Source organism: Agelaius phoeniceus, chromosome Z, assembly GCF_051311805.1.
Source record: "Agelaius phoeniceus isolate bAgePho1 chromosome Z, bAgePho1.hap1, whole genome shotgun sequence".
Classification (NCBI taxonomy): domain Eukaryota; kingdom Metazoa; phylum Chordata; class Aves; order Passeriformes; family Icteridae; genus Agelaius; species Agelaius phoeniceus.
The window spans coordinates 28970308-29084356 of NC_135303.1; the positions used below are offsets into that span (position 1 = coordinate 28970308).

General features: G+C 36.9%; 1 protein-coding gene and 1 long non-coding RNA gene across 7 annotated transcripts; both read right to left on the reverse strand.

Annotated features, from left to right (window-relative positions):
• Window positions 1–6672: 6672 nt before the first annotated feature.
• On the reverse strand, window positions 6673–21602 carry LOC143691953 (uncharacterized). Of its 3 annotated transcripts, XR_013179756.1 has the most exons (6): window positions 18565–21602; window positions 17930–18095; window positions 17662–17791; window positions 14650–14772; window positions 10935–11007; window positions 6673–10414 (listed from the first exon to the last, which is right to left on the reverse strand). It is a non-coding gene; the product is annotated as an uncharacterized LOC143691953 (long non-coding RNA). The 3 variants fall into 3 exon arrangements; XR_013179757.1 differs by lacking the exon at window positions 17662–17791; XR_013179755.1 differs by lacking the exons at window positions 17662–17791; window positions 17930–18095; window positions 18565–21602 and having other exon boundaries at window positions 14650–17651.
• A 10044-nt stretch (window positions 21603–31646) lies between these two features.
• Window positions 31647–101699, reverse strand: CSNK1G3 (casein kinase 1 gamma 3). Of its 4 annotated transcripts, XM_077171125.1 has the most exons (16): window positions 101482–101696; window positions 87553–87610; window positions 84975–85390; window positions 81236–81276; window positions 72284–72353; window positions 60382–60530; window positions 58922–59156; window positions 51691–51776; window positions 51475–51559; window positions 49444–49592; window positions 48361–48456; window positions 47634–47729; window positions 40480–40586; window positions 40083–40106; window positions 35180–35271; window positions 31647–33900 (listed from the first exon to the last, which is right to left on the reverse strand). In XM_077171125.1, the coding sequence occupies exons 3-15, from the start codon at window positions 85150–85152 to the stop codon at window positions 35214–35216; spliced, it is 1374 nt and encodes a 457-aa protein (XP_077027240.1). In that variant the 5' UTR covers window positions 85153–85390; window positions 87553–87610; window positions 101482–101696; the 3' UTR covers window positions 31647–33900; window positions 35180–35213. The 4 variants fall into 4 exon arrangements, with proteins under 4 accessions (XP_077027240.1, XP_054507940.2, XP_054507943.2 ...); XM_054651965.2 differs by lacking the exon at window positions 35180–35271 and having other exon boundaries at window positions 101482–101693; XM_054651968.2 differs by lacking the exons at window positions 35180–35271; window positions 40083–40106 and having other exon boundaries at window positions 101482–101695.
• Between the last annotated feature and the right edge of the window lie 12350 nt (window positions 101700–114049).

Below are 114049 nucleotides of genomic sequence, written 5' to 3' on the forward strand. Positions count from 1 at the left end.
AAAATTTTAGAACTAGATCTTAAGGCCATCCTCCCAGTTTACTACTTAAATATAAATATAAGTATTGTCAGTGGAGATTAGATCAGTATTTATAAGAGCAAGACAGTCTTCAAGAGAGGTTCCATCTTTGGCATTCATACACAAGCATTATACAGCTTATAAATAAAGCCAATATTTTCATCACTCAGTTTAACTGACCTCTCCTGCTCAAGGGGTACTGATGTGGCTGGACAAAGTGCTTGCTAAGACATTTTGAGAGGGGAGGGTCAGTGAACTGGAGGTTAGCAAACATATCCTCCATCTAAAAGAAGAGTCAGAATGGAAGGTCTGGCCTGTCAGCCTGACCTCAGTGCAGGGGAAGATGCTGGAGCAGACACTTTGAGTGCCATTGCGCAGCACAGCCACCAGCCAGTTTATGAAAAGTGCTCATGATTGACCAAAATCTCCCTCTATGACAAGGGGACTCATTTAATGGATGATAGAAAGGCTACAGAAGACAGGCTGTGGCTGTGTATACTTGTGCTTTGCTGATTCCTTTGACTTCACTTCCCACAACACTTGCCTGCAGAAACTGGCTGCTCAAGGCTTGGACAGGGGCACTGGGTGAAACCTGGCTGTGTGGCTGTGCCCAGAGAGTGGAGGTAATGGTGCCATGTCCCATTGGCAGCTGGTCAACAGCTGTGTTGCTCAGTGTTGGGACTAGTCTTAATATCTTTATCCATGATCTGGATGAGAGGATGGAGTGCCCCTTCTGTCACTTTGCAGGTGTCAGTAGGTTGGGATGGAATGTTGATCTGCTGGAGGGCAGGAAAGTTCTTCAGAGGGACCTGGAGAGGCTGGATTCATGTCTGAGGGCAAGCGGATGAGGTTCAATAAGGCAAAATACCAGATCCTGTACTTGGGTCACAACAACCCCAGGCAGTGCTCGAGGGGCTGAAAAGCTGCCTGGGGTTTGATCTGGGGGCGATGGTCAGCAGTGGCTGAATTTCCTAGCCAGCTGTGCCCAGGTGGCTAGGAAAGCTGCTGCCATCATGGCCAGGATCAGCAATGTGCCACCAGCAGGACGAGGGCAGTGACCATACCCCTGTAGTCAGCACTGGTGAGGCCACACCTCAAGTCCTGTGTTCAGTTCTGGGCTACTTGTGACAAGAAAGACACTCAGGTACTCAAGTGAATCCAGAGGGCAACAGAGCAACAGAGCTGGTGAAGCTTCTGCTCTCTGCAGCTGCCTGAAAGGAGGCTGTAGTCAGGTGGAGGTCTGCCACATTTGCCAAATAACAGGTGACAGGACAAGAGGAAACAGCCTCGAGTTTCTCCAGGGTAGGTTTAGACTGCATATTAGGAAAAATTTCTTCACTAAAAGGGTTCTCAAGCCCTTTCGCAATCTGGGAGTCATCATCTCTGGAGGCAATTTGGAAGACATGTAAATATGGCACTTAGGGATATAGTTTACTGTTGAACTTGGCAGTGCAGGGTTAACATTTGGCTTGATGATCTTGGAGGTCTTTTCCAAATTAAATCATTCTATGATTCTATAAAAGTGTTGAAAGAACAGATCTGTGTCCTGCAGTCACTTCTTAGTGAAAAAAGAGAAGATACAAGAGCAATACTTACCAGCTGAGGAGAACAAACAACCTGTAAACAGCAGCAAGCTGTCAAATAACTACTTGTTGGCATAACTATTTTTCTCTGACAAGTGTAGAGCGTAAGCCATCATTTTCAATTTGCAGAGATACACCCTGGCACTTACATGGCATGGGTTTTTTTAAGAATAGCTACAAAAGTTGATAAACATATATTTTAAGCAAAATCATGGTGCATTTTGTTCTTATTAAAAAACAACAAAAACCAAGACAGATACTTCAGTAATAACCTGAGAAAGGAAAGGCAGGGGGAAGTATAGAGAATGAATAGAGAGAAAAACTTTGTCCCTCTCAGAAAAAGAGATGGGATGAAGTTGGGACAAGGCACAGAATTAAATACACCATACTAGACTGTGAATTCCATCAGAATGCATCTTTGTTTTTCCTCCATCTCTCCTTTCAGAAATCTTATAAACATTTTGGGTTTTTTTTTAATTCCTAATTGATGCATCCACAGGACACTTAGCCCCAGAACAAAGCATGCATTGTACTGTGTTATCATGCACTGTGTTATTTATTTTCACTAGTTATTGTAAAAGACATAAACAAATCAGAAATTGATAATTTGATACTGATGCCATCCTACATGCAAATATTGCAAAGTTCTGACCTTCTTACCAATGTTCTCATTCTGGCTATCACAATTTAAATGAATTAATATTTTACCCTTACCTTATACACCGATAAATTTCCAGAGAGATGGGATAAAACAGTACTCTTAAACATAGTCCACATTCTTGTACATTTTCATCCTTCTTTTTCTGAATCACAAGCTTACAGGTATGTGTGTGCATTTATATGTATTTGCGGTCCATAATTACTTTTTTAGTTCTTTCTTAAGGAAGATAGCTCATTGAAAGAGAAGTCACACAAAACAAGGACATGTCCTGGACACACAACTACAATACAATCAAGGCTTGAAAAGTGTGGAAAGGTAGGTACAAAAAAATATGCTATATAGACAGGATGCTTCTTCTCTAGCACTCCTTTTCAACTTCCTGATCTTGGACATTCTTATCAAATATCAAGCTATTTACAATAGTTCCAAAAATGCTGACTTGGTTAATGCACAAACCTCAGCAGGACAAGGACTGTTGAGGATGATTGATTGAAATTCATAACATGTTGCAAAATGATTTCTTTGAGATAGCCAGTAGGGAACTCTTGTTTGTTGAACTTATTATTCATTCATGTATTCATGAAACAAAATACAATAAAAGCATAATCCCTCCATAGCGCCTAAATGATCACATTGAAATGAACCCAGAGCTTTGCAGTGCTAAGCAAGGTCTTTTATTGCAACAGAACAGTTTTATATTGCAATATCATTAGCTGAGCCTAGAGTTTACATTATACTTACAAATCAGCAAGGGAAATTTAACCTGCACTGTAATCTAAGGTTATGCTGAAAATTAGATATTAAAAATACACATGCATAATAACAACTGCTTATGGGACTTTTTTATTTCCTCCTTCCTAAATGATTTAGCAATTACTGTGTTGAAATGTAACTAAGACTGTGAATCTGCTTGCATTTTGGCAACTAAAATATGGGTCACAATAAACACAGGAATAATGAATACACTTTGGTGATTTGAAAATTCTTAAAGTAAATCAGTAACAGGAAAATTGAGTTGTCAAACCTGTTATTTGAAAAAAATTACTGACAAGGTTTGAATCAGACTTTCCTGTGTTTGAAATACTGATACAATAAAGGACTAAAATTTAAAAAGAAAATCACTGTAAAATGATCCAGCACTGTAAGTGTTTATATTCACAAATATAAACGGGATATTTATAAATTTACTGTACAGAATGCTACAAAGCAATGTTTGATTTTACATTCCTTACTAAACTTTCCTGTTGCTTCTCTTTCTAAACTAAATATTTGCATGTTTATATTCAACTTGAGCTAGTTTTGCATTCTATATTCACATTGTATCTTATCCTGAGAAGAAATATATTTACACACTTTAGGCATCGGGTTTTGCATTACTGATTTCCACAATTTGCCGTTCATTTTCAACCATAGTAGATGCAGAGCCACTTGGCAAGGCACTGTTACTGACCTTGCTGTTGTCAAACTGTTTTGCTAAACTAAGAGGACTTCTGGAAATCATCCTGACAAATTGTTTCCTCTTACTTCAAAAGGAATCCTCCCTCCTCTCTGCAAAATGCTTATAACTTGTGATAGAAGGATAAGGAGTCCTTGACTTTGAAAGGTCTAGGTCAGCTTTTTGTTGAATTCTTCCTATTAATTTTGATCAGCTAGATCAAAAAAGTAAAAAAAACTTGATTTAAGAATGTATATCTAGCTGCATAAATTTCTTTCGATTTTGGAGGAGATAGAGAAAATAATTAGGCCTGAACATAATTTTCCAAAGTTAAAGTTAACCAGATGGGTAGATATTAATCTCAGCTCTCAACATGAAAGTTAAAGGATCCCTGTTGATGGGACTCCTAGCTGATTGTCTTTCAAAAAAACTTCCTTCTCTTGCATTAATCTGTGTTCTTACCCCTTGAACTGGGAAAAGGACTTTAGTCAGTAAGGGCCGCGGGAGCTCTGTTCAGCTAGCAAAGAAGGGAGATGGATACCAAACCCCATGAGAAGCTTTTAGGTGTAGAAGGTGTCACTTTCCTGTGATCCAAGCATAAGGATTTGCAGGATGCATCCCAGCAAAGGGAAAAGCATGGTTTGATCTCTGATTTGATGCACTTGCACAGCATAAGCCTGTAATCAAGAAAGATTTCAGCCTTTTTGAATAAACAGCAGCCTAAGACTTGAACAGAGAAAAGCACTTCAGTTTGATTTCAAAATCATATGTCTATGATATTTAACATAATGCACAATCTCACTTAATGTTGTAAAGAGTGTTGGGCATTTTTACTTGGAAAGATTTAAAAATTCCCTTTTATTTACAGTTTAAGTCTTGACCTGTTGTTACTCCTGGAAAGCACTTTGTTGTGTTGATGCACAGAAAGATTAATTTTGATGCCTCAAAGACAATAGTGTTTTCCAGATAATGGTGAAAAAAGAGGGTTTGAAAGAAACTTTTCTTCAGTTGGGAAACAGGGACAATTGTTATCAGTTTGTCATCACCTCACCAACTACTTCTGAAATAATGTCTTTTTTTTTTTTCTGCATTCTTTTCTTCTACATGTTATTAATGGTGTAAGCTATAAGGCAACAGGAAATCTAAAAGTATTACAGGCAACTCTACACCAGCTAACAAGACATTTTGCTAATAAGTCACTTAACAATAAAGTTTCTGAGGCATTGGGGACATCTAAAAATGTTATTTCACATGCAATACCATTACTTCAAATGGTGACTCTGACTTGAGTCAAATTGGAAATTTTTGAAAAAGTAAATCTTGTTAACGAGCTTATAAATTGCTGAGATTAAATTAAAAGGATATTATTTCAGTCAAATAGAACTTGTAAGATTCTTGCATTAGAATTAAATGGAAACAGGAATGAAATCAATTTTCTGAAACATATATATAACCTCTTACGAGTTCCTCTTAACAGAAAACAAGGTCTTTGAATAATGGAATGGGAGAATCTTCAGCTCAATAGTTTATGTTCTCAACCATTACTCTCATGACAAGATCTTTTTCTCATTATCAAGGATGTGCAATCTTTCATGCCAGTGTATACTATGCAGAAGTATACTCTTTACACCTGACTAGTGTACCTACAAGGCAGAGAATACTGCTAGGCAGAGAAGGTAGCTCAGTTTGCAGCAATTGTATTCACCCTGAGAAGAAGGACTAACTGGCTCGACAGTACTGATGAAACACTATTGATGCAGCAATAAAGTTTTCAGGACTTTAATCAGCTCACTTATTTTTGCTTAACACCACACTGATTTGTGTATCATAACATCACAAACACAAATGTGGAATACACAAACACACACCAAAGCCCTTCTGTCAGTCCTTCTCCTGCAACCAAAGCTCTTAACAGGAGGAGCTTTCCTTTTGAGGGAATCAAATCCCTTCATTGTCAGACTTTTTGAAGTACCAGTCTCTTAAAGATGGAACCCTCCCTCCTGTCTTAAAAGATGTCAAATACCTACACAAGATAGTCAGATGCAAGCCTGCCATGTTCTATACCAAATAAGACCCCAAAAAATTAACCTTATTGTTAACTTCACACTGAAGCTATTTCATCCAATCCCTCCCTATGTAAAACTCCTGTACCTCACACCCCATGGTCATTGTGCTTGCATTAATCTAGTCAAAGATAACCTGACCTAATTAACCAGCAATTGCTAATCATATGAATCTATTACATGGTTGCTTAAATTTTTATCCTATTCCATCTTCGGGGGTTACCATATACCATTTCCTATATCAAATGCTGACACCAGCAGAGAGATTTCCTATGATGGTTAAGAAGAAGTGATAAGTCAACATTTCAAACAATAACTGTCTCCTTTAGGAACACTCCTAAGTGCCACTTTGAAAGACTCCTGCTAGATTTTCTAATTATCTAATTTTTGTACATTCATTCATCTCTAACTGATCTTTCACATTCCTAGTCAGGTAAAATTGGGCTGAATGTCAGAAAGTGAGAAGATCTCTAAAAAGGACTATACACCCTGTAAAGGCAGCTTAGGAAAGCACTTGAAGTGCATCTTTCACTCACATGGTGGAGGCCTGGTCAATGGCACCTACAGCCTGTGGGGGTCTATGAATTTCAGAAATCTTGCTCATTCATAATATGAAAAATAGTTTGCCCTGTTTAATTCTCAGTTGTTACTTATTACAAACATAAACACCAGCTCAATGCTCAATTCAGCCATTACTAAACTTCTTAACTTTTTACAAAACTATTCCAAACAACACCTGAATGTGACCCAAGAGCAGAGATATTAAGATTTAAGTGTTTCAGAGCAGCAGTCTTTCCTGCTCATGCCAAAGTGTCTGGCACGCAAATTTCAACAGGGTGTGAAAATTACAGTGATTAGACAAGTGTAAATCCCCATTTGAGTGTGAAGTTCATTTTAAGATCAAGGCTTCAGTCAGTGTAGCCATGGCAATTTTATTGTAGCACTCTAATATCCAAACTGTTACCATGGAACCGAGTTACAAAGACTTGGACAATCAATTCCAATTATAATAGTTAAATGGTCATGACTTAAATCGTACAAATGGCAATTTTCATACACATATTTGAATTAAATAATTCTATTTATTGAGAACAGAGAAAGTTGTGCTTAGCATAGTAATAGCAAGGCATGTCATTCAGGTTATAATAATATAATTTGCCCTGATATTCACACATGCTACTTTTCTTTTTCCTTTTTTATCCTATATTCAAGTGCCATTCAAAAAGGTAGACTCCTGCTGTCTTTAAAGATCAAAGAAGCCAAGGAAATTACATCCAATCTGATCCTAAGCAATCAAATGTTCATATGTTCGATATTTCAAAAAGCAAACACATCAGCACCAACTGGAATTGGATTTTACAAGGTAATTTTTTATCTGGAAATCAAATAATAGTACAATTAAATTTCCCTCTTCGTTGATTTTGGAATAAAGCAGAAGAAAAAGAATGGGTCAGGATAATCCAAAGATATTTTAAAATATAGATTTGGGTATTATTACAGAAAGAACAAGAATAAAAGGTAATTTTAACTTTTTTCTTGATTGGAAGTAAGAAGAAAGAGAAGAGTGAAATAGCAGACTAGGCAAAATAAGTCTCCTTGACTTAATCCTTCCTTCTGGCTTTGACAGGAGAGACTGAATTCTTTATTAGCACATACCTAATATAATGTCAAGTGGTCAGAGAACCAAATATTGCAGCTTCTTCAAGGATCATTGTTTTGTGAACTCTGACAGGAAAACAAGAATAGAGAATATCTGCTTCAGCCAAGCAAGTGAAGTATTCTCCACTCACAGTCAAAGATATTTTGGAGCCTAAACATTAGCTACATTTATTGCTCATTTGAACAAACAATCAAAGCATGCAGAAATCAAACAGCGGGTTGTTTATTACTTGCCATCTGCCACCAACATGACATAAACTTGGACAGCATGATCCATTACCGTTTGTGCAACAATAGCGTGGAAGTGTTTACTGGCAGCAAGCTTTTATTGAGAAAGTGAGTTTATTTTGAAAAATATTTTTTTCAAATTGTTCAAAGAAGATTCCAAGTTGCTTATATAATTTCTCAGGCAAATGTGTCCATCAAGTGCCTGAAGTCCTATTCACCTGGAAAATCAAATGTATGACAAGAACAGAAAAACTTATACAACAGCATGACCATTATGCCTCTGCAAAGTAAAAAAAAATGCCTACAGTAAAAAACCCCACACTGATTTAAGCACTGCTGTCAACATTTTCTTCTTTCAGGCCCTAAGGACCAATAGACTCTTACAGGGAAGCAAATCTGGGTCTTACAGACAGGCAGAGTTCCTGCTACTGATTATTCATAGTAGGGTCCCCAGAAACTTTTACCTCATTTCATATTTTTCAATTTGAAAGAATCCACTGCTTATATTGAAGCCTCCTTTCTCCCAGAAATTCAATGTATCAATAAAAATAGAACATGAGCACAAAAAACCCCACAACCATTAAAACCTCACATAAAACAGAAAATCAACCATTCAGAACTGAAAACTGACTTTTACTTCAGACTTTCCCTTAAATGTTCAGTAAATTAATATATGACTGTCCACCTGAGAAATCATTATGCACCAATATTGTCCATAACAACAAAACAATACTATTCACTGATGTGAAACTAAGCTGGAAACTTCTATAACTAGCCATCTCTGTCACAACCTCCTTTCGCTTAATGGCATGTGAATTTTGCTTTTAGGATAAGCAAATGACAAAAAAGAGCAAAGTTGGACAGATGATTTATTGTTACAGTAATCAATTATTCATTTATTTTAGCTGCTTTTTCCATCTACTTGAACAGTAAAATGAAAACTAGTGTCTTAAAAGTTAATGCTATACTAATGGGAGGGGAAAAAAGAAAGGAGCAGAGAAGAAATAACACTGAATCAGGAGAGACCTAAAAACTCAGAGATCTGGTTCAGAGACCTACTGATGCTGACATACATTCTACAGTATTATGGTGAATTATATTCATTCCCCTACTCTAAGAGCAAAGAGGACAACACATAACACATTTACAATAATAAGTGTTTCTCAAGTCTAAAGAATTTGAACAGAATTTGAAAGAACATCATTGATGTTTCTGATTTGTAACAAAAAACCCTCAACCAATTAAAGACTATTACATTTCATTCCAAATTACATCATATCAAATTTCACTTCCATACCAAATTGTCCTATTGTCCTATTGGTGTCCCAGGCAACCAGCGACCGGATGAGAGGACACAATCTTAAGCTGTGCCAGGGAAAGTTTAGGCTAGAGATTAGACAAAAAAATTCTTTACAGAAAGATGGTTGGGTACTGGAATGGGCTGGTCAGGGACGTGGTGGAGTTACTGTCCCTGGAGGTGTTTAAAAAAAGACTGGATGTGGCACTCAGTGCCATGGTTTAGTAGATACAATGGTGTTAGGTCAGAGGCTGGAGTTGATGATCTCCAAGGTCTTTTCCAACCTAATTGATTCTATGATTCCATGATTCCAGAAGAAGCAGCCAGAAACTATATCCGTGTCTGATGGAGACAATGCCAGCCTTCTCCAAGCCAAGCCCCTCAGTGACTGTGGCAGCACCTCTGGGATAACAGATTTAAGGGGAAGAATTTATTGTGCAGAAGCAATTGCAGCCAGAGAAGACTGAGAGAGCAACATCCCTGTGGATGCCAAGGTCAATTAATCATAGAATTATAGACTCATTAAGGTTGAAAATACCTCCAATATCATCAAGTCCAACTTTTGACAGCATATTCCCATGCCCACTAAAACATATAATGAAGTACCATAAAGAGGGAGCAGGTGTTCAAGTACTGGAGCACAGATTCCTCCTCAGCCCGTGGTGCAGACCATGGTGAGGCAGCCATGTCCCTACAGCCCATGGAGGTCCATGTGAAAGCAGAGATCCACCTGCAGCACAGGGAGGACCCCACTCCAGAGCAGGTGGATACCTGACAGAAGGCTGTGATCCTGTGGGAAGCTCACAGTGGAGCAGGCTCCAGCAGGACTTGTGAGCCACAGAGAGAGGAACCCATGTGGGAGCAGGGTTGCTGACAAGACTCATGGCCACACATGAATTCCATGATGGAGCAGCCTGTTCCTGAAGAACTGCAGCTCCTGGAAGGGATCCACACTGGAGGAGGGGAAGTGTGTGAGGAGTTCTCCTCCTGAGGAGGAAGGAGAAGCAGAGACAGTGTGTGATGAACTGACACAGCTCACCCCCCTCTGCTGCTGCAGTGAGGGAGGTAAAGTAACACAAATGAAGCTGACCTGAAGAACAAGTGAGGGGTGGTTTGAGTTTCAGTTTTACTTCTCAGTATTCCACTCTGAGTTGTTGGGCAATAAATTAATTTCCTCAGGTCCAGTCTCTTTTGGACATGATAGCAATGGGTGAGTGACCTCTCCCTGTTCTTATCTCAACCCATAAACCTTCAGCTGTATTTTCTCTCCCCTGTTTAGCTGAGGAACAGAGTAATAGAGCAGCTTTGGTGGACACCTGTCATCCAGCCAAGATCAACCCACCAAAACACACAAGTAGGCATATTTAATCCTACCTAAGTAGTTGTTCTAATCTTGTATGTTTCAGTAGCAAGTGGACTGATTTGGTATCCATTCTGTAGATTCAGATGCATATTCACAACTGCAAAAACCTGGGAAAGAAAAGATATTCTATGGAGAGGATCCAAACAAAATTAGAAGTAAAATTGCATGACTCATTAACTCCAGGCAATGCCAAATCCTCCTCAAGCAGAATGATTTCTCTTCCAAAATCTTAATACGTTATGTTTTCTTACTCTTCACAAGGCCTTCAGTTTTATGAATAAATGTTTTCCATACCACAAACAGATGCATTTAAGTACAAGCTTTTTCTTATGAAAGCTGAAGAAAACCATTAAAAATTAGCCTAACCAAAGAAAAGCAAGCTACAGAAAAACAAATATTTCTACTACAACAGTTCAGCTGTGTTTGGGTTTGATCAAGTTGTTTGGTCAGAGAAAATCTCTTACATTAAGAATAATGAAAGTAACCAATAGTCCACATATGTCAGGAGTTCCTTAACTTTTTGAACCCTAAATCCCTGTCATCTCTCAAAATTGCTTATCTATTTTTTTAACATTAAAACACTAGAGATGTAAGGTGCTCCCTGAATGAAGATCAACTGAAGCCTACCTTGAAGACCAGCTGTACATTCATACATACAATGATCTTGATGACCACTAGGTGAGTTTTGTATTAAAAATGCCTACAAAAGAGAATAGTAACTTTACTCACAATATATAAAAAATATAGTTTAAGCTCAATCAAAAACAGGTTCACTTTTGTATTTCACAATGCTGAAATCACTGTAGGCCTGCAGCCCTATTTTTAGATTTCTTCAAAAGCTTCCTTTAGACTACTTTAGGGCTTAGATTTAGACTACTTTAGGATTACTTGAGAGCAAATGGTATAAGAATATTTGGGGGCTGGTAATTTGGACAACTGAATTAATAATAAGAAATAAACACTTTATATATAGAACTAATAACAATAAATATGAGGTACTTAATTAAGCCTCAAGTTCAATATTTATTTATAAAAAGTTCAGTGTTCATAAAATAAAGGATGGCTTTTTTGTGAAATAGCAGCATGTTATTTCAGAAAAAATAACATTTCAGTACACAAATGCAACTATTGCTTAATAAGCTCTCTTTATTAAAAAAACACAAAACTATCAAAAAACCCCACCAAATCTAGTCTGAGTCAAATTTTCATTGGAATTATTTCTACCTCAGAATAACAAAGACATTAGCAAAACATTTCAGTCAGGCTTTCCAAATCCCACTATTCTAAATTGTTCCAACTTAAACACATTTAAAACACAACAAAACCCAGAAAGTATAATCTAAATCATACACCTTCCAGTCTTCTTCCCACGAGCCTTGCAGTCTCAAAGTTACCATGGAAACAAATTCTACATTTCCACAAATTGGAAGAGCCAGTTAAAAACAAAACAAAACAAAACTAAAAAAAAATTACATTAACTCATTGCTAACTATGTCTTAATCAATGTATTAAGAAGGCCATGGCTAACTAGCCTTTAAATAGAAATAGTGAGTGTGACACTCTCATTAATTAATTAATTAATTGGCCAAGGATCCAAAATAGACTGGCTTTCAAGAAAGAAAGAAAGAAAGAGAAACAAGCTACAGTGTTTCATTCAAATAAGCATTTTTTGCTGTGCATTTACAACATGCTATTGCGTCTGTTAATATTGCCACTAAAACACAAATTATCCTGTGACCTACGTGGACGCAGAACTGCTGGCTGAATCTTAGATTCAAGCAGTGTATACTCAAAGTCTGGCCTACATCAGAGAATTACAGAGATATAATCTCTCACAGCTTTGGCTCTCTATCTATAAAATAAGGATGGCATAGCTTGTAAGAGCAGATAATACTTGGGAAAGGGACTGCTTAATGTTTATCTGCATGTCATGCAACGTCATTCAATTGCCATATTGTGCTGTGTTTATATTCCACGATGTTTATCTGTGACCTTGGGCAATACAAAGCAGCTGGAACTCCCAAGGTCGTCTCTTATGTCCACAGAGGTGAACAGATGCATCTCCTGATATCTGTTTTATAACAAGGTTCAACACATTTCAGACTGTACACGACCTAAAAGTATATGAAAAATTCAAATAAGGCCTGAAAGCCAAAACATCCACAAATGGGGATCAGATACCCCTCCTTGACCTAACTCCATTAAATTTCTACAATTGGATAAATTACTCCTGGAATACTTGTTATTGCAGCAGTTCTTTTCTTATCCATAAGACTCAAAAGTAATCAGAAATGGTTCTGATATAACAATTGCTTGCAGAGTCTCCTGCCTTTGGGAGACATTATTCCTAAAATATCCAACAGTGAGGTACATCATCATCCTGCTCAGCTTAATATCTAATTTCATAGAATCATAGACTGGTCTGGGTTGGAAGGGACCTTAAAGATTATTATAAAGATTTGAAGCCCCTTGCCACAGGCAGGGACATCTCCCACTAGCCCAAGTTGCTCAAAGCCTGATCTAGTTGAATTTTTGTCCTCTGAATTCCCATAATTCATTTTAACCTTTTTAATCACTATATTGATCTTGCACATTGTGTCTTCTGAGAATGCCCACAATGTGACAGTCCTGATAACGGCTCACACCATGTGAATTCCTGTCAATTTCAAGCCAGTTTCCAAACACTCTCAACAATGAAGTACATCAGATAGCTATTGCTCTTAACATAACCCAAGGATAAACACACAGATTTTTTTTCCTTTTATTTCAGCAGCTATTTCTAAGAGAGCTTTGAAACATGGCTAGCCATTTGCCAGGAATTTTTAAGTTATGCAGTTACGAGTCACATCAGCTGAAAAAGTTTAAGATCAAGACTTGACAAGGAGTCAACAGATCTTTGGAATGCATTACAGTGCTACCCTGGCTGCACTAGGGGAAAAAAAAAAAGCCATTTCATTTCCACTTCACTTTTTTCCTCACTATTCTTTACTTCTCCCAGTTAAAAAATTCTTATAAAACAAATGTTTTCTTCAGCCTTAATGCTAAAACAGTAAACCTACAATAGTAAGTATCTAAAGAATCTGTACTTTCTTTACTTAAAATAAAATGCATAAATATTACAAGGATTGAATTTGTTTACTTTAATTGTATATTAGAACAGACTAACTTTTTCCAGTTCTCAAAAACAGGCATGGCTAAAATGGGATGTCTTAAATCCTCAGTGTTATTCTTCCATGCTGTCTCAGTGCATACAGTAAAACTATTTCTAGAAATTCAAACTGTTTTAAACCTATTGTAAAATCCAGTTATTTTTTTCCTTGGTTCTAAAAATCATTCTTCAGAGGAAAACCAAAAAAATACATATACTATTTTTGCTATAAAAAAATTCAAATATAGAAAATTATATTTTTGGCTTTATAAATACCAACTATAATGGCAAATTCCATCAAATTTCCTAGGACTGTTGGCACAGCATAAACATTCACTTTTTCTTATTTAGAGGTATGTTTCAATGTTTTCAGATGAAAAAATCAGGTGTTTGTGTGGCTTTAAGACATCCTTCTAGTTTCAGACTAGCTACTGCCTCTAATCATTAAAGAAAATTCACAACAGAGCTCATAAGTAAAAGCATTTGTCATAATAAAAGAAAAAAGTATCAGATACTAAAGGAAAGAAGGGAGAGAGGGCAACTGAGAATTGTGTGTCTCAAGAGAGACAGCACAGAGGATGCTGATTAGTACTACTATCTAGACCAAAAAATAACTTAACTTCTTTCCCAGCTGAAAGAACATACAGTAATCATCATTAAAAAAAACCACAAAAACAACAACAAAATAAAAACCAGTCCCTGATTCAGTCATCTTAAGTTTTTAAGTCTTTAGAGCACCTCTGCATTGTTTTTCTCAAACCCATTCTTCTTCTTAAGTTTGATCACCTGTAAAATTGTAGTCTCCCTCAGGCCGGAGACTCAACATATGTTTTTTTCTTCATCTTCCATCATGCATAAAAGAAATAAGAACATCTTCCTTTATATTTGCTTTTGTACAGTGATTACCCTACAATTTGTAATGTGTTCAAATGCATTTTGAAACTGTTTTTTCACCCAGAAATAGGGTGTGCATGCATTTGACACAACTTTTAATGTGACATGCTCTAGCAATTCAAGTAATTCATATGCCTATTATCTGCATTGGCAATTGATTTCCTTTCCAGAAATCAGTATATGCAGAAGCTTAAAATTCTGGTTTTGTAATTTTAGAATAATCATCTAAAGTCAACATAGCTTTAACAAAGAAATCTTTGCCAACGTTGGACTACAGTCCTGATGTTACCTCAAACTGACCTTCATGTGTAGTGTAATCACCAGTTTGCAGTTTCATGGTGTTTTTTGAAAGTTTGCTTCACCTTTGCTTCAAATTAATTTACTGCTGATCCTCGAATACTTTCTACAAATAATCCTTCTTTCCTGTATAGGAAATAGAAAAACACCTTATTCCCCAAATAATGCACATTTTATCTTTAATCAGAAGCTGAAAAACACTTTGGTTCCTCATTAATATAATAACTTGGACTAAAAGCATGTTATTTTTGACCTGCGTTCTCTTAATGTCAGAATTGCTCTTCACACATCCTCTTGAACACTAACCTTGTTTGTAAAGCAGATTACTTCTTACAGAATCCACTAGTACTTTCCTTATGCATACCCCTAGAAATATGTAGTACTCTAAATCACACAATGTTGTGTTGCCTTGTTCTTCAGTTCAAGGCATGTTTTCTTATGTTCCATAACATGGAAAAGTGTTTAAGTGTTTTTGAGTTTTAACCAAAGTGTTCTTACATCTTGCATATGTAAAACACGGCACATCTGTCATAACATTCTCACCTGTTACAAATGAAAAAAAACTCAGAGAAATCTAAGGTTTTCATTTTCTGTGACTTTTCTGCCTCTCTCAAAAGTTTGGACATGTGATATAATTTTTACAGTCTTATGTTTAGTCTGAAAACTTCATTCAAGTGAACTTCTGTAGGTGTCTTCTAAAAACTGGCTTTTGATTTAGGTTAATTTTAAGCTAAGTAACTTCTGGCCATATCCCTGTTTTTCACTTGACATAAGGAACTTCAGGTAACACATGGGAAATACCATAGACTGTAACATCTCCCAACCTCTCAGATAGGAGACAACAATCAAAGAGAGCATTAGCATCAAGCAACATTTTCACAGACCGTGAGTGGCTGAACCATCATGTCTCTGAACACAGCTGACAGCTTGCCCTTATTTAAAGAAGCATTAGCAATCCCTTCCAACAATAGGCCCAAGTCTATTCCACTTCTTTTCCACAGCTATATAAAGGGAGAGAGATCCCATATTCAGCTGGCTCTGCAGATCTTCTTAGCACATCTAAGATTGCCAATCAGGGCACGAGACAAAGATCAGTCAGGGTAGGCTCCTCACTGTCCTACCCCTGGTGTCATGCTGTCAATTGCTAGAGACCATTCTATAAATGTTCAAATTGTATCTAGGGAGAAAAGTGAAGCAGTGTCTCTTCTTTAAATCTACTTTCTGCTACAATAACACCTGCTTTAAAATTATATCCTTGCAGAAAGGCCTTCCACATTTTAATATTTCTTCCTTGGAAAAGCATCCACTAAACTTCCAACTCACATACACACACATATTTTAACTTCTAAAAATATAATACAATTGAAGAAGAAATTTAGCTAAAAATTTCTGTTGGGGAAAAATCAGACCATAAAGTCTAATGAATACAAATACTATCCTGCAGTTATGACTGAACTGACTTTTTTTGCTGCTGTCCACTGAAATGTTTAACCAGCTCCAGATTATTACATTTGCCTTTTTATTAATCTTATCTACACTGTCATGCACCCAGACTACTACAAACATTGCATGTCTTTATGGTAAATAAGCTCTATCTGGTTACCTAGGTGCAACATAAACTATTTTCTATGAACCAAAGACAAAATTAAACATCTAAAAATGAAAACCTTAGGAAAAAAAAACAACTGAGGTTTGCTGCCAGAATATATTCCTTATAGTAAGCATTCATAATTTCCTGACAAATTTTCAAGCAATTATAGTAAACAATATTTAGTGTAATTTAATTTTAAATCTTATGCTAATTGTCAGTGACCTTTAAACCTTGGAAACGGTGCTACCATCCGCATGGCAAATGTAATTATGGAATCTGATTTCCTATATGTTGTAAGCAATGAAACTGCTTTAATTGACACTGATATATATTTGCAATAACTTTTGTGTAAATTAAAAATCAATGCCAATATTAGCTCCCTGGATCCTATTTTTATCAGACTGTTTATTTCTTTAGAATAGGAGATACGCAAGAGCAAATATTTTGCAGAATATACAATGTATGTTTTAAATCCCAGTGTAGTTTTCATGCATGCCATTTATGTGAAAAGCTTCCATATCTCTCACTTATGTACACACAAATAAGGACAAATCCCATCACATCTAGGCTGCCTTCAGGAGATTTTGCTTCCAGCTGATTTTTGATTGATTGTCAAGCATGCTTCACCATGACTAAGTGGGATATCATTGTATTATCTGGTGTCAATGCTGCAGTGCATTGTAGATATCAAAACATGGCTACAAAAGAAATTAAAAGTAGAATTATTCACTTTGATTGGGTTTTTTTTTCCCAATTTTTATAGGGCATTCTAGATTTTAAGCCCTTCAGTCCTGTTGTGTATTCAAAGATAGTCTTGGCAAACATCGCTAACATTTCTCTCCTATTTTATAATTTTTCTTTGTCTCCATACTCTTTGTTTAAATGTGGCAAAGCAAACTACAAATACAAATGTATAAAATGTATTTAAAACTTTATACAAGAAAAGTATCTTTGTTCAACATCAATGAAAACATTCTGCCATCTGGATGCAAGCATTCATTAAGAATTCAGGTAAATTTCAGACCAGGCTTTGAAACAGTCACAATAGCTGCTGTGGGGAGTGGAAGGAAGGTGGTCTTTGTGGTTTGAGTCCTCAAAACCAGCATGCTGGACTGAATAAAGTATTTCCCTATTGTCATAAAAACCACAAAAACTTATAATTTTTCCCAAAAAGTAAAAATGGTAACAGTATATTTTGAAAATATGGCATTAACTATATAAACTATATATTAAATAGCGATGAATTGAGGAACAATGAAGAGAATAACAACACTGAAAGGTCTTGCTCTTGGACACAGCAGAGGGCCACATCTGATCTCACAGTGGTTTACCCTGCTGTGACTGCAAAGACTTCATTAAGCTCCATCCTTTATATAAACACAAATGAATACATAAATAGAAAGCAAAGATTGCACAGTTTTTACAGTGGGGGAGGGCGGCAGGGGGAGGTGCAGAATCTGAATCGGGAAGCGCCCAGCTACAGCTCCAGTCCTGTTTTCAAAGGCTGTTTGTTCACATTGTACTCCTTAGCAAGGAAGCTAATTTACATCATAGCTGCAAAGCAGAAAAAACAGTGCTGTATTATCAAATATCAGGGAAATTTTGCTTCTCAAAGAAATAACATTTTCAACATGTAATTGAAACTCAATGTGATGTAAATTAGGTCTTTATATTAGAAGCCTTAAACCATACCAGCCCCTTTTAATAATTTCAGCTGAAGCAGAGGACTCTCTTCTCTCCTGTGTACTTCCCTAGCAGTACTAGTCATATGTCAGGATGTACCCGATGTACCACCAGGATTCACACTCCAGAGAAAGAATTGTCACCACTCATCTTGCTCCAGGTTCTTTGCAGCAAACTGCATTTGGGAAGAAGGAAAAATAGGGAAAAAAAAAATCAGACAGCTTCAAAACATTAATTAATTTTTTTAGCTTGCAGAAAGATGAACATTTTTGTGATCAGTTAAATAATCCATTTTAAAAACAAAAAAGGAAAAGAAATTTTCTATAAGCTAGATTTTGTAAATGCCATAGAGTCCCAGCACACCCACTGTACCTGTATATTTTACTTAGAAAACAAACCATCGACCTGTAATTTCCTTCTGATGTAGCCTAAAAGCATGTTATAATATTAAAGCTTATTTATGCCTGTAAGACCCTCTTACCTACAGCTATTTCAAATGTAGTGAAATAATGCAACACTAATCACTAAGACTTTTATTCCATAATAGATGTTTTTCTCACTAAATCAATTCAAAGGCTAATTGGGGTGGAAGGTGACTATCTCTAGTGGTTATAAATACATTTGCATTGCTATCAATCTTTTACCCGGGTGATGTTTAACGAGGCTGAACCGGAGCTCGGCGCGGTGCCGCCGGTGCCAAGCCGTATCCAATGCTGCCATCCAGTGGCACAGCCAGCGGGGCAGGACAGCCACCTAGGATTCCTTCCTCCAGGCGGATGGATGACCGCCGTAAAGGATTCCTGTCCTCGGCTCCACCTTTCTCCTGGGGTACCGAGCGTCCAGCAGCTCCTTCAGCCTGGAGGTAGCGCTGCCCAAGCTCCCTCCGCTCCGCTGCGCTCCCGGAGCTCGACCCAGCTGCTGCCGCCAGAGGTGTAACAGAGCAGCAGACACCCCATGACAACTTAAAACAGACGAGCCTCACCTCAAGGAAAAGAAAGAACAGGAAAGGTAATTGCTTCCTTCAGTGTGTCTTGGACCAAAGCCTACATCTATCGTCTGAGTCACTCAAAACACCTATAAGTTACGTTTCATCCTCCTGCCCAGTGAGAAGCCTCCTGTCACTTTGTAAAATAAGCTTCCTCACACACACAATCAAAAAAATTAAAAAAAAAAAAAAGCACAACTGTACTTTTATCAGGCACGAAATTTAAGGTATTATTTAAACTCTGCAAGCTTCAGGTGTCAGAGAAATATGGAAGCCCAGTTTACTTTAAAAAAAAACAAACAACTCTGAATATGTGAAAATGCCTGAAACAGGTGATACGGCTTTCCTTACAGAAACTTAAAGAACATTTTTGGGCTGAAGAATGTTAAAAAAACATTCTTACAGTATTTGCCTAAAGAGAAATATGGAGATACGTGATAGAAAGCATCTAGTCTTCTACTGGAGAAGTTATTGGAGGAATGAGCTGTTTTATTTACTTGGTTTGTTTGTGAAATAGTGAGATTATCCAAGTCAGCTCAGCAGTGCTTTTCTCTGTGCATCATTTCTGTGTGGACAGCTTGCAATGAAGTGTATATTCCTCTTCAAGACAGGAGGCTCTAAATCAAGTATTTTGCATACACCTGCAAATTTTACCCATCACCAGCCAGATTGCTACAAGCATTATCCACAGAAGGATCATACATAGTCAATGGCAAACATACAATAAGCAAGCAGCCAATACAACATTTATGAAGCTACATTATTACTAGAAGCTCTCCAGAGTTTTACAACCAGAAACTTGAAGTAGCCAGTTGCTGTTTGTTAGCAGACTGCATTCAGTGAAGCCAGCTATTATGATTGCAGAATTTTGCTTTCATGTGCCTAATGTTGTAGTAAACAGTCCATAAACTGTAAGTTATGATATTAATGCAGTGGGCAAAAACCTTGTATTCTGTCTGTTATTACCAAGATTTTGTACATATAGTGCCAGAAGACAGTATTTCCTCTGAAATATTAATGCCACAGCAGGGCACTTTACAGTGCAAGTAAAGACAAGTCTTTGTGTCAATGAATATGCAGGCTAAAATGAGTACAGAAATAGAAGCCCAGGGGAAGATAGCATCACAAAATGAACAAAATAAAGTTAGAATTAACTACAAACACAGATGCATAAGGGTAGTTGATTGTACTTTCTCTAGCTCCAGTGAGAATTTACATTGCTGTTTAAAAGGAAATAGAGGGCACACTCATTAGATGATAAAATAAAATATTTAAAAAGCTTTCTCAAGACTTAAATCAAGAATACACATTGGAAGAAAAAAGGTCCAGAATAAAAGTTCACTTTTGAAAGCCTGTGGCTAAACAGTGAGTGGGCATTACAAAGAAGATCAAACTCTCTACAAATGTGGCGCATATGTTGCAGCATTAATATTTTTTCTTTAATGTGTTCAGAGATCACAACTGATGTCACACTGACATTTTTAATTTCTGCCTTCAGGACTTTTAAACAGAGATGGATATAATTAGAAAGAAACTGAACAGACTACATTTTCTCATTTATTAGCTGCTCAGAAATTGAGACCTTCACTGATTATTGAAAGTTCCAAAACATGACAATTTGAGACAAATCTACCCATGGTGTAAGCAGAAATGAAAAATTAGAAACTATGTGCAGACAAAATATGCCAGGTGTCAAAATAAGCATTCCAAGTAGGAAAAGGATAGCAACTGTCCATTTCAGATTATTTTCCTTGATGTTGTGAAATTTTGCAACACTTTCTGAACAGCAATTAAGTCTACCAACAACCACCACCAAAACACACACATAAACCAAAAAACCAAACAAACAATAACAAAAAACCACAAAGCCTAGAACATAAAATAAACATTAAAAAGTATTCAGAACTATATAGCAGGAAAAGTTAATGCGTCAGGGCAATCAAGACTACAGTCAAAACCTACCAATTTAACTAATGTTGTACCTTTTTGTGAATTTCCTTACTACTTACTACTGCCATGCCACAGCAATAGAGGGGACATGTGAAATCAGGCCCTTTGACTATGGCCAGCTAAAGCCATGCAGTGACAGTCTAAGAAAGGTTTCAAAAAATTCTAATAACATCAGCACAATGACAAGTAGACAGAGATGTTTTATAGCCAATAAAACTATCCAATTAAAGGGTAGCATTTTATGATCTTGCATTTCAGATTATCAGCTTCTCAAGTTCTGCAATTATTGCACAGAATTATCAGTTATTTCCTACATCTATTTCCATGTCACTCATTTCCTCCATGTGCTAATGCACATTTCAGAAGTTAAAAAACTCAAACCAACAAAAAGACAAAAAAAATCCCAATAAAAAATGAAACTGCCAACAAGAACAAAAAATACCCTACCCCCTAACATAAAAAACCCCAAACAAAATAAAAAACTCCAATAAACAAAAAGTTTTGGATAAGCTCTGTTTGAGAGCTTATCCAAACATTCCTACATGTTGAACTCATGTAGAAAGATTAACAGCAAGACTTTCCATTCATCTAGTATCTAAATGAATTCACCAATTCAAAGTAATCAGGCAACTTAATAGAAGAAAAAATAAAATCCAGTGAGGTTATTAAACTGATAAATACTGCTTATGACTGAGAATTCCTGAACTATGTAATGCTGAGAAAGTTGATTACTGGGAGAAATATTAGTATAATTCTCACTCACTTTCTTAGGTGATGGGTGAACTGACAGTGACGGACTACTGTGCTGAATGTACACATTCAGTCTGCTGCAACATGGCTTTTCTTCCAGTGTGACTTTCAAAACCTAACCTGTTTTCACTCTTAATATGAATTAAGCATATTTGGAAACACTACATTTGAAAAAATCACAAAATTTCATTAGAAACGTCCTTGCAATCACTTGCCTATGCTAAGACTAATTGTGGTTTCTGATAAGCCATCTTAGATTAAGTATATTTCATTAAAAGCTTCACAGCTGTTGATCCAGACAACCTTGCATCTCCTCATGACATATGGACCAGAAGCGAGCTGCTGAGTTTCCATATAAACTGATTGTGAACCTTCAGCTCTGCACCTTCATTCAGAGGCTGTGACATCCCACTGCCTCACTGCTCTGACATCACTGTGCTTGCTGAAGGAAAGGTGCAAACAGGCATGGGGTCAGCGATGTCCACACAAGAACATTTTACCTCTGCTAAAGGGAATGTCTGAATTTAAATCACTAAAGCACTTCAGCAACCAAATAGTTCAGTGCGTGAGTATTCTAAAGTTAAAAATTGTGACAAATGACTGTTTTTGTTTTATTTTGTTTTGATCTAAGAGCAGCATTCCTGCTTGTTAAAAAGTTTTTTTTTCTTGTATGGTAAGAACATCCACATGGAATCAGATCCTAATTTATATCACATTTATCCAGCAGAAATACACTAGTTTTGTCATACTATGTTACTCTCTATTGAAACAAAATTGTAATCTTTTCAGTACAACAGATTTCCTTAAAAGGGTCTCTCATAGGCAGGTTTGATCTTTATATTACAAATTTCATTTCATTGTAAGCTCTTACATTTATATTACTGCTTAACATGAACTCTCACTGAAATGTGACCTGACAATTTATATCTGTATTTATTCATGCTAAGCTTTCTGCTTCAAAACTACTGAAAGTGTAGTATATTCATTGCAGAAATAATACTTCCTGCTATTTCCAACAATGAAGGTCACACCAAGCTTCACATGAAAGGAAATGTAATGTTTCATGTTTTTCAGTTGGGGCACATGTTTTAAATTCCTTTTTACAATCATATATAGTAGAGCATTTCTGCAAATTTCTTTTTTCCCCTAACTCCATGTTCTCTATTTTCAGTCAGGAATATAGTTTATGTATATGACCCAAATAGGGGAAAAATTAACAAACACAGATTCAAAACTTACTGAGCTATACAGTTAAAAACAAACAAACCAGACCAAATCACTGAGGCTTAGGCCTGTCTGTGCCTGAGTTTCATTCATGTATTCTTGTCCCATTAGCAAAATCTTACATTTTGGGTATGCAAAGAAAGGATCCCAAAGAGATCCATAAGCTGTTGAGCTTCATGTTCATGTTAAACCAGATCAATAAGAATAACTGCACAGCTCTAGTTCCATGATGAAAGATGTGGTCTATTTTTAATTCAGTTTTATCTGCACACTAGTACCTCAGTTTGTAGATTGTCATCAGTACACACCAACCATAGCTACTCTGCTAATTTCTGCATTACACACTCCCAAAGATACTGAAGGCTCAGAACAATAAGTATTGCTGTCATGGAAAGACAGCTTCTGAAAATTTGAGTGCATTTTCCTGGTTAAAAATATTGGTTGTTTTTCCTTTCTGTATTTTGAAATATGCAGATATCATTTGTGCCCTGTCACAGTATGTTTCCAATGCTCTGTCACAGAAAAAATGCTCTAATGTATCATTTAAAACAATAACACCAACAATTTGTAAATAAAAATATTTATAGGATAGTTCTTAAATAAAAAATGTACCATTTTGTAGACTGGTTATATGAGGCATCTATTGAACATTATTAGGGTGTCTACATTTACAACAGTTTAACATATTTAAGACAAGATCAGTCGTTGGGTTGGGGGCTTTGTGTGCATGTTGCTTGCATGAGGGGTTTTTTTTTAAAAATTTTTGCTACAAAATGGAGTACTTTCTGAAGCACTTATTCAATTCCTCATGATATCTCCTGATAAAGCATATTTTACTTGAAAATAATTATTTCCATTTCAAAGTACATATAATAAGAAATTTCAAATGTTCACTTTAAGTGGCAACATGGCAGCACAACTGAAATTACATTATTTTAGCACTCTTAGCAGGAAAGCAGTTTAAAAAAAAAAGTCACTCAAAAACTAATTCAGTTGCAATATGTGGTGTGTGTCTGTACAAGTAGTAAAAAATGTACTTTAAACCCCCATCCTTCCCGTCTTCCCAGGCTCAGCTTCAGTGCCAAATTCTCTTCCTCCTTCAGCCTGCAATGCAGAGGAAGGAACCAGGGCCTGTGGTCAGTTCATCACTCATCTCTGCCACTCTTCTTCCAAAGGGGGAGCACTGATGACACTCTTCCCCTGATGCATTGCAGGAATCACTTCCAAGGGAGACAACTTCTCCAACACGAACCTTCCACAGGCTGCAGTTCTTCATGAGCTGCTCCACTGCGGGTCCTTCACAGGGTCACGGATCCTGACAGAAAATCTGCTGCAGCATGGGCTCCTGTCTTCAGTGGGCCACAGATCCTGCTCCAGCACAGGCTCCCACAGGGTCAAAGCCTCCTTTGGGCACACACCAGCTCCAGGGTGGGATTCTCCCGATGCTGCAGGTGGATCTCCTCTCCACCATGGATTTCCACGGACTGCAGGGGAACATCTGTATCACCAGGGGCTGCAGGGGAAGGAATCTCTGCTCTGGCACCTGGAGCAGCTCCTCCCCCTATTTCTCCTCTGACCTTGGTGTCTGCAGAGCTGTTTCTACCACATATTCTCACTCCATTCTTCCCTGGCTGCAATTGCTCCCACACAAAACTTCTTGCCCCTGTTCCGTTTGTCCGCTGTCGCTGCCTGGCCCAGCCTCAGCCAGCGGTGGGTCTGTCCTGAAGCCAGCTGGCACTGGCTCTGTTGGTCATGGGGGGAAGCTTCTGGCAGCTTCTCACAGAAACCACCCCACAGCCCCCTGCTACTGAAACTTTACAATACAACCCAAATAGAGCCGTAGTGTTGCTGTTTGGATTTCAGCCTCAGCCTTGAACTTTCGGCAGGTGGAGATAACTTCCACCAGCAGGACACTGTCTCCTCATAGTTTTCAGGAAAAAAAATGTCCCACTTACTTTTAAAAAGTTAATTCTTTTGAAATATGTCAACCTTCTAAGCCTAATTCCCTGAGTACTTCAAACATCTGGGTAGACTTGCACAGTCACCAGTTGCTTTGAGCAAGAGCAGGGCTGCAGCCTTCTTAGTGGTGAGGAGAGCAGGATCATCATCAGTTGCTGCTCCACATACATCAGCAGATTCAACTTTTCCTGTGCTTAAGGATGAGAAAACAGAGCAAACAGAACACCTTTAGATGTTTAGCATCTACAAAGGATTAAAATAATTTCCAAGCAGGCATGAAAGACAGACCAGAGCAGAAATATTTTCCCAAAACCTTCTTCCTCAGTATCTCCTATAGCAAGTAATGGTTGCCAAAAAAACCTTATTAAAGCAATTACATCAAGTAATCTTCTGCAGTAGTTCTCAGTGGTAACCATAATTTTTGTACAGTTCTTGTACTACCTCCTGTTTCAGTACAAATACAGGTACAAACCTGTCCCAGCTGTCTCTTGCTGGCTTGGCTGCCCACACTTTCTCAGCAGACAGACACTGCCCTTCCTTCCCAAGATATTGAGCTGAACAGTACTGCAGGGTATCAGCAAAGCCCAGCTAACTGGCAATCCTCCTCACTTGCCCTGCACACAAACTAACTCAGAATGATTCTGGCACAAGAAATTCACCTTACAGTAAGGTAAGCCTTGGCATTGAAGGAGAGGAGGAGGAGGGCAGGAAATGTTCAGAGACTTAGTTCTTCCTCTTTTCCCTTTCTTCTTAAAGGTGTTACTACTTAACAGAAACCCAGCACAACCTTTTGGTCAGCCTAAGCTTTAGGTTTCAAATGCCCATTAAGCCTCTTCAAGATACACAATGGTCTTTCACCAGCATAAGGCTCAGTTCTCCTATCCTGGTGTCTCCAAAGGCTGGCAACTGGCTTGTACTGCTTTTGCAGATGTTACTCTTCTCCCACAACCCGTCATCTCAAGAGAGATGATCCCCACCTGCTCAGGAGGGGCAAAAAAATAGTCATCTGCCAGAGGAGACCAACAGCTGCATTTTTGCGGGCTTGGCTTTGAAGGAAAACTGCCCCCAGAGAAGCCCAGAAGAGCTGGGAGGGGCAGCTGCTGCCAAAAAGCCTCATGCCCCCTCCACAGTGCAGCCAGGCCCAACCTGACCTCTGGCAGACTGCTTCTGCTGCCTCTGCTCCTTCACCAAGCCATAGCACACCTTCCCAAAAACAGCAGGACACCTTGCACACAATAGCTTCACGCTGTTATCATCCAAATAGTGAGAGATGCTTCTCTCCTAATTAAGGTGCTAATGAGACCATATGCCAAAGTCAGTAATAAGGTTTTTTTGACTGTAAATTTTTTAATAGATATCAAGCAGAAAATAGTCACCACCCACGTTTCCAGCAGTGTCCCACTGGGCCTCCTCTGTGGGGGGCATCCTGGAGTCCTTCTTCTGGGGGAACCACCTTTACACAGTCCAAGCTCCAGGTATCCTCAGATTGGTTGCTGGTGTTCCTGTACTTTGGGGTGGCATGTGTATGATCAGTTGCTTCCTTTTCCACAGTTTGCCAGAGTGGGATTTGTCTGGATGCGTTCACTAGGTTGAGTTAACCAAATCTCACCTCCATCAGGCTAGGAATTAGCATCTTCCTGTTGTAAATTTCTCTTGTCTGTACTTATCTCAAGTTCCCGCTTGGGTGATCCATCTTACAGCAAGTTCCTTCTGTGGCCTTGACTGTTTTCAGATGGGCAAGTGTGGCCTCTATGTCCTCACACCCCGCTGAAGTCACACACAGCAGCTCTGCAGGCCCCTGGGGCTGCCCTGCATTCCTTTGGGCACCCACAGTTTTACATGGTTGTCCACTCTGGTGAAACTGCCTGCTCTGGCTATGCTCAGGCCACAACTCCCAGATGTCCCTCCCTGACAGTGCAGGCAAAAGGCCGGGACTCCAGCACACATTAGACTGGACTGAGCCCCAGAAGGCACCCTGGGGTGCCAGACATCTGGAAATAAACCACACGAATAACAAACTCTTTCCAGTTGTCTTGTCATTTTATGGCTGAATCACAGACCTTGGATATGAGAGCTTTCCAAGTTTGTGTTAAGTTGTATTGAATCAAACCAAAGTGGGGGCATGAGTTCAACTATGACTGAAAGGTGAAAAAACACTTCCTACCAAAACCTAGCAAAAAACCCCATTACTGTTAGAAACTTGACTAAGAGCTGTGGACACCATTTGTACTGAGCCAGGTGTGGAAAACTGGCCTTGTAAATGTGGTTCTCTGCAGAGGACAAGCCAATTATACCATCCTACAGTTTTCTCAGCCCTCGGCTCCAACATGGGGTGCACAAACCCCAGGAGTGAGCAAGAATATCCACTGCGGTGAGAGGAGCAATCAGCGGAACTTTCATTTATATTTATTTTATAGCAAAAACAAATATACAAGCAAACAAAAATCCCAACAACAAAACCACTTAAGAAGCAAATTAAGCTTTACTAACATTTAACGCACAAATTGACACCAGTGCTTCCACTCACCTCATGTATCAGAGCATGCCAGGCCATCCATAGTGCCAAGGTCTCGTCAGCAAAGAGAAGGTATCAACAGCACAGAGAGCTTCAGAGTGCCCTCCCTCATTTGCTCACTTTCAGTGTTTTGCCACATAGTGCAGTTCATATGGACCAAGTGCATTTACAGCACCTGTGCTTGCTTCTGAAGTAAACCACCCTTCCAAAATGGACATGGAGCTTCCTGCAAAGAAACTGCAGGTGGAAGACAAATTTGATGCTCCAAGCAATCAAGAGCATGGCAGAGCTGACAAGTTTTCTGTTCATCATAGCAGGAACCTTTTTAATAATGCACTACACAAAACTGATGCTTAACTGGGGGGCAGAATTAAAAATACTGAAATTCTCTGCACTGGTCATTGATACAGAGGGCTCATTTCACCCAACACATGAGTATTCCTAAGACTACTAAAGTTTACCTTGTCTTTTCCAGAAAAGGTAGTTTTCTGTAACTATTTAATAAAATGGCACAGCACAACCAGATTATAGAATTCAATTTCTTCATTTAAGAAAATAAACAAAGAAATATATTCATTTGTCCTCCATGTAAGAAACTGTTCAATTTACCTCAGCAAATTTAGATTGCTATATCCAGCTGTGATTTTAGTCCATGCAGGGAGGTCTATCAAATTGGCATAATTTATGTATACCTACTACCTACCTAATTTCTGGGAGCTCTAAAGAACTTTATCTTCAGTCCCTCTTGTTCATAGAAAGAGGGCATTAATATTGAAAACAAACTCCTAGCAGGGATCCTCAGGACAACCCTATATGGCAGAATGCAGACAGCATACATTCTCAGCTGATGAAACAAACGGATCTACTCCTCAAAAATTAATTCAAATTGAAGTGGATACCCAAGTTCAGAACCTATGTATTCACAAAAGCAAAAAAAGAAGGACTACTATTGAAGTCTCAAGATTTATATCTCTGAAGCAGTGAAGAACTCTTGCTATTTTGTTTAGGTGCACCACAACAAACTCCCTAGCCAGTGCAAGAAAGGAACAATATAGAAAATACTAAATTAATGTGTGATGAATTTAAGACTCATTTAAGACCCATGCCCCAACTGTCAGCAGGTCAAACCAAGTGCAGGTTTACATAGTCACCCACAGACAACTGCCTCAAAAACCAGATAAATATTTGCAGCTATGCTGTCTCAAACTGAACCACAGAAAGGCAACTGGTCATCTATGGCTCTTCATGTCCAAGCAATGGACAGTCAATGCTAGCACTTCATGCATCTGAAATATAGTATAATAGTACATTCCGAGCATTAATACAGAATTCTGTTGCAAAAGCCCTTCAGGATCATTGAACCCAACCACTCTCAGCACTGCCAAGCCCACCATTAAACCAGGTACCAAAGCACCACATCTACATGTTTTAAGTACCTCCAGGGATGGTGTCTCCACCATTTCCCTGGGCAGCCTGTTCCAATGATTGAGAACCCATTTGAAGAAGCAATCTTTCCCCAGTATCCAATGCAAATCTCTCCTGGTACCGTATCAGGCCATTTCCTCTTGTACTGTCACTTGTTTCTTCAGAGAAGACATTGACTCCCACCTGGCTACACCCTCAAAGTCCCCCCTGAGCCTTGTTTTCCAGGTTGAACACCCCCAGCTCCCTCAGCCACTCTGCACAAGACTTGTGCTCCAGACTCCTCCCCAGCTCTGCTGCCCTTCTCTGCTGCCTCCAGCACTCCAATGTCTTTTCTGAACTGAGGCCCAGAAATGGACACAGGACCTGAGGTGTGGCCGCACCAGCAACCAGTATAGGGGGTCCATCATGCTGGGATTATCCCTGCTCCTACTGGCCCCACCATTCTTGATAGATGCCAAGATGCCTTCCTTCAGGGTACAGCTGGCTTCTGTTAGCTGCTGTTGACCAGCACCCTCAGGTCCTTTGCTGCTGAGCACCTTTCCAGCCATTCTTTCCCCAGCATGTAGCTCTGCATGGGATTATTGTAATGGCAGGACTCAGCACTCAGCCTTAAGGTTCTTGTTCAACTAATTTCAGCCCACTGATCCAGGCTGTCTAAGTCTCTGCAGGACCTTCCTACCCTCCAGCAGATACACATTCCTGCTAACGCAGTGTCGTTTGTAAACTTACTGTGGCTACACTCAATGCCCTGGTCCGGATCACGGATAAGACCAGCTGTCAGCTGAATGTAACCCCATCCACCTCCACTCTCTCCTCACACAGTTTTACCCAGTGAGGAGTGCACCATTTTCAAGCCATAAGCAGCCAGTTTCTCCATCAGAATGCTGGGGGAAATCGTGTCAAAGGCTACACTAAAGCTCAGGGAGACAACATCTAGTCTTTCCCTCATCCACTAAGATCACCTTAAAAAAAGGAGACCATGTGGGCTTATCAGGACTTGTCTTCTGTAAACCTGTGTTGGCTGGGCCTAATCCCCTGCTCATCCTGTATGTGATTGCCATGTGATTGCAATCAAAACTACTTGCTCCATGACCTTCCCCAACACTGAGGGCAGGCCTGTTGGTTCCCTGGATCTTCCTTCCAGCCTTCTTGTAGATGACTATCATGTTCCTTGTATTAGGTCTGGCTGGGATGGGTTCTTTCCCCCATGGCAGCCCTCACCTTGCTGTGCTGTTAGTGACTGGTGAGGTGCTGGTAACAGTGGTGCTTTGGCTACCTCTGAGCAGCCCTGGCCCAGCATCAGCACTGTCTCCCCAAGATTCTGCACCCCCACCGCCAGCAGGCTGGGGCTGGGCAAACCCAGGAAGGAGACATGAAAAAGACAACTGACCCAAACTGACCAAAGGAATATTTCATACTATACAAAGTCTGCTCCGATATAAAGCTGAAAGGCCAGAGTCTATCTTCCAGAAATTCAAGATGGCAGTTCTGCTGATCTGCCTCCTCACTTCTCTGAGAACCAAAATCTCAATAATTTTTTGATCTCTGTGCCCAAGACAGCCTCCAATCACATCACTCAGCAGTCTTTCTTTGCACACAAGTCCACTGGGGACCCAAACACCCTTGAAAGCCAAAAGCCTGGTCTTTCCTGGGTAGTAGCTCTGCTGATATTTTTTTTTCGTAGTGCCAAGTATCTTAAACTTAACATCTTCATTATTAGCTGCAACCAAGACAGCCACTAATCTTCACCCATCAGACTATCTTTAGTCGCAAACAACAGACCTAGGAATGGACCTTTATCAAAAGCAACCTTCTATGTACTTTAGGACCTTGACAAGCTTTTGGAGTGCACACATGCAAACTTTCTGAAGGACAGCAAGGACAAGTTCAGCATCCTGCATTTGGCCCAGGGCAACCACCACTCTAAGTAGAGACTGGTGGATGAAGGGTTTGAGACCAGAGAAGGACTTGGGGATACTGATGAATGAAAAATTAGACACGACATAGCAATGTGCACTCAGCCAGAAAGCCAACCGTGTCCTGGGCTGCATTCAAAGCAGCGTGGGCAGCAGGGTGAGGGAGGGGATTCTGCACCTCTGCTTTGCTCTGGCGAGATCCCACTGCAGTGCTATGTCAGCCCCAGCAAGAGAAACACTTGCAACCTGTTAGAGAAGGTCCAGAGAAGGCAACAAAAATCAACAGAGGATGAGAATACTCCTCCTATAAGGAAAGGTTGAGTATTGGGTTTTTTCAGCCGGGAGAAAAGACAATTCTGGAAACACCTAATTGTGGGCTTTCAAAACTTGCAACATAAAACACAGAGACATTTACCAAGGCCTGTGACAGAACAAGAAATTACAGATAAAACTGAACGAAGGTAGATTTAGACTGGATGTAAGGAAGACCTTTTTTTCCATGGAGGTGGTCAGACAAGCAACTGCAGTAAGTTGCCTGAAAAAGTTGTGGGTACTCAATCCTTAGGAACACTCAAAGTCAGACTGGATGGGCCTCTGAGCAACCTGATCCAGTGAAACATTTCCACACTTACATTAGGAGGGGGTAGTAGAGTTTTGTGCTTGGACTAGATGTTATTTAAGGGCCTCTTCTAACCCAAAACATGTCCTTTTCATACATTTCCTACACCTCTTCAGGTCTTTTTTAAGGTGGCACAGACAGCATTAACTTTAATCCATGAGTAGATTTCAAATGTGTGCATTGAGGTCTCCTAATTCCGTTGCTGTTATCAAGTCTATTAAAGCACATACCAGTAACATCTGTTAAGTAAGCAAACACAACTCTAAGTCAAGCATTATGAGAATCATGCTTTCAAATTCATTCCCATCAAAAGAGATTAGATTTGTTCAGCATATCCTAAAACATTAGTTCGTCTAAGACTGTAGAAAAGGGGGGAAAAAGGCAAATTTTAAAAAACTATCTTTATTTTTTCTTACATTTAAACAGGGATGTATTTCAGTTTTAGACATCCAGCCATTGTTTACTTCATTACTGTAGACAGGAAGAAAAATTATATAAATGCAAATCATATTGGCATACCTACATTAGTGCCAACTGCTTTACTAGAAGAAAACCTTCTTCCGCATTAAAATCAAGCACTTAAATTGCTGAAAAGCTAGTGTCTTGCTAATCATTTCAGCAAATAAACAGCTTTTATATATTCAACCATTGTAAGTCCATAATATTCACACTTTCTTGTTATGGAGTTCAGATCATACAAACACCGTAGAGATGAAAAACCTCCAAGAATAAAACTCACCAGGTGTGCGAGAAATACGCATACCGCATGTACAAGCAACAGATTTGGTCAAGTACTACAAAGGAGGATGTGTTTTCATAAGAGAATGGTCAAGTGACATACTTCTCAGCTCAAACAAAAACAAAGAAAAAACTTTATGAGTCTGAAATAATCAGTAACACACCCTGGTGGAGTGGAAACTTATGACCTGTTACGCAGTGTGTATTTGTAGGCCAAGTTCAGGTTTTCTAAAACAAAACTTAACTGCATGAACAGTAATAATGACAAAGATTGAAGCATACATATGAGCACATAATCCAAACAATAAAATACAATTTTGGCTCTTAATGAAAAATAAATTACAAAATAAAATTTAAATCCTTGTAAATGCAATGATTAATTCAAAGGTGTACCTTTGCTTTTATATACATTTTAAATGCTACCACAAAACAGAAGAAAAATAAATATGTATGCCAAAAGACATTTGTGGACAAATGAAAAAAGAAAAAAAAACGCTACTTAGCTCTAGAAGAATTCTAAAGAAACAGAGATAATTTGTGTTTGGTCAATAATTCTATCTAGTCACTTCCATCTTCCACAGCTCTTCTTCAAAACTGGCAGTTAAACATGACAAAAACCAGAACTCTGTCACTATGACTTTAAAAGAAGCATGTATTTTCTGAAGAAGAAAATACAAAATGGGCTGCCTTGCCTACAGAACTGTTGGTTTGTTCATACTGCAAGCAAGTTCATACTTCATCCAACTGTAGAGAAGCATCTGACACATCCTTGCCATTCTATGATACTAGTGACCTTACACTGCAAGACAAGAAAATTCCAGGAAACAAAAAGTACGAGATTTGGGATGCTCTGGGCTAGTATGCAGTGAAGGCAGAAGTCTAACTCACTTCTATTGCATTTATTTTCTAAATTAAAGAACAAATAGTACACCCCTAACTTTACATGGCATGTCTATATTTTCAAGTTAAAGATGCTGTCAATCATCAACTATCTTAGTGAACATACAGGTTTTCATACTTATTCTGCTTTAAGCAGATTCAGTATTTGCTCTGTAGAGCTCTTTTGAAGGTAATTTGATCTTGTTAACATTACCAGATGTACAACTTAAATTATACAAACATTTGTACTCTTGCACAAACACCCTTGTAATTTCTACTGTACTGCAATATTCATTGTTGGCAAAAGAAAAGCAGGTTTTCAAACCAAAAGGGTATTGGAAATACTTTCTGTTAGTAGCACCAGCATTTTGACAATTGTCAACCAGCATCCCCAGTATCTCTAGACAATGGCAATTTGACTGGAGTAACAATTTGACTAACCAGTAATACTGAGGCAAAAGAAGAAAAACAATGCAAATGTCATAAAATAAATCTTAAGATTTTATTATTTTGCATTATTGTTGTGTATCTGTATTTTTCTTCTTCATTTTTGAAGAAAACCGCTTTAGATACACTGCTACAAACTCAAATAACTGATTTATGACATCCGTCTTCATCTAAGACACTGCTACTACTTCCTAGGAAAGAAGAAATACTTCTCAAGTTCGGTTTTGCTCAAGATACTGTTCATTTTCTATCATTTCATTGGTCCGTATGTTGATGGTCAAAGAAGCACTCCTATTTGACAATATCTTAAAGCTTTCAGAAAAGATGAATTAAAGAAACAGAAGATGGATGCAGAAGAACCAAATCAAAGCACAGAGGCATGATATTGTTTCTCAGAGGGTCCTTGGAAAATGTGTTTATTATGGAGGTTTTTGCTTTGGGTTTTGTTGTTGTTTTTTTAAGATCACAAGACAACAGTTGAACAAATAAGCATTTTCCCATGTTCTGTTTGGTTCTAGTCATTTGTTGCGCTGGATGGTTTTCCTTTTCCTCCGCTTGAATAAGCAGCAGCACCTGCAAGTGTGACATGAATTACATATGATATAAAAGAAACCACAAAACTAAACTATTTACTCTATGTCTCATTTGAAGTACATAGCTCAGGTATAGCCAGCACCACAAGGAACTCATTAAGCTCTATTGCAGGCAATTGATTTATTAGAAAAAGAAACTGAAGTAGAGATATTTTTGACACATTTCACCTTTTTTCATAAAAAGTATCAAACTAAAGCTAAAATGCAAGTAGCTATTAAGCTTGGAGTATTGATGAGAGTATCAAAAGCACAGGTATTATAGACTGACTTAAAAATGCATTTGTAATAAAGAATATTCCATTACCTGAGTACTCTTTCATATTAACTGGCAATATGCCAAATGGAAGCTTGTGCTTATGACTGTGTCACCTAAACTGTGCACTTAAGACACTACTGTTGCTAAAATAAGAAAACAATTTGAGCTGCCTTTGTCAACCAGAACTTAGAAAAACTTTCTCCGAGGCTATTCCACAAGACATTTTAGAGAAAATTCTAATGAACAACATAATTAATGCTCTGACTCAGTGCTGTGAAAATAAGTATTACAGTGAAAAACTACAGCTTAAAAATAAAGAACACTGATAATCCCTCTTCTGCTTAATTGAATACTACATGAATGAAAGAAACTGACAAATACTGTGAATTTCACTTCGCAAACAGAGACAATCTGAAAAGTACCTGAAAGAACATTACAAAATGAAAAAGAGTTGGAGGGAGTTAGATATAGATAATATACAGAAGGACTGCAGAAGTCCAGAAAGAACTTTTGAAAATAAAGATGAAAACAACAAATAACACATGCACACACAAAAAATTCCTTTAAATTGTACTGCTCGGCTTATTTTAAGCAACTCTCAGGTCCTGAACACCACCTTTAAAAATAAAGCTTCACATTGAAGTGTTCACAATGTGTGTGACCAAAACTGAACATGCAAGTTGTCTACTCTAATAGAGCTTGTCCCATGGAGTTCTGTGGTTTGGTTATTGAATTCTCACTTGCAGTGCTATACACTGATGAGTCTTAAACGATGAAGTACAGCAGTAGTGAAAATACAAATGTACTGCATGAATAGCCTTGATCGGTAAATCCTTAAGTCCACCAAGCATTTATGTCACGAAAATTCAAAAGGAATCCAGATTATTTAGTTTGGAATATGGGAAATGGGGAAAGCATTTAAAAATCAGGGAGACTAAGGGTCTAAAAATAAGGTTCTACGGGGGTGAGAACAACATCCAAAGTAAGGGGAGACAGAAGTTACCTTCTCAAAATATCCAAGGCACCCTGTTGCTCAGTCACTGAAAAAGTAGCAGTGGGCAGAGGCAGACCAGAACTGCTCTGAGAGTTACATAACTTTCAGTAGAAAAAAACATTCGTTATTGATGAAGAGGAAGCCCAAAACTAAAATTCAGCAGGGGAAACTACACAGATAAGTACTTTTACAGCTAGCAGAAGTATCATACTGTATTTACTAAATTTGAAGTACTTCTTAAAGAAGAAATATAATTGGTTTTGAATGGTAGGAGCCACTGACTGTAACTGAAATTCCCCCATAACTACTAACCCTTTGTTTAGCATCTGCCTATAACTACTAACATTCATTATCACTTAAGCTTTGAATCTACTTGTAGATCTATGAACCCCAATTTAGTTTAATTTCTTTTTCACTCCAAGTATTTTATATATGCCATGTTTCAAAGCAGTTCTCCTCCCTTTCTATATGAATGATCCTATGATCCTGTAGATGAGGAAATCCTACTCTCATCAGTGATGGTAAATCACTTTTATACTTGCTCAAGATTAGCATGCCTTAGGGAAAGCCCACAGAAAAATTCTGTCTTGATTTATAACATTAGAATATACAGGTTACATAAGTAACTGTAGGAAGATGGAAGTACAGCAGACAATTTATATTCTAGAACACCTATCTAGAATGTTAACTCTTCACTCTTTAAATAAACTTTATTTATATGGATCACAACCCAAGTAGATCATACTTCTTAAACATTTAGGACTACTTGGATGCTCTCTGAAATTCAAGGACACTTTAGGTCTTTTTGCTTTTCTTATTAGAAAATTTTAACTCATCTTTGCTGCAAATCTCATACTGTTTTTTATTCCTTCTCCTACTTCTCTGTCAACCAGAGAAAAAGGGCACCATGCAATGGTAAAATCAAAAGTTCTATTTTTAAGCAACATAAAGCACAGCTTTTTTAGTCCTCTGGTCTTCTGAGTTTGCATAATACTACTATAATGAGTGTAATTTCTATTAACAGTTCTTTTGTTTGGTTTTTTTAAACTATAAAAACTATTCAACTAAATTTCAATTCAAGGAGAAATCATTAAATGCTGAAAACTTTTATTTGGTGTGGAAAAATAAATATCTTAATAATATATAACATATATAAAAAGGACTAAAGGAATGCAAATTCCATGATGAATTGTAAACCAGAGGACTGTTTTGGAAACAGAAACTGAAGTACACTTTAACACTGTGATTTTTAAATCTAGAAGTGCTAGACTTCAAATTGGCTTCCAAAGCCAAATAAATGCAATTTTAAAGTATATGCACCTTTAAATGGGATTATGGTAGAACAGACTCTATTGCCTGACAATAAAATTTCTGAAAGAAACATAACCCTGAGTCAGAGATTCATAGTGCATCATGTCTCAATGAGTATAATTCGTAACATAAATGCAGACTTGTTCTTCAGCATACTGTCGCTAGAGGGTGCTATTGTCACTTTTACATATTACAGATATTACATTGGTCAGAGCTATATTTAAAGCTATAGATAGGTGCTTTATTAAGGACTATTAAACCACAAATTTATTATACTACTCAATATGCATGCAAAATACGGAAGAAGTAAGTTTTAAAAATTTCTACTTCTAGGAAAGGATTTTTTTTAAATAAAGTACTTAATGACTGCTAATCTTCATCTGGAGTTAACATTTCTAGAGTCGGCAGTATAACAACAATCTATAAAGTGCAAAGAATACTGCACTTTTCCTGTACAATCTAAAGTGTCTTTTGAGGTATTATCTGAGGTAGCAATTTCAGCACTATAGTTTTGAACAGTTTTTGTTCTTCCTAGGTCATTACCATATCTTTTTTCCTGTTAAATACCCTTCCTTCCAGTTGAACAGTGCCTTAGGCCAAAATTCTAAAGCAACTTAATTTGTCATTTGTGTTTAGACAGCTATGTTTTTATATTTGCCATCAAGCACGTGGCAGGCACTTGACTGCAGCATTAGTAGCCAGTGTTTAAAGTGGCAAAAAAGATGCAAGGTGCAAAAAGGACAGATCATACAATTATTTCCTTTTTGCCCTTCTCTGCCTTTCCACAGAAGAGCCTTTTGGTTATCCAAATCACACATGTTTCATAGAAGCAACTGTTCTGTGGCTAGCAAAGAGGAAAGACAGGTTAATTACTCAGTGATAAATGAAAGAGCATCTGTAGAAGACTATAGATAGATCTGCAGATCCCCAAGTGTCAGGGCAGCAGAGTGATCAGGTTAGTTTTCTCCTTGCTTTACAACTTCATTAAGTAACAACTCAAATAGGGCAGAAAGCAACTTTTCTAAAAACCCAAACCAACAAAAATAACCAACAACCCCCTCCACCCACAACACTCACAAACAAAAAAACCAAACCCACCAAAATTCCCAAAACACAACACCCACTGCTAAGTCATGCTAGCTACACACCCACCATGAAAATGACATGGCATAAGATTTAGAATATATACTGCATGTGAGTAGATAAATAATTACTGAGCAATGAAATGTTTGGTTAAACGTTGGTTAAACGTCCCAAAACAATAAAATCCTTATAGAATTAGAAAACTCCAAACTTATCCTTTCTGATTCACAGGATTTCACCAAAATGGTAGCAGAAGCTCAAATATTCACCTAAATTACACTTATGTTCACAGTTAAAATCCTACATAATGGGGACAATCCCACATGAGGGACACCCCTTTTAAAATCTTTTAAATGAAGATATAGTCATGCTAAGTTTCTAAAACTAAGGAAACATCTAAAACAAAGAATGAAGCATTTCTAAATAAGATTCAAGGTTGTCTTTTCAGAGTATAAGGAAACATTACAAACAGAAGATATGAGCAAGAGAGGTTAGCTTTGTTCATACTTTCAGGCAGAAAAAAAGATTATGAAAGAGGCACGAAGTTAGACATATCCTTGCCATCCAATGTCTCCTTAGAACAAAAAATATGCATGTCACAGACATGAAGGATACTAGTAATCCCATTCCCTTAACCTGTTCCACAGTGTAAAATCTATAAACAAATGTTTGAATGTGTCACAACCCCTTTTGATATTAGGCTTGTAATTATGATGTTAAAATGTAAAATTAAAATCTTCTAAGTGCTCTTTCTGAAAAAATATGTGTACCTATGCATTGAGGTTTGATACTAAAGCTGGAGAAGGGGCGAGGGTGAGTGGGCGCGCATGTATATTAATTAACTGCTAAAATATAAAAGAACTTCAAAATATAGAAAACTACCCCCAGTAAAACCTCTAGTCACTCAGAAAACTTGAGTTTAAACACAGTGCTGAAACACTAATTTGAGTGTTACATACTCAAAAACAAGAAAATCAATCTAAAGAGCAGGACACTGAGACTAGTCATTTTGTCTGTAACCAAACTAATTAAGAGTAGGCCAAAAAGGTCAGGGACAGTATATTTGTCCATTATGTATTCGTATCAGAAGAAGTGAACTCCTACACTTCTCAAGCAGCTGAGCATCTTGGCTCCTGAGAATTCTCTTAACTTTCTGCAGATAACTAATTAAAATAGAGAACTAGAAATGGATTTAATTGTGCTAATCACTACTCAAAGTACAAGAAATTTAATCTTTTTCTGTGTGCACATGAGCTGAGCATAAGGAAGATTATCACTGTGCTTATTTGAAGAGAGGGGATAGGGAATTTAGCTATGGGCAGCCTATCAATATCCCTGCCCCTTAGGATTTTTTTTTTGTTTCAAATATATATAAATATATATATATATATACACATAAAAATCAGAGAACTGATATATTTTTGACAATAAAATAATACCATATTCCACAAAGATGGCAGCAAAGAATGTAGTTCTCCTCAGTGTTCACAGAAAGCCAGTGTAAAAACGTGGCCCTACAGACACTGCCATTCAAAATTATTAATTACACATGCAAATAAAGCTTACCTACCAGAAACAGAATTTGTGGAACAATTGCTTCAAATGTAAAAGCAAAAAATTTCACTCTGAGAAATTTCCCTTTTATCTAAAGTCAGGAAAATGGGTCCTAGAAAAATTGCTGCTAGTGAATTGCTCTGCTACTAATGTAGCAGAGCAATAATGCAGATACTAATGTATCCTTCATACCTGTGTGCCTTTATTTTATGATAAACTAAATCCATACCCTTTATTTTATGATAAACTAAATCCATACCCTTTATTTTATGATAAACTAAATCCATACCCTATTTCAAGCACAATTATAAAAAGAAACATGTTAGAATTCATATCACCTTTAGCTACCAAGATTATTGTTCTGTACTATTTTTCAAGTCCAAGTTTACTACTCAAATACATAAATATTAGTTGTCTATCCCATGGTAACAGACCTTAATATTTTTCCCTTCCATTGCACTGGATATAATTAAGAATTAAGGAACTCTGAAGTTATGTTTTAGTGATTAGTTAGAAAGTTGTCACAGACTAATACTTTGGTAAATAGTTTGTTTACAGAGATAATTGGAAAAGTTCAAACATTTGCTAGCAATTATTACTTATTCATGCGAATTATTTTCCAGATGTTAATACACTAGCTGAATGCTACAATATCTGAAAAGAATGTTTTCCCCTTTCAAACAGAATAGAAAATAAGAAAAAATATTCTAGTACCCATTAAAAAGGTTGATGTAAAGTACATCACAAACTACACAACTTAAAAGCAAACAGGCTTTGAAGCAGGCAGAACAGCTCCTGAAGGTGGCTTTTTGTAAAAACAGTTAATTGTTTCACAGAATTAAAATTTATTTTGTCATTTCTAAATAGATATTTAATTTTTAAGTTTTCTGAAGTTAGTTTTAAACAAAATGAAAAGAACAAAGCTCCTGGGGCTATTTCTGCCTGCCTGTGCTGTATAACTCACCACATGTTCAACACTTTCTGGCAGCTATACAGAAAGAGAGCAAAGGAAAAAAGAGAATCAGAATACAATATAGAGGAAGAATTTTACATGTTCTACGGCTTTTGGTAGTCAGAACACTATCTTAAAATAAATATTTCAAAATGAGTTGAAACATCAAAAATGCATGCACTTCTCTAGCCAGCATAGCAAGCATGTCATTCAAGGCTTAGGCTAAAAAATCACAAGCTACAGGAACTCTACTAATTAGAAACTTAAAGACAAAATTAAGTATAGCACTGTAGTTTTGCTCCTCACCAATGACTATTCAGTTCAGACAACATTTTCTGAAAAACTATATAAAAAAAAATTGAAGCAGCTGAGCACAAAAGATGCAAAGAAGATAAAAAGAAGGACATACTTTGTTTCATCCATTACTTCTACTTCTGCAGGAGCTGTGATGGGTGCATTTGAACGGCCTGCAGTTGGGTCATCTGTGTTCAGCTCTCCATTTGTTGAGCTTACTACCTGAAATCAGAAGAAAGAACCTGAAATTATACTAGTGCCAGACATACATTTGTTAATTCCTAAGGTTCCAATACATCTTAAAAAACCAGTATTTGTTGTTATTTCTATAGTTATTTTTATTCCAGTAACAGTATTTTCTCCAGGTTCAATTCTGGCATCCCTGTGCTCTTGTAATTCTCCTTTCATATCTATTATTGGAACTAACCTCTACAATGAACTCAAAGTGAGTGGATAAAGCAAAGCAACTCTGTGGATGCCATTTACTAATCTCCCCCACATCTCTTCAGAGCCCTAAGGGAAGGCACTAAGCACTTTTCCAATACCTATTCAGTCGGTCTAACCCTATTTCTGCTCCTTCAGTATGTTTATGCTCCTTGGTTTAGCTCTTTATATTCACACTGAATACAAAGGTCTGCTTCAGTTGTATCTCAAAGAACACTCACCAGAAAAGGGAAAAACTAAGGCTGTCTTCTAGACATAAGAGTATATGGTCTCTGATTTTTAGGACACGAAAACATCTACTGCCAAAAAATTTATAAAAATTAGATTAATCTTCATTCCCATTAGTTTACCATGAAATTTCTAAGTAAATTGTTCAAGTCACCGTGAAAGCTGTGGTTCTCCAGGAATATTTGTTTGGACCTAAACCAAGTGGAACCCAATATTCCCTCTCTCAGTTCCTGTCAGCTTTCCTGCATGACAAATGGAGCCATTCCAGAGGTCTCTCCATTATCAACTCCACAGAATACAAAAAGGAAGATGGTTAACTGGCATAGACAAGTGCCTACCTGATCAGAGCTGTTGACAGTGCTAATTGACCCACTAAAGTGTTGACTTGACACCATGGAAAGGTCTACCAGCTATTAAATAGCAGCAACTGCTCAGCAAGCTAGCAAGCACAAAAATGTAATTCTGGACAAATAATATAAAAGTTTGCAGAAAACATCTGTAAACAATTAATCAGCTATAGAGCCACTAAGAGTAGTCTGTAATTCAAGATTATTACCAGCTGTTGTCTGATGGTCAGAGATTAAAGTAGATGAGAAAGAAAATCACTACCATAATATTATTTCCCTCAGTCTTCCAAGCTCTCCTCTTGTTATAGCAGTTATGTCTCATCTATTTATAACCAGAGCTAAGAGCCTAGCCTATTGAGGTTTGTTTTGTGGTTCCTATTGTAACTAAGTACTGCACCTCAGAAGTTTGCTGCACTCAAGGCATTTTCCATGCCTTTTGCTGACATCAGGCCAAGTTTTCTTCTTTTTCAAATTTCACTAAAATAGGAACCACTGCTAAAAAAACCCTGCAGGCTCATAACAAAATAAATTATATGCGAGATTGCAGGAATCTAACTACTTAAATTTTAGTCAATATAACTGAAGGAATCATGGGAGACTGGACTTTATTCCTGCAATGATAAGTAAGACACTGGAGTTTCAACTAGGTGTCTTAAGCTTAGTTTTGTATCACTGGGCATGGAAGAACCACTTCACATTCAGTGGCAGAAATAAGTAGGAATTGTACTTTAACAAACCTTAAGATGGTGAGGCAGGCATCCTGAACCAAATATCCTAGGTTACTAGTTACTGGGTTTTACAGAGTCACAGAATATTCTGAGTTGTCATCATTACATATTTACTAAGAACAGGGATATAGTATTATCCCAACCACCTCGCTAGGTATCTTACTGTGAAGGTCATTTAATTGTTTCTTGTAAAATATCCAGAGTGGAAAAGTGCATCAGAAGTATTTGCTAATTAAGATAGGTGCAGTCATAAAAATATAAGGGTAAAAAAACTTTTCTCAACTTGACCATCAAATGAGTCTGGTTCCAAAGGAAGCACAGAATGCTTATGGCTGGAAGGGATCACTGGTGGGGTCATGCTCACATGGAGCTCCCTGTGCCTAACTATATAACTAACCACAACTATAGCCTGCACTAATCCATATAAAGCAATGTCACTCAATTAATATTGTAGTCAACCTTGCCTGCAGCCCTTATAGTACAGGATTTCTGCTCCATAATCTAAGCTTAAAAAGAACCTCAGATCCACGCTCAAGACTGAGTAAAAGTGGTTGATGAGAAACAGAAACCCTCAGTTTACTCAAACAGAAGTAGGGTACATCAAGAAATAGCAAGACTGGTATATGGCTCTTTCTGGACAGGAAGCAAACACTGTACTTAGCATTCCTGACTGCTGTAAAGAACAAGTCACAGTCTGCAAAGGCACTTGCAAGAACTCCTGTTCTCTTTTCCTAACAAAAAATGAAAAAATGTATGACTTTTACACAGATATCAAACATACTGGCCAACTGCAGCATCTGTGGGGCATTCATATGACACTTTCCTTCACACTTCTTTCCCAGGAGCACCTGTTCAATGATATCTATCTTCTTGGACATCACATTTAAAAAAAGAGATCAAACTTAACTACGTACACATCTTCATTTGAATTGGAAAATATGATAGTAGGTGTATAAAAATCCTTCCTACATGAGTAATATTATAAGTATTATGCATGTGCTGTACTAATCTAAGCTGACTTCCTCTCTAAAGGAGCCAAAATCACCCTCTGCTGGGGTCAATGCACTACTATGTGGTAAGAAAGAACAAAGCTTACAGCAGCTTATTTTTCAAACTGACTTCAAACTCAGCCATACACATTCACCAAATACATAAACAAATTCCATGAAGTGTCTGTTGCATGACACAGTTTAGATGGGAGAAACATGAAGTTCTTCTTTCTGGAAAGAGTTACAACCACTGAAAGCATAAGTGAACCAAAGCGTATATAGTATAAATCCAAAAATCAGGATCATTCATGCTTCTCCAGAACCACAAATGACCTGAGTTCCACTGAAATCTACTACTGCTGAAAGCAGCTCTAGGAGCTCCTCACTAATTAAAGAGAATGAAACTAACAAAGACTCATACAAAGGAGCACAAGAGATACGCAGGACTGCTTCAATTTCACTGTCAGTAAGGCTACCAGGTGTATGAATTTAATTTCACATTACCTCAGTAAATTACTTTGCAGTATGACCTAAAAAAGCCTTTAATAAGGCAAATTATTACATTTTTCTTTCCAACTATGAGCGAATCATCTCAAAAATCTGCACAACAGAGGCAGAAAGATATGGGAACATAACAGAATTGACCAAGAATAAGTCATCCAGAGGACATCGTAAGCACTGAAGGAGTGGTACACCAAATTCTGTAGCCAGAATATACCACAAGTAAGGCACAATGAAAATTCATCACAGTAGATCCACATAAAAAGCTATAACTTCAGGAGAGAGAAGCTACATGAAACTAAGTTTGCTTTAAGAGAAACTTTGAATTTAATTTCTCTACTTGTGACTCAAGTTGGAATGGATTTTGATGAAATCAATAGCCTGATGAAAAAATGAGAGGCACTATTAATCTCTTAGAAGACTTGAATACAACTACAGTGAAAAAATTAGGATATTTAAATCATGGTTTTGCACCTAAAAATTCTGTTACAAAATGTATATGAACATTCTTCCCTGAATAGTAACATAATTACATTTCAAAAACCAAATACTTTAAAAGTTTCAAATTAGAAGTATTGCAATATTCAAGATTAACTTAAGCTACTCACCTATTTTCAAGTGGGAGAATAACCACTAAACTGAAAACCTAAAACTACTTTAAGCATTTTTATAACTTCATCCTGGTTTAAATTTAGTTCCTTCAAATTTAATCAGTTCTTTAAAAGTTTTAAGAGCACCTATATAAAGAAGCATATGCATCACTGGTTATTTCTTGATACTCACTATGCCATGAGGTAGAGAAACAAAAATTCCACCCACTACCTATTAGTGACACATTCATTGTGACATAGACTGATTTCTTAGATACATGGTCCTCTGGAAGCTTGACAAAGGCCATTTATAACAAGACACACTTAAACCTAAATACCAAATCCCTAAATGATGACATTAAATCTTCAGTCTCTATACTTTGTTCTAGATTAGTACACAAACTGATCTTTTACTTGCTATGTTCAAAAATCAGTTAGAAAGTCTGCCATAAAAAGCAAATTTTGCTGATTTTCATTACTGTAGTCACAACAAGGAATTGCAAAATTTTGGAACAGACATAGAAAAAAACCCCTTAATCCCATTAAGAATCTCAGTAACTGAATTCTCCACTCAAAAAATAAAGCCAGTCTACATCTCCAAGGAATTCATTAGTGATACTACACAATTCTTTGTTTTACCTTCAAAAAGTTTTCAGGAAAGACAAAAGAATAAAAGTTATCACAATACCTTTTTAGTTCACAAAAGCTCAGCAAAATTGATTTGTTTCATCTAACACTTTACTATCTTGACTTCTTGAAGGAGAGGAATCAGGCAACTGAAAACTACTTACATCAAATATAAAAGTCTTTCAAGCAGTTCCTAAGTACTTTACCAGGAACTCTTTAACCCAATCTTTCCATCTAACCTCCTTTTAAAGAATTTCCCAATGGGAAAAAAGAAAGAGAAAAGGTAAGAGAAAGAAGACCAGTTAGTAAGTAATGGAAAAAAAACTAATGGAACAGATTAATATAGTCTTTATGAGTGCGCAAGCAGATTGCAGCTCATGCAGAGAAAAAAATAATTCAGTGTTGTTCTCAACTGACATTTTGAGAAGTGAGACAAACTTATGAGAACAAACGCACAAAAGTTGTTGAACAAATTGCGGGGAGGTGTGAGTTGATCATTAAGAAGTCTGCATGAACTAGAAAAACTGACTGATGTAAGTGGAAGAAGGGATGTCTTTCTTTTACAACTCAATTTCCTAGTACTATTTGAACTTTAACTGAATCTACAAAGTAAAATTAGACATGTCTAAGCACATAAGGATGTTTTGTACACAAGCCTAGGGTCTGGGAAAAATTAAATTAGTACAAAAAGTAGAACAATATCTGTTAATGAAATACCAGTTTGAACCTCAATGGTTCCCACTTCAACTTATCACTAACAGCATACAAATGTATGCTAACAAACATACATCACCAACATTCAATTCCCTCAATGTTAATATGTCACAGAAAAGAATCACTAGCACATTTGAATAATCACCTAAAAAAGAGCCTAAGAGATGACATCAGCAGTAGTATTACACATGATTAATAGCACTGACCTAAAAACATTCCACTGTCACTTTGACATAATCTGACAGACTTTCATACCTTGCAGAAAAATTAATAAAACTGATCTCAAAGATGAGCAATGGCTCACTAACATCAAAGAAAAAAATACACTTTAAGTTCACACCTCAGACTTAACTTTACCTTTGAACAATTTTCTGTATGACTTTTAGTATTTGTCTCCTTGGAAGCAACTAAGAATCCTACTAAAGTAGCTAGCTAATGAAACAACAAATAGCATGATGATTCAGTTAGTATCCCTGCAACAAAGATGTATTTGATAACAGCCAGGGGCTATGTCACAGCATAACTGGAGATACTATGTGATTTTATAAGTGCCCTTAATAAGGAAGCGTGACCACTCCACAACAAAAAAGCAATCCAATATGAAAACATCCTGCTGCACAACACTTGATCTTCAAAGACATATGGACATATGCAGTTTTGCACAGTCCTTTCATTCATGTGGCAATTGCTTAGCCTCAACAGATCTACATGATCTGAACTCATTCAGACTGCCTGTATCCTGTGAGGAGAAAGGACTGAAACAACACTATATTAACAGTAAGGAATACCAGTGTTATTTGTGTTATTTCCTAGAAAATGTTCTCCCCATCCCTGAAGGGTATTCAGCCTATTTTACAATGGAAGAAAATTTCTTGTGATCATTAAATTTTACCTGACAAAGAATAAAAGATTTCTGAAGTGCCACAATTGCCAACAGAATCATACAATGACACTTTGAAAGTTCTACTAACTGTAATCTAACTAATTCAATGTGTATTTTTCTAACCTAAAATATGGGAAAAGAAGGCTTTTTTAAACATTTGTTAATGGGAAGAACAACTTTTAAATTTTTATTTATACACCATAATAATTATCACCTACTAGATTTTCTTACACTACACATGACAGCTGTTTCTAAAGCAACAAAATTTAGAGAATGCTATTACACTGACAGGACTGCAGCCTTTTTTTCTGTATCCTGAACTTTTCATTCTTTCTTCAGGCCATGACAATCTTTTTCCAAATTAAAAACTTCAGAAGAAACATACATAACTTAGATTGTCATAATCAAAAATGCAGCAACAATTTCCACACACAACCCCCGCCCAGATAAGACTTCACAAAGCTGAACCATTTTCATTTTGGCCTCAAAGCTCAAAATCTCATGTAGACTTCACATTTGGCATTTTGAATCTCCCAGTATTAATTCCTCACACATTACTCCAACTATTTCACACCTAAATATATTCAAAGAATGAGACATCAAAAATTTCAAAAATTAGTTTTAAAAATTGAAAATAAGCCAGGAAAAGAGCTCTTTGAAGATGAAATAAACTAATAATATAGGAAAAACTTTTGGTTTCTACAGATTTTTTCACTGAGATGTCTGAGGTGCTGCCCTGGGAACCTTTTTCTAGTCAATTACTATTTGAATAATGGAGTGAAGGTTAAGAAAACATCACTAAGTAGCATTTTAATTTGATTTTTACTTAAGGAACAAAAAACATAGCTTGAACGACAACATAATTCAGTGAATATTGGGTTTCAGTTGCTAATACAAGTAACACATTTAAAGTCTAAACTTCAGTTATTTTCACTGAGCTAAGTAAATATTCTGTAAAAAAGACAGCTCAACTGTTTTATTTTTGACTTTAACTAAGAAACATGGCAAGAGATATTCCATCAACAAAAAGTTCCATTGTTTCAGCACCTGTTTTCAGTTTGACAACTGAACTGGGAAATAATAAATAATAGCAGCATTCTGAACATTACTGATAAGCAATCTTAATATGAAAACATGAATCATCTGATACATTACAGGAAAGCAGTATTATGTAATGCAAAACAACTGATTTAGGTCATGCGAAGAAGCAGAAGATACCTGTACAGAGCCGCCATGTCTGTCAGATGCCAGGTGAGCCCTCAAATGATGTGGATTGGTTTGCTGTGAGTCCCAAGCTGCCCTATGGTCTGTTGACTATCATTTTTGAATGTATTAGGATTTATGCAAAAGAAGAAAAAAAATTTAAAACAAACAATTTGTGCATTAACTGTCATATTTTTAAGAAGTACAGAAGCGCTACACATTCAATCCCTATATAGATTGCACTTCAACATTATCAACGTACTTACACATGCCTTCATAAATATTTTCATACAGAGCTGAAGCAGCTAAACCTCAAAACTGTCAGTAAGAAAAAGCACACTAAAATAACCCTCCAATTTTGCTTAGGTAAACTGACACAGCTCTGAATTCCTAACATTGTTACCACCTAAGTCATTAGCCTGGTTTAAAAAAAAGTGAAAATGTTATACATACATGTCAGAATGGAAAGAGAGGAAAGAGTGTATGGAGGAGAGACAGCGAAGACAGTGTGAGTAGAGAGAAAATTCACTACTGATTCACTACACTATATCATACCTTCAAACAAGCAAGCTTTTAAGAGATATTTATGTATCTCTACATATGTAGACTTTACCAAAAAATCTACTTAAAGTGAAAACAAAAAAAACCTAGTCGTTTTTATTTTCAAGTTCTAATAAAAACATAGCACAAATCATTAGACAAAAGACATAGTAATGCTGATAATCTTAGATGAGCAGTTTACCTGATTTTTGGATTGTTGCATTCTGTCTCTGTGCTGATATGCATCTCTGTTTGAAGACATTGCAGGGTCTGAATGTATTGAACCCACTGGAGTAGGCTACAAATATAAACAATATGTAGCAACTGGTAAAAAAAATAAATTTCTAAGTCTCACCAAAAGTTACTGGTTTGTAATAGAAAATAATATTTAAATCTGACAGCTTCAAGTAACACAAAATTATCGGATTAAAGCAGAAGCTTCACTAGATATTTACTAATAACCACAAGAAAAAAAGCAAACCATTACTTACAAAATGTATTGAAGTAGCAATTCTAAGTATTATACATTAATTTTCTGAAAGACTTTAGGCTGATACTTTCTGCAGTTAGCAGTTACGACATTCTGATGAAACCTGATCAAAAGCTTAAAGCAATTTTTAATGCTAAACACTGAAAAATACATTTTGCAATAAAACAAATGCTACCTTTCTTTCAGAATCACACAGAGAAGGGTGAAGTGCATAATCTGAAACTGGTAAATATAAACATATTAGCCCTCCCTTCCCTACATAATAAAAATAATAAAAAGAAGTGAAAAAATTTGAGAAGCTGAAGTAAACCCCATCCACTACAATTTCTCAAATTATACAAACAGAGTGTTTCCTGAAACCTTAGAGGCGCCACAAAGAAATATTCAATGAACTATGCAATATTTTGTCATAGCAAACTGATAAATATCTAGAGTATACCTCATATGCAGATGTATAGCTCTGCATTTTCAAAATACTGGGAATAAAAAAAATTCACGCAATAATGACAATTACTTGCAAAATTTTAAGTTCCTTCAAAAAAAACAATCCAAATTTCTACCATCTCATTTTGGGTTGAGCAGAGATGTACTTTGATAATAAGAGCACATTTGGAAAGAGAATGAATATGAAGCACTCAAGCCAAAAGATTATGTTAGAACATGCATCTGCAGATGGGCTTGTAATAGCAGCTGTTCAGTGCTCTACTAGCAGCCTTGAGAAGCATATGTCTTAATGAAACTCAAAACTGATCACAGAAAAAGCCATTATATTACTGACAGCTGAACTGTACTCACCAACTGTTTGCCAATCCAGTCGTATTCATAATCAAACATATAACCTTTCCGATCAAGTAAGTCAGTGAAGAGCTTTCTTAAGTAGTCGTAGTCTGGCTTTTCAAAAAAATCTAACCTTCTTACATAACGTAGGTAAGTAGCCATTTCCTCTAGATAAATAAGAAATACATACATATGCCATTATCTGTTTTAATGGAACTCAAAAAAATCCCCACCACCTTATTTAATTTTAAAGCAACTTGTACCTCTCACCATAAAACCTGAACAGTTGTGCACCATGAATTACCAGAAAGAAAAGTTACTTAATGATGTTCTTTAAAATGCCACCATATTCTGAGATATACTACCATATTCCAAACATATCCTAGCAATTTACACCCCGCTAATTTTTCCTTCATGCTACCTATTGAGATCTTCTATTCAATGTTATAGTTCTAATGCACAATGTGCAAAACTGTGTGGAGAGAAATGCCTCTACTTTCTTCTTTCTTTCCAACCAATTTTACAGAGACAAGACTAAGAATAGGTAAAGAAAGGGATATGCCACATAAAGCATCAGTTTTGTGTCCCCAAGTCCTACTCTGGACAGGATTTCCTTTCATTAGTAATGAGCTCCTCTCAGCAAATCCACTTTGCCTATCAATGATATTTTGATTACCTTTCATTTATATTTTGGAAAAACCATGTCCATGTCATACATGTCCCCTGTTCCAAGCACTTTTAACTATTACAACTTCTAAAAAAGGTCCTATTTCTTTCTGTCCAATTTTCCAACACCTCATTGATTCTCCTTGTAGTTCTAGAGACCTAGAAGTGACACCTGAAACTTTTAAGTTATTTTAAATATAAGTTCAAGCTGTTTCTAACACAGCTTGTTTTTAATAGAGGTATGATACCAGATTTCAGGTGAAAAGGCTTGCAAAATTTTCAGTGTGAAGGTAAAAGTGCAGACTAGTTGATCACTGTAAGGACACATAAAGTATTTTTTTAATGCTTCCTTTAGAAGAATACATTTGAAGAACAGCAGCATTAGCTTACTGCTGCTTCAAAGGATAATTCTTCTGTCTGGGCCCAGTATTGTTTAACTTATCCATCAATGATTCAGACAAAGGGGCAGATGTCTCCTCAGCAATTTCACTGACAACACAAAGCTGGGAGGAGTGGCTGATAGCCCAGAGGGCTGTGCAGCCCTTCAGAAGGACCTCAGCAGCCTGGAGAGATGGGCACAGAGGAACCTTCTGAAATTCAGCCAAGGCAAGGGCATGGTCCTGCAGCTCGGGAAGAATAATTCTGTGCAGCAGCACAGGCTGGAGGCCAAACCTTCTGGGAAGCAGCTCTGCAGAGAAGGACCTGGGAGTCTTGGTGGACAACAAGCTCTTCAGAGCCAGCTGTGTGCCCTGGGGGCCAAGAAGGCTGATGGAATCCAGGGGTGCATTATGAAGAGCAGGTCAAGGGAGGTGATCCTTTCCCTCTAGTCAGTGGCTATGTCCAGTTCTGAGTTCCTCAGTACAAGAGAGACATGGAGCTCCTGGACTGGGTCCAGCAAAGAGCTACTCAGTTGATCAAGGGACTGGAGCATCTTTCATATGAGGAAAGGTTGAGGGAGCTGGGCCTGTTCAGCTTTGAAAAGAGGCAACTGAGAGGGGACCTGATTAATACATTAATACATATAAAATACATAAAATACATCTAAGGGGTGGTTGCCAATAGGATGAATCCAGGCTCTGCTCAGGGGTGCCCAGCAATAGCAGGAGAGGCAATGGGCAGACACTGAAGCACAGGAAGTGCCACCCAAACTCGAGGAAGAGCTCCTTTACTGTGCAGGTGACTGAGTACTGGAATTAGTTACCCAGAGAGGTTCTGGAATCTCCTTCACTGTAGATATTCAAGAACTACTTGGACACAATCCTGTGCCACATGCCCTGTACTGTGATCTATTACACGTACTGTAGTTTTAAACCTCAGCAATCACCTATGCCAGTTTCATTTTATAAATCAAGACACAACGTTTTTATTAACAGCAAACATTACCTGGGAAGTTTTCACACAATACTTCTATAGGAGTTGCTCGTTTAGTGTCTCCAATTTTCTGGTAACGTTCCTTTAACGTATCTGCCTATGACAGAAGAACAAACAAGCTTCTGAAGTTATACAGCTTGCAGACACACATTCCAAAAAACCCCAAATATGTCAATAAAAAGCTGATGATCTGAAAACAGGACAGAGGCAGATATCAAAACCCACTACCTTTAAACCTTGCCAGGGAAGACTTCCTCTGAGAAAATACATAAACATATGACCCAATGCTTCCAAATCATCTCTTCTACTTTGCTCTGAAACAAAATGCAAATATTATTAGAAACTTCCATCTGTGTAATCTTACATTACATTTAGAAGACTAGCTTCCAAATTATATAAAAATAATTGTTAGGTATAAAGTACTTGAAACCAAACTGAGCATGTGGGGGCAGGCATTCTTGTGTACTACAGACTGCCTTAAGAACACAGCTAAACCCAAAAAAAAAGCAGATGCAGACTGCAGGTATATTCATCTCAACAGCACTTTAAGAAAATTATCTGGCTGAAAGAAATCATTCTCAAGAATGCAGAAGGATTATTTTTTTTTGAGCTACTGGAAAAACTTCATGATTTAGTAAACTTTATGATTTAATGAAAAGTTAGGACCAAATGTTCATTGTTCTTGCAGTAAGAAGTTAATTAAAATTGATCAACTGTAGAATTATTTGGGGATGGTTTAGATTAGAAAGGAGTCTGGCCTCTGCAAAACTGATTCTTAATCTAGAACCTATAACCGCTCTGACAAGAGAGTACATGTACTAAAGGTAAGAATGACATTTTCCTAGTTTTGTTTGAGGATAAGTACTTGTTTAAACAAATTGGCTTCATTTGGCCTTTCTATTCATATTAAGAGCAGACCTTCTATTCATATTAAGAGCAAACCCCAGAAGAGTTTCAAGTATTCATTGTATGATAACTAACCTCTGCAATAATTAAGCACTATCACAAAACGACCAATACAATCAAGGATATGGGTAGTTCCCCAGAGAGTATTACAGATGGCTAGATTACAGTAAATTATGACTCCATGTGATTATGCTTTCTGTAGCCAAATAACTTTGACAACACTTTATACACTGTTCTTCTGAATTTAGGGAAATCCCAAAATAATTACCAATTTACATATCCAGCAAACACTGAAATTTGCAGAACTTTCACAGATGCAGATCTTTGTCTTCATTAACCTCCCAGTCAGAATCTACACTCCCTGTAATCTCACTTTCCCCTCCTGAAAATGAAGTGAACTGGAGAAGAAGCAGAGTCATTTTATCCCTAAAAGAAATTATCTTTTTGAAAGGTAGGGCACCAGTGACATGCTAGTAAGAGCTGCAGAGTATTTGTATATCCTTCAAATAGCTCTCTGAATAAAGCCACATTATTCTTCACATAGACAAAATACCTTCTATTCCATATGCACACTCCCAACTTGGCACAAAACTACCAGAAATCCTTGATCAAATGTCTCTTCTGAAACAAAAGATTATTGACTACAGGATGTCCAGTAACTATGTATTTCCTATACACCTTAAAAGAGTGGGTTTTGGTGATTTTGACCAAGTTTTGATTACACATTTAAAGTCTTTCTAGCAGCTATGCATTTGTTATGACAATTTTATATACTATGGATCCTAAAATAACACTTTTTATTTAAGGACAACATCCTTCCTTATTCATATGTACTAACAGATAAAGTTCCAGGTCAACAGAGGCATATTCAAAAATAATGTATAAGAGAATGTGAACCTGACAGCCTCCCTCTTTACTGAAAACACTTTTTTACAAGGGTCAGCTGTAAGACCATTCAAGCAGCTCAGGAAATTATCTACACACTAAAAATATCACCCGAAAAAATTGTCTTATTACCACTATTTTGAGAGTTGAGTCTATAACTGTATCCTATATGCCACTGTCTCTGTAAACACAGAATTTGAGGACCTTTAGTGCTCTGTATATCTCACTGCATGAATTAAAAAATATACTACATAACACAGAACATTAAAAAAAATTGTTGGAATGGAACGATTCAGGCTCTTTAGGAAGGAGAGGCAAGGGAGACCAGGAGGTAATGTTACCCTCCATGGCAATAGCAAGTTGAGTGCATGGAGTTTTGTCTGGGGATGGATAAGGAGCTGACTGAGAGCTATTGGGGACCGATTAACAGGAGGGCAGGGTTAGGTGGCCACAGGCACTCCAGCCAGGAAGACTGAGCAGCTGAGTCCTCATGGTGGTGCATCCCTCCCTCACCCCTTCTAGGCCACTGTTATCTGAAAAAAAGCTCATTAGGTCTCAGCTTGACAAACAGCACCTGGGCTCAGCTTCTCTTGAGTATATCAGAAACCCTTTGCTCCCAGGAGTCCCTGCTGTCTAACAAGCTCATGTTTTCTTTATCAACAGTCTTGGAAACTATTTTTCTTGCTTGCATAGCATAACATCCCTGTTCTCACACTTTCAACTGTGTGCCAACTCACACTGTGGCCAGGATGAAACATTATTATGACTAAAGCCCACTCTCTTGTGATCCTATAAAACAGTGGTCTAAAATGAGAACGTTTGAATTCTTCTCGACCGCAGCAGCTGAGACCAGCAACCTCTCTCTGAGCTGGGCCTCTCAGAGCCCACAAACTCCCACGTTTGCTGTATTCAGACAACTGCTGAACAAAAATGGCCAATATAGGCCAATACCCTCACTCCTCAAGGGCTCGAATCTTTGCACAATAAAGAGATGCAAAAGCACTTAGAGTGAGTATTTCACTGCCTTTGAGGGGAATTTTTTGACAGGTACTTTGCACTGACTTTGTGTGCATAAACATACACATATGCTACAGCAAACTCTGGGAGAAATGCTGCTCTCTCAGATGTTCAGGTATCTGGGATATCAAAGTTAGGCTTGTAAGTAAGGTTAGGTTATAAGACAGGTTAAATGTTGTTGAGTGTTAATTCCTATGTTGAATTGTTAAGTTTAAGGTTTAAGTAAAGGTGTAAGTTAAGGTTAAATACTTTTGAGTGCTGTTAAGCTTTTAGGCTGCATTCTTTTTTATACCTGCCCTCACTGTCCTTTTGTCACTTGTCACATGCACCTAAACTAACACACAGCCCTAGACAGTTCATTTCTGTTTTTATTGACTGGATTTTAGTAGTGGTTTGGATTTTCTCTTTTTCCTTGGTGTAACTGACTAGTAAGTATCAGAGTGAATCTTGCAAAGAACTTTGTCATTGCTTAATATTAAATCAGGGTTTTACTGATACCCTTGCTGATGATTTTTTAAGTGATCTCAAACACTCATTCATAACAGCTGTCTACCAATATACAGGAACCACCTCATGTTCACAAGCCCTGGTCCTCACAGGGGAACCTCAACCACTCTGATATCTCCTGGAGTGACAAGACAGCAAGGCATCAGCAATCCAGTAAGTTATCCTTGATGATAGCTTCCTTCTCCAAGTGACAGAGAACATAAAAAGGAGGATGTGCCATGCTGGAGCTTGTTCTCACCAACAAGGAGAGGCTGGTGGGGAAGGAGAAGCTCAGGGCAGCCTTGGCTGCAGTGATCATGAAACGCTGAAGTTTGAGATCCTAAAGGTAGTGAGAAGGGAGCAAAGCAAACCCAGTATCATGAATTTCAGCAGATGCATCTTGGCCTCTTCAGGGATCTGCTTGGCAACGTACCATAGGACCCAGCAGGGAAGCAGGGTCCTAAGAAAGCTGGTTAATTTTATTGAAGCATGAATTCCTCCAAGCCCAGGAGCAATGCCTTCCAACAAAGTCAAGCAAAAACCATCAGGAGGCCTGCATGGATAAGCAGTGAGGTCCTGGATGAATCCAAAGAAAAAAAAGGAAGCATATAGAGAAGGGAAGCAAGGACAGGTAGTCTAGGAGGTATACAGAGAAATTGTCTGAGCAGCCAGAGATCAGCTTAAGAAAGCTAAAGCCCTGAGAGGATTAAATGTGGCCAGGAATGTCAAGGGCAATAAGAAGAGATTCTATAAGTAAGATGGTGACAAAAGGAAAACTAGGAAAAATGCATGACATCTCCAGAAGGAAACAGGAGACCTGGGATATGGAGAAAGCTGAGGCAAAGAAATTACATTGCACCACAGGTAAGCTTAGATTGGATCCTGGGGAACATTAAATTACTTTTTTGCCTCCATCTTCCCTGGTATGTATTCCAGTCACATTACTCATGTCACAAGAAGAAAAGGGCAGGGACTGGCAGAATGAAGAACACTGTAGATCAAGTTGGAGCCCATCTAAGGAACTTGAAGGTGCACAAGTCCACGGGACCTGCTGAGATGCATCTATGAGTCTTTAGGGAGTCTCAGGCGAAGACAATAGCCATTACATCCACTACATCTGAGAAGTCATGACAGCCCAGTAAAGATTCCACAGACTAAAAGAGGAGAAAGATAACCCCCATTATTACAAATGGAAGAAAAGGAAGGCATGAGGAACTATAGGCCTGTCAGTCTCACCAAGGGCCCAGCAAGATCACACTGTAGATCCTTGTGGTAACTATACTGAGGGACATGGAAAATAAGGAGGTGGCTGATGGTCAACATGGCTTCAGTAGGGGCAAATCATGCCTGACAAGTTTGGTGGCCTTCAACACAACTACATGTTGGTGCATGGAAGAGCAACCAACATCATCTACCTGGATATATGCTAAGCATCTGATACTGTAACACAGGATATCCTTATCTCTGAACTAGAGAAACACTGATTTGACAGCTGAAACAAATGGATAAGGAATTAGCTGAGTGGTCATACTGTAAATCGTAGTCAAGAATTCCCTATCCAAGTGGACACTAGTTCCTTAGGGGTTGTACTGGAACTACTGCGGGGTGATACCTTCGCTGGTGTCATGGACAGTGGGATCAAGAACACCCCCAGCAAGTCTGCCAAGTTCATCTGGCCATGTGGTGCTGTCAACAGCACCTTCCCCTTGATGAAAGGGATGCCACAGAGGGACTTGGACAGGCCTGGGAGGTGGGCCTGTGTGAACATGACAACGAGAAGTGCAAAGACCTGCACCTAAGTTAGGGCAATCCAAGCACAAATACAAGCTGGACAGAGAATGGAAAGCAGCCCTGAGAAGAATTTCCACGTGCTGGTGGATAAGAGGTGGGACATGACCCCACAATGTACACTCACAGCCTAGAAAGCCAAACATGTCCTGGGCTGCATCCAGAACAGTGTGGCCAGTAGAGCAAGGGAGGGGATTCTACACCTCTGCTCTGGTGAGACCCCACCTGCAGTGCAGCATCCAGCTCTAGGGTCCCCAAGATACAAAGCATATAGACCTGATCAAGCAAGTCCATGAAGACATTCAGGCAGTGTCCCTCCCATGAAGGCAGTCAGAGAGTTGCTGCTGTTCAGCCTGGAGAAAAAAAGGCTTCAGGAAGACATTACAGCTCCTTCCAGTACCAAAAAGAAGCCTGCAAGAAAGCTATTCAGGAACATTTTAGAAGGACATGTAGTGACACAACAAGGCCTAGTGGTTTCATACTGAAAGACAGTAAGTTTAGATTAAAGATTCAGGAGAAACTCCTCAGTGTGAGAGTAGCAAGACACTGAAACACCTTGCACAAAGAAGCTGTCTCATCTCTGGAACTGTCCAAGGCAAATTTGCATGAGACTTTGAGAAACCTGGTGTTCCAGCCTATGGCAACAGACTCAGAACTGATGATCTTTAAGGTCCTTTCCAACCTAAAACCATTCTACGATTAAATAAGTTACCATTAGACAAAAATAAACACATCTTGTGTAAATATCAGACATGTAATCAAAATTCAGTTTGCTTTTCAAGTAATTACCAGTTTTACATTTCGGTTTGTTTTTCTTAAAAGGTTTAGGGGCAATCATTTATTTAAGGAGGAGTAAAAAATTTATTTTATTTTAAAAGGGGTTGTGCCACTGTTGAAAATGCTGTGATAATCAGAAGTCTATTCTGCTAGTGAAGATGAGAGCCCAGTGTCAAAAATATAACAGTCACCTTACACTGACATCACCATTTATGCCTGAAAAATATAGCGGATGCTTCTTTGATCTGAAGAACCTGAGTTCCAAAAGTTAGATTTAGGAAGCTAAAACCCTACACTTGAGGTGCTGCACTTTGTTGCACTAAAGAGCAACAAAGCTGGTGAAGGGTCTGGAGCACAGATCCTATGAGGAGCAGCTGATGGAGCAGCTGATGGAGAGTGTTTAGAAAACGAGGTCTGGGGGAGAGCTTATCACTCTCTACAACTTCCTGAAAAGAGAATGTAGCCACATTGGCCTCTTCTCCCAAGGAACAAGGAATAGGACAAGAGGAAAAAGCCTCATCTTTGCCATAGGGAAGTTTAGATTGGATATTGGGAACATTTGCTTCACCAAAAGGGTTCTAAAACATTGGAACAGGCTGCCCAGGGAAGTGATTGAGTCACCACTTCCGCAGGTATCTTAAAAGCCTTGTAGATGTGGCACTTAGGGACATGCTTTAGTGGTGGACTTGGCAGTGCTGGGTTAACAGTTGGTCTTGATGACTTTAAGGATATTTTCCAACCTAAGTGATTCCTGGTTGTGCTTTATTGATAAAGCACCTTATTCCTGTCTGAGAAATGTGAATGGTTTCTCATTTGCAGTTTTAACAGCTATGCTTACAGTTAAACTGTAAGTATTGTGCAACGTTTTTATGATCAACTCAAAGAATAACCTAATAAGTGATTACCATGCAGTGATAAACAACTGGCATACACAAAGGGGTCTAACTAACTGATTTCACTAGAAAACCTCTCTATAGCTGTAATAAACAAAGATCTGAGTACTCATACCTTTCTCAAGGTGAATTTATTCATTCAATAAAACCAACTTTTCTATTTATAGATATCCTGTAATTTCTTTAGCTTGCTGGCATAACCTTTAATGACTCTGACAATGCCTTATTAACAGTGTAAGCACTAAAAAAAATGCAAAAAAAAAATCGAGAAATCAGCATTATCTCCAAGCTGTTTTATTACTTTATGATGCATTTCAAAGAGATCGGAAAAGCAAGGAAGCATTGAAAATCCATGCTATTGCAACCTATTGACTTTTGTGCATTTAATAAGCACACCGATTTCCTGGACACTTCACCCTGCCATGGTACACTTATAATGTGAAGGTATTATGCTACAAAAAGATACACCACATCTTTCTTTTAAGGAAAGCTAACAAAGAGGACAATTCCCAAGACATGATCAAGATGATTAGCAATTCAAAAAAGATTATTCCCATAAACAGCATTTCCATAAGGCCAAACTATATTTTGCACAATACACAAAATTTGTAGTTCTTAATGACTAGGGACTGACAAAAACTGTTACTTGAAAGCAAGATGGTTTATGACAAACCACAGCTGTTTCTGTACTTAAAAAGCACACGTACCTTTTCCTAAATGCGTATTTATACTCATGTATCTAGCTGTTCCTGTAAGGCTCTTGTGTTCTCGATATGGTATGTGCTTCTTTGTTTCTGGATCTACGTACTCCTTTGCTAAACCAAAGTCTATAATGTGAATAATTTGCTGGGTTTTGTTTCCAGGTCGTCCTATTAAGAAGTTCTCAGGTTTTACATCTCTGTATATCAAGTTCTTTGAATGGACATATTCCATATGAGAAATCTTCAATAAAAGAAAAAAAAAAATAGACAAGGAAGTTTAATTTAAGCTTCAGATTGCCACATTAAAATGTGTCAGAAGCTAAATATCTTATATTGGCTTTATACATAGAAGAAATCACCCCTCCTAACAGCTTAAAACCAAAGCAATATTGTTCTTAATGAAGTATCTCCCAGTTAAAGTCAATGAAAATTGTACACTTTTCCAAAGCAGATACATCAATTGTTGTATTGGAAACTTTCACACTGGACATTAGTCATGAATCTTGCACACAACAGAAGTTTTTGCCTCTCAAAACAGCTGGCACAAGTATGTTTTGTGTACATGAAAAGTAAAACCAGAAATTATGTCACCAAGCAGTAAGCAGCAAAGTCTGATCTATTACATATTAAAGATATAACTGAGAGAAGCACTGAAAGCTCATCACTATGCATTCTAGCTGGACTGCTTTCTATCAAAATTTCCACATTCAGAAAAAGAACAGGAAGTATTACATAAAGCTGATCTCTGGACTTGTGAGGACTTGAGCATTTAAAAAAAAGAACTTGGCTATAAATAAGTTCAATGTGTCTGTACGTCTGTACGTCTGTAGCTGGAGTCTGTTATATAACTACAATCATGTTTTAAACAGCTATTTTTAACCATTACGGGTAAAAATATCACTATTTAGGGAGGTGGAAATCTGGTAAATATGTACAGCCTTATTTGTCCTTCTTTCCACTTCCACCCACCCTCAAGTCAGAACCAAATAAGGAATCATCAAAAAAGAGAATAATTCTTCATTTAATAATTTTGTGCTATAAATTCTAGAAGAATTTGGGGAATTTTTCATTTGTTTGTTTGCTTTCTTATAAGAATGCCCGGGAAAAAAATACTTATGATATTTAGGAGTCTCATAATACAACTGCTTGTCTGGGCTAAAATTACTTTTATTTCTTTAAGGTTTTCTTTTTTGAAAGAGTATATCAAAATTCATGATTTTAGATTGCGATAAGACCGCAGAAGACACAAGTAATTACAGTCACTAAATGACTTGAAAAACTGAAACAAAGTAAATGAAAGTAATCTAAGAGTATTCCTGCTTAAATTGTATGACAAGAATTTTAAATACCACCAACATCAATTTAAAACTGAAGTGCAAATCTCCTAAGTGAAGAAAGCATTTAATCCATTGAAGACTAATATAGTTATTCTAGTGAACACTCAAATTAACATCTATTCTACTTACCAACTGTATGGCTATCATAAGAACGGTTTTAAGAGAAAATGTCCTACCACACAAGTCAAATAAATCTTCCAGACTAGGTCCAAGTAGTTCTAGCACCATGGCATTATATTTGCCACATGGGCCAAAATAATAAACCTGAGGTATTCCATCTGTAAAATGAAAATACAAAGTAATGATAAGGGGTTAATTAAGATTAAGGTACATAGCAGTATAATTCCTACCCAATTTCAAGTCGATCATAAGTTAAAAATACATTTTTCACATAGAAACAAAAATAAACTTCATAAAAACTACAGGTAAAAGACACAACAGGAATATTGAAGATAGTCACAAACATTTTAATGAAAAGGGTACTATTACATATTTGACTTGTGAAAGATATCAAGATTTATATAAAAAGTTAAAATTAGAACCTCTCTATTAGTTTTGTAACCATAAATTGAAACAGGGTTTTGAAATGCTAAGAAGGCTTTAAATAAGCTCTTGTACAAAAAAAATATACTTAAATTAAACTTCTTAAATTAAGGCTATTTCTACCTTTAGGAATAAAAGCACCTTATTATCTAGAGAAATCATTTAAAAAATCAAAAAGCTATTAATGAACCCAAGAGTGTAATGATACATTCAGTCTGGACTTTATAGTTTTAAATGAACACCTGCCTTAGGAACACAGGCAATCCAGAATTTCGAACATACAAATAGTTAAAGCCCTATGATCCAATTTTACTTCCACCTTTTTGTAGAATATGCATTGTGTGTCTACTTAACTAAAAATAACTTGATACAATTGCTTCTACTCATGTTGTACTTTTTCAATGCACGGGACATCTTCCTCATTCAGCAGAATAAATTTTGTTTGCTTAGGGAAGCAAGTTATTCCAGATCTTTGGGTTTTTGTTCTTTAGTACACATCGTCTGTTTCATTTATTCCAAATATTTAATACACTGAAAATGTATTATTTTCATGTGAGCTTTTTCTACAGTGTCCAATCTTTCAATAATGCACTACACAGAAGTACCAAACCTGTTTTCAGAACACCTTAATGAAACACTGGATTTCAACTTCATTTTCTGTAGGTCAAATGTAACCCTAATTCTAAGTGTTTTCTGCATAAAGCCTTCAATTTTTCATACCTTACTATAGAGACACACTGAGGGCACAAATTTGCAATGTACCAACTACAGCTTTGGGTAAAAAATTATATAACAATTACTGTTTTAGCAAAATTAACATGAAATCAAAGCACCATTTTAAAGAGGTTTTTCACTAATCTCTTTTCCTACAAGTCAAAATATTTAAAGAAAAACCCCTAAAAATCCAGCTGTTCAGTTTTCAGAAGACTTGAGCTACAATTTGGTTTTCAATATGTATCATCACACTCATCTCTATACTAATATATTTAAAATGCATAATCATACCCACTTCAGAAAGACTTCACAGGAGTAGCTTATTGCTAGTAATGAAGAAGCACTGATCATATTACATCCTGTATCAGAATAAGCTATGAGATAGTGTTCTTCAATTTAAAAATATCATCCTGAATTATCAGAAAGATACTAAAACACTTGATTCTCTGATTAGATGAGAATTCCAAAACATCCCAAAACTGTGTTTAACATGTAAAAACCTCTGCAGTGCATATGGAGCATCCTGTCTAAAATTACCCATGTTGATAAAATAATTTGATATTAACAGTTCAAAGTACTAGAAGTTCAGGGCTTTGGTTCTTAATCAAAGCACTCTTAGTACTTTTGCTTAAAAGCAATAAGCGGGTGTCATTCTGCTACTTACATTCTTTCTCCATGTCTCTAAATCTCCAGAAGTTAGAAAGTAACATGTTACTAATAAAAACATATATGAGGCTTTTCCTCCCACCACCACATAATGTAAGCTCTCTTAGATAAAGCTTTAAGAGATACTGGTTGAGCTACAAACAAAGAAACTCTGATTTTTAGAAATTTAAGAAACCACTATTTTGTTGATAAGATATTCCACTACTAATCACCAATTAAGAGGAGGTATTTTATTTCCATTTTGAATTACTCTAGCTCAAACCACTGAAGAACAAAAGAAGGAAATACGTTGAGCTTTTAAGATGCATCCCAGTTGTCTTGCAGTGAATTTAAAGAAGCCACTGGTCTTCAGTTTCTTGATTAACAATTAATTTGATTACCATTCAATCTTTTCTAGTACCTTGACAGGTCTTCTCCCCATTCTTAAAAATCCTTTTTAAAAAGTAGTACCCCCCCCCAGTTATAAGCAGAATTCAATGATTGTCACATAAATGTCACTAAAAGTCACATATAACTTCCTCTTCTTCCATCAAAAAGGAAACTTACTTTTGGCCAAAAAAGTAGATTCACATACTCCCCACACTAAGTTACTTTAACATTTAAACATCTTTTCTTTCTAGGTTTAAAACTCTTAAAATAGAACCATTTTTTAAGGTACAAGTCATATTTCCCTATGCCTAGATATTTATATTTGTTGACAAGTAAAAAACACTTTTATTTGAATGGGCTTAATTGACTAAAGTAATCTACAATACTTAGGTGATTCTCCTGTCATAAATTTGTAAATCCATGTTAAGCCAGTATGATTTTAATTCTATTTTACTCTTGAAAAAAATCAAAGAAGTCTTGACTTGGAAATTAACTATTTGAGCATCACTTGGATTCTGGTTTCTTCTATAAAAGTTAGCTTTCATTAGCCACCTAAAACATTACTGCTGTACACCTCTGCTCTCCAAAATCAAGTCCAAACATTCAAAAAGTACTTGACTATACACTGAGAAGGTTAAATGGGAAGGGCAGGGGTGCAAAGAGAGATCCCTAAAACAGTTATGGGAATTTATGGATTATACCCTTTAATTTTCATTCAAATACTTTACTCCACCATGTTTATGTACATGATGTCCAGAAAGCCTTTAAAGCTGACGTATCTGACTTCCTCTACAACTATGAAAGGATAAAAAAAGTACTAGAACAAAGAAAACATGACTAGTAGATTAAACTGTATCTGCCGAATCTCTTTAAAACAAAGAAAATAATAAGCTATTTCTGCTTTGGACCATTATCCCTCTTGGTTGTCTTCTTGAAGAACTTCATCACTAAACCTGATTTAAGCTTGAGACTGCATGTTGTTCAGTTATCTCTAGCAATATACATGACTAGCACAAACACATTTGTATTTTAAGGAAAAAATTCCACACAGATATTATGTCATAGCTTCAATTATTTTAGGTGTGTGTCCTCATTCAGGAAAAAAAAACTAATTTGATAAACAGGCAGCAGCAACAGCCAAAGGAAAATGCAACATACAGGTCAATGGCAATACCACTTGCATTTAACCTCATCTATCACTGACTTAATTTTGCGCTGTATCTTAGCAAAATGTCTTTATACAATACAATCTAAATTTGTAAAGCTATTAAGCTAGTAAGTAGCTTTCCAGTGTTTTTCAGTTTCTTGTAATACCAATTTCCTTTTAGAGCTTTCTCTAAACCAATCAAGAAACAGACTGATGGTATCTGCATTATACCCTATTGCTGAGAATCTGTTCAATCAGACACATGCCAATAAAATACACAAGATACGCAGATCATGGTGTCGTGTATTCAGCTTCTTATATCACACTGCCTTTTATTTGCAGTCTTAATTTTCATATGTGGCAATTCATTGGACATAAGCCAAATACTTTAAACTAGCTGGAAGATTTGCAGTAACAGTTGTCTTGCACAGCACAGTCATACTAGTACTCTTGTGAAGGATACAAATTAACAAACTGCCACAAACACAAATATTCCCTAGTTATTCTATGGCATCTGGTTTGAATCCTATCAAAGGAAGCGATTATAAAACTTACAGTAGTGTGTTCTGACTTGAGCCAAAGCAGCACACACAGAAGGTCACACAGTCTCTGGAAACATAGCACCTGAATGCCACTGAAATCATGATCAGCCACGAACTATAAAACTCTAAACACAGAATGAGACACTATATCACCACAACACAGACTACATCTCTTACTTACAAATATAAGAATATGTTTGCAAAAAGAAGAAACAGTAATAAAATAACTAGATCTATTTCAAAAGGAAAAATCTTCTATAGTTATTTATTTAGTAATAAATAACTAAAACAGAATTAGAGGTGTATTTTATTGTAATCATGATTAAACAAATATCCATTTATCTAACATTCATTTTGTTCACTGAACTGTCTTATCAAGCTTCCTTTCACAATTACAACTATTGTATGCCTTTCAAAGCCCAATCTCTGAAATCTGTGTGATGTCACAATACAAAATCAACATACATTTTTGATTACATCCAGGGTTCCTATGGCCAGTAACTACTGTTTCTCAGAAACATTATCATGTAACTCTATTATGCAGCTGCCATCTGATTCTTATCAGATCTCTTACACTTATTCCAGGGGGAAAAAATTACTTTAAATTCAGAAAATCCTGTACGTGTCCTTAGACTAAATCCTAGAAAAGGATTGGCATAAAACAAGAAAAACTGCAAGCACCATATTTATAATTTTGTTGGACTACACTTGAAAAATAAATTAGGCATTACCATCCATTTATGTTTATTCACATAAACATTAGCATATTCATATTAATAACTGAGCAGCTCAACTTTCCTATGAAAGGAAGCAGATCAGCAGCAAAAACTCAAAACTGAGTCAGTTTTCCCCAAACAACTCATGATACAACTGCAGCAGTCATCAGTACACAGATTAACAGTTCCTATGAATAGATTCCTCTACAGTCAAGAGATTCAATATTTGATTCAGTTTAAGTGCTCTAATACTATATTCCTAAATTAAGCTTAAGAGCTTTATTTTTTAAGATTACCTGCATGTTTAGTTTTTTTAACTTTATCATGATTACCAACCACTTTAACTAACTGCTTATTGTTGATTCCCCAGCATAATAATGCCAGTCAAATTACAACAGAAGTAATAAAGCAGGACAGCGTGACTAAAAAAATTAATTAAAGAAACAGCCATCAGTTTAAGACCAAATTCTCAGCTACCTACCTAGAAGCATAGTTCAAAGCAATATTCACGTGAAGTTACTAATAAAACTCACTTTGCATTCATACTGAATGTGGGCTAGCAAGATGTATAGAAAGGATATGAAGTGCAGTAACTCAAACATATCTGTAAGAATGGATAAAGTTTTATTTATATATGTAAACTAGGACTACCCTGAACTCACCTACTTCCTAACTCTGTAGTTTACAGCTAGAGATTTTGTCTTCAATATACGTTGTCATTGATCATTAGAAACATAACACCCTTGTTTTAGAAATTAAATAATACTCTAAAATCTGAAGTTCCAGTAAATTATTACTGATTTAACTAAGTAGTAGGAACATCCAATTAAATACAGCTGCACTTCACATTTGTGTTTTCCCGTAAACTCGCTTCAAACCTTTGTAACTTTCATAATGTTTATCCTATAATAGCAGCAAGACATCAATCCCAAAATATTTTGAATAACACAGAATGAGAAAAGTCATTTTAAATTGTTTCTAGAAGATCTATGAACAAAAATAATCACCTGACACAATAATCTAGCTGTAGTGCTTTGTTTCTAGCACTAACTCAAGGAGATTTGCTATTGAGACACTTCCTCATGGCATGATAGAATATCAATCTAGTAAAGTACATTACAGTCTACCAACTGAGAAAGAAATTAAGAAATTATTATACTGAAATTTTTGTCTTGGGAAGAGTTATAGCAAAACACAGACGCTGATGCACCACAATGAAATCATGCTGCTGCGTTCTTTTTTCTCCCACAGGCTAAAGTGGAAGGCAAGGTGGCTATGGCCGAGGGGATGAAGTAGACATGGTATCACTAGCAATCTGAGATCCTACTGCCTTCACAGTGACAGTGTAAGTCGCCTGTAACATCTTAAATGCAAAAGATAGCTTGTCTTTCACCAGAAAAATCTGCTTCAGAGATACCATACCCTGAATATAGCTATACGAAAATAATTAATAGCTGTCACTGAACACTCAGATCTTACACACCAGCTAAAGCTGGTCTGAACTGTAATTAAATGAAGAAACACATTTTCTCACCTTTAACATTTTTGTCTTTACCTAGAGGAAAAAACACTAAAGACACTGAGAACTGAACCTCATTCTTGGCCTTCAGCCCATCAAACACATTTCCAACACAAAAAAGAAAACCATAAACAGCAATGTCTAACCTACTAGTCCATATTAAACTGTGTATAAGGCACCTCATAGCAAAGAAGTGTTCTTGCCTTAGGGTACTCTGGCCCCTCTCAAAATCAGAAATTCAAAGTATTTCAAACTCACTCTGCTACATTGCCAAACCAAAATTTGGTGAATCCAGACATGCTCTAAATGCTACAATAAATATTCTCCTGAGCTTGACTACAAAATGGTGAGCAGACTCCACTTACTGTATGGGAATATTTCTGTATTTCTGTATTTCTGTATTATTTCTGTATTTCTCCCAAAACCACATTATGCCCACACTGAAATCCTCCTGAATCACTAATCCAACAGTAACTGTGTAATTACAGCTGTCCAAGTACTGTGATTCCGCTGTGTCAAAGGCAGCTCCGCATGATCTCAAAACCGAAAACCATATTTTTAGATACCACTACAGACCACGTCACATGAATGTTGGTACCAAATCACAATGGTTCAGGTACAGAATGCAATACTTAGCACTCATTTCATAATGGCAATGACCTTCTTAAATAAAACACCTTTTCCTACTGTACACAAATGTATATCCTATATATTGACTAGTCAGTAGTAGTGATCCTGTAAGAAAAGTGAATGGCTTCCAGCATTTCAAGTGGAAGAGTTAACTAGATTTCAGCTAAAAGAACAGATGTCCAAAAGTTAAGAAAAATAAAACCTGATTTACAATACTGAGCATCTGCCTTGTCTTAAGTTTTACCAGTAGGTTAATCCACTGCTGAACAGATCTGTGACCTGTTTTGAGATCTGTGACCTCAAAAATTACTTCAAATGAAAAAAATAAAATCTAATAATAAATGCCCCTCGCTGCTATAAACAAGAACTGTTCTAAGTCTGTGCTAACAACAGCATTACAAACAGGAGTTCTACTAATTCACTTTAAGCAGCAGAAGCTGCTTGCCATTCTTTTGCTCCACTTGTCAGGTAAGTAAGTACAAACGAGTTCTCAGGCACTTGCAAAAGCTCCCAGTCATTATGATAATGACCAATCTATTAAGAGAGGTTAGAAAAATCAGACAATGAAAGCTAAACCGTTTTTATGCTCATCAACACGCAACACATAACTTCTTTCATTTACAGACTCCTTTCTGCAAAAGGAAACTGAACCATACCTATCTGTCACTTAAATTGCAGCATGGTGCATGAAATACACCTACACCTTATCTTCTAATCATGCAAAGAAAGCCTGAGAGCATAGAAGATTAATTAAAAAATCAAAAAATACAAAACTGTTTTCTATTAATTCCAAAAGCTTTAACGCAATTTCAGGTAAGAATTCAGCAAGCATTTTGTTTGGAGTATGATAGTATAGTTTTCTTATATCTTATATCTGCATATTAAGAAAATACACATTAAACAAAATTTATCAGAAGCAAAAAGATTCTAAATTCCATCCATATGTTCCCCATTCAATTGACTAGAAATTCTGCATACTGACTAATGATCTCAAACTCCCTGAGGAAAACACCCTCATAGTTACTAAACTACAAAATTATCACAGAAAAAAGAAAGCAATTTTCATAAAAATCTCTATTAGTACATAAAACCTAAATGAAAGCTAAATAATGACAAGACTATAAAATAAGGCACATCTTTGAAGTCATTTTAAAAGTTGTTTTTAATAAGTTTGACGTCCATTTCCCTAAAAAACTAAAAACATTTTTAAAAGCCCAAAAGCACTAAAAGTATTTCCTCTTTAAGAAAGATTCTTCACTTTTTTTTCCTGACAAACACCTACATGTTACTGCACATTCACAGGCATTTCAAAGAGTATATTTAAGAGCAAAGTTACATTTAGGCCTTCTTTTTGAGCAGATCGTCTCCAAAGGAATCCAGTTTTGAAATGTTAATTCTTATTCATGCAAGATAAAACCACTTTTTATTAAATACAGAGAATTAATACTCTCAGTTCCAAAGTCTTGTGTATAAAAACTGCACATCTATCATATTTCATGCCTATTTTCTCCTTGTTCTCTCAGTGAGCAGAACTACAAAAGAACCCTCTGATCCTTTTTTAATTTAAGCATGTCTTCCATTTTCATGGCATTCAAGACACAAAACAACATGACTTAGCAGAGAGATTAACACAAATATATATTTTTTAAAATCCCAAGCTACAAGGTTATTAGTAAAGCAAGAAAAAGAGATATTATAAAAATAAATAAATAGACTTAGTTGACAAATACTGGCTGCAGATAACGAAATACCTAGAAAACAAACCATTTCAAAATCCTCTTTTCATCAAGGATGCTTACAAGATTAGAGGAAGTACAAGGATGCTCCATTAAAAAAGATTTGAAGGTAAAATAATCTGTAATCACAATAACATTTTTTTTACTTGCTTTCAGGATGATATTGCCAGAAAATAACCTCATTTTCTTCTAGAAGTATTCATTCACATGTTAACGCCTCTTCCTCCTCCTCCTGCCACCTCCAAGTCAAGGAGGATTTCACAGGGCCTAAAAGAATTTTATCCTTTAAGCTTCAGATTATTTCACACTATGCCAATTAATTATTTCACACTAAGTCAATTTGTAGCATAAACTATGGAATCTGTAGCTCTTATTCGTGAAAACCATGGGGTTTTTATAGAAAATATTGGGTCTCCTTACAAGACTGGGAGTACAACTCCCTTTTCACTGATTGCTTCTGAAACCATAGTTTAGTAATCACTTGCTATTAATACATAAGTATACATGTAAACATGAGGATAACAAGGGGAAGCACAATTCAGTACAATTAAATGCAAATTACACAGTCCACACAGTTATAAAGCTATAGGCCAAAAGTTGGTGCAAATAAACAAAAACAGCTAAGAAAAAGATAACTTCATTGTAAGAAAGCCTACAAATATGGATTTTTAGAAGCTTAGAAGATGGAAAGCTTGAAACATTTGTAACTTCTAGTATGGTGCATAACTGTGTATCAGAGAAACCTTCTCTCTTCACAATTGCTGTATTACAAATTTCTTCCAGCAATGGCAGCAATTTTTATAGCTCCTATGACAGACTCTTCTGTAACTTGCATACTGAAGACCACTTCTTTCAATCCATTCTCTCTCTGATCAAAGAACGACCACTGCCCATAAAGCAATACTATCTACATGGATAGACCTGGTGAAAGTTTTTTTTCCACTCACTATCTCCTGTTTTACATAGGAGGTTTACATACTTGCTTTCTGAATTTATCACTTAGTGGATCAACTTTCCAAAACTATGTTTTCAACTGTTCATGAGATAAAATTACTTAAATCTATGTTTCACAGTAAATATGCACGTCACAAAAAATCAGCAAACTAAAACCAGATTACATGAGAACAGAAACTACATAATGCTACAAAGATTTTTCTGAAAATCACAGGCCATATAACTTCCTCGGCTTGAGGGCCCAACTCCTAAAAGTATAGAAAAAGTGACTGCTGCCAGAAGATAAGGAATCAGCAATCTTTGTTTAACTTCTATGTAGATAGGAAAAAGAAAATTACTTACTTCATAATGAGCCTTTGTCACAAAACCCCTTAAAATAGGCCTCAAGTGGAGAGCCTGAGAAAAGCCCACAAAGGAGCTTTCAAGGCTCACTGCTGGGAGAGGCTTTCACTTTTGAATAAAAGCAGGTTATTGCAAAAACAAAGGAGGTCTGCAACAAAGTTTTTCATAAATATTGATGATGCTTAGTAAGTCACCAGCTCTATCTTCGCATTTTCACCCTAAAGGTAACCTCATCTTCATGCAAAGAATCAGAGAGGTGACTCTCCCTTTCAGTACTTCAACCAGACATCAGACAAAAAGATAAAATTTGTTGCAACCAGCAAATAGGATTAAGAAAATTGAATGATATCTGAAGTAAAGAAGGATAACTGTGACTTCACTATGTTTTTACACTAAACACAGTTCCCAGTCTTATTCACTAAATAAAAAAGTAAACATAGTTACACTCACTAAAACATTTTCCCAGTAAATTCTCCTGTAATGGTTCCTACCTCTGAGAAGCACTGCCTAACTTCTGCAGTCTGAACTAGAAATTACAGCTTTATTCTTACCTCCACTACATAGCTCCTTTGCACTTTTAAATAGTTACACCTCTATATTCACAGATAGGTAATGTACCTAACTTGTGGGTTGTCATGCCCCATTAGTTAAACACTTAAGATCTCATCTTTCTACTCATCAGTTATTTCACAATGTTAGTGTATGGTATGCTGACAATTTATAACTACTTAAAAAAAAACCACCATACTATGATGACTTTCTCCAAACAGCAACCATAGAGACTCAAGATTTTGATTACCTATCTACAACTTTATTTTCCATCTAGGAAGAGAAATTGACAAGAGAAGTTGTGTTTTGCCTAAAGTAATCTCTAAAAATTCCTGGAAAAAAAGGTCTGTATTAACTGAACATATTAGAAACTTTGTTTCACCAGAAGTAGTCTTTAAAAGAGTAGCATGAAATTTTGAGAGCTAACAGAGAAACACTGTCCAGTCAGAGCACAGATGAGCTGCCATATGATCCCAAATTTTAAGGAAGAAGGTGAAAATAGGAATTAAAAAGTATTAAAATTCATCATGACATACACACATTCAAGGTAACAAAATCAAAGTGGTATGGGCATGTTCATTGTGTATTTCTTTTCAGAGACTTTTCACACTAAGTAGGATTTTATTCTAGCTTAAGTACAATCAAAATCACTGGCACAAATATCCAGCTGCTTTTTCTAAAAAGACCCTGAACATACATGTAGAAACATGTAGAAACATGTAAAAGCCCCTGAATAAACATGTAGAAAACCACTGTTAGTAGTCCACTCATAAAATAAAATTCTACATTAGTAGAAAAATGGGAAAAATAGTTAGTTACATGACCTACTCTAGGAGTAATTTCAAGGAAAAGATATCAAAAGATTTCTTTTTCCTAAATTATAGCTGATTTAGAGAATCTGTACTCACTTTACTAGGGTAAGAAACTTTACATCTTCCTAACTGATTATATGCACTTTTGTGAAAGGCACAAAATTGTGTGAGAAGTTTTAGGTATCGCTCACCTATAAAAACAAAAGGTGACAATTGGATCATTCAGGCCACCACCATAAGAGTACTTCTGGGTATAAAAGCACCAATGGGAGTGAAATGAGAAATTTAAATATTAAACTGCATTTAAACTTCTCCTAGAGGTATTTAAGAGGTTTAAAACTAGTAAGCAGCAATATATACTGAATCAGTAGAAGTGAAGTAAAGTAAAACTGAATTTGAAGCTATTCAAGCTATCACATCAACTTTCATTCAAAATACATGATTAGTAGATTAGCGGTTTGGAGACCTACAGTATTTTTTTCAAAGAGTTGTACTGGGAATAGTCTTAGTTTAAGGTATACTTGTATGCAGACAAATGCTGTGATAGGTAGGATTTATTTAAAAGTCAGGACTTCATAGAGACACTTTATTGAGTAGGAAAAAAGTTAGAATAATGGAATTTATAATTATTATTATTCACTATAATTTAATTCACTAACTCCTTGGGCTTTTTTCTGCTTTAAGTAGTAAGGAACATTTTATTAAATAGATTTAAACCTCTAAACCCAGAAAACTTCAGCCAAAAATTGATCCTGGATTCATCACAGTAAAATGCATTATACTGCTTTTTACCTCCAGATCCTAGCTGCTTGTAGAATCTGTATTCCAAATGTAGCTGTGGTGCTCTCGACTTCATTGGCTCCTGATTTAAAAACAAAAACAACATTTAAAACAAAGCCTAAAAACTATACACTAACCTACTACCAGCCAAACTAGCCCTACTACTTCCAAGCCACACAGAAAGTTTCAATGTTTCTTCTGAAATGACTGGCAATTAAGAAACAGAGAAAACTAAACCTCCTGCAGGTTAGAGTAGTGCATATATGGATATTTACATCTTGTATTGCTCCACAGGGCCAGAGTCCAACATGCAAATCAAGTAACAGACACATGATGGAATACCTAAAAAATAGTATGTTTCTCCAAAACATGTGGATAGTATGTCCTACATTTCTCAGAAAGTGGCATTAATATGCAGCTTAACAGATTGAAAAAAAACTCCAAATATCTATTACTTGAGAAATATATCTTTACAAGAAGCTTCTCCTAGGATTTTAATAAAAAAGACCAAATCCTTCCACCAAATACTAACAGCTTAGCAAAAATCAAGTATCTACATTCCAAACGATGAATCCAAAACAAGCAAAAAAAAAAGCCCCAGAATAAGTCTGTGGTCTATGCAAATTAATAAAATCTCATTATAGTGTTCAACATGCCCGTGTGTCAGGGTCTTGTAGAACTAAATGAAGTGACATGAGATTAAGCAGAAGAATACACATGCAGCCTAAATGGAAACCCAAACTATCTGATTATCTCCCTTTGCAAAGAAAAGGTTCTTTAGCACAAGATTCTTGAACTAATTTCCTAGAGCATCTTTTAGAAGATATGCCATGTTTCTTATGATATGTAACATGATCTTAATATTAAGCTCCACCAGGGGATGTTTAGGTTGAACATTAGGAGGAATTTTTTCACAGAAACAGTGCTTAGACATTGGATGGACTGGCCAGGGAGGTGGTGGAGTCACCATCCCTGGAGGTGTTTAATGTTTAAGAAAAGACTGGCCATGGGACTGAGTGACATTCTGACATGGTGGTCTTCAGTCAGAGGTCGTACTGAATGCTCTCTGAGGTCTATTCCAGCCTAATTGATTCTGTGATCTTCGAACACATCAGTGATAATTTGGAAACTAATTCCGTAACTATTGGAACTGCAGCACATAGTAAGTAACTCTCAATACAGTTATCAGCACTAACTGATACTGCTGAACACCAATTTTCAGGAAAAGTTTGGGCAAAGTGCTCATCTTTTTCCTCACATCATCATCTTAAAGCTACAAGTTTATAAACCTGTGTTGTCTCTCAGTATCACATTCAGGGCATGAAAAACTATGACCCAATGTGCATGAATGAGAAATAAGTCTTCTTCCTCAACCCATCTCCCTCCAAGACTTAGTTGTTTCCTATTGCTGCTGAACTCCCTGACAGTGTATATTTGTGCATTTGATCTTGCCAGGATGCCAAAGGCAGATGCCTAAAAGTAAGGAAGGACTAATGTAGCAGTTTCTGCAAAAAACAAATAGAATTGACTGTATCTTTTTTGCACTCCAGAGCAACCAGCATAACTGAACACTGTATTTTTTGCAAAGATGTGAAAAGTGAGCGAGAATTTCCTAAAATAAGCAAGTGTTCATTATCCAATAAATTGATTACTAAGCAAAACTAACTGGGCTATCAAAATGTGAAATCTGCTTCAAGTTCATTATGAATTCTTTCTACAATTATTTTTGTCACAAATACATGTTACAACCTTGAAACAAAGTGCAACTTGCTTTCCACGCACAACCCTCATTTATATTAGGTTTGAATTTATCAATTCAAATCTTAAGAGTAGACTAGTGAGTCAGTGAATTAAAGATTAGTTTAAAAGGCAGTCATGACTACTCTGTAACTTCCTATCTTTCACCCAAAGAAAAACTGATGTATTTCCAGAACCAGTTCCATGGAGGACTAAGCATAAGCACGTTTTGTCTCAAATATTCTGACTGTTATGACAAGAAAAGTGTGAGTGAAACAAAGGGTCCCATGGAGATGGAGTAGCAGTGTTCTGAGCCAGCTTCCTGCTCCCGTTCAGTCCCTCCCAACTGATTTCCCAGAGAAAGGCTCAAAAGGTTGCCTGTGGGATGCGCAAACAAAACAGCATGAAAAGTCTTGTTTACATAAGAGGCTGCACCAGGTTAAATATAAAAGGAAGCACATTGGGCCTCCGTCATGACTTTTTCCGTATCTTTCCCTTTCTTTATTTTGCTATCCCAGCTCTGGACCATCCATGCAGCAGGACTGACTACACAAATCTACAGACACTGAACTTCTTCATTCTTCCTCTCTCTTTTCCACCTTAATTTCTCTCATCCCTTGCTTTGCCTGGGCAAAGCACAGCTGTCAAATTTTTCCCCCTACTGTACAAAATGAATGGGTTGTTAGCCAACACTTTTGGAGTCTAATAGTGGGGGTTCCAAAGTTATAACAACTGTACAATAAAGCACAAGAGCTCCCAAGCGCGTAGTCTGGTGGCTTCATAATTTAGACTTGTAAGAATTTACAACAAACATCACACTCCCACCAATGGCTTAACAATAAATTGGCATCACAGACATGACTCTTGTGAGGCTGAGAGGGACTTAACTCTTGAACTATTTTTAGCTGGGATGGGCTCAGATATCTCCATCTCTGACTGGGGTACAGTATGGATCAGAAACAGGGAGGAGCAGGACATGACAGCTCAGGAAATTCCAAGCATGGACCCCTTTCCTTTTTATGGGAAAGTATGACCTAAGCCCATCTTCATATGTGGAGTACTGTGTGTCATGCTGATGGAAACAGAGAGAGATAAAAAGATTAATGACTCCTTACTAAAATGTATAGATAGCAAAAACAGAAAGACGTTTCTATAAAGTTTGGCTGACTTCTTTACAAAAATGTTCATACAGAGAGCAAGATGAGACAGACTTTTTTTTTACTAAAATATTTAGACAGCAAAATTTGGCTGCAAAAGCATTTGAAAGTCTTGGTTGAGCTCTTAAAAAAACATCCACGAGATTGGCTGACCACTTCCAGAGATGTCTGGATAGAGAGAAAAATGAAAGAACAAAATTGGAATCTTTGCTGAATATAGAAAGAGACTTCTACACCTCGAGCTCTGCAAGGCTACAAAGCAGGAGAAAATACTGAGAGATGTGCTGGGTACCACAGTAGGGATAAGAAGTTGGCCTTGGGAGTACAAGGACTTACACAAGTGCTCAGATAAGGAATTAGTATGTGAAATGAAGAGGCAAGATTCGGCTGCTTGATTTTTATAAACAGAGAGTGACGCACCCAAGTGAAGGAATCAAAAGTAGTGAGGGATGAGGATGAGGAGAAGGAGAGAACCAGAGGAATGTTGGGCATGGTGACAAAGGCAGCTGTGGAAGAGGCTGAAGCCAGAGAAGTGGCTATAGGAAAGACAGAAGTGTAGGCAGCAGTTGGTGTAGAGCAGAAAAAAGCTGTAGAAGAGGAGGCCAAGGGATACTGAGAATCTGAGGTTTGCATACAGATAAATAGTCCTTAAGAGTTCTGGTCCCTTATGCAATGGGCTGCCTATTGGTCAAGGGGTTTAGGTTTCCTGGAAAGGGAGAGCAGGCCTCAGGAGAGGGAACTGCTTGCTGCTGAGAGCAATCAGGAAAAGAGGCTGAAGGCAGAAGGGCTGTTTGCTGTCAAACATGGTTATATTAGCAGGCTTCCAGCATAGCTTCAAGCTTCATGTGTATGAGACAATCTTTCATGAGGAATTCCAGGATGTAGAATCTGGATTCTGCACCACTAATTAAAACTGAAACCAGAGATGATGGACAGGATCAGCAAACTGCTACAAAATAGTGCCATATATCAGAACCAAAATATCAAAGCAGGGTAACTTAAATGAGGAGAAGGAAGAAGCTGTATATACTCCCACCTCAAATATGGAGGTTCAGACTAATCCAGGTGGAATTTTTTAGTTTAGGCACAGGCAAAAGCACGGAGTTTTAGAGAAGTGGTTCAGGTATTTACCCAAGCCCAATTCCACCCAGTGAGAAAATGGCAACCACTTTACTGCTCCAGAGGTACAGGAATGGGCCACGGGAAACAGAATCAATTGTATCTTTCACAAAAGGAAGGACATGGATCAAATTAAATTAAGCAATTAAACTTAAGCCTAGCACAATTAGCTTTAGCAGATTTTTTTCATTATTGGAGCAGTGACTTCAGAAGCCTTTCAGCAGTTACTTATGGATAACTCTCAATGCCCATGATAAAGAATACTGTGCTCACACCAGTTGACAGTACCCTCTTTTCAACCACTGGTTTAGAACAAGGCATTTTTCCATTTTCCTTTCCTACAAGAAGTACGACAAAGCAATGAGTGATGTTAACATCAAGCATATTGCTGTTGTTTTATAATCTGTACCTAGCACTGTACCCAAGATGTTTCAGCCATGTGTCCTTTTATCTTCATCTTGTTAAACAAGAACTACCATAATAAGACTCCAACTCAACTTGGAAGCTAATACAAGAATTTGTAAGAATATGGAGGCCTCACAGCCAAGGGTTTTGCCTTGCCATGCCCTACTTCACTCAGGAAGAAATTAGGATTCTTTCTGTTGCCTGTAAGTTTGTCTGCTGTGATGTATAGTAACACTTGCCCTGAAGAATGCCCCTGAAATACGGTTCATACTTGGTATTAGAACTTTGAATAGACATACTTGTACTTGCTAAAATTATAATAGGACCAACATCCTCTACATTTTTCAGGTTAGTACCTGATGGCAGGAATTAGCTTGCCACAGAGCCACAAATAACTATCCTAAATCTTACTGACAATTATAATTGAAGAATGACGAAATAAATAGAGAGCCCCTTTGGGATTGGCTTGGAGGAGTTCAGATGAAAAATCTTATTCCTAACACTAGAATACCGCGCTGGATGGAAATGAGGTGTCTGAATTTCTTCCCTGTGTCCTATCAATGTTCAATTTGACAACCCCTCGGAGACAGATGCACCATCAGCATACCCATTATTGAACAAACATTACATGGGATGCTCAGCCTCACCAAAGAGGAGTGCTCTGTCACCATCCACAATGCTACAACTTTAACTGAAGAGGCCTGAGCAAAGATGAACGATGCTGCTGACCAGATTGCTGAACAATTCCAAACACTGCAACCAAAGAACTTGTTCAATGAATCAAGCCCTGGACACCAGATTTCTTTTGGTTTTAAAGCATGGGGCGGGGAAAGTGTTTGACACAAATGGGAACTGTAATATTGGTGGGATTTCTGGTTTTAATGATGAGCACAACATTTTACAACTTTTTTGCAACTTTGATTAGCTGCGTACTGTCTTCTGCTTCCTCCCTCTTCTAGCCCTGCGTCCAATCTATAAAGATCACCATAGTCAAAGATGAGCTGTATGCCCAACCAATAATAAGGAATGTTTGAGCCACTGGGTGGTGTGGAGGACCTTGCATAAGCATGTTTTGTCTCAAACATTCTGACTGTTTTCGCAGGAAAGCTGTGATTGGAAGACAGGGTCTCACTGAGGTGAGGCAGCACAGTGCTGAGCCAACTCCCTGCTCCACCTGGATGGAGATTTGTGCTCACTTCCCCACCCTGCACTCATTCCCTGGAGGAGAACAAAAGAGCACAAAAAATCACATTCCCATAAGAGGCTGCACCAGGTTATCTATGAAAGGAAGCAGACTGGGCTCCCCTGCTCTCTTTTTCTTCTCTTTCACTGTGTCACTATTCCCAGCTCTGGACCAGCCACACAAGTGAGACCAAGGCAGGATCTAAGGACTGATAATATTCTTTTGCTCTCTTCCTTTTCCGCTTTTATTTCTCTTCTCCCTCACTCTGTCTGGGCAAAGTACAGCTATCATTTTCTATTCCATACTCTGTACTGAAGTTTATTGTGGGAGTGGTGAGTTGCAGAAATGCTGTTGTTTGTGAGCAAGCACCTTTAAGTAGTGTGTTGAGGGAGCTGAGAGTTCATTAAAGTGTGCCGTAAAAATCACAGGCCTGCTACCCAGCATTTGTGAAAGCCTTCAAATGTAAGGGCTTGTTAACAAACACCTTTTAAGGATAAATAGTGAGCTGGTTGCTGGACACAAGGTGGTCACACAAAAAAGCACAAGAACTCCCTAAAGCATGTCCAGGGTCTTTGTTGAATCTTGATGAGAATTTATAGTGAACATCATGGCCCCTTACTGATGGGTCATGACATGCTCAAGCAAAAATTCCTTTAGCTAGTTTTTTGGTAGTGGTTAAGCATCTGCAGAGGAGGTAAGTTTGAGCAGCAGAGAAGTATGTCAAAGGGAAAGGGAAAAATAATGAAGGAGAAGAAAAAGCTGAATAGTGAATAGGAGGTTCAAGTCAAGTACACGGTCATGTAATAAAAATAGTAAATCTAACAATAAGAAGAGGTGAGCAGGAAAGGTAGAGCTTTTACACACCAAACAGCTATTGCTAAAGAACCACCTGATCACAAGAAATCAGTTTGTATACTAGAAGATGAGCAGAAACATACTAACACCCCTACACAGCACTGAAAGCCCAGCTCTCAAGAGTTTCATTATAGTTCTTAAAAAAGTCTATTCTGACCTCTCAAACTGGAGTATGTGCCCAACCAGAACAGACAGTAATGAATTAAGACAGATGAAGAGGAAGATTCTGGAACTGCAGCTGTTCTACCAAATTAAATATGCATTTACTTATAAACATCATATTTTAAAATGCACATAGCTGTACAACTCTCAGACTTCACACAGAAAACCTGTTTAAGCTATTTTTTTACACAAGTCCTGAAGCTACCCTAAGCACCATAACAAGAAAATGCTTGTATAATTTTGTCCACAAGGGAAATATTAATTCAAAACCATTTAAAAGTTTGAGTCAAAAGAGCACTTGTACAATACACTTATTTTTAACAACACAAGCACTCCTGAAAGCTGCTGTATAAACAGAGCCATATTCATTGCACTTGAGAGAAACCCACACAGTCCTTCTGCACTAGAATATATGCTTACCATAGATATACAAAACATCTGGCATAGGAGATGTCTTGCTGCACCTAAGACAACAGTAGGTAAAAACTGGAATGCTACCGTGAGGAATGCAAATACAGTTTTAGGATACTGCAGCAGAGATTACAGCAACCACAAACCACACCTGCCAAGGGTAACTGCTTAGACTGCAACATAAACTTAATTCAAGTAACCCCATTCAGGAAGGCTAAACCTGAACTACAACAGGTGCAAAACAGTGAGGAAGTTAAGAGTGTCTCATTTACAATAACAAAACAAGGGTTAAGCATAGGAAAATGACTGATCTGAAAGCACAAAAGTACAAGCGCTAGAGTAAACAAAAGCTTACATTTAAAAAGGAAAAGGATTATCTGCCACTGTATCTATAACTGTTAGAAAAAAGTACTGGCACTGTCTCAAATAGGAGAAGAACAAGAAATGTAAGAGGAAAAATGGAAAAGTCCACTACATATTCAGAGTTCTTTCAGCACTAGTAGTAAATTACATATATACTTAACTGTATTGGTTCTTAAGTGACTTCAAACTAAGTTACTCAATAAAGTTGCTCCAAGCTTTTTACTCATCTGGGAACAAGCAGCTCTAACATTGAGATATTTGGAAATCAAAAAAGTGAATGTTGCCAACAACAAGTATCACCTGTGACAGCTGAAATGGGCTGAAATGGCAGCCAAGCTTACTAAACTGTATATGTCATAAAAAACCTTTTATCAAAACCAATCAGATAAAAAAATTGTCTTGCTCTACATTATCAAGTAATTAGTGCTTAAAAAAACCCCACTACCTTGCAATGTATTTCTAAAGGTGCTTTGTAGTAGACAGCCTTTAAGTAGGCAATTTTCAGCTTTCACCAGACATACAGAGTAAGTTCAAGATATGTTGAAACAAAATGAGTGTAAATCTGATTTAACACACAATAACCCTCAAAACTGTATCCAATGTGGCTCTCTCAAGCCATAATTTGCATGTTTTAAAAACTTCTACTACTCCCAAAGTATTTCCCAAAGCAAGAAGAGTGTTAACCAGTATTTTTCAGGAGTTTATTATGCTTGTAATAATGTATGCTTGTTTATTATGTTTGTAATGCTTTTCAGATTTCTTATCTAAAGCTATGCATTTCTGCTCCCACAGTTTACCTTTCACTTTATGAAACCATACTATGCTACATAAGAAGTTCTTTGCTACTGCAGCAACAAGAAACCAACCAGAGTCCTAAAAATCCTTCAATGATAAGAGGTAAACAAGTGAATTTCATCATGAAATACTTCAGTTATGAACACAGTCATTTACCAAGAAGTTGAAAAAATTCAGAAGCAAAATATGGTGTTACCAAAGAAGTTCCAATGATTGAGAAAAAGCCAAACAATGACGTATTAACACAATAGCCAAAAGTATCATGTTTGCAAAAGAAGTAAACATATTACACAGCATTGCAAATAAAACATGTCTAACAAAGTGATGTGTAAATACCAGCAGTTTGAGATGAAAAACTGGGGGGCAGGAGTGTGGACATTGAAATACATGCAGCCTCAAGAATTTCTGGAGCTTCTCTATAGTCACTATAGTCTGATGTTAATATTCACAATAAACTTGTTGCTCCTCTACTTGTTGGACAACAAAGGAATCTACTAAGATAACTGCCATAGAGCACATCTGTGAAGCAGCATTAAACCATCACTGACTTTGCACACACAGATTTACCCTTGAAAACAGTGGCAACAATTAAAAACTATTTTTACTTGATATGGCCAAACTACACAATTACATCTATCACTAACTGCTTTTATCTAATTCAATGAAATCATACACAACTATTAAATGTTTCAATTAAAGAAATCAACCCATTAACATCTGAAAGGAAGAATTTGATTAGTTTCTCATCCCAAAACCTTTAAAAAAATATTAACTTACCAGCTTAATTGCCACATAGTCATTTGTGTACAAATTTTTTCCTTGAAAAAAGAATAAAAACAAAAATGTGAGACACTGGCTTTTCTGTTCAAGTAAATGCCATTTAAATATCAAGAAAGTCTTCAAACTATCTTTCATCTAAGGTGCTAGTGTTCTGGCAGTGACTTAGGAAATGTGGGTTTATTAATCCAATACCTTAATTTAAAAAGATTTTTTCCTTGAATACTGTAAGAGGTGGAAATGTCACAGAGTTGCAGATATTGCACCAAGTTTGTGATTTTTTTGTACTAAAAAAAGCTTGAAAATTGGTAAATCACAATAACCAGAATGTGCTATTTCATAATTATTGCTGAAAACTATTTTAAATTTATTTTTTAACTACCATGCAGTTTTGAAACATCAGCCATTAATTAAAACTAGAATTAACTCGTTAATTAATTGATGACTGTTTTTTTCCTCAATTATGTATTTTACTAAGCTAAAACTTAGGACAGGACAACAACATTCCTGACCATTTCCTAAATGGGATTATGCCATTTAGGAAATGTATCTGCTGCTTTAAAAGAGATTCTACAACTGTGTAAGATCTTTTCAATAAGTTTCATTTCAAACTGTATGCAATGACTAAAATGTTAAGCAAGTTTTTATAGGTGTAAAATTTAAAAATAGCAGATAAAGGATAGATTAAGTTGTCACTTCCAACACTTGTTATTTCTTTACAATTTCCAAATGCAGTTAGTGTATATTATTCTTAATGATAATTCTCCTTTTTTCTCTGTAGTATTACTCAGGTCTGAATTTCCTATGTTGATCTCAGTTTTGTTAAAGAAATCATATGGGGAAAACATGAGGACCAAGTCTAAAAAGTTCCCTGTGAATAAAGTTACACAGAATCACAGAATATTCTGATTTGGAAGGGACCTATAAGGACCGCTGAGTCCAACTTTTAAGAAAATGCCCCACAGAGGGACTGAACCCACGACCATGCTTTCACCAAGTGAGTTACACCAATAGTCAAATTCTATGAAGTGCTAATGAGTCTTTCAAAAAATAGAGTACGCCTGTAAAGCTGAAAGAAGATGCATTAAAAGCTTACATCTCTTATTGGATCAAACTTCACCCAAAAAAACAAATAACCTGAGGGCTTCACAACAACAAACACATAATTAATATGATCAGTATGCTATAAAGGGGGTCATAGTTCCCTATGTAGGAACTACAGTGGATATCCAGGCATCCTACGTACTTCTTATTGGATGACCCTATCAGTTACATTTTTGGTAAGAAGTGTACTTTGCAGTTGTTTCTGTGTTTTTGCATGGTATTAGAATCTATAAGAAGCAGTAGCCCTGCTTACTCCAGCTCTTAGCTACCTACATCACCTACTCTGAGTAAGTAACAAACCCAGTTACAGTTAAGTAACTGGATACTGATTTCCAAAAGTTGCAATGACATGCTTATTCTGAAGTAGCATCAGCAGGGACACTAAGTTTCAAGTGGTCAGTCAGGACAAGCATCTCTTTAAAATACAGCAGACACCACCGTTGATGTAAAACACCACTGTTGATCTGTCCATAAACACACAACAGGTATTGAGTAATGTGTCTCTTGCAACAGCAACAAGTTCTCTCTTGACTACCTTATTGGCTTATTTTAACTATATCAGTTTAATTTAACTATAACAGAGAGTCTTAAAATTAACAGCTCAATATCCGAACCATTTCAGTCCTCTGCAAGCTAATGGTTGAAGATCAGAAACTGTAATTTGCTACAGAAAGCCAACTTCCCATTTGATCCACAAGCCACTACTGAAGCGTGACCTCCAATTTCTTCTCAGATGGAAGAACAAGAGCTCCTGATATATAACTGAATTTTTATCTTCTGCACACCAATTCATCACTCTACAACTCCAAGCCTCCTTTAAGTTCCTTAGGACAAATGCTTAAAATATATTCCATTTGTAGACATGCATATAAAAAACTAAGCACTTGTGTACACCTTTGTAGAAAGGGTGCACACTAAATACTTGATACTGTAGCAAAGCAAATGAAAAAATAAAAAAATTAAATCAGAATCTATAATAACAATGTTAACTCTTGCTTTCAGTAACTTACATTTAAAACATCTTCCTCACAAAAAAAAACAAAAAATAGGAATTTGAAATATCTAGAATATAAGCAAAACCCACCGATATTAAAATCAGAAAGGCTGCACTCATCCTGGTGACTGTTGCAGGACAGTACAATGTCCCATAATCTCCCTCCTATTCCTTTTACTTACTTGCTCTATTTTATTTCAGTACTATCAAACTGTAAGTCTTAACTAGTTTAATATTGTATTTAAAATAAAATACATTGTTTCACTGTAACAGCTGCAAGTAAGTTAATCAGATATTAATCCTTAATCAGCTCTGTACTTTGTGATCAAATAAACAGACGGACAAAAAATCACCTTTACTAGTTTGCAGTTGCCTTTATGTAAAATTATCTTGCTGGTTTGATTAAGTTCATTGAGAGGTTTGAAACAAAAATTAAGATTTGAAGGCAGTATGCAAAAGTTTAGCGCAAGTGAGGAAGAGCAATTTTTCAGCTTGATTTGTGGACTGCAAAGTCAGGTATGCTGTACACTGTAAATGTCAAAATGTATCAATTTTGTGTAACTATTAATAGTAGTAACAAGAGTATCTATTAATGAGACTGCAAAATTCTGTGTCCTAAGTCAGAACTGCACCAATATGGTCTTAAATTCCTCTACAGTATTAATTTGCCAAACTTGTTTACATCCTGACAGCCCCCAGAACACACTGTATTAAAAACATATTATATTACGCAAACACTGTATCACAAATAGGGCAATGAGTATTACTTCTACCATAGGCACTGGTCAACAGAAACATCACTCATCAGCCCACCATCCTCTCAAATATCTCACTGTGAGACCCACCTCTATTTTATGCATGAAGCACTTTAACTCAAGCCTTCTAACAATACTAGAGTAAATTCTTGCCATTAAGTGTCAAACTGTATTTATTAAAACATAGTTGAACTTACATATCTTGAAAACCCTAGCTAATCATGCTGTCCATCTTGGAAAAACAAGTCCCCAAAGCTAAACACATAGTCTTCCAAAAGAACACACCCATCATGTCTATTAATAAATGCTAGCATTTCCAGCTTTGCTGCTTAAATTCTCCAAAACTCTATAGGTCCCAAATTTTCCCTACAGATGGATTCTCACTGTCCTGTTTAATAGCAACTCAAATGTTTAACCTCACTACATTAAAAAAGAAACCAAGGAATTTCCTTGCTCACCAGTATTAAAAATTCTGCAGTACCTGGTTACAGCATCTCCAAGAGATTGGCCAGACCTACAAGACGGGGATGTGTCCCATACATTTAGCCCTAAATATACCTCAATAAAGTTCTTCGGAAAGTCAGAAAAGACTGCTACAATAAGCATGATGTAACTTCCACATCTTGGAAGAGAAAAGTGACTGAATTTAGGAGAGCACTGCACATAGCTAGAAAACATTTTACTCACAGGAAGTATCCAGCTATCCAGGATAAGCTTGCACCGGCTGAGGTAAAACCACAAAAGATGGGCTGAATATGCCTTGCACATCTGAAGCTTTAAGGCAGTTTGAAGCGCTGCACGGTATTCATAGCGAAATTTTCTTGCCTAGACTATATAAAAATGGCCTTGAACAATGTAAACTGAAATAAATAAACAAGGATCTTACCTAACCGTAGTTCTCCAAAATTACCGCATCCAATTTTTTTACCAACTCTGAAGTTAGGGCCAACCATTAACACTCCAGAATTTGAAGAACCAGTTCCACGCGGATTATGGCCTGATCTCCCACTAGGCCGTGCCATTCTTTCATCTGGTTTGTCTTTGTCTTTCTTTTTATTTTCCATGTCGAGTTTACGGTACTCCACTTTGATTTATTCCTCTTTTTAAAAATCAGTATAAGCAAATTCCAATTGGACAAGGTGAGAATGAAAACATCATGAGTGAACTGCCCAGCTGGTTACTGTGGGTAAGCAGTCAACAGCAGCATGTTCTTTCTGTTTGCAAAGCCTTGGTGTTATCTGTAGTAAAACGTATTTCCAGAACACACAACACCAGCAAAATTTCCTAGTCTTTAGAGGAATTCTGTTAAAAGAAAAACAAAGTTATTCAACACAGTAAGATTCTTGTACAAAATTATCTTTCCCTTCAACTAGACACAAAATTAAGCTTTAACTAATTATATTTGCTTTACAGATCTATGAAAAGCACTACTTAAGGGTTAATTCTATTTCTAATATATAACAGCAAGTGTTATTGTAGTGACTGAAGTATACAAAAATTTCAACACTTCAAGCAATAGTTATTTTTTAAAAAGCAACAAAAAAGCCCTATAAAACTTTTTTCTGAATAAACACACTTAAAATTGATGCTTGGACACACTCACTTCATCTTAGCCAGTTCTTCAAATGAAAGCATTTTATTTATTTCCCTCAAAAAGTATCTGCTATTTTAAGCAAATGCTCAAGCTGCAAAGTTATTGAAGTTATAGAAATATATTGTATTTTCTGAACTGTAATTTCTGAAATGCTCAAATTATAAACTCATGGCAAGGACACTCAAGTTCTTTCAGTAACTCCTAGAATCTGAAACTAAACTATATTTACTTATTCTCCTCTACTATACTTCTGTAATAAATCTGTTTCCCTGCTCCCCTTCTCCCTTGTTTAGCATCATTGCCTAGACACAAATTCCCACATGGATTTCAGCAAAAACAATGCTATCTTACTACTGTAATAAAGAATTACAAGAAGGCTTTTGTTTTTAAATCTCGGCTATAAGAACAATGGATATTGTTTTCTATTTGATGACAGTGGCGTAAAACCCCATAATTCAGAAGTTTCTACACCAGCAAAATTCCACAATGAGTTAAATGTCTGTCCAAAATTCTTTTCCTACATTTGCTTCAATGTTGGGAATACACTGAAGTAATGGAGAACATCCTCTGGAAAAATGTATTTCATGTGCTACAGCCTATTTTAAAGGCAGTGACCAGGAGCTTATTTTTAATACTTTGAGCTGAAGACACTTTTATTTTGTAAACCAATTTCTCACAAAGTAAAATTATTACTCATATCACAGCTTACCACAAAATTTGAAAAATCAAAGAGGTAGTAGTGAAAAATATACCAAATAATATGAACAGTCACCTGAATAGTTGAATCTGCTAAATCATACATAGTTATAACATGGTTATAACTAGATGACATTTAAAAATCATTAATCAACAGCTGACTAACATATTACCTGAACAAGGAAGTACATGGAAATTTGTCTGGCAAAGAAATATGACCACAATACTGTGAAAGGGGGAATGAAAGGCTTGTTCTGAGAACAATCAAAAAACTCAAATGCAGATTACAATCCAAGATGACTTGCTTAATGCCAGGGAAAAGGACTTCAGCAGTGAGTAATGCAACTTGTGGTTTTTTATGGTACAGATAGAAGCATTTAAGAGAAAAGGGGACATACTACATAATCTTGCAGGTTTTCAGATACCCTAAAGGCACCTTCTAAATCACAGATCTCAAAGGAACTGGCTCGATGGAAGTAATAGGTAATTTTCCCTCACCCACTATGCTGCAAAGGCATAGTGGAAGAAAAGGAAGAAATAAGGAAGCTAGACATTAAGTGTGTTGAAGTAGAACTTCAAAGTCACCATTCATTTCTTAGAATGCAGGTCAGCATGTTTGATGCAAAAGAATGCAACTCGATGTTTTAGGTACCAAAGAAAAGAAGACTTCCATATTTTATTGGCTTTTTCAGGAAGAACTAACAATAAACAATCCTAGAATTTTTAGAGTACCAAATACATGACAAACAACATCAACTTTGATTTCCAGAAATGTGTCTACTATATGGACAAATCTATTACACAGTAACTTATGTCCTCCCCTTTCCTCCTGTTGAACCAACAGATACTCCACTTATATTACAGGTAAGCTTTCTTATATAAAATGAAACTCGTACCTTTTTATAAGATATTTGCTAAATAACCAACACAAGTCCCTCACATTTTTCCCACACTACATATCTAAAGGAAGACATGGAAGTATTCCTTGTCACAGTTTCTCCAGGACACAGGTGTTCTCTTACATTTTCCTAATAAAATAATCTGCAACTAAGTCAAAATAAGGACAGTGCTTATGACTTTCTTCATTTTGAAGTTCCTGTGCAATATTTTATGATATATTTACCTTAAAAATAAAAAACCTTTTCATGGTTATATTTATTTCTATTTTACTTACCTATGACAGTGTTATAATCTTGATGGCAGTATCTTCTCTTCACCGTAATGCTCACATTCTAGAGGAAAAGCACCAAAAGGCAAAGACTATTTATATAGTATTTGCAATTACTTATCATATAAAAAATTCTGATACAGAATGAAAGTACAGGTTTTTTTGACTGTTAAGGAAGATGCAGCAGATTTGTCTCAAAGACTCAACGCAATTTTTAAGGCTCAGAAGACAGACATCATTCAAAGGTGTGCATCATCTGAAGCACAAAAGGAATACATACAGTATAAGCATTGTAAATTATTTGCAAAATCACTTTCTCGCGGTATGATAGTTATAGGCAATCTGTGAAAAACATGCCATCCTCATTTCACAGCTTGATTTTCTGTTTAATTTTCTTTTTTTTCATTTCTGCCTACATAAATGAGCGCATTTAAACCATAAACTTCAGCCCAACATTAGGGAATATTGTTAGGATTTAAATAATTGTTCTTAGTTCAAAAAGATACAGGACTAAATATCAGGACAATGGCAAACACCATCAAAGCCAAGTTGACAAAGCAATATCAAAGGAGTGAAATTGCTATGTTCAAGTCTGAAGAGAAAGGCAAAAGAAGCTATAAAAAAAGTCAAAATGGTATTACATAGAAGAAAAAGTAATTAGATCTCAATTATAAATTAAATCTGTAATCTGTATTGACTGAAGACAAAAAATAAAACAAGACTGGAAGAAAGCAAGTAACTTCAGAGTAACTGACATGCACAACTAACAACAGCTAGCAGAGGTTTCATTTTTTTTGGTGTAATCTGATAGACTTTTCCAAGCCCTAGAGAGACTGCGTGAAAAGTAAGGAGAGGTACAGTGAAGAAAAGTAAGAAAAATGACAACAGGGTTTCAATTGACTCACAACTCGCACACCTAACACTTCCAGAAGTATCCCTAGATTAGAGCTATAAATCAACACATCTCTCTAAAACTCTGCTTGAAAATGTCCCAATTAACACTACTGAAGAGTATATGCCACATAAGACCCCTATTCTGTAGCAACAATGACTCTCTAGGACACTAAATAAGGCGGAATAAAAGAACAGCTCATTTAAGCATCTTCTTTATTCATACATTTCTCAAATGCCTGTTCCTGCAGCAACAGCAGGAACACCACTGTAATTATATGCAAGCTTACATGTTACAAAGTGTTGTCATGACAATGTTCATACTCAAGTGTGCAAGTCACCTTTAAAAAAATCAAACTTACTATCTACCTCATTCCTTTTTCATGTTCCAGATTTACTCCTAAACTAACTAACTAAGAGAACATTAAAGTAGATAAATAGAACATTCCACTGCCCAGGAATGACAAACTTAAATGAAACGTGCAACCATAACTGCTCCCTCAGGTAACACAAGCAGTACCCTTCACATTGTAATTACAAGATCATACATCACTGCTAGTATCAGTATACTAACATTTTGCTCTACTTTTAAGAAAAGCATACAGCAGCAAAAGAGCTACAGAGGAAAATAAAAAGTTGATAGAGCTTTAAGTTACATTGGAAGAAGCAAAAGGACATAAACAGGTTTGACAGTGATAAGCAATGGGATGATATGCCAAAACTCAAGGAACTGAGTGCTAGTGAGATCCTTAAACTGGTCCCGGAACTGTCAGCTACAACGGATCACATCCAAAATGTTTCCACACCAACACACACAGCATGAGAATCATCACTGGAATAAGTGAAACCTGGTGGGATGAACCCTTTGATTGAAGTGCCATGTTGGATGGTCACAAGCACTCCAGGAGGGACAGGCAGGGCAGGTGAGATGGAAGGGCTGGAATACTGCCTGAAGCCAGAGACAGCAGGCTGACAGTCTCTGCATAAGGATTAAGGGACAAAAAAATAATGTGGATGTCATTGTAGGAGTCTACTATAGGCCACCTATCCAGGACAATGATTCCAGAAAATTACTCTGAGGAACTAAGGGACACCTTCAAAACAGCTGCCCTTGTCACACAGCTGCACAAATAGGTCCAGAACAGTCCGAAATCTGGGTAGTCTTACAGTACAGCAACTAATGGAGCCAGCTACAAAAGGTGCCCTCCTTGATGTGTTGGGGAAGATCTCATGAACGAAGTCATGACTTGGCCACAGTGAAACCTTGGCCACAGTGACCACAAATCAATTGAGTTTAAAATCACCATTATCAGGAGAAAAAGTGACAGCAAAATTTCAGTCCTGGGCATGACAAGAGCTGACTTCAAGCTGTTAAAAGAATAAGCAAAATGGCCTGAGGAAATGGTTTTGAGGGTGCTAGGGTCCATCAGATCTGGTCATTTTTAGATGCCACCTCCCAGGGGCACAGGAACAGAAGTTTCAAAATGTCGTAAGTCAAGCAGAGGAGGGAGAAGGCCAGCTTGGCTGAGCAGGAATCTTCTCTCAGAAATAAGGCAAAAAAGTGAGCTGTATGCCCACTGGAAGGAAGGTCTGATGAAGGGAAGAACTACAGAGATTCTGTAGCCAGTGACAGAACCTGAGGGAATGGCCTGAAGTAGTGTCAGGGGAGATTTAGGTTGGATATTAGGAAAAGTTCTTCACCCAGAGGGTGGCTGGGCACTGGAACAGCTCCCCAGGGAAGTGGGCACAGCATCAGCCTGAAAGAGCTCAAGAAGTGTTTGGTCAACGCTCTCAGGCACATGGGGTGACTCTTGGGGTGTCCTGTGCAGGGCCAGGAGTTGGACTTCAACGATTCTTCTGGGCCCCTTCTAACATGTGATATTTTATTCTTTTATGAAAAACTGTAAAGAAACAGTCCTGGTTTCAGCATGAGGCATTTAAAATTCACTCAGCCTTCTGGCATTTTCATACTTCCGCAGTTTCTCACCTCTCAAGTATCTGTTCACATACTTCTAACCCCTAGGGCTCATGATTTTTGGCAGTTACAGTAATTTAGCAACACAGCTTCTTCCCACATCTTCTAGAAGAGTGAAGAGAAAGTTTCTAGTGCCTCTGCCACAAATTTCCAAGATACTTTCTCTAACTATATGTAATTTTCATTGAATACTTCACCTACTACAGGTCTTCAACTGAGATGAAGAACAGTCACGTTCACTTTCCAAAGATCATTTCCATGTTACAAATACATCTGTACTGCAGAAAAAAATAACACAAGATTCCATCCAACAAAACTCTTTTAGAAATATTTAAGAGCAGAAAATCTGAAATTCATACTACAAATCTGAAACCAAGCAAGAACTTCACTGTGAAATCATAATACAAAACTTAAATATCTAATCAACTGTTTCTGCTATTTTTGTATGCATCATGGAAAAATTAAGCTGTTCTTTCTAGATTAGTTATTACTGCATTATTTTCATTCATTTTTATATACACGTCTCTATGCAACAGAGGAAATCTACAAAATTCCAAATCCACAGCAAATAGGCTCATAATTGAAGATCCCTTGAAAGTTTAGGACAGCAGTTTCTAACTCTGAAAAAGTTTTCAGACAGAATTTGAATTGGAAAATATCTCTAAGATTACATATTATTGAGTTAGATCCACTGTTTTATTTAAAATGAAAAATAAACACTTAATGACAGAAGAGTGGATTTCATTATTTTCACTTTAGTCCAACAAGAGCAATGTAGGCTTGCACATGACTTTAACATGACCAAAAGTTGAGCTGCTATTCCAATAATTTATATTACAAATAAATATGTCTATAGCTTTATTTTTTGTATAATATTTTCCAAACAAAAACTAAAATAAAAAGTTGTTTAATGATTAATTGCATAACTCAAATGTAATCAAATTATTACTTCATCATTTTTCAGATTTCCAAAGCAGAAACAATATGCAAAATCATTAGCACTTCACTCAAAACTAAAGACAAAATTAGTGTGCTGAAATATTCAGTATGTAAACTTCCACAGACGGTACATACTCATGATGTCATATTCATGATGTCTGAAAAACAAAGAACATTTCCAAACAAATTTCTCCCGACACAATTTCTCTCTCCAGCTATCAGTAACCTGTATCAAAATTGCTCATCACTGAATCATTTTGGAAGTCATAGATAGTGTTCTTCATATGTGACCTGAACACAATGAAAACTTATTCATCAATAACACATTTTGCTCTAAACAATATAATCTACTTCATACACCTGGGGAATTCTAAGACAAATGGCATCTGATTTTACAGTTTTTTAAAAATTTTTTTCACATAAAAACAAAATACAGCTTGGTATTATCTGCTCCTTATATTTTCAGAAGTTAGTTGTTTCATCAAAGACTATTTCATTCTCCCATTCCTTAGGCACTTATTCTGACTTCAATTAGTTAAACAATTACCTTGAAAGCACTGTAAAAAGAATATGTAAATTCTCTGAAACAACATCTTCTTTCCCCCCCCCCAAAAAAAAAAAAAAAAAAAAATCTGTATTTTGCAGTAGATGTGAACTAATCCAAGAAATAAGGATGGTCTTTTTCAGCTTCACATGGGAAGACTGCTGTCTCCACATAATAAAATAACAAACATACAAGAAGTGACAATGCAGCTAAATAAGATCTTCAGCAGGATCAACATTCAAGCCATCAAAAACCACAGCCACATCATTTCTCTGCCAGTTTGCCTTTCCAAATACTTAACTACAGAACCCACATTTGCTACATTTCCTTCAGAGAGAAAAAGTACATAATACACTAGTAAGTTCGAAATCCTTCCTAGAGTTTCATCAGAAAAGAGGGAAAACACACAAAGCAATTGCTACTTCTTGATCACATAAAATTTTTCACACTTCAGAAGACACGGGTGTTTATTTAAGAAAGCAAATATAATAACCTTATTTCAAAGGCAAATGAAATCTCTTTATAACAGATCATGCAGGAGCTCAACTGTGCAGTTTATTTCTCAGTGTGCATGGCCTCAAAACACTTATTTTGATTCATGCTCTTCATCACTGCAAAGCAACTAACAGATCACAAGTGGGCATAAATTTTGTTTGCATTACCACAACTTCCAACAATACGACACTTGTCTCTCAAGTACCTTCTACACTACTATTTCTTTCTTACTTAAAAGTCTCAGTTTTCCACAGATTCTTATTTTCACTTTCTGAAACTCAGACAACAGTACTGTTCTCACAGCATTCAGTCTTTTGCCACGTCTGCCTTCTGTAATACCAACCAATTCTAGACTCAGCTAAGTTTTGCAAAACCAAGAACAGATTTTATTCATTTTGGTGTACAAACTAGACTCTCAGCATTCCTAAAAATACAATTGCTTTAAAATAGGTATTTGCTTACTCTTACAGATATGTATGATTTTCCTCATAAAACAAGGGTTTAGGTAACAACGTAAGTCTACATACATACAGTCTCAACCTTCAAATACATACGAATGAGATGCACTGAAAGAAGCAGCCTAATTGAAAGAGTCAAGGTAAATCCAAGTATCTTTCTTATGAAAGTATTTACAAAACCAAGCCTTCTGAAGTCTTGTTTTCATCTCCAGTGGTATATATATTAAATAAAAAATTAAGTTTTTCTCTTACCATATAAACCGCCACACACTATTTTCAACAAAAATAATTAATTTGAGATTCTAGAATAAGCGTTTCAATTTTCACGTATATACACATTTCCCTAGGGAAAGTACATCAACAAACCACGTATGGCCACATATAATCCTCCTTAAATGCACAAAATCTAACAGAGAAACAGCTTTACTAACATTTAATCAACCACTTGCCTGTACAAGAACTAACCAAAAACCTCCCTCATCCTTACTGAAGCTTGTTTAAGAAGTCTATTCTAGTTAAACTAGTGATACTTTTCTTGTACCAAGGTCTAAAGTCACATGAACACATTGGAGCGCTGCCAATATCCAAAATTCAGTATCTCTTCTCTACACTTAATTTTGTCACTACTACCTAATTAACAATAATGCATCCTTCTGCACCACCAGCTGCCAGCTCTGGTCAAAATGCTGTCACATCAGAAGGCATGTACAGTACTGGGGGTCATCCTAAGTCAACACAATCTTTCCACAAATGACAGCCGGGACTAATTATGTAGCAATTAAGATCTCCAAGCAATCTCTTCATCTCTGTTAACTCTAAACAAACATCAGCTGAGATGGCTATCTCTGGTAACTGCATAAACACTTTTATTTTCTCATTGATCTAGAAGGCAAGTTTGGCCCTAATCTATGAATTACACTTCATCGTAGACTTTCACTACAAAATCCCACCAACTTCACTTAAAGATTCCATGCAGGTGCATGCAGTTATTTGGTTAAAACTTCTGCTCAGGCATCCTTCTTGCACTTTCCTATAATCATCATTTCAGAGTAAAAGCTGAAAGTCAGTTTTCAGAAAGGAGAGCCATAATACAAGGAATAATTTTTAAAATCTAATGACAGTATTAAAGCTGATTTACTAAAAAGAGCACAGAAAGGAAAAAACTGATGGTTAAGCAATATTTCAATCATTTGTTTCTTCACATTTCCACCACCACAACCATACAGACTTAAATGGGCTACATTGTCCTCAGCTGCCAGAAAGCTAATGCTGAGCTAGCTAATACTACATAATAGAGGTGTCAATTTTCTACACGAATAATTGTACCACAGCACGCAAGTATTACAGCAGAACAACAGAAAGGTTCAGATAGCCTAAGGCTAGGCCAGAGAAACTGTGAAGTTAACACATCTAGAAGTTAAAAAAAAAAAAAGAGTATTGCATTTAATCTAACACCGTAACTATATCTGAAGACAAAATTAAGTAGCATTGTGAAACACCCCGGTGCTACATGGAAAAAAACCCCAAAACATTTCTGAGAGTCCAAAAGACACTAATTCTGTCTTCAGGTTAGATTTTGGATAGGCTAAAATACATAATGTGCTCTAGCATTCCACAGTGATTGTGAAGATTTGGTGTCTCTGTCCCTTAACTTTAATTACATGGTCAAATTCTACTTCAAGAACTTAAGACAGGAGTCAAGCTCAAGTTTAATAACTCCACATGTGAGGAAAGGGATAATTCACAGTACAGGAAAATGTCTCCAGACTAAGTTTTGCAGCTATGAATCTGTCAAGGATTTCTAACAATAACAAACTACCTGGCAATCAAATGATTCTGCTGTCTTAATTGTCTCCATAAACCAGACAGGTACGCTCTACAGCAGTTCCAAGTATTTCACTACTACACACACTTGCAACTCTCCTCTCACTTGCATGACTTTCACTGCAATGTATACCTAAAATGTCTCTATAAAATTGAAACTACAGTTCTATAGTCTTCAAAAGGCTATAAAGTTTTTTTCTTCTGTTATAAGTTTAATATGGAATAAAATGGTATAGATAAAGTCTCAGACACCACACCAAATGGAATCATGCTTGAAACCTTCATATTGAATGCCTAAGATGCACAGTGACAAAAATTAAGACAAAACACTAGCCACAGTTAAGATCTTGGATTCATCATTAGTGATGTAATACAAGACATATTTAAACCAATGCTTTCCTATAGAACTCAGAGGAAAAAAACAAGTCTCCCAGTGTTTTACACAAATTCAAATGACACTAAATATGAAATCATCTGTTGTAAATTAAAAGTTTTGAGAACAAAACAACCTGGTGCTGTTGACATCACTTTTGTCAAGGTCTGATGGCAGTTATTTAACTACACTGATTTTAAAATCAGTATGTTGATGTGGGCACTTGTGTGTAGTTAAATGCTTGCTGCGCTACTTAGGAAGACTAAAATAGAATCATTCCTCAAAAGCATCAATGTTAGCTAAACTTAGCTGCCTACGGATTAGTGTTCCAACACCCACGCAGCCCCAGCGTAGTAACTTCACTTTTCTGGTTATCTTCCACATATCCACCACATTTGCAGGCCACCCTCTGACACATCTTCAGCTTCCTTTCTTCACAAAACCCCTCCTTTCTTCCCACATTAAAATGTTCCCTTCTTCAGTGGAGATGTTCTGTTGCTTGCCTAGTACTACAAGTTGCAAGCTGAACAGCTCTCAAGCTACTACCACACAAAACATATAAAATCCTTCTTTCACCATGTAATGGTTAATAAAAATCTACTATCTAAACTGGTTTATATGAAGCTTATAGGAACTTATCTTCACAGGCATGACAATCTAAGTTTGGTTAAAATACCCTAAAAATTCCACATTCCTACAGGCAGCAGATGAGAGAGCCGCAGATCAAAAATACCTAATTTCCTTAAAAAACAGACTTAATTTTAATGAAAAATTTAAAAACTTCAAAGTACAATCAACAGTATTTACTTAAAGGTCTCACAATGTTTTACATAAAAACAAACAATAGTGAAAATACTGTTGGAAAAATTAAAAGCAAAGACAAAAAGCATTTCTGTAAAGACATTTTTCTCTCCGACAAACGCTTAAGAGCAAATTTAGTTATTCTGTCTTCCTCTTGTCTGTTGGAAAAATTCTGCCCTTCTTCTTTACTGTTAACCATAAACTCAAGTTTCATAATTTTTATTTAGATTTAAAGATGCCTCCAGATTTAAAGATGCCTCAGCCTACTATCAGCAAATGTTACACAGAAACCTTAACAGCTTGATACACTGAGCAACCTGCTGACGGAACATTGCAAGAAATGAATGAGTGCCAACTGAAGTGATCTTCCACAGAAAGTAAAAAACATTCTATACTGAACTTCTTCAGTTTCCAGAAGAAAGCATTTGTAAGGTGCAACTAAGAAAACACGAGTGGTTGAGGTTAGAAGCAAAACATGTCTCCCACAACCCTTAAAGCAATCGTCTCCCTGACTTTAGCCTCTACAGTATTACTTCATCTTCCCAAGAATACTGCACAATTAATTAAGATTTTAAAAAAAGCTGCATTTTTATAGACATTATCTACATTTAAGCTGACATCAAAAATATCAATACTACATGAAATTAAGTATGTTTTTCATTATAAGCTAGCAGAATTCCTCTAAAGCAATACTGAATGCCTTTAAAGATTGCTTTATATCATTATATTAAAAAGATGTTGAAACATGTTAACACTCATGTTAACTACTTCATTCAAATATAAAGACATAAAATGGAAAATCCTTGGTGTCTTAAATACAAAAAGATACTCACAGGATTCTTCCACACATAATAATACAGTTTTTAAATAGTACTTTCTTATAGACTCCTATCCTGGACTAAATCACACCTTCCAACATCACGAAGGGAACCTGTCAAGAAACCCATGCTTTTAAAGTATTTTCTACAAAAACAGAAAATGCAGCCAATGAAGCTTTAAAAATGTAACAGATCCAACATTCACCAGGTAACTAGCATCTCAAGCTCAGAGACAAACTGAACCAAAAAGAAGAATTTTATGGGTTCAATAGAACCTAAGTCTGAAATCTGAAAAATGCAAATGACAAAATGCAATTAGACAATTGTGATGTGTTAGTACCATGGCACTTCTCCTACTGCACGTAGCACACTACCTGCTGATCCCATGGCTCACCAGCATCAGCACTCCCATGCCTCAGTGAAGCCATTACTCACTCACTCAGAGTACCACAAAGCTCACAAACTCAGTAACTCTACTCAACAGAAGCTGAACTGACTCAGAGGAGGATACAAGAGACAGGATGGAGAGCAAGAGTGGAGCTACAAGACTGCACAGCCAGAAGTGGAGCAGGGGAATGCCCCATATTAGAGAGAAGGGCCTTTCCACAGCAGCACAGAAACAAAGGGGGTTTCACAGCCCATCAAGAGCATCCCTTCAAGGACAACACACCCCAGCGACCTCCTTACACAAACGGCCACCTCAGCAGCACCTTCAGCTCTGCTTCTGATGGAAACTGCTCCATCTATATTCTGTTATTGCACAGGGTTTATTGAACAAAAAGCATGGCAACTCATAAATTACTCAACAAATAACTGCAGAGAATACAAGAAGTTGAGACAAACCACATACTTGAAGTCTAGGCTCTGCTTGCAATAAAACACTTGTATTTTTGGCCTACTGAAAAGGACATCATCCTCCACTGTTGCAGTCCCCATCCTGTCTTAATCAAAAATAACACAATCAAAACACATGGTTGATGAAGACTATTAATCACCATGCAGGGAAACTGGAGGAAAAAAATTTATTTTTAGGAAAATGACATTGAATTTACTTAACTTAGTAATTAAACCTTAATTAAAAAACCTTAAATTACTAAGTTAGTAAAACTTTTACTACAAAGTCCTGGTATGTTAAAAGCTAAGCTGGCTAGTAACCTTACAGAGAAGATCCTAAAGCATAGAAAAAAACAGTTGTAGCTGTATTAATGTTACACATAAAGTCAAATTAAGTAATAAACTTACTTGAATATGCAAATCTTACTTGTGTGTGTCATGGGCTTCTGTACCTACAGTTATTTGGGCAAAGACATTTCTGATTCATCAGTATGTCTCCCATTCCTTACTCCACAGCACAAGGCAAGATACCAGACAAATGGCAAGATAACTGTTTTAGCTTTTCATACCTGCAGAATATACTTATTTTGTACTAAATACCCTTCTTTTAACAGCTAAATGGGGTTTTTAAAAAGGTTTCCTACACAAAGTCAAAAACATCAGATAAAGGAGGTGGTGAAGAGAGGGAAGTGCAGATGCTTAAAATGTCCTCTGTAAGAGATAAGGAACATACAGTTCAATAAACATGCTAGGAGAATGCACTGGCACATTCTTAATATTCTGAAATTTCTGTATATTTGATATTATATATTTACCACAAATATTTGTATTTTACATATAAGTATATTTAATATATAAATATTCTCTCCCCCTTTTGTTAGAAACATTTTCATAAATTTAAGGTAATGAATATATCATCTATAAAACAGTAAAGCAAATGTAACAGGTGAGCTAAATCTCACCATAACAAATTATTCCATACTACACAACTAAGAGTTTCATAACCTCCTCTGAAAGGTAAAGTTTCAGAAAGCTCCCTAGGTAACCACAGTCCAAACCAATTCTACAGCATGGATCAGTGTGTGATGTCTCCTCTTCTACATCCTCCCTATGCCAAAGAGGGAATAATAAATTGCAAGTGGCTTACCTAGGATCACAGGGAGGGACAGATGTTCCAGTCATTGTCTTTCCCTGTTATCATCACCCTAGCTTTTAACTACCTTCTCGCTAGACTGCTTTTATTTAAGCAACTATTTAGCTTAAACACACATTTTTCTTCACCCAGCTGTTTTAGCTGTAGCTTATAAAGCTCTAGAAGTCCAGTGACAATGCTGGGAGGCTACTCAGAATTACGCTTAAAAAAAACAAGCAGAGCAGCATCCGGCTTGATCTCATTGCATTGGTTCTGCAGCAGCACTGAGGAAGCATCAAAATGCCTGCATAGCATTAAAAAATTAAGGATTGGCAGAAAATATACAAAAATTACTTCAAAGTTACCTTTTTACCTTTTAATAGATCAAGAAAATCAATTATATATAAGTCTCAAAATATTTTTGAAAGTGTTTTAAAGGCCCAGTGTACACTGGAAACATACCATCCCATTTATATTAGTAAATGACTTCCAAGTATCACGATATCAGTTTTAGATCATTTAAACCCAGACCACAGCTGAAAAGGATTGTCTCACTCTTCCGCTAAGCACTGTCAGGTAGTTTGTTCATACAGCCTCAGGTGAGGTATTAAGCGTTGACTGAGAACTCTAAACATTAATTTGCAGTTGAATCAGTGAGCCTAAACTGTGAAGAAACAGTATGTCAAACTCCCTTACAACTTTGCTATTCCTGTGTGTGGTTTTAATTACATTATTTCTTTTATGTACAACATCTCATAAAAAATCACTCAAAAGTAAAAAGAAAAGCCTGAGTAACAAGATGTAACTATATGTTTTGTCTACAATAGACTGAAAAAAATGTTCAGCTGGAGAAAAGTTAGATAAAGACAGTTAATACAGCCGATCACTACCCCTTCTTTAGCAATTTCTTTTTTGTAATTAGAAGATATTGGAGAAAAGCAACCACTGTCACTTCCTTATTCCTCATGATCCATTCATTGTTGTCTCAAAGGCGTAACTAAAATAAGTTATTCTTACACATCAGAAGACTTCCTAATCTTTTTTAAACAAATTTTCAAGACAAGAGTAAAAATATTAGAAATACATGTAACTTTGCTACTTCTAATCACAGAACCATTTAGCACAGTAACTAGTGAACCAAGAACAATTCTATTTTGATAGGACAAACTTTGTGGATACAGTGGGAACACTAAGATTCAATACAATGCATGAGTTTTAGTAATGCATAGTAATTAATTAATTTAATTATGAAAATTTAGTTATTAAAAATTAATTATGAAAAAATGACACTAAAAGTAAGTCAATTCAGTCTTGCTAATTGTACATAAATAGGCTGGACAAGGGAAAAACTCTTTCATAGGTTCAGTTACACTTTTTTTTAGGGGAAGAACAATTTCAGAAGGGTTAAGACATGGCCTATCGCAGGTTATTTCTCTTAACTAATCTTGGATATATTTCTCTTGATCACACAGAAGAAAAAAAAGCTCTACAGAAAATGTGATGTATCAGAACTAGTACTTTAGATTCTGAAAACCGTTTACATTTTATAAGCCAATACATCTATTTGATAGAGAGTGGCAAGAGAAAAAGATTTATTTAATTAGCTGAAAGTCATTCTCAACTGATGCAAATAGTCTGCCGTTTGCCAGGTAGTTTCTCCATTTCAGGCCAGCACAACAAAATACCCTTTTTTCCACTGAAAACACTGTTTAACTGTTGAAACGTTTCAATTACAAAGAAATTGACCAAAGGATATTAAGGCCGATATAGTTAGCACAGAAACATCTATCTCATCTTTTTCCTTTAAAACAAAATTGCATTACTCCCATCTTGGATTTTAACATCCCAATGTAGCTCGAGATAAAACGCATTCACTAGATAAGTGGGTTAAGAAGAGGCGTGAGTCTAGAAGCAGGTAAGTTGTTTATCCTTGCAAGCAATCATAACGCAGGGAGCAAGGCTTAATATGCTTAAGTGTGCTTCGCTTATAATCATGCTTAAGCACATGCACAGTACCTATTTCTAACTATGTATGCACTTAAAAATTATCTTAACTATAAAATTCAGCAAGGAAAAAAAGTCTTCGATTATATTGCAATTTGTTTCTTACACATCGCATGTCACTTCAACACTCATTAAGGCTGTACCAGTAAAATGAACAAGAATGCCTGAAAATAAGGTCTGTCCGAGCTCCACGGTCACTGAAACACCACTTTTAGAGATTCTAATTAATCAAACTTAAAACCACTACATTCAGATCGCGCCTATAAATAACTTCCTGAAGAGCAAAATAAAAGGTAAGAATAAAAGAGCACTGGCAGCCCAGTTTGCCTCTAACCTGCTAATCTGCTAAACGAGCACAATCGCACTCCAACAACCTGCTTCTACAGACCAGGAAAACAAATTTACTTGTTCCTACAAACCCAGCTTGGTGCTTGCTCGGAACAACCAGCAGCAGCAGCACCGACACTGGCCGCCACACAGGGAGCCCCACGGCCGCAAGCACCTCCTGCAGGAGAGGGAACTCGGAGGTCTCACAGCGACGGCTTTTGCCACCCGGGAGCGCAGCCTCAGCGAGGCGCGGGCCCTCCCGCGCCGGCCGAGCCCCTCCGGCACCGCCGGCGCCCCACACCCGCCCGGGGCACGGCCCCGCACGGGCGCCGGCTCTCGCTGCTCGGCCCGGCCGGCCGCCCTGGCCGCCGCCGCGCTCGCAGGGGGCTCCGCGGCCCCCACCAGTCCCGCGGCCGCCAGGGAAAGGAGGAGAGAGCCAGCCCAAGGCCTCGGCCCACGGGGCGGCTGCGACCGCTGCAACCGCCACCGCTCCGAGAGGCGGCCGGGGACAGCAACCTACCGGGGAGCCCAGGGGACCGGGACACAGGCTCGGCGTTCAGCCCTTCACCTCCGGGCACTGCTTCCCGACCCGACCCGCCCCGCCCCTGGCGCGGGGCTCCGAAGCGGGGCCGGCCGGGGCGGCGCCCCGAGGCGAAGGGGAAGCGGCGGCAGCCCCGAGCGCCCGCCCCTTCCCACCGCGGCACAGGCGCCCGGGCGAGCGGGACGCGCCGCGCGTCCCGAGGGCGGGTGATTGACAGGCCACGCCGTCCACTCGGGGGGCGAGAAGCGAACGTCAGGTTGTGGGAGGGGGCGGGGCTTCCTGGTGGGCAGAGCCGGCAGCCAATGAGGGCGGGGCTGGGCAACGGGGGGCGGGGCCGCGGCGGCGGTGGGAGGGGCCGGTGGGAGGGCCTCGGCTGCGCTGCTCCCCTCAGCCCAGAGATAGCGCGCGGAGGAGGCCGCGGCGCCCCTGCCCCGGCTCAGCTGCCCGCCTCCCTCGCTTCGAACTTCTCCTTACAGGGACAAAGGTACATGTTTAATATGTGAAGGGCTGGCCCCCAGGCATTGCCCTGTGCCCAGCAGTGGCTGAGTCAGTGTCAGACAGCAGCCGCGGGGCGCCTGGAGCCGCAGCTCCCTTCCGTCCTCTGCTGGGTAGCAGTCCCCTAATGCCAGCACCCTCAGTGGCCGGGCGGCTCGCTCCCGGCAGTTCCACAGCAGGGCTGTGCCCCCCGCGCCTGGCCGCTGCCACACCGCGTGTTCGGCAATGTCACCACCCGTGGGTGAGGTCGCTCTGCCCGTCCCGCTCGGGCATCCTGCGTTCCTTGTCCTGTGTGTCCGTGCGGGAAACTGGGAAATCTGAGCCCCACGCTCACTTGATGTCTGCAAGAGCTGCCACGTAACTACTAAAAAAAAAACAACTTATAAATGCTATATAATAGACTCTGTGCCAACACTCGTGCAAAAGAAAAGATCTTTAGGTTCTTTCCTAGTTTTGCAGTCAGGAGGAGAGTAGCATTTTAAAAACCTTGAGATTTGAGTATCATTTAGGCCACTAAAGGTTTAAGGCTTTAAGTATTATCTTTCTTATATTTGAATACATAAAAACAACTTTAAAAGTTTATTACCAACTTGTTTTACAGTCACTATAAATATGGAGGAGAGAGGATGCCAAGGATAAATGTTGGAGGTTCTGACCGATCTTGGAGTATTGCCTGGTCAAATAATTTTTTAGGTAAAGTTGGCACATTCCAGAACATTCTAGAAGTCCTTGTAGGAAAAAGAATTAGCAGCAATATAGCTTCAAGAAACTTTCAGAAGTCGTTGCTGATTTGTTGAAGCTTCATTTCCTAGTCTCAGTAGATCTTGAATTACTTTTGCCAAAAATCCTCCATAGGCAGTCTGTGCTGGAAAAGATGCCTTAATCAAAGAGGAGTGAGCATATACTCAATTCCACTTCATTTTGCAGGATCCTGATGGACACAAGCATTCCACTCTCAGAAGCAACTAAGCAGAGAAAAGAACAAGTTTTGCATTATGGTGATGCTAAGTTCATCTTGTACAATTGTCCTGAAATTTTTCTTCAACTTTAATCAGAAATGGGCGTGTATTCACAAGTACTGGTATTGGTTTTCCCAGTCTTTTCTAAATATACTCTCATAAACCTAAGAATAAGTGCAGATTTTTCTTCTATGTAAAAGCTGTAGGATATTATTCCAGTTATGATTTGTTATTTAAAAAAAGAAATCATTTTAGTTGGTTCAACTCAACAAATTACTTAGTAACCTGTAATTCTAAGATGCAGGTGATGAGCATAAGGCAAAAGAGAAAGATGTCTTATACATGTCAGAATTTACAGAAAGGTGCATCAGTTTGGCGTAGGTAGAATTACAGGCGGGCTGCAGTGGTGAAGAAAGTGCATGATTGCTACATGTAATCTTAATCTCCGAGAGCAACGGACGCGTGCCATGCCATACATCAAGTACATAAAATAATATAAAATAAATATCTTTTATATATTTATATGCCTTAAGCCATATAAATATATAGAATGTGCCTTAAGCTTTATAGCATTCTCATGGTTTAATCCCAGGCAGCCTCCAAGCTCCATGCAGCCACTCACTCCCTACCCCACCAGTAAGATCAGGGAGAGAACTGGAAGATAAAAAGCCAGAAAAATTGTGGACTGAGATAAAGACCGTTTAATAGGGGAAGCAAAAGCCACATACAAGCAAAGCAAAACAAGGAATTAATTCACTGTTTTCCATGTGCAAGCAGGTGTTAAGCCATCTCCCGGAGACCAGGGCCTGATCAAATGAAATGGTGACTGGGGAAGACAAACACCATAACTCCAAACATGCCCCCTTGTTACTTCTTCCACTAGATTTGGAATTGCACCAGAATTGCTGAGCATGACACCACACAATAGGGAATATCCCTATGGTCAGCTGGGGTCATTTGTCCAAGCTGTGTCCCATCCCAGGTCCCTGTGGACCCAGCCTGCTAATGGTGAGAGGCAGGAAACCAAGCAGCCACAAGCAACACACAGAAAAGGCTTCGACTCCTTGTAAGCACTGCTCAGCATTAACTACACACAAATTAAATACAGATGTCTTCACACACTGTGTTTCTAGCACAAGCGTGAAACACAGCCTCCTACTAGCTACTATGAAGAAAATTTACTCTGTCCCAGCCAAAACCACCATGTGAACATCCCAAAAGGTGATATAACTTGCTGTGTACTCATATGGATGCTGCTCTAAGTGAAGGAAAAAGTACTTCCAGTGTTTAGTCTTAGACAGCATTATTGCCCTCGTGGAATCCTTTCACAATTCTTGCACACACATCACAGTAACAGAAATTGCCAGGTACCACACTTCTTAGCTTTCTAAAACTTTTTATCTTTTTAAAAACTACTTTATTATAAAGGTGATGTGATATTTCATTCCCTGTAATATTTCAGCTTTCATTTTAATATTCACCATTTGGCAGTATTTCAACAGCTGATTCCAGTAGCCTACACCATTTTATTTAGGCTGTATTTCTCCAATGAACTTATTCCCCTTTACTGTGCTGAACTATTTAATTACTAGATACTAATAAATTAAATTCTTGCACTAGAAACACACAGGCATAACATCTGGCTTTTAGGTATTATAGTTCCACTTTTCCTTCACATCTTAAAAGCTCTTCAGCTTCTTAAGATCTTTGTTCATTTCACACATGGAAGAAATAAATGGAATTCTTCCTTCCACCCTGTGTTTCAAACTGAAATTGTAAATATTTGTTCAATGTCAATTGCTAAATATTGGGGTTTTTTCCACTGACATAGGATTTGAGCCTATCAACTCATTTAGAATAATTGTTCTCAATGTGATATCTCAAACACAGTCCCTTAAAATTTCTTCCATTCAGGATCCTGTAACTTAATCCATATGCCTAGAAAGATCTCAACGCCTAAAAATAGACCTGAGCAGGCAGTAGCATAAGCTGCTGCAGTAAATTATTTTTTATGGACCATCCAAATTCTGTTTAATTACCCCTTAGTTTAAGTTCTTTCTTCTGGACTAAAAGTTACCAGTGTGTGATAAAAAAAATTACTGTGACCTAGTAAAGTACATATCACAAGTCAGCACTGCACCAGGTTTGTGTGGAGAGGCAGTGGAGGGAATCTTTTCCTGCATGCTGCAAACATGTGCCTACAAACAGAAAACAAACAACCCTGGGTACCTTTCACTTGTTCTAAAGTTCATGCAATTTGGCAGCAATGCTGATGTGAAGGAGAAAGCCTTTCCTGGCTGGACTTCAGCAGTGTGCATTGCAAGCTGGAGTCCACTTGTAGGTTCCAAAATTTTAGGACTACAAGGAGCATTTTATAGTCCTTTTATGAATGTAAAGAGCACAGCAAAGAACCTGAATTTGTTAATACTGTATGAGAGGAACGTGAGGCTCATGCAGTTCATGGTATAGTCATTGCTAAGGATGGTTACATGACCAGTTAGAGAATTCCTGTACACATCAATCTTGTACATCATACAACAATAAAAATTGATAGAATGTCATTACCTTAAATAAAAAACAGTAACTCACTTCAGCTGTTTATGTCATCTGATCCATGTACAAATGTTACACTACATTCTCATCACAATCCTGAAGTTGTTGGTTGAGCTAAGTGCTCAGCAGCTTGCTGGTCACCATTTTTCTTTGGAAGAACTCCCTATAACCAAGGAAGAGTATTCCTACATGAGGGACAGATGTGGAAAAGGTCTGTGATCAGGCTGATCCCCTCTATACTAATGCGCGGTAAAAGGTGGTGGAAATCAGAGCTGCACCAAAAACAAAAACAAAACAAAACTAAAGACATGAGAACACGTAGACCTTCATTGGTGATATGCCTCAACTGCATCTAAATCTGTTTCCATACAACTGGTGAATTATCCCATTCAATTGTATTAAAAAAAAAAAAAAAAAAGTGAGTCGGGTCAAGTGAAAGGACTGAAAAGGCCACATATATAAGAACCACATGATAAGAAAATCAGGTACTTTGGCAAAATGCTACAATTCTGGAATTTGAGATAGTGATCAGTGATCAGATTGTTGATCTAATACTGCTTCATGTATAGAGAGGATTTTGTTTGTTTTAAGCATTTAATCATAGACCTGCTTAACCTATTGTAATCAGTTTGTCATTTATCCAAGAGGTTGAACAGAACACACATATTTTTCATGTATTTAAGAATGATCAGCAGAGTTCAAAATCTAGGAACAAGAAAACATCGAGATTTAAAGTTTTTGGCCAAAAAAAAATCAAAAATGTATTTGAAAAGGTTTTCTATCTCATGAGCACTTTCAAAGCTGAGCTTCCCAATAAATGTTGAAAATAAAACTAGACCCTTGTGTCAGAATATTTAGAAATAAATCTATTGATTTCATTATAAGGGTGCTTCTTTGTTTTCATTCTATGATTCCACCTGTAGCTCTTTTAATTTAAAGCTGGTTAAGGCTTTTTTTAAAAATTGAGCTTTCTTTTATTCATATAGAGTATTTTTAAGAGTAGTTTCTCTTTTTCAGTAATATAGGCTTCCTTATATTCTCTTTATCCCATTTTCTGTTTTCAATATGTTTTAGAAGGGCCTCCATAATTCTGGAAAATTAATTTAAAAAACCCAAACCAAAATCCAGAAGAATACTGCTATAATGTATTTTTTTTCAATCTTTTTCAGGCACTGAATTCACATCTTAATTATTATTTTCCTCTTTTACTCTAACAGTAAGGAACTACAAATAAACTATGTGTTTCAAGCTATTCTGCAATATTTCCTTTTATAAGACTAGTTAGTAAGGTTCAAGGTTTTTAAAATGCTACATTTGCTAATATATCACAAACTGCACTAGAAATTGTACTTGATTTTTATGCCAGCTGCTAAAAGGTTCATAATTTGGCTTTGCCGATATTTGTAGTTCTTCCCAATCATTTCCCTTGAAGAGCAGCAACAAATTGTCCTTTGAATCTAGATTTTTACCCTTGTGACACCCAAGACTGTGCTCAAATCTGTTCTGTAGGTTACTAATTGTTTGAATGCTGCTTTAGGAAATCAATAGTACACGAGTCACATTAGGGTTTGGCTTTCTAATTGTCTGCCCAATCAATAGCATTCTGCTCATTGACACTAAAAATTTTTCCTGAAATAGAGTAATTGATCAGATACAGAGCTACAAGGCAAAATTATGTCTGTCCTACCTAGACCGAGTGGCTTTTGTAGAGTAGAAGCTAGAGAATTCTCTGAAGATTTGTATCCTATTATGAACTGTACTGGCTCTTACAAAAATTAATTGGAATGTGTGTTTCTCCTTAAAATGTTAAAGAGAAGCAACTCATTTCCATCTTTACTCAAATAATGCTTTCCTGTTGGAAGTAACTACTTTTACAGTAGTAAAAGGAATGTTCAGATTTGTGGTGCTTTTGCTTGGTTTTCCAGATTCAAATATTGCACTGGATTGATCACAGTATTTTACATTTTCTTTGAAAATTGAGATCAGTGGACTTTATTTTACAGATAGAAAATCAAGGAAGAACTGAACCTAAAAAATAACTTTGCTGTTATTTTTTAATAAATAAATCATATTCAAAAGGAGGTTCTCCTGGCTTTATGTTATCTATCCTATTGATTTCCTAAGAGTTTATTCTACTAATTTTGACTCTGAAAAACTCTATGTATCTTTTAAGATATGAGTATTAAATTTCTGAAAATTGGGTTCACATGGATTTGGAGGACAAAATAAGATTTCCTGTTTCATCCTGAAACAAAAACCAGTTAGATGGAATACAAAAACCATCAGATGGAATACAAGGGATGAGATAGCTTGGCTTCCTTAACATCACTGCCTTTTCATTAATTCAATAAAAATCAGTTTTTAAGGGCTGCTTATGTGCTCTATGTTGCTGCTGTTATATAATTTTCTCTGGAATCTTGCCAATGATGTGCTGAAAACATGAGTGTTTCCACAGAACTCTTCTTTATTTATGAAGAACAGTAGTACATTCAACAAAACACTTAGCTCAGGGGATGATGATTACTATTACAAGATCAAGGACATTTCTGTGAACAGCTTTTCTGTGAAAATCCTTGAATTTTTAATCTCCAAATTCAGGCAGCTGTTACTGTACTGGAAAAAAAAAACGATTGTGTGGGGGAAGGTACAGAGATAAGATAAATACAATGTGAGCTTTTTTGTGTTTACAAATAGGTGCTATACACAAGTTATTACACAGGTTTGGGGGTTGTTTTGTTTTGGGTTTTTTTGAGGGGTGTTTGCTTGTCTAGGGGAGGGAGGTTGGATTAGTTCTGTTTGGTTTTTTGTCTGGGGGAGGGGGGTGCTGGTGTCCCAATAATGCAGTTATTATTTTAGTCAATTAAACTTAAGAGAGAAATTTTTTATCAATCCAAAATCAAGTTTCTAGTTCTAAGCAAGAAAATTTCTAGTTCTACGAATCATATTTTATCTTGTTGAAGTCTGTCTCTAAAGGTTGCAAAGGTAAAATATATCTTATTATTAATATATCTTATATATTAATATATAAATAAATATCCTATATATTAATAGTTTAATATATTTAAATATATTTATACTCTTGTATGAGCAACTGAGACAATGGAATATGCTGTCTTGAAGCAGCTAGTGGATCCCTGAATAGACTGGCTCATATATTTCTTAGTTTTCCCTCCATTGTTCTTCCTTCTGAAGACAGGGATATATTACTGCCCAGTAGTATCATCATATGCTTCCCATTTCCTTCTGAAAAAAAAGCTGACTTTTGTCCAAACTTCCCAAAGTTTTCCCCTATGAAAATTACTTTGATAAGGTACCTTGTAACCACTTTGTATTCATAGAAACTCCATCTGAAGAATTCTAAAAGTAAGATAACACCAGTCTGATCAAAAGGTATACTGAGGGATTTCCACCTGAACCAGCAAGACTGGAAGCCTATAGCATCTTTTGAAATTAGCCCTTGGCCTTTATATAAGAACAAATGCAAACAGCATTCCATGGGAATGCTCTGTTATTTGTCCAAAGGACTCAAACCATCACTACCCAAGGATTAGTAAGAACACAGCAGTCACTTAAGAGACTGCCCCCGTGTATTTTCCAAGTCACCAATTGCTTTCACATCAGGGAGTTCCTTTGCTTTTTCTGTTTAATAGCCCTCAATAGATCTCTTTTGCAATGTTAGTCCAGGCTCCATTTGAGCTCATGTCAGATCTATGCACTGACAACATCCTGTAATGGGGAAATTCACAGAAAATGTAGCTCCTGTCTGAAGAATTTTGCTTGTTTTGAGCCTGGCTCATCGCTGCCTTGACTCTTGTTAGAAGTCCCGCTTAATTTATGCCACCACTGATTTTGCAGCCTCTGACATAACCCTTACTAAACTGTTCCTTTGGGTGGGAGTTGGTTCTTTGGTTTGTGTGGGGTGTTTTTCCCAGACTGAAAAATGTACCTCATTCTTTTTTTCCTTGTAAAGAAGATTAAAGAAACTGTTACATGCATTGGTCATGCTCGTTACCCTCCTCTGAATCTTCTATAATTCCAATACCTCTTTTCCAAGATCAGGGAGATGAGGATCAGGATGATAATATGGTTCTTTCCATATTATTTTTAAACTATTTTTAATTTCCAATTTTCTTTTGTTTTGGCCTCTATAGAGTATTAAGTTTAAGTTTTGCACATAAACTAGGGTCCATCTTCTGTACAGTTATGATCAGCCCAACCTTTTATGTGTGAAACTAGCATTGTTTTGCCCCAGGTCCATCATTTCACATTTGTCTGTCTTGAAGTTCATCTGGCATTTCAGCTGCTAGGTGATTTGGTCTTATAAGATGCAGGAATTTTTATCATTAGATCATAAAAAAAAATCAGATTGGTGCACATTTCTAAGATACATTTAAAGTACAGATCAACCTTAGGTTTTTAGTTCTCTTTTGTTTTGAAAAAATAGAGTGACATTGTAGGATGAAAAGGCAAAGGACAAGACATTTATCTTAAGAAGAATAGAATCTGTCACACTCAGTATAGTGTAGAAAGTAAGAAAGAAAGTAAGTATAGTGTAGAAAGCCACTAGAAGATTTATCTCTGTGCATCTGACTCAAACCCCAACAACTCTTTCCAAAGAGTAAGCAATTTACTCTTTTTCAAAACACTGCAGTTCAGTTATATTGTTTCCCATTTAAATTCGCAGTAAGTTAATATATTTGTTTTTCCGCGTGGGAAAAAAAAATCCCTGCCATGTAGTTTCAGATAAAACCCACACTGCATAAAGGCATTTAATCCCATTTTCACTGCATACCTAAAGGTTCAAAAGAGTGTGAATGTCCACTTCATGACAATAGAAGCTACCTAGCAGGTTATTGCTCTTTAAAGTTTTTGACATTGTTGAATTTGAGGAATAATGAAGATAAGTGTTAAGACAAAGAAAATATACAAAGTTATTTTCTGCTGGGACAACAGTAGGAGAGTGGAGGAAGGAAATCCTTTAATGTGTCTGGATCGACATACTTATGTTGTGTGAGAAGTGTGTCTCATTTGTTCTTAGTGTAATTAATAAAAGTTCAGGCAGTGTGCAGTGTATGCATTTTACTTCCCATCACAGTCTGAAATGCAAGAAGGAAAAAGAAAAATGTAAAGGGTCTGAGTTACCAAGATATTGCTCACGTTAACAAATTCTAAACAAGAAGCTGTAGCACTGCTTGTGGTATAGACTGCATTGTATATTGATAAACATGTTTTTTACACTTACCCTGATGGCTTTAAACCTGCTATAATTATTCTTCAAATTCTATAAACTTCCATATATTCTACACTAATTATATTTGTGTAGAGTAAATTCTCAATTAATTCATAGTTTGTTTGCATTTTATTTTTTTTCTCTGGCAAGGCTAATGAAAGTAGAACGTTGAGAATTTGAAGAAACTAGAAAATCTCTTATTCCTGTTATGCCATTAAAATGCCATTCTCAGACAGTCTGCTGTAAAAATTTTGAAAGCAACTTAGTTATTTAGATCATTGTGACAAAACAAACCCTACAACAAAAAATGAACACAAAACCCCAACCAACCAATGAGCCAACCAAGGAACCAACCAACCAACCAACCAAATTAAAAAAACCAAAATAGCTAAGCAATTACAGCAAAGGGTACTACTTTTTTGTCCACTCACAATGTTGCCAAAATTAATTAATGTTGCTTACCCAGTGTATTTTTAACATTCAGCCAAAAGATTCTTTCATCCTCCATTCAAACAGTACTACTATTCAAAGGAATCATTCCCCCCTCTCCTCAATTTTGTCACTTTCATGGGAAAATATACCAGCACATTATCCTACTTTGCAGTGGGATCAAGCAGTCTAACACTGCTTTTTACTGCTAATAAACTTATTCCTGAATTTTGTGACCTATACTTATGTAATTTCTTGAAATCATAAATTAATTAAATCCTAAAACCACCAGTTTTAAATTGGCAATGCATATATATTGTGGGTATATAAAATTAGATACAACTAAACTAAAAAATAATGTTCTAAGAGGCCGATTAAGATCATTATTTCCAGTTCCTTATCTCAAGACTACATTTACATTAATTCAAGCCAATGGTTGTCTAATCTTTTCCCAAAAGATTTCCAATGGTCATATAGTTGGGCAAATAGGCCAAAACTCACCCTTGCTTTTAGTACTATGTCAGGAAATGGAACTGAGTGAATTAATACTGATGTAGTTTGATGTGAAAGAAATTAAGTAATTCATCTCCTCATCTAAAGACTTTTTAAAATCAATAGAAAAAATATGGAAGGTTGAAATGCTATCAAGCATTCAGGTTGAGAATTTAATCCACCTTTCACTTGAAAATTAATTATCTTTATTCGTGTAAATTTCTTTTTTGGCAGTAACATATGTAATTATTTTGTTTTCTCATGGAACAAAAATATGGAATAGTCATCAGGTACAATTTTCTTTCCTGCTATAAGCATTTTTGAGATTTGGAGAGGGTATATATTTCTCTACCTTGTAGAATTACTGTGAGTCAATTGTAAAGTTATACGCATTCTCACTATTGAGAAGAAGTCATGCAAAAAAATTTAAGACCTGAACACTCCCAAGCATATGAATACTTTTTCTTCCACATGAATTATTCTGTTGACTTCACTAGGATTGCTTACATTTTTCAGGCATGGCAGGGTAAAGATTATCATTTTTATGAAGTTAAAAATCACTTATTAAGATATAACCAAGGCAGGAATTTCTTATTGTTAAGAAATCACAAAAATATGTCAGTTGTTCCCAGAATAGAATACCAAATGCAAATAAACCAGATTTAAATATGTAGGTATCCAGTAAAATGAAATATTTTTAAATTACAGATTTTTCTGTTTAATTATCATCTCATAAGTCAACATTTGTCTGTGTATCTTTTGTCACTAAAACATTCTTCTCACTTAACACATTTCAGCTCTTGATTCTGATCTTGCCTAATGCCTCAGGTGGAGTCCACCATCCATCAATGCAAATAGGCATTGTGCCCCTGACTTCAGACTGAAAAATTTCTAATTGGAGCCCTGGTTACATGCAATTAGTAGGTAAATTATTCTATTCAAGAGATCCATCCTTAATGTACAGGTATTATATGTATTGAAACAGGCAAAGCAAAAATACCTGCTGCTCACACTCTGTAATGCTGCATGTTCTTCTTGGCAATACACACCACAAGTAAAAAAGTTTTCATTACATTTATTGGATAATAAAGTAGGAAAAACAAATAAATCTTCAAAATGCCTGCTGTAAAAAAAAAAACACTTCTAGCACCATTCCTGTCTCTTAAGTACATTGGTATAAATATAAAACTGCAGATCAAAAAGAAGTAAGAGAATATCTGGAAGGGGATCTGCTTCTATGACCTAGTAATCATTCATTTTAGCAATGTAAGTAAAGCTTTCAATCACTTTAGAACATACTTTTAGATATTATTTTAATTTACATTATTATATCATTCACATACAATTTTTCTAATAAAAGAAAAGCACTGGAACATACTAGAAATACTTTCTGAATCAGCAACTAATGAAAGATTCTAGAATTTTAAATAAATACATTAAGTTCTAAGATTTTTTTCTTTTCAGAGGCCTTGTTGATTTCATGTTGAGAGATTTTTGAGGCTTGACATACTAGGATACAGCAGAATGTATTAACTTGCAGATTAATGCAGTGTATTTACTCATCCCAGAGGTGGAATAATATGGAAATCATCTTTATCTTACAATTCTGTCTATTACTAAAAATTTATGAGTTTATGAGTTTGCAAAGTGTCCTTTGCAATCTGTTTATTCTGGTTGCATTTCAGCAACTGTCTCATTCTAATTTTTTCAAGGTTATTTAGAGGATGCAAAAGAAAAAAATACAGATACTGCTAAATTTTGCTTATCTGGGACTATTGATTTTTAAACAATGCTTTTATAACTTTATAGCATTTAGATTGAAGGCAGGGGCAAAACTAAAACCCTCAGTAAAGGGTTTACCCTATCAGTAAAGTGTGTATATGTGTACTGTATGACTCTATTTGTATGATGTGTACACACACACATATATACACACTGTGTATATTCGCTATATACATTTTATGTGTATATATTACATGTGTATACACTACACACACACACACATATATATATATATATATATTATATGCACCTAGTTATGTATACTGGCAGCTCACACCTTAGTGGTGAAGAAAAGAGCAAGAAACACTGTTTTCCTTTAATATACATCAATATTTTTTACTAAGGAACCTTGATCCTTTTTTGAAGCATCTAGTAAGTAGTACTAGGGAAAACAACCCCAGCCAACTGTGGTTGATTTACAGTAGTCCTGCAGTAGCTCTGAATCTGTGCATTCTCCTGCCACACTAGATGTGTTTAACACTGTGAAAATCTAAATAGTTAATATTCATGGCCATTTTATTATAAGTAATAATGGCAATGGCCACATTTTACACTTCCATATCTCATGTACTTCCAGTAATGGTATATGCTTTCAAGCAATGGTGAG

Bases quoted from the DNA above. Each gene is read 5' to 3' on its own strand.
- CSNK1G3 (XM_077171125.1), bottom strand. From the start codon at position 85,152: ATGGAAAATAAAAAGAAAGACAAAGACAAACCAGATGAAAGAATGGCA. The intron at 60,531-72,283 runs GTAAAAAGCAGT...TTCATTTTACAG, and splicing joins CAAGCAGCTAGGATCTGGAG to ATGGAATACCTCAGGTTTAT. The intron at 40,107-40,479 runs GTATGTCCTTCT...CTTTCTGTATAG, and splicing joins GAAGTAATGGATGAAACAAA to CTGCCAGAAAGTGTTGAACA.